This window comes from Talpa occidentalis, unplaced genomic scaffold, assembly GCF_014898055.3.
Source record: "Talpa occidentalis isolate TD23 unplaced genomic scaffold, MPIMG_talOcc4v2.1 talOcc4.13, whole genome shotgun sequence".
NCBI lineage: Eukaryota > Metazoa > Chordata > Mammalia > Eulipotyphla > Talpidae > Talpa > Talpa occidentalis.
Window position 1 is genome coordinate 82106397 of NW_023601322.1, and position 105102 is coordinate 82211498.

At 39.6% G+C, this 105102-nt stretch overlaps 1 long non-coding RNA gene and 1 pseudogene across 4 annotated transcripts; both read right to left on the reverse strand.

The window, feature by feature from the left end:
• Nucleotides 1-9863: 9863 nt before the first annotated feature.
• Nucleotides 9864-87809, reverse strand: LOC119242747 (uncharacterized). Of its 4 annotated transcripts, none has more exons than XR_008551497.1 (6): nucleotides 87728-87809; nucleotides 86671-86819; nucleotides 81356-81490; nucleotides 70075-70176; nucleotides 45330-45417; nucleotides 9864-10002 (listed from the first exon to the last, which is right to left on the reverse strand). It is a non-coding gene; the product is annotated as an uncharacterized LOC119242747 (long non-coding RNA). The 4 variants fall into 4 exon arrangements; XR_008551495.1 differs by lacking the exon at nucleotides 9864-10002 and adding an exon at nucleotides 45047-45221; XR_008551498.1 differs by lacking the exon at nucleotides 45330-45417 and having other exon boundaries at nucleotides 9977-10002.
• Nucleotides 60382-60459, reverse strand: LOC119243883 (U2 spliceosomal RNA; annotated as a pseudogene).
• Nucleotides 87810-105102: the final 17293 nt, after the last annotated feature.

Here is a 105102-nt window from a genome sequence, read left to right on the forward strand (position 1 = left end):
AGATTTTTCTAACCAAAGACATGTTCTAAGCACTTTATAGGCATTAACCTATTTAATTCTCATAATCACCTATTAAGGTATCTTTTCTTATTATTCCCCCCACCACCCCTTTTAGAAACCAAAGCACAGAGATACAGTTACTTGCTCCAGGTCACAAAGCTAGTAATTGGAAGATCTGGCATCTGCCAGTTGTGTGATTTCACAGCCTGCGTTCTTAATCTCTTCACTACAGCAATGGACCGAAGTAATAATGTTACTTGAGGATGGGACAGAATGAGTTATTTTCATTCTTATTCCTATGGATTATCACAAATTCTTCTTCAGTCTGCATGTATTACTTTCAAATGAGAAAAACAAAAGTTTGAGTAAAATGAAGAGCTCCCCCACCTAAGACTACAGTAACTACTGTCTGAGCCTCTAATGACATCATACTGTTTAGGGGGTCAGTCTAGCAGTTTAAATGAAACTCCCAAGGATTGCATGTTATCTCAGTATGCATAGAGATGGGATGTAAAAGCTTGGCAAAATCGTTGAGTTCTGAGGTGAAGTCAAAGATGAGTCAGTGGCAATTGTCAATATAATCCAGTTTATCAGCACGTATGAATTATATTTTAAAAGCAGGATAGTGCTGAATGGATGATGCAATTTTTTGCAATGATGCTAAAAAGTTCTAGGGCACAAGTCTACAAGATGAACACGCCCATCCTCTCCTCATCTGCTACACAAACCGAACTACACTGCTATTTGTCTTGCCAGCTTGGTTGGTTTCAAATGATCTGTCTGATAGCTGCTCCCAGGACGGCCAGAAAAAGATCCTTATCTCAAACCCAAGTCATACCAATTCAGTAAGTAGTTTTCATAAATGTCTCCCCTCCCTGCCTAATTCACATTGACACACTTCTCTCAGTGTGATGATGTTTTGTTCTATCTATAATTTGTCATTTTCGAATGAGAGAAATCTTTCCCTCTTCTATGTTACAATTTGACTCTGTTTTGCAATAATCATTGATCTAGAAGAAACCTCAGGGAAGTAATTTATTTCATTCCAATAATTTAGCCCTTTAACTGAAATCAGATTACCACGTACAACGCCACAAAGTTTTCAGGGTCCTTATAATACTACAATTAAACATTCCTGTGACAGGAGTGTTGCGAAAGGAAAAGAAACATGAATTTCTGCTATTTTTCTATCATTCTAGTTATTTCTTGTGTTCCACAGATCCATGGAAAGATGAAAATTGCAACTGGAAAACTGGAGGTGTTCAAATAGAAGGGGTCTGTGAAGGTGGCCAGTACTACCAGGAGGTTCAGTGTTAGACAGTTTGACTTGTAGAAGCATGTGGTTTGCTGTTCCTGAAAGTGGGAAAGTTACTGTATATAAGATACAGCTGAAATATTTTCCTAATTGTCAACATAATAGATATACTACAAAAAACTTATACAAAATGGTGTGAATAAAAAAAAATCATAAAATCTCACTCCTCAGAGGTAACTAATGTTCTTATTTTAGTGTTATGCACACTGATTGCAAAAATTAGCAAGACTATCTTAAAACCTGGTTTCTCAATAATATAACTTTGAAGGTTTCCTGTTAATTTAGATTTATATTAGTGCTTTTGAAGAGTGGCTTATTTCACTGTAAGAGAGGTCATAGCCATTTATGTAATTCTATCTTTTTGATGATTTGGGTTATTTCAAGTCTTGGGGGCATTAGATCTAATGCTGCCACATACATACACGTATAAATAAGAATATACAATATATGTTTACTTTTCTATATTTTATGTATGTGTATATTTTTTGCTCATTTAATTATTTACTTAGAGTTAGTTCTCTGAATTCTTGCAAATGTGGGTACAGTGACATGTTGATACAATACTGGCGGATTGCGGTCCAGTAAGGTAGGACCAGTTTATACCCTGACCCACCAAATGAATGTGGTTGTATTAAGATAAGTCACCAATACTTGATATATCAGGTTTTAAATACTTGGGAATAGTCTAGGTAAAAACAAAACTTTTTCCTTCTAAAATGAGCTATTTGGTTGAACATCATTTTAGACACGTTGCAACTGTTTAGTTCTTTCCTTGTAACTTAACTGCTCCTGGCCTTTGTCAACATTTCTTTTAAGGTATTTAACTTTTTCTTATAGATTTTAAATTATTCTTTATTATCTTCCTTACTTACTTTTTAAGTTTTCATATATTGTATGCCATAACATTTTCCCAGTTCATTTTATATCTTGTTATGACAGAATTTTGAAATCTACTTCTTACAGAATTTAATTTGGGTTTTCCGAGGGAGTCTGGTTTGCTGCTGTTGTCCTTTCTGATTTAATTTACAGAAAACAAATCTATGACCATTAACGAAATATGGGAGTGCTTATCTAGGTCAAATAATAAATGTATTCCATATTTTGTAATCGCAAGCAGATGGTATTCTCTACATATTTAGCTAATATTTAAAGTTTGAATTAAAACTCCCCTCCATACTGTATGTACTATTAGATACACACTTTTATACTTTTCCAATTTGTTTATAATTTATGTTCCTATATTAAGTATATACCTTTACATCATAGCCATTTGTGTAGGGTTATACACAGGTGGAAACACCCAGATATTTAATAACTTGCAATTCGTATAATTTTGCATATATTCACGCAAATACATACAGAATGGTTCAGCACTGTCAGGAAGCATTATGGAGCTCTCAGAATGCATGAACTATGGGAAACAATACTGCTCTAATGGGGGAATAGGGATGGAGGTCTGGTACAAGCAGTTACTGCTAACAGAACTAACATTTGCACTTTTTTTAAGTGCCATGAATCTGACTTTCTTATTCTGGTAACGGAAAGGTAGCTGAAAGGACAATTCGGCTGTGAGCCAAAGTAAGAGGATTTGGTGAATGCTTGCCAAATCCCATTTTACAATGACCCACTTGCAAAGCAAATAGTGATCTTGTTGCATAGCCCAGCTCCATGTGTTCAGTCAAATTTCCTCTGAAGAAATCATGAAGTGAGCTGCCACCCACAATTCAAGTTGGTTGTACGTTAGCCCCAGCATTTAATGAAAATGTAAAACCCAGGGGCCCAATTCTCCCTCTGTGGCTCTGGATGTGCAAAGGGTGAGTTGGATTGAAATAATTAAGGACAGATTGAGAACTTTTGAAAAACTAAACTGGGGATTAACTCAGACGCACTAAGAGTGGTTTAAATTCTTTGTGACCTTGTCTTATAAACACAGGCTGTTTTAGTAACCTTGGCTGTTTTGCAAAGTTGACTGGTGGACAAAGCATCTCCCTGTGAGGTAGGTTCCTAAGCATTCAGTCAAACACAAGTCCAAGCGAGGGCAAAACAGTGTGCTTAATATTTGAATTATTACTTCAGAACATGTTATACCAACTCCTTAAGAGAAAAAGGGTTTTCACACTCATGTTCTGATTCAGCTGGGGGTCATACTTTTATTGCCACTTGGACTTTCAAACACTCCAAGTTCATTTTGACTGCTGGTGCAAGGGTATAATATATTTTTGTAATTTGGCATTTGTTTATTATTATTGTCACTGGATCTGCACACTTGAATTCATTTTTAGTTAATGAGTGCTGGTGTACATGAGTGGGCCTCTCAGACGCCACTAGGATACACCAAGACCCCAGTGTCAGTTAACTAATGTTTTTTTTGTACTTTTATTTTGGTGAATTTTGTAGATTTGGGGACAAATTTTGTCAGCATCCTAAGATAGGATATTTTTGAGGGTATATGCAAGACATTACCAACTGGTAAAATGTAAAATACAAATAATTTTGGGGGTCAAGTTTTTAAGAGAGATTAGAATGACAATCTCCTACTTTATCATAAATTAATGCGTTAACTGTGTATTAGCTATTTATTTAAGTTAGCTATTTATCACAAAGTATGGTGTATAAGAGAATAGAATCAGAATTTAAGGAAACTGAATAAGGTAAAAATCCTGAATTAATAACCCTTTGATTGGGTGTAAAGTTAGAAGGCATTAGGTTTTCAAAAGGACTTAGTAGAATTGTACAGAGTGAGGACTATCTGTGTGGTTATTATGTTTAAATTGGACCTCCGGAGATTTTTGTTAGGGTTTAATGGAACTACACAAGATGTTTCTAGCATATTGTCTGGCTTGCACAGAGTAGAGGCTCAAGAAATCTTACTTTCTTAAGTTAATAACCCAGACTTCCCTGATATTGGTACACCCTCGAATTGTTACTCCCATCTACAGATGAAGAAACTGAAGTTTAGAGACATTAAGGAAAGATCCCAATTCACATGGTCAGTGATAAAACTGAGATTCAAACCCAAACTTGCTGATATTCAAGAAGGTTACCTGAAATGTGGGACATCTGGCATAATATATAAAATTAATTAAGGTGGAAGATGAACACATCTTTTAAAATAATAACAATGCATATATATATGTCTGTATTTACTTGGCTTTATCATCCTTTTGGAGGGGATTTTATTTCAGTGGTATTGTATCAGGGAAATCCTTATTCACTAAGGAAAGTTGCTGTGCAAATAAAATAATTACAGTACCTTTGAAGCACTTTCAATTTTTTGGTCTATGATTATCTTTTTAAAAACAGCACTTTCATTGAGTTATAAGCCATATATCATCATGTTCACCCTTTTAAAACATGCAGGTTAGTGATTTTCATTACATTCATAAAATATGTTGCTTACTACTATTTAAATCCAGAACATTTTCATCACCCACAAAGAAAGCTCATAGACATTAAGCAGATAACCCTTATTCTTCCCTCTCCATATCCTCTGACTACCATGGATCTATTTTTTGTCTCTGTGGATTTACCCACTTTGGATATTTCTTATGAATGGAATCAAAACACTATGTGGCCTTCTGTATCTGTCATTTTTCACTCAGTATAATGTTGTCAAGGCTCACACATCTTATATTGTACGCCAGCACTTCATTTTTTTTTCACGGCCAAGTAATATTCCATGGTGTGGCTTGTACCACATTTTATTTATGTGTGAACCAGCTGATGGATATTTGGATTATTTCCACATTTGTGCTATTGTGAATCATGTTGCTATGAGCATCCATCTCCAAGTATGAGAACCCCTGTTTTCAAATCCTGGGTAATATACCTAAGGAATGAGATTGTTGAATCATATGAGAACTCAATAGTTAACTCCTGGAGAGGTTATGCCAAACAGCTTTCCACACTGATGAAACCATTTTATATTCCCATTAGCAGTGTATGAGGGTTCCATTTTCTCTATATTCTTACCATTTGTTATTTCCCATTTTTAATTATAGCAATCTTGATAAGTATGAAATGATATATGCATTTACCTTGGTATATATCTTAAAATATAATGATCACATCAAACTCACGGTATTATTTATTTTCCACCTATTCCGGTGATATGATCTCCTAAATATACTCCTTATTTAAGTAGAAAAAAAGAAAATCATTTAAAGAAAACAGGCAGATAAATAATGTATGGATGAGGTACGGATATAGCCTCAGTTTCTTCATCTGTAATGAAAGAGGCCATTGGACTGTTAAGAGAATTAAATGGGCTAATATTCGCAAAGTACTTAAAAGGCTGCGTGTGTAAGTATATGCTAAGTAAATAGAGAAGGTGGTACAGAACTACTCAAGTTTGAGGAGCTTTTGTGTAAGTTACAGCAAAGCTCTTTATTAACAATATCCTGACTCAGCCTATGGCGCCTATGCAGTCAATGTTTGCCAGTGTTTAACCCACAAAACAAACGGCAGGGAGTGAATGTGATTGTGGCATTGAATTTCCCCGCTCACCCTGGGCTTGCATGATAAAAGGTGCTGTAGAAGTAATGAATTTTCTCAGGGTGGGGATGACCTGGCAATCCAGACACAGCAAATCATTGCTGATTATTTTGTCACATAAAAAGCCAAACTTTCTGCCAGCAGTAGCCTCCTTGAAGATGCTGGTACTTGCAAGAAGGAGTGAAAAACTTGTGCCCATCCATCCTTCCTTCCTGCCATCCTATCTTCCCAATAATTTCCAATTATTTAGAAGAGACTCAATTCTCCCTTTTTTTGGTAGGAAGTGTGCTATGATAAAAAAAAAATGATGGTTCATGGAATCTTTATAAGGGGACTTGACCTAGATACCATCGTCAACAGTAGCTGCCTGACCTTTGGGGAAATGAAACATTATCAACAACTCCCTTCTCTTCTCCAATTCATTCTCTCACACTTGGATGCTAGAATTGAAACATTCACGACTTTTGTGGTCAAATAAAAGTGATTGTTCTACATTACATCAAACACAGAGAACTAACCGGAGGAAAGCAAGAGAATTAATGAAGAAAAATATTTCAGTGCTATATAAAACACTTTAATTTTCATTTACAGAATTATGAGCAGTGTAATGTTCTCTGCTCAGCAGTGCCACTGTTTTATGCCTCCTTACAGTTAATAACTTATTCTAGGTATTAAATCTGTCACATTCCTTTTACTCGGGCCCGCAGTGAAGAATTTACAGCAGGAGACCCAGAACTGACCCAGCAATTTGAAAACATAACACAGATATGAATCCAATTATTCTCCATCTAAATGCTGACACTTATGCCCTGCATCAATATGTGCCTTTTGGACCAGTCACATTTAATATCTAACTCACCAAAACCAATTCAGAAATCAAAGCAAAAGGATTATTTTACACCCGCTTTCAGCATGGAGTTTGAACGACAATAACAACAAAAAAAGAGGGTGTCAGCCTGCTTTCTGTAATTTAGATACTGACATAAAACATATTTTTAAAAGTTGGTTAAAGAACAGAGTATGTGCTACCCCCTGGTGTGCTCGTCTTTTTTTTTTTTTCCCTCTTTCCCGGCCATATTCCCCTGAAAAAAGAAAGAGTTGCTTGTACAAGTTCATAAAACAAAACAAATCACTTCTGCAGCAGGAATCTATCAGTGGCTTGCTGCTTGGGTCTCAGCGTGCCTGCCAAAAGCTCCGATCAGTTCTGTTTTTATTCTTTGTAAAATCAGCAACTGGAGCTGCTTAAAATGTTTTCCATATAAAAATGTAACTAGATCAAACAGTGGCCTTGGGAATAGAAGAAAGAGGGGGTGGTGAGGGGAGATGCCTTTGGGGAAAAAATTCGATGGGAAGTTCAAGAGGTCGTGTCATAAATAAAAATTACTTTTAACATGTACACGATGAGGCATTTCAACGTGCCCCACTCTGGAGCGGAGGAGACAGTCTGGGACTGGCCGAGAGGGACAAACAAAAAGAATGTGAGTGAGTGCTTCAGCCAAGGGGGAAAGGAGTCTTTCTCCGGCCCTGGTGTGGAAAGAGGCAAGAGGAACGAGGAGATTAAAGAGATGGCAGCCTCAGGACAGCAAACAGGCCTGTGCGCAGAACGCACTCACTTCCCTTTGTAAAGATTCAAGAGAAAATTAAAATACGGGACGCCAGTTCGATGTGAGACCTTGTTTGTTACATTTGATGAAAAGTAGGTTCAAATCATAGGAAAACCTAAAGCCTTTTGGGGATGTTTGACATCTAATGGGTAACATGATAGAGAAGTGATAGTTTACCCTGGGCGCCTCTGCAGGAAACAAGATCTTGGCTATGCAAATTTTACTGGTGTGAATTAGACTCCGGCTTTTTATTCTGGTATACTGAAGTTACAGAGGCTAATTCCCAATCTGCTCAAGTCACAAAGCCAACACAATGGAAGGAACACAGAATCTCCAGAACTTGAAGGAGATTTTAAAGAAAAAGCCTCAATACTAAAACTAAATACCAAAACTTAGTGTTTCTAGGCATATGTATTTTACTCCATGGAAAAATAGGATGTGGAAAAACACCAACATCCTCGCAGTGGTTACCTTGTAGAGGGAAGTAGTGGGATTGTAGAATGGGGAGGGGCCTTTCCAATATTCCTTAGACAACTTCTCCCAGACGGGTAATAAAGCAAGCCCTCAGGCGCATGCCAGGAAGATTGAACAACTGTTGGTATTTTGTCATCTTTGTTTCAAAGTCCCTCCCCTCATTTTGTTTTTTAAGCAATAAACCATTACAGATCACAGTGCATTGATTTGTGTTTTCTGAAAATGCGCTTGGAACTCACTGTAGGTTGCTTAGGCAACAGTCCAGCTTCCACCAGGGGTACCCCAGCCCCTTTGTGAAGGGCTACACCCAAGCTTAGCTCCCCCTCCCCCATCCTGGTGGTCTTGCACCCTGGCAGGGGTCTGGCTCATTTCCATGGGCCGCAGGATCCTCAAGTGAAGAACAGCTAATGTTTTGAGACCACTCTGCAGACCACAGACATTCATAATCCTAACCTCTTGGCACCAGGCACCCTGTGTACCCCGCCACTCCCAGGAGTGGCTTTCTTGAGCTGTAATGTAAAAAAGGCATAAAAACAAAAGGGCGATGCCCTCCACTGGCCTGTAGATCCAGACAGACACTCACCTCTTGGTGGGGCCGCGGAGAGGGCGGACTTGGCATCTTCTCTCTCGCTGATCCTGGTCCTCCCACACCAGTGTTCTCTTCACTTCGTTCAACTCTTAATCCATTCCAGGTGACACCAGACAATTCATTTTGCATCTCGGTATAGTGCAGGTGGCTATCCAAAGTGACTCACCTAACAAGGCAGGTAAGCACCGTGAAATACCCTGTATTCCTTCCAGATCCCATCCCCTGCAGAGGCAGAGGCAACACCATCCTGAAGTACAAGCGAGCACTTGTTTTTATAGTTCCAGCACATAGAATGTTTTTATATACTACACAGGGAATTGTTTTAGGAGTTAAAAAATTTATATTAGTGGCTTAACTCTGCAATTTGCTTTTTTCATTCATCACTCTAAGATCTTTCCATGTTAATTTTGCATTTCACTAAATCTGAGTCTCTGTGTTTTAGAAAACAAATTTCATCTATTAACATTTATTTAGATTGTTGCTATTGATGATGATGGTGTTGCAAATCCCCTCTCCATTTTTATTCTTTGCCTCACTTCACTCTTGATTTATGAATGGTCTTTATTTTATTTTTTAGTCTGTTCTTTCAGAAGTAAATCAAAACCTACTAGGTGGCTACTCCTAGTATGCCATCTCTAAATGCATATTTAGTAAAGATATGATTGTTAATGAAAGGATCTTAGCCCATGTTTACTCTGTTTACTTCCCTCCTCTCATGTATTCTAGTATTTTAGTATCCCTGCTTCTAATAGTCAATATTTATATTTGTGAGCACATTATAATTTTCTTTGCTTACTGTTGTTCTTGTTATCCATCTTTTACTTCTGGGATAAACTGTTTTTTTTTCTTTATCAAAGTATAACTTTTAACACATGAATTTTTTTTTTTTTTTTTTTTTTTTTTAGTGCAGTCAGGGTTTTCAAGAGACAAAGAACCCGTAAATCCAGTGGGAGGGAGGTGAAGAGAATGGACAGAGGGAGGAGAGAAGGAGAGAGAGATTAAAGAAGTGGCTCACAGAATTGATGCTGGAGAATCCCAGGGAAGAGCTGCATTTCAGTTAAAGGCTATTTGCTGGCAAAATTCTCTCTTTCAGGGAGGTCAATTTTTTTCTAATAAGGCCTTTAGCCAACTGGATATTGGATGAAGGCATCCACATTATTGAGAGTAATATGTACTACTCAAAGCCCGATTTAAATGTTTATCTCATCTAAAAACACCTCCCCCAGAAACATTTAAAAAAAGTTTGACCAAATATCAGCGTAGTAGGGCCTAACCAAATTGACACCAAAGTCTCTAGATATTATAGTATAATCTCTGAATCTTTAATTGAAAATGATTTATTTCACTTCTGTCATTAAATAATAGGTTAATTCTTTAATGAATTCTGACTTGAGAATATTTTTATTTACTTCCACCAACATTACTTGATCGTCTCTTGTTACTATTACTAAGAATTCTTCCCTCAATCTGATAGCAACTCTGCTGCAAGTGATGTCTTCTCAGATTTTCACTTTGCCCTTTATTTTCTGAAAAAAAAAAAAAAAAAAATCATTTTGAGTGTCTAAGGGTGGATTTTTATATTTTTCTTGGGATTTTCCAATACCTTTAGCTGAGACCCTGTCCTCAACTTTCAAAAGTTCTCAGGCCTAATTATACAAATTTAACCTCCCAGATTTTTTATTTTCTCTTTTGGAAGTTCTCTTGAAATTTCTGTCTACTCTCTCTTAACTTCTCTTTCATGTTTTTGATTTATCTCTCTGATGCATTATGGCAATTTTCTTCAAGTTCTGTCTGCTGAATTACTAAACCTCTCTTCAGTTCTCTGTGGTTTAAAGAGTTTTTTTTTAATAAAAAACTTAATAAAGTTTAATAAAAAAACTTTTATTTTCTAAAATGTCAATTTTTTTTTCAAATCTGCTCCTTTTTTCTTATCTTACAACTTCTAGTCTCTTGTCTTTTTGAGGATATCCAACATACCTAGTTTCAAGCCTCTTTCATAACAACCTATTACTTACAGTTTGAGATGTGTTTATCTTTTTGTTTCTTCCTGTCTGCTCAATTTCCCTTTGGGGTTTGTGTGATTTATCATCCTCAACCAGGAGTCCATCATTACTTTGCTTTTTACTTCTCCCAGACTCTTAGGGGTTTCACAGATTACAAATGATTTTTTGGTTAATTTCTTGGTGTAAGTGAGTCCTACATCAGCTACATAAATGAGAATCTCATACCTATGTACGATAGTGCAGCTTGGGAGTCTGAGTTTTTGAGGGTGAATCTTTTCTCTCTCCTAGTTCTCTCTCTTAGTTCTCAGTATAGCAAGTTCCTTCACTGTTTCTTTAGACAGCGATTAGAAATTTTCTGGTCCTTGTTTCATGGACAGAGAAGTCTGCCTTCATGCCTGGCTTTAAGTAGACATCTCAGTCTCAGCTTTCCATGTACAAGGATCTGAACCATGGACACCCTGCCAGGTGTGTGTTTCAAGCTACAGGTCCCAGCAGTAAGTGCTCTGATGGTTTCACTTCTGTGCATCTTGTGCAAGGTCTCAATCTCTGACGTTTACTTCTCCTCCCTACCTGTTGCCTGAAGCAGTTGTTATATGCTTTAAAATTGGCTAACAGAAAATGTTTTACAATATTTTATCTAGTTTTAATGTTGCCAAAATGGTTAAATGTCTATAGTATATTTTTATTTTTTTAAAGATTTATTTATTTACACAAGAACAGGGGTACATGTCAGATGTGTGGGAGGGTGAGAGGATTCACCAGAGACAGAGCAGGGAACAGAACAGGCAGACAGACTGAAAACACTGCTGAGGGGAGCAGTGGGTGAGACAGGAGAGGTATGCTGTGCCGTGTGGGTATCTCCCTCTCCAGCCTGGAATCGAACCCTCGCTGCAGGGGCTGCAGACAGCTTCACAGCGCTGAGCCACCAGGGAGACCCCTATAGTATATTTTTAAAAATAGATTATTTAAACTTGCAAGAAGATGTTAAAGTCTACCAGCAATTATAATAGGCTTTGTAGAGGGTGACACATCAAAGGTTGGAGGAAACAATCTCTCTGTCAAAACCTGGCAATAAATTTCACCACATATGCATAAATAAATAAAATATTTTTTAAAAAACACTAAATTTTGGTGATTGAACTCTCTCCTTTCTAACCTCTGTGATTTGAGTAGGCTATAATTGGCTTACATCATTCAACTGGACCACAATGTCTAGTTAACTATGTGAGTATGCAACCCAGCTGGAGGCAGTGACATGGAAGAAAATATTCACAGTGTTGTATGTAGGATCCTTTCCACAATTCCTACTGGCAGGAACAGACTCTTACCTAGTATTGACTTTGCTTTTCCTCCAGCACTACTATCTATGGGTCCATCATGTTCGATCAACTGGTACTGAATCCCTCATAAAATTGCATCAGATCAGGGACCCCGCTATACTGCAAAAAAGGGTGCAGGAGATGGGACAGTGACCCAGAACCTATCATATTCTCATATTCTATACCACATAGAAACTGCCAGTCTGATAGAAAGGAATGAAGAGCCAGTTTGGAAGCAATACTTTATAACATTGAGCACCACCCCGTAAGACATGGTATATACTTTTTATCACAGATCTTTTTACTGGTGCTCTTTTTCTCAATAGGAAGAGCACATGGTCTGGGAATCAAGGGTGGAAACCAAAGTTGTTCCTCTTATCATCACCCTCAGTAACATAAAATCCACAATTCAGCAGTTGTAAAGAAAACACTGTATGTTGAAAATGTATTTAACACATCTAATCTGTCGAATATCATAGCTTCGCTAGCTTATCTTAAACCTTAGAACACTCACATTAGCCTATAGCTAAGCAGGATCATCAAACATAATGTCTTTTTTTTTTAAGATTTATTTATTTTATTTATACAACACTGGATACAGTCAGAAGTGCCACAGGGTGAGAGAATTCACCAGAGCCAGAGCAGGGAACAGAACAGGCAGAGTAACAAAATACACTGCTGAGGGGAGCAGTGGGTGCGGCAGGAGAGGTCTGTCGCGCCATGTGGGACCCTCGCTGGCAGCCAGGGATTGAACCTGCACTGCAGAGGACACGGACAGCTTTGCAGCCCAGGGCTCAACCGCTGCACCACCAGGGGAGGCCCAAATACAATGTCTATCTTATAACAAAATGTTGAATAGCTTACATAATGTATTGAATACTGCACTGAAAAAATAAAATGTCCTAATTCAAAGTATGGATATTGCTGAATCCATATTACTTTTGTACTTTCCTAAAGTTGAAGATTTTTAAGACAAACCATTAAGTCACAAAAGTCTGTACAACTATCATCACTATCTAATAACAAAACTTTCATTACCCCATAAAGAAACTCGATGCCCATTAGCGCTTTCCATCTCCCTGGTCCCATCTCCTAGCAACCACTAATATGCTCTCCGTCTCTAGATTACCCTATTCTGGACATCTCATATAACATGTGTCTTTTTTTTTTAATATTTAAAGAGCAGGTTTATTAGGTAAAGGCACAAAAAAGGAAAAGATACTTGCATAGACACAAGTGGGCAGGAAGAGCTGTCCCAAAAGGGACAGGTTTGCTGAGAGAGGCCTGCATGGCTGCAGGCGGGGGCCTTGAGGAGAGCTGCCTCTGCTTAGGGAGAACACTGAGGAGAAGTCCCGGCAAGGTACAGGACACGGGCAGGCAGGGAGGCTGCTGCCCTGCAGAGGGACAGGGTTGCTGAAAAGAGGCACCTGCATAGTCACAGGTGGGCAGACCGAGTGCTGCCTCTTTTTATTCAAACAATTCCATTTGTGATTTCGATAGGCCACATTTCTTTTCAGGCTACAATTCTTTTAAAAATATGTTGGAAACATTCCTACTGATCATTTCTGTAATGCATCCTTAATTTTTCAAAGCATCTCCAGTCTAGAAATGCAGCTCAGTATTCTGTACCTGTCTATTCTAATAACTGCCTTGCCTGAGAAGGGGGTATAACATTACTGTTTGTGTTTGCTGACCTCCAGATATTATAGATTGCTTTTTGTTTTTGTTTTTGTTGCAGTAACATTACTTTACAAGATGTATAGGTTTCAGGTGTACAGTATCTCACCTCAACAGCTGTATATTTTACACCATGCTCACCATCAAATGTCCAATTGTCATCTACCACTAGGTTTTTCTCTCTCCCCTCCTCCTCTGGTAACCACCATTAGTTGTTAGAGTCTAAGAATTTTTTTGTTTGATTCATTACTTCCCCCCTTTATAGTCACAAATGAGTGAAGTTATTCAGTATTTGTCTTTCCCTTTCCTATTTCACTTAACATAATGCTCTTAAGGTCCATCCATGTTGTTGCAAATGGTAAGATTTCATCTTTTTAAAATATATGATTAGTATCCATTATACCATTATACCACATCTTAATCCAGTCATCTACCTCTGGACACTTAGGTTGTTTCCATATTTTGGCTATTATAAATAATGCAGCAATTAACAAAGGGGTGCATATATCTTTTTAAATAGGATTTTCATTTTTTTAATAAATAGAAGTGGAATAGCTATACATGGTATTTTTATTCTTAATTTTTGAGAAATTCCCAATTAAATATTCCCACCAAGAGTGCACAAGGGTTTATCCCCACCAGGGTGGGGACTTATATTCCCACAAGGGTGAGGATTTATATTCCCATTAAGAGTACACAAGGATTTCCTCTTCTTCACATCCTCTCTGATACTTGTCTTTTTAATAACAGCCATTCTCAAAGGTGTGAGGTGATACCTCACTCTGATTTGGATTTGTAGTTCCCTATTAATAAGTGGTGATGAGCATCTTTGCTTGTGCCCTTCAGCCATCTGTATGTCTTCTTTGATAAGATGCTGATTTAGATCCTCTGACCATTTTTCAGTTGGGTTTGTTGTTGTTGAGTTGTATGAGTTGTCAGGGCTTACCTTTCCTAGACTAATTTTCCAAATGGCACTAAAACCATTAGCAATTGCTTTATAGCATTCTCATCCCTTTCACTGCGTATTGTCTGGCTCCTGCCCTGGGCCCACTCATTTATTTTTTCTTTTGGGAAATGGAGGTGTCTTTGCAGAGAACTGATGTCTAAAACAAAGGCTTGCAGTTGAAGGGTTTCTCCAGGCACCCAGGTACTGATAATGTCAGGAAAGGAACCACAAAAATCTGTCTTTTCCTGTCTACTTGCCAAAGTCAACTTCTGTTGCTTATACCTAAGAAAGGTGAAATGGATATAATCCACTATTTTTTAATACTGAGGTAAAAATGGTTTTCAAATCATTGAGTTACATAGGTACAGTTGGAATTTTATAAAAACATAATCCCCACAGTCACAGAGGAATATTTGTATTCCCTGATGCATAAAAGTGTCTAAGCTAAATCTTTGTCTATTGAATCTGTGTTACGTGAAATTTGCTTCTGAGAAAATGTCTATTTATCTAGGTAGTTTTTTTTAAGTAGTAAATTAATGATAAATATGACCAAAAAGATGATCAAAATTGTGTTTTTATTTAATGGAATTCCAAACATTCATATTTCAGCCGTCTTGTCTTCCTTCAAATATTAGACTTTATGTCATTGCAGACCATTAGCAGGAAGTCCACTTTTTCACTACATGTATCTGAGGACTTTCAGTGCCTTTTATTAACTCTGTAATCAAATAATATATTTGATTAGTCCTGCTAACTTCCAGGATTTATGAAAAGTGGTTACAGAAAGTGGAGAAGAAATATGGACGTGTCTTCACTTAACATTCATTCATTTGATATATATTGAGCATCCATTTATATGAGAACAGTGTGAAAGGTTATACTGCTAAGTACAAAGCTGGACCCGATAGCCTAAGAGCTTAAAGCATATTGGGGAGAGGAACAGCTAAAATACTGATGAAAAGATACACAAATTCCACAGATGAGTGCAAAATTTTAACTACGTTGATAGTAAAGAAGGAGAGAGACGTGGTGCCATACGTGTGTGATAGAACTTGAGCGAGTTAGAGGCTAGGAAAAGCTTTTCTAAGGAAGTGACAACTGAGTTGGCAGGTGAGGAATGAGAAGGAACTTAAGAAACGAGGAAAAATACTAGAATACCAGGCAGAAAAGCCACTAATGAGAAAGAACATGGCTCAGAAAAGGAACTGAGAGAACTTGAAACTGTCTGGAGCTAAGAACACAATCACATGGTGAGATGCGACTGAAGAGGTGGTCAGGACCAAGTCATCTAAAGGAGTTTTGAGTTTTTCTTAAGCACAGTTGGAAATGACTCAGATCAAAAGTGGATACAAGAAGAGTTTGGAGGTTACTGTACTAGTCAAAGTGTTTGGACTTTCAAGAATCCTCAGACAAGGGTGTTGTGAAACATCAACTTGCTTTAAAAAAAAATGCCTCTCGAACCAGGGTTTTATGCTTGTTTATCAACTACCTATATATCATCTATATTTTTAGCTTTATAAAAAAATCTCATAATTAATTTTAATTTTTAAAAAATTTTAGTTATTTTTGCTTTTTACTAAGGTCATTGTATATGCTTTAGGAGTTTAGGTTCATATCTCTTCAACTGTATGTGACTACATCGTAAAAAATAAACAAGAATTAAAAAGGCTACATTTTTTGGACTTCTATGACTCACTGTTACTATCTATCTGACTAAACTCAAACTTGCATTTGTTGGAACAGCTCTCACAGAATAAAATTTGCAGACTGCTTCCTGTATTCAAATTCTCACTGATCAGTTCATAAACTGTCTAGCTATTACTGAAACTTTTATTTCAGTCAACACCCTTTCATTTTGCTGAAAATGTAGTCATAGTAGTATAAATTAAATGCTTGTGTGATGTAGCTTTACTGTAATCTTATTTATTTTTTTTTAGAAGTTTCTTTTTTTTTTTTTTAAAGATTTTATTTATTTATACAAGCACTGGGTATAGTCAGAAGTGCGGGAGGGTGAGTGAATTCACCAGAGCCAGAGTGGGGAGCAGAGCAGGCAGACGGACGAAGTACACTGCTGAGGGGAGCAGTGGGCGGCAGGAGAGGTCTGCACGCCATGTGGGACCCTCCTCCGGTGGCCGGGGAGCAGCCGGGGATCGAACCGGTGCTGCAGAGGCTGCGGGCAGCTTTGCAACCCAGAGCTCAACTGCTGTGCCACCGGGGAGGCCCTTTACTGTAATCCTAGACTTGATTAATATAACCTCAATTTATACAGGGCAGGTGAGGGTCCTGTAGTCTTCCATGCTAACTCCTGGGACATCCCACCCAGCCCTGCGTGATACATTCACAAAAAGTCCTGAATGAATGTGTAGAGGGTAGTGAGATTAACAAGGACTTGTTCTTGATGACAAATAGCTTGTTCTAGAAAAAAGGGGACACTTAGCTTGGAAAAGATAACTTGAAAGTTGCCTTCAAATATTTGAAAGGCTGTCATGTTAGAGATGGATTAGATTTTAGATTATTTCCCTCTGGAGTCATTAGAATACTCCATCTGTAGTCAGCTAGTATACAACTCAATGGGGACATAACTTCCTTTTTCATAAGACTGGAAATGTCACAAAAGATTGCAATCGCTTTCTTAGAAGACCCATCCCACCACTGGCTTATGTTATACTTTCCATCAGTTCTTTCCGTCAGATCCATATTTAAGATAGATCTGCCCAATTCTGCGCATGCAAACTTACACTTTGCACTTTTGTGACCTGATATCCATTTCTCCTTATTAAATGAAGTTTTGTTAGCTTTGCTCTTCAAATTGAGGTTACTGAGAATTTAAAAAAGATTTTTTGGTAATACTAATTGTCTTTTCTCCTGACTATTCAAAATCCACACGTACAATTGTTCTACATGTCATCCAAGATGAAACTAAGTGTAAACTACTGAAGGATTTGACTAAAAAAGGTCCCTCTAATTTCATGCCAATTCATAAATTAATTTTTTTTTCATTTTTTTCTCCCATTATATTATCACAAAGTTAAGGCACACCATTTTTAGGACATTTCCTTCAAGAGCAGGTAAAAAGCATTACTGAAAAATAAAATTAACTTTATTTAATATGAATTAATTATTCTTAGTGCAACCCTGCTGGGCTAATTTCTATCATTTTCTAAATACTTCCAAATTATTTATATACCCTGAATGTGTTTCTTATTGCTGTAGATTATTATCAAATCAGTTTAATGGTATTTTATTTTTTGGAGTATGTCTGTATCCTTTTGAAAACTGGTACTTTTTTTTTTCTACTTCCCAGTCTTCTGGCTTTGCTCCCATTTTCTGAATTCCTCAAAAATCTCTCACAGACTTTGCATGAATGCACCTGCAGGGTCGTTCAGTTACTACAGCTGTAATGTGTCTGAGCTGAGGCACCTAAGCTTAATCAGAACAGCATAATTATTACACTGATCACACAGGGGGGTTAATTTGTAGAGTTGGTGAAAACTGAGTAGAACCAAAAGTCCTCTTGAAATCTCTTAAATTGCCCACAGAGAATATGATTTTGCTATGCAATTCTGCCCACATAATATGACTATACACCATGTGACACAGTACATTGTAACACACACCTATGTAATGTACAGCCTAATATATAGTCTAGAGAAAAGAGCTGTGAAAAAACACAGAGCACACAGGACTGTAACTTAGTGAGGTGGCAGCAAACCCCAGGGTTTTGTGCCAGGCAGACTGTAGCGTTTGCGGTGCTCTCAGAGAATAGGAGAGAAACTTCCCAATTTTTTTGTCTTTTGGTTTTTGTAGTTGCATCCCATGAATAAAATGTCCCTCAATGGCATGCTAGGGACACTGTTGTCCATGGCTCTCTCTTCCTCAAGCATGCTTTCTTTTGCTCTGATGGAGGGGGGTGCACAAAAAATCTCAAAGGATAGAAGGATTATGTGGTAACCTTTAGTCAAAAAAGAATCCTGCCTGTCATGTGTGGCAGATTTTTATTTCCCACTGCACTTTCTTTCCCTCGTGAATTCTGTTAAGAATTATTATACGATGAGTTCATCATGCAGCATCATGTTGATCTCTTCCTTGATATTGTCGAACATTACTCACACTCCAAAACCTTGCTATTAAAGGGAATTCCCTCCAGCTGGAAAAGACATGAAAGGAGACCTGAACTCTCAGTCTCTTAAATGTCACGGTGGTGGGGTAAAATCTTTTTGTATTTTTGTGTAGAAGGACTGGGGTGTAGGCCAGAGGTGCAGGGGGTGGGGGATTCATTAGCTTGGGGAGCAGAACAGACGGAGCTACTGAAATACACTGCTGAGGGGAGCAGCAGGCGAGACAGGACAGGTGTACTGCACCATGTGGGTAGCTCCCTGGCCAGAGCTCGAACCCAGGCCATAGCGGTGGTGGTAGCGCTGAGACTTAACCCTTAGGCCACCAGGGAATTTAAAAGTCCTGCAATTTCGCTAATGGAAAGAAGGAAGTGCTAGAAACTTCCAAACAGATTCAGATGAGAGAAGCCTTAGGTCAAATTCTATCTGTTTGGGCAAAGAAATGGGAAACCTTTAGCGACTGCACAGATAATTCAGAGAATATTCTCTTCTCATCCCTCGTCCCCACTCCAGCTATTAAGGACAGTATTTAACACAAACCAAACTTCATGCAGTTTGCCTTTCCTCTACCTTCCATCCACTGTGTAGTTGCTCACTCAATTCTCATTCAAATACCAAACAGGTAATGTGGACTGGCCTCCTGATACACTGCCCCTGAGACCCAAAATACTATCAGGCTGAGCCAAACCTAGACAGTGCCACACCGATCTCGGAGTGGACTCTGGATGTATTTGATGCCTCTGGTAAATAAGGTACAGTGAGATTAAGGCTGCTGTTATTCCGAAGCAGTGGGAACAGGGGGCCTGCGGGGAGTGGAGTCTGTGTGGGTAAACCATCCCTTGTAAGGGGTCAGTACAGCAGGAAAAGAGGCAAAAGAGAAAAACCTGCTGTGAAATACTTCATTTTTGTGATTCTCTAGCAATTTACAAAAGCAATGGCACATAAGGGAAGTTTCCGTCTCTTTGGGGAATCATAAATAAAATAGTGGTGTAATCAAAGGACAGAAGAAAAAAGAGGCTTCAGGTATTTAATACTTATTTACTTCCTTCTCCATTATGTATGACTGCTGGGCAGGCAGGAGGGCTACAGAAAACAATAACTCAGCCTGTCCTGCCTGCCAGAGCCTTCCAAATTCTGAGCCCGTTGCTCTAATTTACTGCTTTCTACTCGGTGACTACAGAAGGTTTGAAAAGGTCTTCAGAAAAAAAAAAAAAAAAATTGGCAATGTTTCTGCTGGATTTGCTATCAGGGTTTGTTCATCTCTGACTGATAGTGATAGTGCTCTCTGCAGTTTAGATCTCTACCAGTCTCCAGAGAGTCCATACTTCTGAGGGAGCGAACTTCCAGAAGCTTCTATCTGAGGTGAGGGGAGTCAAGAATAAAGACAGTGCTTTAACTGGCCTCCCTGCTGCCTGAGAGGTGTGAGGAGCATTAAGACAACCTTGTGAGAATGGAGAGGCCTCTTTTCTCCCACCCATCAGCCCGGGATTCATAACTCAGACAATTTCTTTAAGCCTGTAACCACCAAAGCTACTGTCAAGACAGAATGAATGCCGTGCCCTGGTATTTTACCTGCATGCCCCAAATATGCTGACTGATAATTGCAATGAACCTAACAGACCAGGATATAATACATATTGACCTTATAATGACCATAACTGCTGGAAAGCTGGGGCAATTGAGATAGTTATCAATTAAAAAGCAACCACTCATTTACTGATAAACAGACAAGCAAAGGCAAGGACAGATAAAAATTCAGCTGTGCTGACAGGACCCACCTAAATTAAAATTAACAGGCGGGGCTGATAATATTCCTTTAAAAAGTGGTATAAATACAGGTACTGAATTTGAGATGTGTATGACATCCTGGCTGTAGCCCTGAAGCCATCTCCAGGACTCTCCCTCTGAGAGGTGGCCTTCCTTTTCTTACAGGGTGACAGAAGCCAGGAACTTCCTGGACTGGGTCCTACCTGCCGTGCTTTGCCACTGTCTCCAGTCTTGCCAAGAGATTAGTGATCCTCCCTTTTTTTTTTTGCTCACTGAATTGCAAGCTTATATTATTGTAATGTGGTTCCCCCAATAAATTTATGTTATATTCTATGCATTTGACTTCAGTCAGAAACTGAAATTCCCACTTGATGCAATTTAGCATTCTAGAGATCCTGAAACTGATTCAAACAAACAAACAAACAAACAAAACACAGGAAGATCATTATGTAGTGAAAGGGAAGGTCCACCAGGTGGGCTTTGCAGAAAAAGGACAGGTGATGGCAGCTCAGGCATATCCAGAAACTTGAGATGAGCAAGTCTGTGCTTTAGGTTGCATCCCTAACAGTTAAAGGGCAATTCTATTATTTTTTCTAAAGTGTGATTTTAAATTCTTCCTCAGGGGAATCAGCCTATTCCTCTCTATAATGGAGACTTTTTGAAATGCTTTGGAAATGAACCTCCTAACATTTTTTCCAAGGATCCTAATAAATTTGCAACCCCAAGAAATACACATTCTTTGTGTCTCCCTGACTGGGGGTCCTCTTTGAGTGAGAAGCAATTATGACTTTCTTTATAGGCAACTGCTAGAGGGCCCTTCTAGGACTTTACTATGACATTACCAATAAATTTTCCAACTATAATCTGATACACCATATTAGAATGAAACAGTGTTTTATGAGCACCATAATTTCTAAATAATCTCAATATTACTTAACATCTCATTACAGCAGAAGATCTTACGTTTTCATAAGTCATCCCTGTTCAGGTATCACAAATACAGTACTAAAGACATTGTCACTTCTGTCAGGCAATTCAATGGTAGAGATAAGTGTGAAAGGCGTATTTCTATGTTAAAAGTGAGGTATGAATATGAATCAATGAAAGAACTGTAAGACTGTGGAGGGTTATGAAAGTCAGGACACTGTTACTTGTTTCTGTCACCATCAGTGATGGAAAAAAGTGATCATTGATCTTCTGGACAAAATTTCAGTTTTGACATAAACCATGTATTTCCCCAAGTCCTCAGGAAAACAGGGTCATGGTCATAGAATTATTTGCATCAAAGATATTTCCCACATGAAGAAGAAATTTGTCTTAGTAAAATGGCATGAGTTTACCCATAGTTATTAGTCTGGAATTAGGATTTGAAGAGCTACCAATTACCATTATCTTTCATGTGGATGGCGAGATAGGAAGCAAATATGATGGGACAACTATGACTGAATAAGAGAGCAGCTATTTGAATGTGGCTTTAGCAGACTGGCTGTTATTGCTATGGGACTGGAACCAATAGGGTCAAAACCAGGGAGAAGCAAAGCTTGGTGGCAAAGCAGAAGCATAAATGTCTGACCTCAGAGTCCCTGCCTCCTTAGGTTTTATGCCTCTACTGTCAGTCCAAGCCCAGGAAAGAAAGATCAGTTATGTGAGTTTAGAGCACTGTATATCTATGTTGAAGACTAACTGTATGTCCACAATCTAAAAATTCAAACCATGCACAGTCTTGGAAATTTTATCTAGTTATGCTATATTATCCCGCACTCTGGTTAAATCTCCTACTCCATAATATAAAATTGTCTCTAGTTAAGTAAGTCAAATGTTTAAGAAAAATAAAATAATGCTGTTTTGGGAGAGTTGCTACAGAAGCAGTGGTAGAAAAATGACTTTATGACATGACTGATAAATCTTCTTCCACAAAACTATTTCTGCTAGTATTTCCTGAATAGCTGCATATCATAGGTAAGATGCATATTGATTTTAAGTGACATGTTTGAGGCACAAAATTTACCTATTAATCTGCTTTATAACTTCTTATCAAAATAGTATAACCAAGTCAGTTGCTTAGTACATAATTTTTGAAGTGACTGAAATTTACTTTTTTTTAAAAAGATTTATTTATTTATTTATACAAGCACTGGGTACAGTCAGAAGTATGGGAGGGTGAGAGAATTCACCAGAGTCAGAGCAGAGAGCAGAGCAGGCAGACTGACGAAGTACACTGCTGAGGGGAGCAGCGGGCGGTAGGAAAGGTCTGCGCGCCATGTGGGACACTCACCTGGTGGCCGGGTATTGAACCGGCTCTGCAGAGGCTGTGGGTAGCTTCGCAACCCAGCACTCAACTACTGCACCACCGGGGAGCCCTGAAATTTATTTTTTAATGTCACACAATGTTGTGGTGTAAGTTGCTCAAGAATCTCCTCAATGTCTTTTCCAAAGGTATAAGAAGAAAAAAATATGGATTCTTTAGTAGTGAAAGGTTGACAGAAAACCTGTGAGGATAATTTAAGGTGAAAAAAAATGTTTTCTTGCAAGTGGTTGATTTTACAGTCACCAGTGGAACCCAGAGCTGAGTGCTAGAGTCAAATAACATGTCCATGAGATCTCTCTCATGAGCACAACTGCTGCTCTACCCCTGGAGTACAAAGATGCAGGCTCAAGGGTACAGATACTCAGTATTTTTCTTCCCTTTTCTAGTCTTTCCTTCTTCCCTTTGGGGGTGTGCTTAACTCTAAAATAAGTATTGTCTACTTTTCTTCAGAGCAGCAAAGATCTGCTCTGTGTACGTGTGTTTCAAACTTTAGCCTCAGTTCTGTTACAATAGTTATCTACGATGGTATTTTCTTAAAGTAAATAACTGGTATCTGCAAAAATTTTAAGATAGCTTACTTAGTAGTATGCCAGTTTCCTTTTCACAAAGTTGACAAAGATTTTCTGCTTCCTACAAAGCCAAAAAGGATGACTGTATTTCAGCAACTTTAGGCAAATTACAAATATCACAACTACACATAAGCAAACTGTTTCAATGTCAAAGGTTCAATAGGAGGGAGAAGCTATGTGCTGATGACAGCAATAATTCACGTTTCCAAGTATGCCTGCCATCTCTTCTCTGCAGACACATTTCTTCCGAGCCACTGGTGGAAGCTTCCCAGGGAGATGCGGCGTTATTCCCTCATGGCAGACAGGAGGAGGACGCTGTGAGGACGCTGATGCCACCTGGCAGCACTGGTGGCACAGCCTGCTGGAAAGGCACACACTGGAACCCAAGTCTCATCAGAGGGCAGCTGTGACATATTTCAAAGGTGTACTGCAAATTTCACATGAGGGGTCTTTAAAATAATTGAGAGTCTCTGTGGATTTCACAGATTTTTAATTAAGAGCCAATGCCGCTTCTTTGGAAAAATCAAGACTATTTGCCTATTTATTGGATGTGAAAGTAGACAGAGACTTGTGGACACATTTAAAAAATAATCTGCAACTGATTATGCAATTTTCAAATTTAATAAGCTAGTATTCATAACTACCTATTGTCAAAAACAGAAAACTAAGCCAAAACACAAGTTGGTTGTTATTTCACAATGAATAGAAGTGATACTGCTTTGCAGACTTCTCCCCAAGGTCAACTTTCTTATATCACTTATAATCTTAATTGTTTATCTTGCATGTTCCATGATGTGAACAAATGAAATGATAGTGATAATGGAACACACAGGGAAATATAAATCTATACATCTGTCTCTGTACTATAGGATCCCAAGTGAAAATGGGAGAAACATCCATCTTTTCTGTTAACTTCATTAGCTGTTGTCTTCCAGAGAGGGTTTCTAGATCCAAGTTACCCACAATTGAGAACAATCAGTGGGGATGGCTTTTCAGGTCACGGATCACAGATGCAGCAGACACTCCAAGAAGCATCCAGGCTCTCTTTCAGCCTTCACGGAAGTATGTCTGAACGACAAACATGAGTTGTGGGCTCTGAGGCTTATTGGGGGTAACAAAATTCATCTCTTTGCCCCAGTGACTTTGTTCTTGCCACAGGAAGGCCTAGTGTTTGTGGAACTTGAATTTTATAGATTGTGGGAGCCTTGTTTAAGCAAAATACTGCAGAAATTGCAATAAAAAATTCATTCCAGGATCTTGAGATGCTGAAATTCATGGTAAACTAGCCTCAGGATCTTATATGAAAGTTTAAGTTCCACTCCTGATAGGCAGGGCATAATTGTTTCCTAAGTTTGTCAGGAAGACAATATGTCTCCTTCACTGTCAGAGTAAGGTCTAAAGGCAATGGAATCAACTTTTAGGGAAATGCTGAGTAGCTGATCAAATAGGAATAGAAAATCAGACTTTTATTTCTTTTCATACCTTCTCTACAAAATGCTAATCTGAAATGTCTGTATAGTTAAAGAGACAAGTAGTTCTGAAAGCACATTTAACCTTTCTTTTTAATCAGCTACATAACCCCATTTTTATCCTTTTTCTAGTATACTAACCAGTCATTCCAATCTGAAAGAACAATTCCCACTTGTAGCTCCAGGACTGTGAACTGAGTTGAAAGCAGATGGTGAAATTTGATGGTTGTAGGATGACAGCCTATCTGTAAGTTACCCACTGGCCTCCACAGCAGTGTGCCATGTCTACACAGGGACTCTGGGAGCCCTGTATCCTGCAGGTTAGCCATGTCCTAGTGGGTTTGGGAGGACAAGTCCCTTCAGGGAGACGTACTCAAACGCTTTCTTAATTCCAAATCACTCTATCTAAACTTTTCAGCTAAAGTCGACTCAGTTCAAAAGCAGTGGCAATATTCTCCAGAAGTGGTAGATATAAAGTATATTAAACTTCAGGCAGGAAGGGGTCAGTACCAGGGCATTATGCGTAGGAAGAAAGAGTCCTATTCACCAGCATGTAGCTGATTCCCTTGGCGGCTAGGTGGAATTTGACAGGCCTGTGCTTTCAGCTTTTCTCCATACTCCCTGCCCCTTGGCGTCTTCTTAGGGGGCTCTTTTACACAAATCGCTCTTAATCTCTTACTCTCTCTCATGAAATAAAAACTCAATCAAACGTGTGTGTGTATTTCTTTGTAGTATGGTTTCCTAGAGGAACAGTCCCCCGTCTCCCAGGCATTGTCTCACTGCTCTGAACATTATTCACTAAGTGGCATATTTTAGCACTTAAGAGGAGAGACGACTAACACCAATTGGCTGCATTCAAAAATAGGATCAGGGCCATATGGATGTAATGGGAGTTAAGTTAATGCTCTTATAATTTCAAGAACACTGTCAGGAATAAGGTCTGGTTGATGTCAGAGGTTGGCCAACACTGAGACCATCCAGCAGTTTGCTCGTATGAACTCCTCCCTGGACCACTACAGGGGAAAAAAGCTGTACTTTACCAAAATGAATGATGGGAATTAAAGAACAGGAAGACAAAAGCAGATTGAAATCACTCTGAACCTCTTACTTCACAGAATTGTTATGAGAATGAATAGACACTATCTACAGGATTGTCTTTTATAAGCTCTAAATCCTATTCAAAATGCAGGCATTGGAATTGCCTGAGGCTGGGACCTGTATAAAGGGTTATATGGGAGACAGTGAGGGGAAGATCTGTTTTTTAACCTGAAGAGTAACCCACTGTCATATTCATTCCTTCAAACAAAAGTTGACTCGCCTATGGATGAATGAGAAAACTTCTGTGGGTGGTGCACGGATGTGGGTGATAAACAAGACGGGGGTGGATGTGTCCAAAATCTGCTTGGATGGCGGCCTCACACATGGTTTATATATGGCCAAGTACATATTAAGGGCTGAGGACAGATGTCTTACTGAAACAGGGCTAAACACAGAATGGGGGAACACTTACATTCATTAAATAAATGAATAATATCTGTAGTTCTGCCTTTTCTACTTTACAAGGAGGGAGGGGTCATCAAGTCAAATGAACTAACTAACAGTAATTCATAAAACTAACAGTAATTTCATAAAAAGATAGATTTCTCCCCAATGAGAGACTATCATATAATCTTTAGCTTGGTCAAGATAAAGAATTTTGAAAAGTTTTCCGGTGTCATCTATCCATCTGTCCATCTGTCCATCCTCCCTCCCACAAGTACCTGAGTGACTGCTACATCCCAGGTTTCTCAGCTATATTCAGGATACATGAAGATGAGTGAAACATGATTCCTTTCCTTTGCTATGGTCACACAGCACCTACTTTTGCTGGAATTGTAACCATCACTGTATAGAAGGCAGTGGAAAGGGAACATGCAATTACTTTGAGAGCCAGAGTAAGCAGCACTCGGACAGTGCCAGACCCTGTAAGGGCTGTTTTCATGGCTGAAGTTTAAGACAACAGACACACTTAACAGGGCGGTTAAAGAATGGTGTAGGGCCTCCCTGGTGGTGCAGTGGGTTGAGCGCAGCAATGTGAAGCTGTCCACAGCCTCTGCAAGCGCAGGTTCAATTCCCAGTCGGCCAGGGAGATACCCACATGGCATGGCATTCCGCTCCTGTCTTGCCCGCTGCTCCCCTCAGCAGTGCTTTCGGACCATCTATCTATTCTGCTCCTTGCTCTCTCTGGTGAATCCTCTCACCCTCCTGCGCCTCTGGCCTGTACCCCAGCCAGAAATAAATATATCTTAAAAAAAAAGAATGGTGTCATGTGTGCTGGAAGGTGTGACTTCAGAGGTAAGTCACATTGCAAAGAAAAAAACAGTTAAATCACACATGGACACTTGTATGTGCACACAAACACTGTGAGAAAGAGGGTGCAAAACCAGAGACACAGAGAAAGGAAGCATTTCAGCTTCATTCTACCCTTTTCAGTCTATCAGGAGAGAGAGCTGGAGATTCATGTTCTACTCCCTTTACAATATTGTTAAGTTCTGTTAAAAAGAACTTAAATTCTGAGCATCCTGGCATACCTCTCACTGAGCATATAGAGTTTCACAGGTTTTCCTGTTTATACCACATGGACTGAGTATCTATCAACAATCTCGAAATTGTATTCAGCCAGCTAGGGAGGGAGGGAGGGAGGATGTGGATATGTGTATGTGTGTGTGTGTGTGTCTGTGTGTGTGTACATATGTTTACGTGCTGTGAGGTGGGCAGATAAATTAGGATTATTTTTTAAATCATAGGTGGTGAAGCACTGGATCTTAAAATCAACTTAGTGGATCAAAACCAGAAATTTAAAAATATCAAGTAAGAGTAAAGTGGGAATCAAAAATGAAAGGACAGCACATGCTGTAAATAGAAGTCTTTTTTTGGGTAAACATTTTCTTTCCATTTGAAGTCTAATCTCTGTGTGTGCATACTTACTAGAATGTGATACAAAGTTATTTCTCATGAGGTCTAAGTGAAAACAAATTGAAAGCCTGGGGTGCCAACGCTGGTGTAACCCCCAGACCAGGTGAGGGGCTTCGCTCAGCCAGGCATATGGCCTCAGGGTCTGATCACACCACAATCGCTGCTGAGGTTGTAGGCTGGGCACTGAGTGTTAGGAAAGGCACTGGGTAAACAGCACAATGAGTCCTTCAGAGCTATGCTTAGAAATTCTAAATGTTGCAAAGAGAACAGGGTGATCATGGTTTCTGTAATTCTATTTGAGCCAAGGGCTGACGTGTGCGTAGCAATGCAGGGCTGCTTCCACTTAATTTCTCCATTGCCATTTTGTGGTGGGGAAACTCGGTTCTAGCGCTGGGCTCCAGCCCACAGGGAGTTCTCTGGAGTCATCAGTGACAAACTCTACCCAAACCAACTTTCCCTTCTGGCCCATCTCAGTCACTCCCAGCATATGGATCTTTGGAGTAATGCACTGGAAGGGAGTTAAACTCTTAGGGGATGAGTTGGGGGGTGAAGAAAGACAGAGATGATGTGCCCACAGCTTGCAGGACTTTTCCTGAGTTTAGATTCAGTGACTGTCTACCTGCAAAGAATTGGATTCATTAGGAGGATCAAAAAAACAACCCTGTATTTCAGCTTAGCAGTTAGCTTTGTGTGTGCTAAGACTTTTTCCTTGTTTAAAGCTATATGTAATTAGGGCCTCCCCGGTGGTGCAGCGGTTGAGTGCTGGGTTGCGAAGCTGCCCGCGGCCTCTGCGGCGCCGGTTCGATCCCCGGCTGCTCCCCGGCCACCAGAGGAGGGTCCCACATGGCGCGCAGACCTCTCCTGCCGCCCGCTGCTCCCCTCAGCAGTGTACTTCGGTCCTTCTGCCTGCTCTGCTCCCCACTCTGGCTCTGGTGAATTCTCTCACCCTCCCGCGCTTCTGACTGTACCCAGTGCATGTATAAACAAAACAAACAAATATAATAAATAAATAAATAAATAAAAAACATGCCTCTATAAAAAAAAAAAATTAAAAAAAAAAATAAAGCTATATGTAATTATATCCCGGTAGACACAATACAATGGAGAGTAGGAAGGTACAAGATAAGCCTCCCTTCTCTTCCCACATCTAACAATTTTTGCTCTTAAGAAGGCAGAGATCTGGGGCTTCCCTAGTGGAGCAAAAGGTTAAGATGCAACCTATGAAGCTGTTTGCAGCCACTGCAGCACGAGTTCGATCAGCCACTGCTGCACAAGTTCAATCCCCGGCCAGGGAGCTACCCACGTGGCACAGCAGACCTCTCCTGACTCACCTGTTGCTCACCTCAGCAGTGTATTTCAGTCAGTCTGCCTGTTCTGCTCCCCACTCTTGTCTCTGGTGACTTCTCTCACCCCCCACAGTTCTTGTACCCCAGTTCTTGTATGCATAAATAAATAAATCTTAAAAAAAAGAAAGAAGGTAGAGATCTTTAGTGCAGATACCTATGGCACTACCTTTAGTAACTGATCATTCTTTAGGTAGTAAGAAACTTCCCATTATTATGCTTTCCTACACTGTGTCACATAATTACTTCAAATCTGCTTTAATAAAGTAAGATTTGATAGGGCCTCCCTGGTGGCACAAAGGATTAAGCACCGCACTATGAAGCAATCTGCAGCCTGTGCAGCAAGAGTTTGATCCTCAGCCAGCCAGGGAGCAACCCTCATGGCGAAGGAGACCTGTCCTCTCTCGCCCGCTGCTCCACTCAGCAGTGTGTTTCAGTCAATCTGCATGTTCTGTTCCCCACTCTGTCTCTGGTGAATCCTCTCACCCCCCACATCTCTGGCCTGTACCCCAGCTCTCGTATGCATAAATAAATAAATCTTCAAAAAAAAGATTTGCTAGATCTCAAAAAGACTTCCTTTCCCTCCTTTTTCTTCCAGCATCTTCCAAGGTATCCCCATAGCACACTGAATTATTATATTCCTCAAAGGTGCCAAGTTCAGCTGGAATAGAGCAAATGTGAGGTCTCTGTAGAAATTATGGGAATAGGACATTCTATTAAGCAGAAACAATACTTTGCAAATGCTTCATGTTGGGATGTTTGCTTTCATATCTGTGAATGCAACGTATGATTTTGGGGGAACTCCTAGGTCTGACATGCATTGGACCTCCTTCAGATTTTTCCTTTCTGCAGAAAGCACCTCTGTCTGATCTGACTGTAGATGTCTAGCACAGTGCCTGGCACTGAATAGAAAGAAAACAAATTTCTACAAGACTGTCAAAATAGAAAATATTACAAACTAAATAAGCCACTGTGTAATTAGAAGATTAGCAAGCACTCTTCCTGCCATTATCTTCACTCTGGAAACATCACACATGTAATGGTTATATCAGAGTGCATTGTTGGGATGGGATTTGTCCTTTTCCCTCCATTTATAAAAGAATATAGCTTTTCAAGATGTAACAAATGACATGGAAAAAGAAAACAATGATATAGCCATAGTAAAGATTTTAAATTCTTAATTGATTGTGGGTGTGTATGCGTGTTTGTGCATGTGTGTGAGCACCCGCCTGTGTGTGAAAGGGTGAGGAAAAAAAATTCACCAAGCAGCTGAAAGGAGAGATAAATAAGGAGACAATGTTTCATTTACATCAAGCTGTGAGACCAGATATTTGTTATTGAATCTGTGGAATGAGAGAGCAGTTCTTGTTTATTTACATTTGTTCTCAGTTTGAAAGACAGCCCAAGAGGTAAAATAAAATGAGAGTGCCTCAAATGCCTTCTAAATTTCCCCTTAAATTGAATTTCTTGTTTTATCAGGGAACAATACTTGCACTGATGTTAGCCAGACAGCTAAAAGGTCAACAAGTTCCCTTGGTTGCCTTTTGTCAAGGGTTTTTGACTTGTCTGTGAATAAAGATCTCCCAGGAGGAAGGCAGACCTGAATTTCCTGTCATCTGGAAGACAGCAATGAATTTGAAAATGTTACAAAAAGCATAAGGGACCTCAGGCACACCTTCAGACCTACCAAGGATGCCAATCGCTGCACATGTAAACATGTACACAGAAATGTTTTGGATTTGTTCTGTCAACTTTTGGTTGTGAAACAAATTGTTCTACAGCAGCCCACCTTGAATACAGAATGAACCTGAGTCTTTTTTTTTTTTTTTTTTAATGCTGTTGTTACCATCTCAGCCTAATCTAAAGATACCATTCTCTGCTCACAATGCATGAGCAAGCCTTAGGAGGAGCTGGGCAATAAGGACTCGCAAGCTCCATTTTCCTGCTCACCTTTTGTTCCCTGAATCTCCTTAGAACTTCATGCATTTTTCAGTGTCTGAGATTTCTGTAGGTGTGGTAACAGGTAAGGCTTAACTACTAGCATCTAGACAAAAATAAATGAATCTCTCCTGATGGGTCGTTCTTTGAAATGAGTGACCTAGTTTTCTTCAAAACTGCCCCCCAAGAAATATTTTCCCTTTAACCTTCTTTATGCAACCATTCTTAGAAAGGAAAAGTGGAATTTTTGGCTTTTTAAGCTGTAATTAAGAAGACAACAATGTATTGTTGTCCACACTGAACTCCAAAGGAGCCACTGGAAGTATCAACAGGGAGAAGTCAGAGTGCATGCTCCTTTAGACCACTGAATAAGTTCACGTACACTTCCCCATTATCTCCAGTAGAATCCTAAGTGGATTAAAGAGAATTAAAATTCTTTAGTGCAAATGGCAGAACATATGCTTGGATATTCATTCGATGACTATTCATTGACCGACTTCATGTCAAAGAAGTGAATTAAGTGCTACAGAGAACAACAGTAACAACAAGCAGCAACAAGAATAAAAGCCAGTACACTTTGTATGTTTTTAAACATAGCCTAGGCTATGTTTAAGACTTTCTAGAGACCCCTTCAGTTCTCAGAGAGACCCCATAGAAAGGCTTTTCTACGAGGAAATTAAAGCTCAGAGAGATGAATAATATGACCTATGGTTATCACAGCCAGCAGGACGGAGCTGCAATCTGAGTACAGGACATTGCAAAACAAAGTCTTGCATGAATCAGTGAAATTCTTATTACAGATTTAGTAATTTCAAGTTCATGTTTTTCAATAGCTCACGCTGGGCCACCAAGAACACAGAGTTACACTATGGATAACTGGATGGAAAGATTATTTTTACTTACACATAACTTTTTTATTTATTGAGGTGACACTGGTTTATGATGCCATTTGTTTGAGAGGTACAGGCTCTCCCCCTTCAGGTGTTGTTACTATACCACACCCACCACCACAGCACCCCGAGTCCACCCTATAGTCCACTGTGCTCCCTTCTTTCTCTCTCCCGCCCCTCCCTCTTCTCAGTTCTACAGTCAGATTTCTAAGTTGTTATTTGTTTGGTTTTATCTGACTCTTTGTTTTATTTCTCTACATTCCACAGATGATACCATCCATATTTGTCTTCCTCCTTCTGATTTATTTCAATGAGCATAATCCCCTCCAGTTCCCTGGATGGAAAGATTTAACATCATAAACAAACTTCAACTCCTCCTCTCTTCAGGTTCATTGACAGAGTTGGTTGTTTTTTCTGTTTTCTTCTTTTGTAATTCCTACAAATTCTTATTGTTTTTAGAGGGAGAGTCAAAGAAATTCTAAAGCTCATCTCAAGCAGTAAGGAATTTTTAAAATAGATTAATGATGGAATTGTCTTACTGGTTAATGAAATACAGTAGAAAGTCATAATATTTAAATTATTTTAGTACAAAACTAGACTAATCAACAGAACTAGCCTGGAAAAAATCATAAGAATATATTTGAGTGTATGAAAGACATTTCAAGTCAGAAAAAGGATATTCAGTTAATATGCTTCATAAATTGGAAAAAAATTAAAGGAAATCACCTTTACCATCATATCATAAGTTACATTAATTCCAGATGGAATCAGGAGTTTCTTTAATTTTCTTCAATAACATTTTATAGCTTTTTGTCTGCAGGACTTTTATGTTTTTCAATATGCCTATTTCTAGGTATCAAGGAATTTTTATGTATTATATATGGTACCTTAAATTCTTGAAAATTTTCTAATTACTTATTCATGGTTGAGAGGAATAAAATTGCATTTCATATACTGATCTTATATCTAGTGACCTGGCAAACTTACTTACTATAACATTTTACTCACAGATTCTTTACTTATAGATTCTTTTTATTTTTTTATATGTACAAAGAAACTCCATCCTATTTGTAGTTGCTAATTTTTATCATAAACAGAGCATTTTCTGTATCTATTGAGATACTTATTTTTTTTCCTTTATTCTATTGCTGTGATGAATCACACAGGTTGATTTTAAAATTTTGAAACAAATTCACATTCCTGAAATACACTCAATTGGTTGTATTACAGTGTTTTAATTTTTTTATATATGGCTAGACTAACTTTGCTAATATATTAAGATTCTGTATGTGTTTTGTTAGTGATATGGACCTAGAGTTATCCTTTTTAGTAATGCTCTTATCAAGTTTTGTAGAATGAAAACAAGTTAGAAAGTGTGCTATTTTAATTCCCTGGAAGAGTTTGTGTAAGAATATTATTTTTCTCTTAAATATCTGATATAATTCACCAAGTGAAATTTTCTGGTTCGTCATTCTGGTAGGAAGATTTTAAATTACAAATGTAAGTTTTTAATAATTACAGGACTATTAATATATTCTATTTTTCTTATGTCAGTTTGTGTAAATTGTGCTTTTAGGAATTTGTCCATTTCATCCAAATTTTTAATTTACTGGCATTATATTATCCAAAATATAATTTTTCTTAAAATTTCTGTTTTAGATTTATAAAACTAAATTCAGAGTACCAATAGTTCCCACAATATTCATATCCCAGGCCCAATACATCCTATTATTCACATTTTACATTATAGGGTACACGTGTCACAGCTAATGAACTAATATTAGACATATTATTATTACCTAAACTCATTCCTTTATTTGATTTCAATAGTTTTTCCTTAATGTTTTTTCATCTGTTCAAGGATACCATACACAGTGTCACATTACATCTACTTGTCATATTTCACTTTTTTAACTTATCCTTGTTTTTGATGACCTTGGTCACTCTGTGTATTATTGGTCATGTATTTTGTAGAATTTACCTCGATTTAGGTTTTCTAGTATTTTTCTTATGGTTACAGTGTTTTGGAGAAGGCCAAAGAAGTGAAGAACCATTTTTATTACCTCATATCAAGGGGCATAATAACAAATTATAATTTTTCAAATAGCTGCAGGATCTATAACAATGTCCCCTGCTCATGCTATATATTGGTTATTTCTATATTTTCTTGATAGTTTTGATAGGACTGGGGTATCTTTTTTCCTATTTTGTCTTTTCAAAGCACTGACTTTTTGGTTTTGATGATTTTCTATACTGCATATTTGTTTTATATTCCATTTATTTGCCTTGTGTTTATTTTTTACTTCCTTTTTCTGTTTTGGGTTTAATTTCCTGTGCATTTTCCAACTTCGTGAGATGAATCCTTAGCTAACTGCTTTTTTACCTTCTTTTCTGATGGTCTTGATATCCTAAATTCAAGGCTACAAATTTTTCTCTAGCAATGTTTTAGATGCACTACAAGTCATATGTATTTTATTACCATTTATTAAAATCATTTAGTGTCCCTTGTGATTTCCTCTTTAACCAATTGATAATTTAGAAGCTATTTTTCTTACTATTGAAAAATATGGGGTTTCCATAATTTGTTTGATTGCTTTTGATATCTAGCTAAATTTGTTGAATTCAGACAACATATTCTGTACCAGTTAAGGACTCTGAAATTCCTGAGCGTTAACTAGCATATGGTCAATATTAGTAAATGTTTCATATGTATTTGCCAAGAATAGGGATCTAATTACTAGTTATCTGCTTTATATAGACTGCATATCATGCCTAGTACATTTGCCAAGAATGGGGATCTCATTACCAGTCATCTGCTTCACATGCATAGAACACCAAAACTACTGCCTTTTTATGGTTGTTAAAACTCTGGTTTCCTTCCTAAGCCCCCAAGCCACAGGTCCCACCAGGTCCCTCTTGGACTCTGATATCCTACTTGGACCTCTACAATATAGTTAAAATCACCCTACTCCCTTTTCATATCTAGTACACTCTGAGTTGCTGTTTTATCTAACTTCATATATTTATGAAAAAAAAATGCTTTCTTATTACCCTATGCAGAATTTCTTTACTCTTTTGGTGGGGAAGCTTCTCTGCTATTATGCCACAAACTACCTCTGACTCTCCACTAAAGCATAATAGTCTTGTAAACAAATCTTAATTTAGGCTGGATTGTGAATTTTGGGGGTCAGACTGTGAGATCTCACTGTACATATAAATGAAATGAATGCCACCTCTTCTAAAATCTTGGGTGCTAGCAAATAGGAAATAAAGACTCACCACTTCCAATGCTAACTTGGATTGGAAATGGAAATTTGATTCATTTCACCCCAGTGAATGTGAGGAAAATACAAAAGGAACCTTAATGTCAACATGTTTCTAAACTGACAACTGAATGTTTGAAATGGAACTGTCTCTTTTAAGTTAGCAAATGATATTCTTTCATGCATACCAGACAGGTATACTTTCCTAAAGGAGAGGAAAATAGGTAGCAAAAAAAGGAGAGGTGCTTCGACAGCTGTATTTCAAAGAAACAGTTTTCATATCAGCCATGACAATATGGTTTCTCCTACAGAACATAGTAAGCATCGTGATAAATGCGTTAGGTGTGTTATTTTATTCATTTCTTACAGCAACACTAAAGTTCTTACTGTCAGATGTTACACTGGAATATATAACTGAAATACCCATCTACAATATGTACTAGCTTCTACAAGAGGGTACTAGAAGGAAAGAGAGACGAATTGGGGAGAACTGTGCTGTGATTCTCAGATCCAACACAAAGAGGAAGTCTCCTCTCCTGGTGAGAGATGCTTTAGGAAGCCCCCAGTGAGCTTACCATGTGTCCCCCGAAGCTGGGAGGGCAGAGTGGAGCCACGCCTGATACAAGTTTGGGAAAATGAAGAGCAAATCTGTGAACAACGCCCAAGGTGACAGTGGAAGAGAAACTGGCCACGCTTCTACCAGATGGGCAGGGAGAATGCCTGTACTGTCTTGTCACCAGATGTCAGCCAGGTGGAAAGAACTAGATGAAAACTTTTTGGAAAGACTATCTGGAAAAGGAATTGGTCCCAAGAGTCTGTGAAGCACAGAATCAAGAAAACAGGAACTGAGGCAGAGCAGCAACCTGAGGAAAATGCACCCCTGAAATCCAGCAGTAACAAACATGCTCTTCATGGGGACTTGAGAAGACGTGACAGTGGCCACCTGAGTAAATGACCTTTCTCATGTGCTCAGTTCCATAAATGTACATGTAGCCAGAGGATGTGATGCCACTTTGGTGACTCCCCTTTCACAATTCACCTGCCAATATGTGGGAATCAAAGCCAAAGCTGGCTAAGATGGGGGTAAGAGGGAAATGGGTGAGCCAGAGAATAAGGACCCTGTCCTTAACAAACACACTAAAGGATACTTCCAGAAGTCCAACTTTTGTACCAGCAGATCACTGGAAAGATGCCATATTTTGGAGTATAAACACCTACCCAAGTGTCTGGCCCCCTTTCTCTCCCCCATGCCCAGCATCCAGGCTAGGGGGTCAGAGTTAGGGCAGAATGCAAACATCCTCTTCCTGAATCAGAAGTTGAAATCCTGATTTATGGCACTCTCCTCAACAACCTGTCATGCCTATAGTACTTGACCCCTTGGCCTCTGTTCCTTCTTTGCCCAGATCCACAGACTATTCAATAAATACTTGTTGCCTACCATGTACTGGATGAAGACCAACAGATGAATAATGCAGTTTCTGAGCTCAAGTTGCTGACAACCTCAGAGAGGCCAAAGTATATACCGTACAGTGTGGTGGGAGCAAACAAGGGCAGATAGAAGTTGAGGGACAAAGGAGAAAATGGGTCTCTCTGAGGAAAGTTCAATAAACCCTGCTAGGCTGTATCTTAAAAGATGAGTGGAAGTTTGTGAGGTGAAGGGCCACAGGAGGGGGCTGTGCTGTGTCTGTGAGTACAGAGCATTGAATCATCAGGTTGCATTTTGGTCTGGCTGGACCACTGGGTACCAGAGTGGATGAGGGGGGTGACAAAGGTAAAGATATGGCAGAAATAGGTCAGAAGCACCATGAACTATGGTTTGAATTTCTCACTTTACATGTTAGAGAACCACGAGAGCATGATTTCAAGAGTACATTATTTTATTAGGTATTTGTTTTATGAAGATGGTTCTGATGGCTCTGTGAAGATGGAACACCAATGTAGACATGAAACTCATTCCCATGGCAGTGGAAGGGACACAGATGCTAGCAATTCCTGACACACTACTGTATTTCCTGCATAGATCTTCACATTACTTCCAGGGTTGATCCAACTTAACTTTTGGGGAATTACTGAAATGCAATTAACTCACCATATAAAGTGAGCTAGATGATTGCTCAAAGATCGCCTAGAATTCCCAAAGATGAATTATGCTATAGCCTCAAAATCTGTATGTCCAAAAATTTTTTGATCATCGATTTTTTTTTGGACAATTGCCTGTAAATGGTGTCTATGTGCGCGCACACACAATTTTCCTTATGTCCTCCAACATTCATAGACTCACACTGTCGATCTTATAAGGACTATGAACTCCATGTAAAGGATGCCAGCTCCAAAAGCTACTCAATCAATTGACAGTTCAAATCTTGAGTCGGAGATCAAGCTCAAAAGGTTAAATTACTTATTTCATCCAGGAACCTGTACTTTTGACTAGAAATCTCCTGCAGCCCAGGGCTGAGAAGAGTGGCAGGGCTTTATATTTGTAAGACTTTTGTCAATGCCCATCAATCCGTTATCTGTTTGGCTGACTTCCTCTTCCTACTACTTTGGGTTCACAACAGGGAAGACCCAAACCAGGTTGAAGGCTTCCAAGCAAAGGCTGAAAACTCCAGGAATAAATGCTGGAGAAAAGACTGGTCTTCTGTCACACCTGGGTGACCAAGGTGGCAATAGTAGTTATGACAGCTTATGGATGTAGAGTGCCTGAGGGAACTGTTACCCGTATTTTACCAATGCCGACCTTGTGGACTTTGTATAAGGCAAGCCAGTGTAGTTCCCACACACTTTGTTTTCTCATTTCATTATCACCAATTCTTTTTTATAACCCTAAGTACATATTACTGGACTCATAAAAGAGCAATGTTGAGCAGAAAAGTAGAAAAGAAAATATGTCTAATCTCACATTACTGCCTGCTGGTTATCTGAGACCTATGAGCCACTGGAAACTCTACTTTAAGCGCCTTGCTGAGTTACTCTGCAACAGATTTAATTTGTGTGTATTTCTGGCACAGTAATTGTTTTAGCAAGTATTTTTGGCACTTTGGTTTTGGCACTTCAATATGCAACTTCATAGACCTTTATAATCTGTCAAAGGTTACTTTCCCACATACTAGTCCTATGTGGCCGCCTAAGAAATCCACATGCAATGAGCCCCTTTAAAGCAATGCAATAGCTGAACGACTAGTTTTGTGCGCACATGCTTTTGGAAATATCTAGTATCAATGAAGGCTGCATTTGTTTTTTTCGTGGACGTTTCTTTAAGCATCCAAAGGTCTACAAAAAGAGAAACTTTTAAAAACAACTCTGCCATTTTGGTAAATAATAACAATTATAACCACAACAAAAAAGAATCTTGCCTTCCTGTAATCTTATCTACTAGAGTAGCTAGATTTATTATATTAATATGTTCTGAGACTTTATAAAATAGTGATCTTCTATACTCTGGCTAGACTTGATTTTATCATGGCACCAATGTAGGGCCAAATAGAATGTGACTTTTGAAAATCTGGGTCTTGTGTAATGAGGATCCAACATGGACTAGACCTTATCAACACTATGAGATGGACAGACATTATCTATCACTTAGTTATTTTTTAAAGAACGAATTGAAGTCAACTCACCCAAAGAATAGGAAGACCCCCTCCCAGTCACATCTATTTCTAGACAATGAAGACTGTGTGATCCTCATTCTGTAGAACCACAGCCCCATTTGTATCATTTTTTAGTTTTCATTCTACAATCAAATGTTATCTTGCACCTGGACACCAAAGTTTAAATTTGTAAGAGCTTTGCCTGGCTACATCCTCTGTTTCTTTTAAAATTAAGGCCAGGCATTGCTTCCTCCAAAAAGTATTGTTTGATTCACTCTGGGACAAATACATAGTAGATATTCAATAAATATTGGTTAAATGGATGAATGAGGAGTTGAGGTCAGAAAGCTGAATTTTTTTTCCCTTAAGTACTGAACAGGAAAAGCTTCATCAGAGCACAGAGGATTAGAAACTTTGTGGATAAACATCTTTGCAGCTGCCACTTTGTGGAAAACTTAGTTTCATGGATCTCTTTCTGTAAATGTAACATTTGGCTGCATTATTAATACAAGAACACCTCCGGATAGCATGGGTTCAGTTCAGACCACCACAGTAAAGAGAGTATCACAGATTTTTATTTTCCAGTGCATATAAAATTTATGTTCACACTAAACTGTGGTTTATTTAGTGTCCAACACTATGTCTAAAAAAAAAATCTTTACCCTAATTAAAAATGTTTTATTGCTGAAATATGCTAAACATCAACTGAGCCTTTAGAGAACTATAATCTTTTGCTGCTTAGAGGGTCTTGCCACCACACTGATGTCTACTAACTGACCAGGCTATGAGTTGCTGAATTTGGAGGTGGCAATTTCTTAAAATATGGCAACAATGAAGTTTGCCAACGAACTCTTTCATGAAAGATTTCTCTGTAGAACGTGATGTTTTATAGCACTTTACCTATAAGAGAATGCTCAAAATTAGAGTCAATTCTCTCAAACCCTACCGCTGTGTTATCAACCAAGTGTATGTAATATTCTAAATCTTTTCTTGTAATTTCAACAATGCTCACACCATTGTTCATAGGACTAGTTTCCATCTTAAGAAACCACTTGTTGGGCCTGCCTGGTGGCGCAGAGATTGAGCACTGGGTTGCGAAGCTGCCCGCAGCCTCTGCAGCACCAGTTTGACCCCCAGTGGCCGGGTGAGGGTACTACATGGAGCGCAGACCTCTCCTGCTGCCCGCTGCTCCCCTCAGCAGTGTATTTTGTCAGTCTGCCTGTTATGTTCCCCGCTCTGGCTCTGGTGAATTCTCTCACCCTCCTGTGCTTCTGACTGTACCCAGTGCTTGTATAAATAAATAAATAAATCTTAAAAAAAGTTTAAACAACAAAAAAGAAACCACTTGTTTTGCTCATGTATAAGAAGCAACTCCACATCTTCCATTTGGTCACATCTTCAGCTTCCACTGCTAATTACAGTTGTCTTGCTATATCCATTATATCAACAGTAGCTTCCTCCCCTGAAGTGTTGAATCCTTCAAAATCGTCCATTAGGGTTGGGATCATTCTCTTCGAACTCCTATTCATGTTGATATTTGGACCTCCCAATAGTCAAGAAAGTTCTTAATGGCATCCTTTACAGCTTTTCAGTTTATTTTGCCCTGATTTATTAGGGGAATCACTATCTATGGCAGCTACAGCCTTACAAAACACATTTTTTAATTAAAAAAAAAACAAACTTGAAGGTTGAAATTACTCCTTCACCCATCAGCTGCTAAATAGATACTGTGTTAGCAGACATGAAGATAATATTCATTCTGTACATTTCCATCAGAACTCTTGGATTGTCAATGAGCAGTAATATTTAAAAAGAAATAATTTTTTTCTGAGTTATCGGTGTCAAAAGCAGACTTAAAATATTTAGTAAACCATGTTGAAAGTAGTTGTGCTGTCATCCAGGCTTTGTTATCACATTTATAGAGCACAGGCAGAGTAGATCAAGCATAATTTTTAAGGACCCAAGGATTTCTGGAATGATAAATGGGTACTGGCTATATAGCCCCTAACAAGAAGTTAGCCTGACCTTTGAAGCTTTGAAGCCAGGCATGGACTTTTCTCTAGCTAGGAAAGTTCAAATGGCATCTTTTTCCAATATAAGGCTATTTCAATAACACTGAAAACCTTGTACTTTTAAGTTAGGGAGGTTCAGCATCTGGCCTGCTCTCAACCTTCACAGAATTGAAGAGACTTAGGAACTCGCTCTGCATTAGTCTTTGGCTTAAAAGAATGTTGTATCTGGTTTAAAACGTTTTCCGTATTAGCAGTCAGGCTGTTTCACTTTCTTACTATCTGTGTGTTCTCTGGAGCATTAGCACTTTTCATTTTCTTCAAGAATTTTCCCTTTGCATTCATAACCTGGCTAACTGGTACTTGAAGCCTGCAGTTTTGGCCTATCTCAGCTTTCAACATGCCTTCCTCACCAAGCATAGTCATTTCTCGCTTTGGATTTAAAGTGAAAGATAGGCAACTCCTCCGTTCACTTGACTACTAAGAGGACACTGCAGGACACTAAGGACTACTAAGAGGACACTGTTATTCACTGGCCTAATTTCAATATTGTTTTATCTTAAGGAATACAGAGGGCTGAGGAGAGCAGAGGGACAGAGGGAATGGCCAGTTGGTAGAGCAGTGACAACATACACAACATTTAGCTGTTAAGATCATCATCATATATGGGTGCAGTCCGTGGTGCACCTACATAACTGTAATAGTAACATCAAAGATTACTAATCACACATATCAAGAAAAGATATAATAATGACAAGTTTGAAGCGGTGTGAGAATGGCCAAAAGGTGACAGAGACACAAAGTGAGGAGAGGCTGCTGGAAAAATGGTGGCAACAGATTTGCTTGAGGCAGGATTGTCACAAACCCTCAATTTGTAAAAAACCCAATTATCTGAGAAGTGAATAAAGCCAGGTGCAATAAAATGAGATAGGACTGTGATAGCAAAACTTGTATGTAGCCCTTATGTGACTCACACTAATGCAATTCCTAGGTAGGCATTATGTTCATGATAAGCCCACGAGACAGGGAATATCATTCCCTCCATTTTACAGATGAGAAAACTGAGGCACAGAAAGTTTCGATTACTTCCAAAGGTTGTATATATTGGCAACAACAGAGCTGGGGCTAGAAACCAGGGTGTGAGGCTCCTGAGTCCACACTCTTTATCCCTGTGAATTATAATATTTGGTTCTTCGACTAAATTATAGCTGAAGAATTCAGAGAAACATCTGCTACCTTGCAAGTACACAATAACTTCTAATTTATTTTTTGAGGTCTACTCAGCTGTTTGAATGACCAAATGGTTCTTTAATGTCTGTGGACTTGAGTCTATTCTCCAGGGTGATAATAACTTTTAGCTTTGTTCTGTCACTGGGGAATTAGAAGAGCATGTCCTGCGTTGTGTGTGTAATCCATGATTCATGCTGATTGTCAACACCAGACACTCAGGGTGGGTGAGCTGAAGACGATAGATTCAAGTACATGCAGGTATTTCATTGGAAACATGTTGCTCTACTGAGCTGTCATATTTGTCCTACCATCTGATTAAATCTGTTGAATGAAATTGTTGATTAACAGAGTAAACTGCAAACATCAAGAAATGCTTAAGAGAAGATAAAATCCTTTGACAAGGAAAAAGCTAGCCAGATTTGGATGCAAATGCTAATAAACTCAAGCTGAAAAATGCTCATACACAATTACCTTCAGTCATGGCTTTTAATTTCACTGTTGCCAATGCCTTGGTGTAGAAACTAGTTCTTACTTTCTTCCCTCAATTCCCAAATTTTATTAATTTGTCAACTATTTACACAACTATATAATTGTTGGAGGACAACAGCACACCTTCACATGTGCACAAGCCTCATCCACCCTTCACCAAAAGCTCCTTTGCCAACAGCTAACTGCCTTCCTTCCCCTGGGTTCTTATTAAGGAGTTATTGAGTAATTACTCATATTAGGTGTGCTTCAAATTTCTTTATTCTTCTATAAGATCGACCACAGGTCCTTTGAACACCCACCTGTCACTGACACGGTTGGAAACCTGCTGATGGCACAGAAATGGATTCTGCTACATTCCTGCTGTGTCATGTTAATAGTCTGAGCCTAGACTCCTCAGCTATCAACTGTGGCCACTTGAGAATGTTGGTGCAAGGAGGGAGATAAAGTAGGGGCAAATACAGAGCATGGTGGCTAGCACATCTAAGCTGGATGCTGTCCTCACTGTCACCGTGGGTTCCCCATCTCCTGGAGGCATCGCAGAGAAGCACACTTAAGGCCCCATGACCCCATGTTGGCATGTGTGTTTCATTGGCTATGTGATAACATTAAACCTTACTCCAATCAAGAACACAACATTGCAAAGCCAACCTCAAGTATTTTACCAAGCCCTGATTTTGTAGAAAAGTATAAAAATGCCCACTTCCCTAAGGGTTACAAAATAATAAGGCTTTATCCTTCTCTTTGTTATCCTTACAGTTAGTTATTTCCATGTAACACAGCATTAATACACTTTCATATAAAAGGTCATTCTTTCTCTGATCAAAACATTTCTTTACTGTTCTGTTCCCACGGGTGCACCAGGGAACAACGATCAATAAGAGAAACTTGTGGGATGCTTTGACTACCTCTGAGGAACAGCTATGAGGTCAATGGATTTTTAGAGCCAGTAATTTCTCTCCTAATGTGATTTTCTAATCACTGGGTAGAAATACTACAGTTGTAACAGTAGGACTCCATCAGGATCTACAAGATCCTTTTCAGAACTTTCACTCTATCATCTTTTTATTTTGGCTTTTTTTTTTAATATAATGAAATTTCCAAAGTTCTGGATGAGAAGAGCAAACATTTTTTATTATATGTTGTGAAATGATTAAGAATTACTAAGCATATTTCTTCTTCCCTATTTTTCATTTTTCAATGTTATATGTCTACGACAAATGAGGAATGAAGATGTGTTCATTCTTGTAAGTCCTCACACATTTGATAAATAAAGTCTTTCTCCAGAGTTCAAAACCCTAAACGCATATAAACTCTTCCACGTTCCCAGCTATTGAGAAATAAAAATAGGTTAAAGACTCTGCTTTGAAGTAGAAGAAAATTGCAAAGATTTTTCATGAGAGAATTACTGTGGGAATTCACCAGCATGAAAGACTGTAGGTTTGCCATTATGCATACCTCCTTAAATCTGAGTGTGCATGCAAAGATCTGTGAAATCCCTTTGGAGAAGGAAGGACACACTACTGAGATCCCAAATGGGAATATGTACAATTCCACGTGATATTTTAAGCATGACAATTTTAGATTGTTCCTGCAAGCTTTATCAAGTAAATGTGACCCACGGAAGTTCATTCATGACCTATGATAGATGTGAAACAGGCCTATAAATAACTCTGGCAAATTTAAAGCAAGACCTGCAGATAAACTGAAATAGTACCATGTGTTATAACCCAACCCTCTATCTGGTTTGAGTTGGAGTCCACTGACCCTTTGTTTTAGATAAGGATTTTTAAAAGATGGGATTTTATTTCTTATTATGTGCTTTTTCATAGTAATAAAATAAGCTTTTGCACACATAATACTCAGCTGAAGACCACACCAATTACGAGTACTACTTAGCTGCTCCTCTCGTAACATGTCATCTCCTGGAGGTAAATGATATCTGCACCGACTTCACCTGCACCTCACATCCAACTCCTGGAGGTAAATGCTGTTTTGTTTTTGCGTATTTTGAACTTTATAAAAACATTACCAATTCCAGTTATCCCCCTTGGCTCTTCACTTGGAATATATAAAAACACTAATTCAAAGAAATATATACACTCCATATTCACTGCAGCACTATTTACAATAGCCAACAGCTGGATACAACATAAGTGCCCACTGACAGAGGAGTGGATAAAGATGATGTGGCATATGTACAAAATGGAATACTACTCAGCTATCAACAGATAAAATTATGCCATTTGCAACAACTCGATGGACCTAGAAGGCATTTTTCTTAGTGAAATAAGTGAGCTGGAGAAAGACAAACACTGTATATTTTCTCATGTGGTATATAGAGACAACAAACAAATGGACAAGCTAAAATAGACTTTTAGACTATGAGACCAATTAATGGTTACCAGAAGGAAAGGGGAAGGGTGAGTGTGTAAATCAGATAAAAGGGGTCAATTGTATGGGGAAAGTTAGCACTGAACTTTTATTAGTTCACTTAAAGTAATATATACACACGTCAATTTTTAATGATGCACAACTGAAACTTATATAATGTTATAATGTAATGTGGCTTTAATAAAAATTACTACTGACATATAATAGTATTATAACTATATAATATATATATGTAATTTTCTGTGATTTTTTTTCATGTTGTTTTCAATATTGTTACTGCATGCAGATATGGTTTGCTCCTTCTCACCACTTTGTAATAATCCACTGTACCAATTGCTACAATTTAATCATTCATGTTCCTGTTAGTAGGCACTTACATGTTTCAGTTTTTGTTCTTCACACAGCTCAAATGATTCTTGCACAGTTCTTTTGGACAATAACACCTCTATAGCAGATGCAGGGGGTGAAGTTAAGTATCTACCAGAGTCATGAATCAGAAAATAACATTAACTTGTAAGAGATTATGGCAATATTCTCTCTCCAAATTGCAGCCCCCCACAGGGGATATGGGGGTGCTGTACAAACCTGCTTTGTACTTCATCTGGAGCAGCTTCCCTCTCACACTTCATTCAGTCCCTATAGGGGGGTGGTGAGAACTCTATGAAGCTACCTCCTAAAATACATAAACAGAGGGAAGAGGCCTTTAAGAGAAAGGATGTCCTACTGGTTCATACAGAATCCATCTTATGACAAAGAAGGCAAGCCCCATATACATCAAGATGCCCAAGTATATCCAGTTATGCAGAACAGAGCTTGAGAAAGAGAAACAATACAGAAATCTCTGAGAAACTCATGGGTACCTACCTAGCAGAGTGGCCCTTCTCACACCTCTTTTCAGATAAGACTAGGTTGTTAAAGTGGACAACGCTTTAAGTCTTCCATTTATGTCATCACTCTCCTGCTTAAATAAGCAGGCCCAGGACCAAACCCTAAATGTGTCTAGGTAGCCAACTTATTTTTGTAAGATTTTTAGCAATAGATTTCTTTAGCATACTTGTAGTACTGCTTGCATCTTCTCAGACCATCATGCTTGGGTTTAGTCTAGTCAAAACCTATTAGGACAGATACTTTGATTGAAATTGAATTCATTTATGCTCATGTGAAACATGGTAAATAACAACCCATAATAAATTTTCCTGTGTCCTTAACCGAATGAAAATAGGTTTTTATAATTGAATTTCTTTGATGTTTCTCACATTTGCATCCTAGGGAAAATGGAAAGATTTATTATAGGTGTGATATAAATTACCCATCTGTAAGAAATATTTTAATAACAGAGGCTTCTACAGTGACTGAGAGGGTGGAGGGATAAGGATGGTCTGCCGGTAGTCCTTTATGGTGAATTCAATTAAGAAAAGATGTAACACTGTTTTTACAAGGTTACTGGTAGACATTTAAAGAAAGCTGTAAGAATGGAGTAAGCCCTTGGATCAAACTGTCTGGGTCATTTGTCACTATTTTTTTTGTGGGTTTCCCAGGAGGGTGAACTATAGATGGATAAAATCCAGAACACCCCCTCCCCCCACCAACACACAGACACACACCTTAAAACTCTACGAGAAGGCTTTGTATGAACTCGAGGAATGAGGTTTTCCGTTGTAAATCTAAATCTCACAACTATTCACCTGGAGTATTTGCCAGCTCACTAGTTATTTCTCACAATATTTGTCGCGGTAGGCACTCAATAAATATTTGTGCCACTACCATGATCTGTGATGGAAAGTTATAGAAAAAGACAGAGACAAAACGTCTGCCACATTTTATACAGTCTTTTCTGGGGTTTCACAAATCAAATTTAAATGAATGTGATAGTAAGGAAAACAACAAAAATTATAGCAATTAGTGCTTATGAATGTTTTAGGTACTGCTTTAGGCATTTCATATTTAATCATTATAGCAAGGTTCACAATAAAAACTCCATTTTTTTTCCATTTTACAGATAAGTAGACTGAGACCTGAGAGTAAAACAACAAAGCAATGAATTCCAGATCCCATTCTCAATGCTGCACTGCCTACCATGGAAAACAATAAAAAAAAAAATTCTTTCCAATGTTTGACTTATGATTGAATTTTTTTTTTTACCATCTTAAATTTATTTATTTATTTATTTTTTTAAAATAATAAATTTTATTTTTATATTCCCCCATACAACTGCACATGCCCCATTCTGACCCCAATCCCTCCCCTCCCGGCCCCCACCCCCCAAAAAGTGTCTCTGGTTCATAGTTTTTTGTTGATTTTGATTTTCACTTTCTTATAGTTATTCATTTTCCTGATCCCTTATTTAAGTTTTCTAGATTCCTGCTATGAGTGAGACCATCCAGTATTTTTCTTTTTCTTTCTGGCTTATTTCGCTGAGCATGATCCCTTCCAGCGCCATCCATGTTGCTGCAAATTGCATGTGTTTATCTTTTTTGAATGCTGAGTAATATTCCATGGTGTATATGTACCACATCTTCTTGATCCAGTCATCTATTTTTGGGCATTTGGGCTGTTTCCAAAGCTTAGCTATTGTAAATAGTGCTGCTATAAACATAGGGGTGCAGGTGTTCTTCGGAATTGATGTTTCTGTGTCCTTTGGGTAAATACCTAGGAGTGGAATTGCTGGATCATATGGAAGCTCTATGTTTAGTAGGTCCAGAAATCTCCACACAGCTCTCCATAGTGGTTGGACCAGTTTGCATTCCCACCAACAGTGCAGAAGAGTTCCTTTTTCTCCACAACCTCGCCAACATTTGTTGTTGCTAGTTTTTTTAATATGTGCCATTCTCACTGGTGTGAGATGGTATCTCATGGTAGTTTTGATTTGCATTTCCCTGATTACAAGTGATGTTGAACATTTTTTCATATGTCTGTTGGCCATTTGCATTTCCTCTTCAGAGAAGTTTCATTTTAAAGGTAATTTTTGAAAAAGTAAATAAATGCTTTTGATCCAAAACACAGACCATCTTCTTTTTTTATATATTACATGAGTTTTGAAAGTTAGCATGGACATTCTGAAATAAACATCAGAAACAAATCTTGTCTTGTATTTACTGCCAGAAATACACAGAAACACTCGGAATATTCAGGACAATATGACACTGTCATGTGCAGGGGAGAACCACATTGTCTGCGTAGGTCACCTCTGAAAAAGGTTTAAGTCGTTCTGCCCATGTCTGCAATGGGATGGAATTGTGCTGACTGGCCAACCAGTCAGTAGCCCGCTATGTGGAGCCCAGGTCTGTGCCCCCAACAGGAATTTAGTCACCAAGAAGGCAGCTCTCTTGCTCAAGGACTCACCGCCCAGCCATCTCACCACAATTCTCCTTTAATCACCCACCTTGCACACTTACGTATTCTTTCAAACATAGGTACTCTCTTGTTGGTATAACCAGCATCCTACCCTTTGTCATTGTGGGTTTGGAGTGGGCATCATCTTGAGACAGGGCTGACTTTTGCTGGAATGTAAGCAGCTGGAGGTTCTGACCTAGACTCTAGATTTTCTAAAGATAATTGCTGAACACTATGATGGTTTTATGATGTTTAACAGACACCTCTGCTCTTTCCTTTACACTAGAGGTGCACGCAGCCCCAAAGCTAGACATCAGCCACCCACCCCCACCACTGGTTCCAGGCCTATCTGGGAACTAATAAATGGAAAATACAGGACAGATGCATGGTAGGTCTGTACTGCAGCAAAATTTAGCTGGCTATCTTGGAAATAGTCATACTATTCTGGGATTTTAAAGTAAACAAAATCCAGACAGTGGACCAGAGGGGCCATTTACAAGTTATAAAATTGCTTGGGTGAGATAAGGCAACTCATAAATGATTCAGCGAAGTGCACAGGATAAATCTTTTTTCTCATACACATGAATCCAAGGAAGATTCTACAGTGTTCTTAGCCCCTGATAATGTAAGAGAAGAACACATGTCACATTAAGAACCTGACATGGCATTAGAGTGCTATAAAATGTTCAATTAAACATGGCAACTGCAGGACAAATGGTACCCAGGATACAGTTCTTTGTTTGCCTTTAAGAACCTTAATGTGTCTTATTTATTGAGGGCAAAGAACATAAGGATAGTAAAGTGACAGACTCTAACCCATCTGAAAATATTTGTGTTAGTGTCAAGACAAATAATAAATGGGCTGCCTCAGGATCTCAGCCTTTTCAAAAGATGGACAGAGTTGCGTTTGGTAGATTGCACCTTACGGAATTAGGGCCGACTTAAGGAAAACTACTCCAGCATCTGTCTTCTTTCAAGCAGATTGTCAAGAGGAAAAAGACTGGGTGGGGGTGAATAAGTGGGCGGAGGGAAAGAAGTGAGTGTGATGGGGGAGGGGGGGAGAAGCAAGCAGGGACAGCTTGCATGTTTTAAACCCTCAAGATAAGCTGTCGCTTAGAACCTTGACGGCTCCAGAACTTGACACACGCACTTGCTCTCTGGGGGATCTCTCTGGCTGCTCTGCGGGCAGATCACGGCCACTGAGCTGTGACGCCCCGGCACTTGTCTGACCTGATATAATGGGCAGCTATTTACTGCAAACAAGGTAGATGGAAGAACATAGGCTTAAATGATGCTCTGGTGTAAGCAGGAATCCACTGGGATCCCTTGCAAACCAGTCAATCTTCCGGGATTTTTTTTACCCTCGTCCCCCCTTCTTCTAGGTTGGGGCTATTTATTTCTTTCCCAGGGGACCAAAGCACAGATACCCAACTCTGAGTGGTGCTCCCCTCCCAGCCAAGCGCCTCCACCTCCCACTCAAGATCAATAGAGCGGGTTAAAGAAGCAACTGCATGACAATAAATAAAAAAGAAAACTAAGTTTGGAGACTACCATTTCCAAACTGTCTTGTTTTCTGGGCTTGTTTTTATCTGTTACGAGAGAGGGGGGCAAAAAAGAACAGTCAGCCCCAGGAGGCGGCATGGTTAGGCTGTCAGATCGCTTCAATGAGAAACCCAATCAGACTTGATTTGTGAAGAGTGTCAAAGCTGTAGTGAATCATGTAAACATTGTGGTCTATTACTCGAGGCCGGAGCTCTGCAAGCTGAAGGCTCCTCAAGCGTGTTTCTCAACTGCGTGGTCTTTTCTTTTTCCTGCATCTAAGAATGGGACGTTGCACTTTATTTTTCGGATCAACGGGAACAATCAAAACAGGAAGCCTGGAGTATTGAATGTGAGTGAAGGCACACTGTGGGAGAGGCAGTTTTTGCCTCTTTTCCTCAAATCGAAGCCTATCACAGTAGAGGAAATTATCTAAAAAGTCTTTCTACCATGGCATCTGGCTTTTCAAAAAGGCAAAAGGATTTTATTTTGGTGATTGCATTTATTTCCCGTTATGTGAGGCAAGACAGGCAGGTACACAAAAAGAAATCTGAGGCTCATTGCCTCACTGATGTCAGGCTTACCTGTCAAGGTCACAGTGTCAGTAGCACAATGTATGCCCATGTTTTCCAACTTCCAAATTGGGACTCTTTCTCCAGTGGCCATTAAGAAAGAAGGCAGATCCTTTTCTTGAATCTCATGAAGATTTAAATGGCAAAAGAAAGTTAAAAGACCCTTAGTTTGTTCTTATTCTTGGAGTTTCAAACGCATTCCCTTCTGTCTGTGAATTTCCTTACATAATAGAAGCTCAAACGGAGAGACTGTTCTGGGATGTCTGCCAGGAATGGAAGCCAGGTTTCTATAGGAAACCGATATGGGTTTCTTCCTTGTAAATGAAACCTACATTAGCTGTAGTTGAGGGAGACATTCTATAATTTCAATATTAAACTGTAATTGTTGTAATGGACCATTATGTTAAGTTCTAAGGCTGTACCTGGTTTCCAAACAATCCATAAACCAAAAAATGTCATCTTATAATTGTCAATTCTCCTTATTCTTTCTTTAGATACTTCTACAAAACTCCCATGTCACCGCATGATTATTTGCAATGGGGTAGATGGAGTGACACACACTTGAAATATAGAGATAGGGGCCTCCCTGGCGGCGCAGGCGGCTGAGCGCAGTGCTGTGAAGCTGTCTGCAGCCTCTGCAGTGCCGGATCCATCCCGGCCAGCCTTGGAGCAACCCACATGGTGAGCAGACCTCTCCTGCCTCACCCGCTGCTCCCTCAGCAGTGTATTTCGTCAGTCTGCCTGTTCTGTTTCCCACTCTGTCTCTGGTGAATCTTCTCACCCTCCCACACATCTGGACAGTAGCCCAACTCTTGTATAAATAAATCTTTACAAAAAAAAAAAAAAGAAATCTAGAGATCACCTCTACTTCTCAATCCTGTTGATCCTTTTCAACTCATCTTTCCCAGAACTATTAACTGGCAGTGAAATTGCTTTCAGTAGAATCTCCTGTTCCTTTCCTGCCAGCATCAGTTCAGGCAAGAGGCCATGGATTGGACAGGTTTTCTTTTCTTCCTGTTTTTCTTTGTAAAATTTCTCTATGTCTGATTTCTTGTGATCTTCAGCTGAGCTCCTGGAAGGCCGAAAATGGCACACGAAGAGCATAATAGTCAATTCTGTTTCTTTTTGTAGGCTTCCAAGAGTGAGCTCATATTCTGGGCTACTTTCATATTTTCAAATAAATTATTTCCAAGACTCTTAGTCTCATATCTGCTCTGAGAAATTCCTCTCTTCACTGAGAGAGCCTCTGTCAGTGGAGTGGTCAGAGAACATTTTCCCAGCTACAATTTCACCCTCGAGAAATGAAATCAGGCAGTGTCTGGGCATCTCCACAGGAGGAAAAAAAGGGGTTTGCTATACCATCCAGAACTAAAACTTGCTAAACAATTGTGTTTCATTTTATTTTTTAAAAGATTTATTTATTTATGCATTCAAGAGCTGGGGTACAGGCCAGAGGTGTGGGACATGAGAGGATTCACCAGAGACAGAGTGGGGAACAGAACAGGCAGACTGACTGAAACATACTGCTGAGGGGAGCAGTGGGCAAGACAGGAGAGGTCTGCTGTGCCATGTGGGTAGCTCCCTGGCTGGGGATCAAACTTGTGCTGCAGAGGCTGCGGATAGCGTCATAGGTTGCGTCTTCACCCCTTGTGCCACCGAGGAGGCCCTAAACAATTGTGTTTTAAATGAAAATAACTGTGAAGGACACTGAAAGTATGCATTACAGAGAATGGGAGAGTCTGAGGCAATTTTCATCTACTCCAAGAAAAAAGATTATCCTTTCTCCACCACGCAGCCAAAGTGAACACTAGGTGGGCTTCCCCCACAACAGCTGGATGATGAAGCAGGCCTCCAGGGTAAAGGCAGCAATCTGCCGTCATGCTATCTTCTCCAGGTATGCGGTGTATCGTGTAGACTACACACACTGCAATAGACAATGAGCACTGTTTGAAGGTAGAATTTGGGGTTCACAATGTTATCCAATGTGTGGTGCCATCAGCTTCTCCACCTCACATTCTCTTGTGAGTTTTGTTGATTTTTTTTTTCAGTATGATGCAAAGCAGTTTCCCTCTACCTAACAATTTTGACATTTTAACTGGATAATTCTTTGTGGTGGAGGGCTGTCCTGTGCACTGTTGGAGATTTAGCAGCACACTGGATGTCTACTCATTACTCATTAAATACTAATACTACCACCCCCCACTCCTCCACCCCATCCCCAAGCCAGACTGGACAATCAAAACTATCTTCAGATAGGCCACATGTCCCTGGCGTGCAAAACTATACCCACGAGAGAACCACAAAGGTAAAGTAATATATGCTTTTAGAGTCCCCCTTCCCAGCAGACTGGCATTCTGATTCTCTTTCACAAAGAATAATTGAAGCTACTATGTCAGCCAATGAGTCTATCTTTCAGATCACCCTTCCAGAGAGAACCCATTCTGCATGGCTGTGTTATTTTCTCCCATCAGATCAGTGACCTCAGTAGGTACCAAGAAGGTGGACATATCAATAAAATGTCTGGGCTATTCCAGAGCAAGTAATGGAATAAGGCACAGGAGTTAATGTTATTGCACGAGTGTATGTGAGGGGCCTCCCCAGTGGCGCAGCAGTGGAGCACTGGGCTGTGAAGCTGCCCGCAGCCTCTGAAGCACTGGTTCAATCCCTGGCCACTGGCGAGGGTCCCACATCGTGCGACAGACCTCTCCTGCCGCACCCGCTGCTCCCCTCAGCAGTGTATTTCGCCAGTCTGCCTGTTCTGTTCCACGCTCTGGCTCTGGCGAATTCTCTCACCCTCCCTCACTTCTGACTGTACCCAGTGCTTATATAAATAAATAAATAAATCTTTAAAAAAAAAGAGTGTATGTGAGATGACAAACTAAGGACTTAAAGGTGAAATTATAGGTTGAACAATGCGGAATCTCTAAGAGTTGGGAACGAGGGCTGTGAGAGTAAGTGATCTGAAGACTGAGAGGAAAGAAGCTGAAGGTCACAAAAAAGTGTGGGAATATTTGACTTTAGAGGCAGTGAAATTCTGGGTGATTCCAGGCTATAGCCATGGAAACAGGAGGCAGAATATGCTGGCCTGCTGGAAATAAGGTCATTTGAGATAAGGACACAAAGGAGCCACAAGGCCAAGAAGTGGGTGCTTTGTTTCCTAGACACCCACATTATTTTGTGTGGTAAGTGGACCTGGTATGAAAAAGAAGCAGCTAAGCCAGACACCAAAATTGAAGTGAACAAGACAAGCGATTGGCAGGTCAGTATTTGGCAACAGTGAGAGGGGGTGTAGGAGAGCAAAGCCATACTGCTATGTCAACTATGCAAAGGCTTTAACACGAGGGAGGAAAGATTTCTGAGAATCCTGAGGATGCTCTTGACCCTCAGATAAGTGTGGCATAAGAAATAAGTGTCTTTTCCTCGGAGCTGTGAACCTAGGTGAAAATGAGTCTTCGAGAAGACCAGCAGGGGACAGACATTCAGGGAAGTAAGTGAAGATATGGGAAATCTTCCTTAACCAGGGGACAGGCTCAAGGGAAACACTGGATTAGGGACGAGAAGGAAGGCTAAGGAAAAGCAGCACAGAGCTGCAATGGATGAAGGCACAGAAAAGGAAAGCTCCCTGCAGGCATTCATGGCTTAGGCTGAAACAAGGATCATAGGAGTGGGAGACTTGACTGTTTATCTGGGCAAATGACACAGAAGAAAATAGTCATCTACTTCCCAACACAATATCCTGAAGTCAGCTGAATCCTTCTTGTATAGCCTTTCTTAGTGGGCTCTCTTTTCTGTTTGCAGGAAAGAGCTCATCTCTATGAGAAAACATGTTTTGATTGGATCAATGGTGGAGGGCTGCAGACTCCTGACCCAAGACTCTTGGAGTCAGATCCTGTGGGCCAGAGGCCTGGCTCCTGAGTCTGGCTCAGCCAGCAATCCTAGCAGTAGGAGGGCCGGTCTCCAGGCGATCAGGGGGAGACAAGCGTCCTCTTGACCTACCATCCACCTGGGCCAACTCCCACGATTCCCACCCCCCAGGATTGAGGCAACCTGGTGTCATATTATGAAATGATAATTATGAGAATTACCCTCCTTCTTCTATAAAAGTTGTTATATAATAATTGTTTCAAACGGATTGGTTCTCCTTGGTTGGAGGAGATTCCTTGTCTGTTTCTTTACCAAAAATTTAGATACAGTCATAAGTGAATCATATACTTGCTGAGAGTTCAAACTGTATTCCAGGACTGGACAAAAGAGATATATAAAACACAGTCTCAGAACATACGTAGGAATTAAAAAGCTATGGAACAACACCCCCCTCACCCCCCGTCCCCACCAATTAAACAAGTAGGCAATTTTAGTTATAGTGCTGGAAAGAGGGGATGTGAGGGGGAATTTGGAGGATAAATTATACATAAAGTAAAGAACTGCTCTCCGATCCCTCATGGGGACTGAGCTTTTGGGCAGCTCCCAACCCAGAAATATTTATATTTTTGCTTGAAGTTATGAGGAAATCAGATAAGTTCATGATTTTTGGCATTTTCAGGGACCAGGGTCAGGCATATCTACAGATACTGAGCCATGGTTTTGATTTTCTTTTTTTTTTTTTTTCATAAAAGCACAAATTTTTATAACTGGTGAAAAGTCATAGCTAACTAGATGAGGACCTCATAACACAGTATCTGAATTTTCATTAATTATAACAGAGAGGCACAAAATTCTCAGTTGTTAGAAGGAAATAATCAGTTTCATGTGTTATTTTCCAAAAGCAAAAATTGTTTTGTTTTCTAATGGCATTAAGAATATCACCCAAGAAGATATTTGCAAATCATACATCTGGGAAGGGGTTAATATCCAAAATGTATGAAGAACTCATACAACACCAAAACAACATTTTTAAAAATTGGGCACAGGATCTAAATAAATAGTTCTCCAAAGAAGATACATAGATGGTCAATAGGTACATGGAAAGAGGTTCATCACCTCTTTTTATCAGTGAAATGAATATCAAAACAGGAGATAGCTCCTCCTACCTATGAGAATGCCTATTATCAAAAAGGTAAGAAACAACTATTGGCAAGGATGGGGAGCAAAGGGAACCTTTGGATACTGCTGGTGGGAGAGTAAATAATGCTGTCATTATAGAAAACAGTAGAGTCTTCAATTAGTTCAAAATAAAAATTCCATATGATCGTTACCCCACTTCTTGGTATTTATCCAAAGAACACAAAAACACTAAATCAAAGAGACATAAGCTCCCCATAATCACAGCACTCTTCACAATAGCCAAGAGCTGGAACCAACCCAAGTGCCCACTGACAGATGATAGGATAAAGGAGATATGGTATATGTACACAATGGAATACCACTCAGCTATAAACAAAGATGAAATTCTACCACTTGCAACAACATGACTGAACCTACAGGGTATTCAGCTTATAGAAAGAAGTCAGACGGAGAAAAACAAATATCATATGATTTCACTTATATGTGGAAGATTAAAGAAACAAAACGAATGAACAATAACAAAAAACCAAAAACAAACTTTTAGAATCCAAGGACAAAATAACAGTTACAGGAGGCGAGGGAAAAAGGGATGAGGAAGCAGAGTAGAATGCTTATGATTATGGACAATATGCTTATACGGACACTGCTTTCTAAGACTGTATACATAAAACTTAGATGATGTTATAAATCAATGTTATTCCCATAAAAACATTTTAAGTCCCCACACAATCCACCTGGCTCTATGTTACTGCAGCCGAATCCCACGCTCTGGCAAATGTCTTCATTGTTAAATTGATCTGTATTTCCTCTCAAACTGAAGTTAATGCAGAGTCGGTGCTGCCTGACCATAGGGATAATTTCTTTCTAAGTGAAACAGGGCGCACGACTGACTGAGCCTGCTCCTAGGAGTCTCCTAGCCACAGCCAGCCAGCACTCTGCCTTTCACTTTCTTCTGACTACCTTTTGCTACAGCAGGTGTTTCTAGGAATCTGGGTGAAAGGCTCCTCTAGAATTTTACCATTATTTTGATAAACTATAACCACTACTCTCAGATGACAAAAGCAAAACAAAAGGGTAACAGGAGGTAAACTGGTGGAAGAGGACAACATACCGACATATGTCAGTATTTTAAACTACTCTGGTTTTACTGAGTCTCTAGAACAACATCAATTTCCTTGCCACATCAGCTGCCCCCTTCCCTCCCAATCCTCTTTCATTTCATGGGTAACAAACTCAGTGTTTCTGAACCTCAGCTCAGGTATTACCTCCTTGCTGAAGTCTTCCATGAACCCTCAGTCCGGTTAAAGTTTTCCCATTAAAAGCTCTCAAGGTACCACTTAAATTTCATCTATAGTACTTATGGCATTTAAAATTTAATTCATATGTATTTGAGTTTATCATATGATTAATACCTGTCTTTCATACCAGACTGAATGATCTGATCCACAAGGGTAGAGAAGGCCAATTTTTTCTCACTATTACATCCCTGTTGCCAGGCACCTACCAGGTACTCAATAATACATGTTGAATCAATGAATGGATATATGAATGAATAAATAAATTCAAGGATATTCCCTGAGACAGAGCATGAGACACTCACTGTGACTAGATCATCTAGAGATACACCCCACATATTGCCTTGTGGATCTACTGATGCCTGAAAAATACTATGGCTATACGGATTTAATCTGTTATAGGACAGGGAGAGGGGGAGCCCAAACCCCGCAAACCTGCCTATTCTAAGTGGGTTCTGCCATCCGCCGCATCAACACAAAACATAGGAGACTTTAATGGGAAGGAACTTTAATAAAACTAGGAAACAATACAGGTAAGGCAAAGAGTCTAGTTTCTAAATGAAGCATCCAGAGTTACCCGTCCCCTCGTGGGTAAAAGTCCATCCAAATGGGATCGGCCCAGAGCAAGGCCCCAAGGCCTGCCACAAGTCTAAAGCATCTTCCAGTGGGGACCCACAGAAAAGGGTCAGAAACAACCAGACAAGCCCGGAAGGAAAAGAGCAAAATCAACATCAAGATAAAAGCTGCCATGGTCACCTCCCCATGGATCTCACCCACATCTGTGTCACCCCGTCCACGACCAAAAGACAAGCGCAGTTTCTTCACATGTCTCTAGGATCCACGCACCTCCTCCAGGTCTCCTGGCTCCATCCTGCTTCCTTCCTCAGTCTCTTCTGCAGCTTCTCCTCTTCCTGCTCAGCTCCATCCTCCCTTGGGTGGGGCAGGGAACCTCCCCCTTTCCTGGGGACCACCCTGTTACAGTTCTAGAAAATTGAAGTTGACTTTTTACTCAGGATCTCTTTTGGAAATTCTTCTATGATGAGGTTGATAAAACGCTTTCTTGAAATATTTGTGAAACAGAAGTCAATCTCAAAATGTCAATGCCCAAGAGCAGCATTTGGAATTATTGAAAGTACTTGATGTCAGGAAGAGGAAGAGCGAACTCCACAAACTAATGAAATTAAATGTTTTAATTAAAACAGTTTTCCTAGTGTGACTGAAAGCTCATTTATTTGCACTGGGAATTTAGGATGTCAAGTTCAAACAACCCAAGATGACTTACACCCTAGAGATGATCCAAGGAAGACACGAGATGATTCTGCATGACTCAGTAGCTCAAATCAACCACGCATTCTAGTTTACTGCGTCAAGCCACTGTGGACTCTGAGAAACAGCAACCTGAATGTAGCTCCCGAGCCTGGATAACCTGGCAGTCAGTATTAGTCCCAGGGTGCCCCCAGGCTCTGAGGGTTCGAAACCTCTTAGAATCCTTGGTTGCTCTAAGCAATTGTTTTCAACACTGAAGCAGAACCTCCTCAAAGCCCACAGATCTAGGCAAGGAGGAGGTAAGTTCACAGTGAGAGCATGATTTTGACAAAACACCCATCCCCCAGCTTGGCCCTGGCATTGTTACTGCCAGCCCAAAGCCTGACCTCCATCAGGTGCCCAGCACAGGTTAGCTGCTGCTGCCTTATTTCTTCAGTTCTTCTCCTTTTGTTCTCTTGGCTGCCTCTGCTCCTTGCACAAACAAGTACTTATGCTAATAGCAAGATATAACCCAACCTTAAAAAGGGTGTAGTGATCAGTATCCATCATCTTTCCAAGTGCCTTGTCACTACATCAATTAATACAATTGAGCAAAAAATGTCACGGGCTTGGTGGAAAAACCTTTTCGCAGCCTTTCAGGGGGAAGTTTACTTCCAGCTTTTTTCCCTTGCATTAGTGCCTGTCATCTACAAAACAACAGAACCCAGTGGTGTCAATTATATTTGATTGACTGAGTAAAGCACACACACAAATAAGCGAAAACAATGGACACAAAAATCTATATATGACTCCCCTTGTCAGAGAGAATGCTTGTCTGCTCCATTTTCATGCGCCACGATGTCCTGCTGCTCCTGGCTTAAATGTTTCCTCCAGCCCCCAAACTATCACCAATTAAGTTAGCAGGGTCTTCAGAGGTGTCAAACCACTCCCTAGGCAATCGACTCTAACTGCTGTTCAATAAATGAGGTCTAATTTATCAGTTTAACTTCACTTCTAAAAATCTAATGCTTCACAGTGCTGCACGCCATTTACCTAGAGCGGGGCTCAGCCTCAGACTGGCGCAGGGAAAGGCATGATGCTGCTCCAACAAGGGCGCTTTCTACAATGTGCAGGTTACTCCAGCCCACCCCCCTCCTTTCAGTGTGAACCTTCCAACGTTGTACACTTTTGCACTAATCACTTTGCACACATGTGCCTGCAGAAAACCCCCCCAGAGGTCAACCTAAAACCCAGTCTGGACTATCTTCAGTGCTGACAGATTTAATAATGGTCTAGGGGAAGCAGAACCCTTCTCTCTTTTCTGGGTTAAACCTTTGTGGTGTCACTAGGTTGACACTCACATTTTTAAAAACTCCAGGAGGTTAACTTTGGCAGCAGAACAGGAAATGAATGTATAGACTTGTTCCTAAATAAATTAAACAGGTACAGGCTGGGCCAAAGGATTATTTTAAAGGGGCAGTTTTACAAGTAAATGGACCAGAAATTTTAATTAATAGCTCATGAGTGAAAATCGTTGAAATCCATTGATAAGACAAAAAGAGCTATAATTTAAAGCTCAAACATATGAACCACATAGGACTAGCTCATTATTAATTTATCTTGATATCAAATAAAGCTAATGAGCAAGATAGATAAAAAATCTATCTGATGGATTTGTACATGGAGACTGTAAATACATGCATACACGCATACATATTTATTTGCAGAGTGAGGCGCTATGTAAAGTTTGTGCTGAGCTGAAGTGAATGGGCAGAAGAGCGGATTATATGAGGCCAGTGTGGCTGAGTACACAATGAAGGTATTTTCATTTTAATGGGAACACATGATATTTGCAAATACTCTTCAACGCACCATTCTATCTCAGCTAAGAGACAATTGGAATTCGCATACATTTGTAAATAAATTCACATTATTCTGGAGACTCAACATTCTTCCATGATTCTGAACTAATTCTTTTTTTTAAAAGATTTATTTATTTATACAGGAACTGGGGTACAGGCCAGATGCATGGGAGGGTGAGAGGATTCACCAGAGACAGAGCGGGGAACAGAACAGGCAGACTGACTGAAATACACTGCTGAGGGGAGCAGTGGGCGAGGCAGGAGAGGTCTGCTGTGCCATATGGGACCTCGCAGGCCAGCCGGGATGGAACCGGCACTGCAGAGGCTGCGGACAGCTTCGGTGCTGCGCTCAACCGCCTGCGCCACCAGGGGAGGCCCTGAAATATTTTTTTTTTAAGATTGATTGATTGATTGATTGATTTATACATGCATACAAGCACTGGGTACAGTCAGAAGCACGGGAGGGTGAGAGAATTCACCAGAGCCAGAGCAGGGAGCAGAGCAGGCAGAAGGACCGAAGTACACTGCTGAGGGGAGCAGCGGGCGGCAGGAGAGGTCTGCACGCCATGCGGGACCCTCCTCCGGTGGCTGGGGAGCAGCCGGGGATTGAACCGGCGCTGCAGAGGCTGCGGGCCGCTTCGCAACCCAGAGCTCAACCGCTGCGCCACTGAGGAGGTCCCCTGAAATATTTCTTAATGACACTGGTACTGGGGGAAATATTTTACTATTAGTATGCTTGCTCTGTTGCCTCCATGAGTACATTAATTCTGTCCTAATCCACCTGAGGAAACCATCTGCCTAGAGGAAAATTAAGATTTGGTTACAGATACTACACTTGATCTTAGCCAAAAGGCCGAGAAGCGATAAGATTTGGTTACAGAAAGGAAGCCCGTAGAAACAACATATTCTTTAGCTCTTGACGAGTACAAGAAAACAGAATTTTCTGGCAGGAAGAATAATCTTCGAAGCCAGGCTTGGGGTGTGGTGGTTTTTACAGATTCCTTGGTTTTGCTTTGAGCATATCAAAACCTAGGAGGATCCAAGTCAAGGAGTTCTTCTGTGATAAAGGGAGACCCCCGCCACCTATGACCGTATGTGGTATACATGGAGGAAGACAAGGAATAGTTCCTCCCCTTCTCCCTCAAGTTGCAGAAATTGTGGGAGAAAGAGAAAGTTTGAAATGAGCAGACGCTGGTTTCCATCCCATGCTTTGCTCAGGAGACCAAGAAGTGGGTGAGAAAAAAGTGTAGCAGTGAGGGAAGAGGGGACCAAACATACCAGTTAAACTGGGTAGAGGAAATGTGGTCAGCTGGGGGAATTAAGGTGCCTTACATTTTTGTCTTCTGAAGCTGTCCTCATTTTCCAAGTTCAACTACACATCTACCAAGTAGTTGGTGGCTCCCACCACCTCCTCTCACCTGCCCTTACAGTCAATTTCATATAGTATGTGATGCTTGGTTACTTTCCCGTTGCTTGATCTATGGGTAGTTTTTTTTTTTTTTCTTTCAAGATTTATTTATTTATGCATACAAGAGCTGGGGTACAGGCCAGAGGTATGTGAGAGTGTGTGTGTGTGTGTGTGGGGGGGGGGGTGAGAGGATTCACCAGAAACAGAATGGGGAAAAGAACAAGCAGACTGACTGAAATACACTGCTGAGGGGAGCAGCGGGCAAGACAGGAGAAGTCTGCTGCGCCATGTGGGTAGCTACCTGGCCGGCCAGGGATCAAACTTATGCTGCAGAGGCTGCAGATTGCCTCACAGTGCTGTGCTTAACCCCTTGAGCCACCAGGGAGGCCCCTATGGGTAGTTTTGAAACTTCAGTTAGCTTGTTAATTAACCAGTATCAGGAATCATACTTTATTATTTTATATAAAAGCCCATGCTATGGAGTCAAACAGTTTGAATTTATTTGTATCCTACCACTCGTTATCTATGAAATATTTAACCTGTTTTTCCATTTGAAAATTGGGATAACTTTTGTCTCCTAGAGTTGCTGTGAGAAAAGTGAATTGAATAATGTAATGAGCATAATGGAGGAACTGATACTTTCTTCAGTTTAAAAAAATTGATCACTTCTCACCACCCACAGAAAAGAATCTATCAACATGTTTGACCTGGCCCCTACCTAACCACTCCAGAGCCATCTGTCTGATTTTCCTCACAAAACTAAACGCCAGGCACAGTAAACATCCCATAGGCCCTTGAGTGTGACATGTGATGACATGCCTCCATTCCTGTGTCTTCCCCTTTGCCTGGAAAATTCTGCAAGAGCTGCCTTTATGAAATGGTGGCCTTCCCAATACAAAACTGATTCTCCTCCTTGAGAGCTTTCCTAGAGTCCATAAATGTGCCCTAGGACTTTATCACCTACTTTTATTTACACGCCTTTGGTCAGGCAAGGGACACTGTCTTCTCCAGTTATGTGTATTGAGTATACAGCATCATAGCAGGATTTCGGTAACTGTTGAGTGAAAATGTGTCATTCCCCACAGCTTCCACAACCAGAATATAGTTAAGTTCTCAGATAATATTTGATTGACAGATACATAATCCTTTCTATTACACTCAGAACTGAGCTATCAGACATAATCAGACAACATTTAACACGTCAAATTTCAAATTTCTTAGAATTTACCCTTTATCAGTATTTCAAGGACCTGTACTTCACTCCTCAATAAATTAAACAGTACTATTTGAATACATTCTTAAAGGAAATTTCTAGTCAATCAAAAGTGCTATTCATTTGGAATTCTGATTGTCAACCTGAATAAATTGTGGTTCTATTGTTTAGCATTGGACCATGAGCCAGAAAGCACAAAGACAAAGCTATCATCAGTTTTCATGCCTTTTCTGAATGACTTGCGATCATGTCATCAACTTCAGAAATGGGAAAGCAGCCAACAGATGGAATTTTAAACAAATAGCTGCCTTCGATATGTCGTACAAATATAAGAGCGTGTTCCTGCTAAAGTCCAGTGAAACCAGCTATGAATAACCCCATTGGGGAAAATTTCAAGGCGTTCCATGTTGACATAAGGAATTGTTCAAGGCAGCAAAGGGCCCAAAGCAACAGCTCAGATTTAAGGTTAACCCTCCATCCTTTCTAGATTAGAAGAATTGGAAGAATTTAGAACTGCATGGACTTTCAGGCAGAGATGCTAGCCAGGGGAACATGTCTATGATAGACTCATAAAAACCAACTTAGAAGCTATCAGAGTTGGACAGAGCAGAGCTTCCCAAATTCTAATATACATAAACTGTGGGGATCTTGTTAAGATGTAGATTCTGATTCAGTGGTGGTGGTGCCCATGATTCTGTATTTATGGCAAGCCAGCAAAAACTCACATGATGCTGATGCTCCTTGTAAGAGCAATAAGATAGAGGGCCTCCATGGTGGCACAAGGGGTTAAGCACAGCCCTATGAAGCTGTCCACAGCCTCTGCAGCACGAGTTCGATCCCGAGCTGGCCAGGGAGGTGACCCACATGGCACAGCAGACCACTCCTGTCTTGCCCGCTGCTCCCCTCAACAGTGTATTTCAGTCAGTCTGCCTGTTCTGCTCCCCTCTCTGTCTCTGGTGAATCCTCCCACTTACCCCGCACCTCTGGCCTGCACCCCAGCTCTTGTATGCATAAATAAATAAATCTTTAAAAAAAAGCAATAAGATAGACCGTGTAGGTTAGAGCAGCCTCATGTACTGCAAATTGAGTCTCAGAAAGTCAGAATTATTGTTAAGAACTCTCAGATATGAGATTCTTCCTAGTTCTAGACTTGCTCAGGGTCCTGGAACCTTTTATGGTGCTGCATGTAGGGATTTGCTAACAGAGAACTTGCTGAGGTTCTCGCTGCTTTTTGCCAGCAGTGTGTACCATATCAAGTGTTTTTCAAAAATACAGAATTCTCCTAAGCTAGGAATCAGAGGATTTGGAGGTGAAGAGTCCTATGTCTAGAGCTCTGAGCATAACTCCCACCATCAGCCACGTTGCTGAGTCCACAGAGTGCAAAGAGGTGGAGCCTGCGCCTGGGTCACTGTGTTGGGCAGGAAGCAGTGGACTGAGAGAAGGAAGAGGAGTTTGGTCTTTCAGTGTTTGTCTTACAAGTGTACTTTATGCATATTACTATGGAGTACCTGCAAAATAATTACTTTAACACTTAAATTTTACTGGGTTTTAAGAATCAGTTTGGCCTGTGTTAGTTTCCTTTAGCCCTTGGAAGGGATGTGTGTGTGTGTGTGTCCCTCACCTGTGACAATTTCAGGTGTTAGCTAAGAGATACTGGAAGCTTCTGATGTATAGCTTAAGTAAACATTCTGAAAACTTAGATCCTCCCTCATCAGAACTCTTTCAGGAACAACTCTTTAAACAACTGGTCTAAAGAAGCCCTAGGCAAAAGCATGTTGCATCCTGTTTGTTTCTTACCTGCTACTTAATGCAGAGATGGATTTCCTGGGTTATAATTGATGCCTAATTGAATAAAATAAAGTCCTTTACTTAGTGTGAGAAGGTTATGTGGTAAGTCAGGATCCAGGAGGCATTTTCTCAGCATTTCTTTTTATGAAGCTATTACTCAATTTTTCACATTAAAACACATCCCCTAGACAGAACCAACAGAGACAGGATAAGACGAAGAAAAATGACAGCGTAGTTCTCCAAGAAAACAAAACCCAATTCGAAATGCTGCCCATCAGCTGAAGCCATTCATCTTCCCTGTACTTTCATGTCATCTTATTTTATTTCAATCGAAAATCCACCAGGCAGGGATATACCTTTTGAATGATCCAGATAACTCTGGTAGATCCAATTGCTGTCCTGTGATTCTGAGCTCTGTGATTCTTAATAAAATGGAAGGGAAAGGAAGATTTAAAAGAGTGGCAAATTAGGAGGAATGTCACCAGAGGTTTATTGGAGCAAACAGAAACAGTGCTTGGGGCAAGACAAACAAGAACACACTAGTTTAATTACTAGAAGACCAAGATATATATTTTTTCATTCAAAGATATGATGTGTATTTAATATGTGTTTAACAGTGAAGTGATAGTAAATTTTTCCACTGGTTTTCAGGTGACTTAAAGAGGATAGGTAAAAATCTATGTTTATCAGTCCAATAAATCAAAGGAATCTTTACTTTGTTTTCTTTCTAATTTCATTTCTTTGAAATGAGAAAGCTAAGGCTAGTTTCTAGGATTAATATATATATGGTTAGCCTGGTGCCTGTCTCAGAATAGGTACTCAATAATTGTTTACCAATGCTACTTAAAAAGGACTGCTTCAATCCATAAAAATAGTTATCCAAAGGGTAGCTAAAACTGTGTTCTTTCTCAATAAAATTATTACTCTACAGAAATTAGATATACTTTTACATTATTTAGTCTATAGGGAGCTAAGTTGTAGACAACTGTTCATTTTTAACTCAAAATTTGGACACATGTTATTTCATGTAGTTCATATAACATACTACTAGTGAGACAAGTTAGGAAACTAAATATCTAGTGGGAAAAAGCAATGGAAGAGGCTTGTCTAAGAGGATATGTCTCCACAGAGAAAGGGTCTCTAGCTCAAACATTTCCTAGAAGAGTGAGAGCTTCAAGTAAGTGAAGTCTTTATTTCTTTTTAAAGTTTTGTTTATCTATACAAGAACTGGGGTACAGGCCAGAGGCATGGGAAGGTGAGATGATTCACTAGAGACAGAGTGGGGAACAGAACAAGAAGACAACCAAAAACATTGCTGAGGGGAGCAGCAGGCGAGACAGGAGAAGTCTGCCGCGCCATGTGGGTATCTCCCTGGCCAGCCAGGAATCAACCCCCCACTGCAGAGGCTGTGGACAGTTTCACAGTGCTACGCTCAACCCGCTGAGCCACCGGGGAGGCCTCTACGTGAAGTCTTGACAATAAGAAAACTGACAGGTTGAAGAATAAGCCTGTAGAAAAGGAAGAAGCATGAAATGCGCAGTGCATTCCAAGAAGCAGTGTTGAGCATGGCCGAGAAAAGGCAGCATGTGGAGGTGACACTAGAGAAGCAGACAGCAGTAGGACCCCAGAAGTGGGATTCCTGAACTAAGGCATGGACCTTGATACATTCAAATCACAAAACTGACCCCTCCTGATTGCATTTTAGTATGATTACCTGGGGGTAGTACAGACTCTGGGTTGGCAGTGTCAGTCTCTGGTACAAGAAGCTAACAACTGCATACCTGAGAACTGCCAGTCTTTTGCATGGCTCAATGTAACATGAGAGCAGCTATTTCTAAGTTCATTCTTCAGTACTAGGCCAAAGACCACCAGGTAATCTATTTGAATTCAGCTATAGACAAATACATAATGCCTGGATAGGGGTTTAAGGAAATTCTTACTAGTACCCCCTGCTTCCTGACATGTAGGTAGCAAGGTCATTTACAAGACTGAGGTAGGTAGACTTTGGGTTCTTATTGAAAAATAGTCACCGAATCACACTAAGAAACTGTTCTCTCACTTGTGGAAAGACAAATTGAAGATTTCGGTGACTGTTACTTTAAAGTTATCCTTGGGTCCACCTGAGGGCAGCCTGAATCCTGAAACCTTTAGGCGCACCCTGGGGTATTTGCACTATGACAATGAAAATACAGAATGCCCAAGGAACCTATTCTTCACTTCAGTATTAAGCTGACTTATTGTTTATTGTACAAAATTGCTGACATGACAGATTTTCAACTTCAAAAGCAGCAATCTTAGTTTAACTTAACAACGACTTTTTAATTTATATATTTATATATATTTTACATCATTGTTCATTTTTAAACAATGTTTGCTTTATTTTCTCAGGTGTAGTCCCCAGAGAATTTCCACAATATATATATACACACAAACATATAGTGAAAGTCTTAAATATTTTGAGAAATTGAGGCAAATTCATATCGAGAGAGAGCTACAGACATTCTTAGCCGGAGGAGGTGGGAGTCCCTGTGTTCCTGCGCTCCCTCACTGAGAGTGCTGAAGATGTGTCCACTGAAAAAAGATTTTTCTTAACCAAGCCCTCATTGGGCTCCTCTGAGCTCCTTTTCAACCAGACCTTGACTTTTGGACTTCTGTGTTCGTCCATGCATGTGCAATTTTAACAAGAATTCTGCAATTTAGGCAGAATTTCACCCTTTCACTATCTGATTACTCACTGTCTAATCATGGTCAGTAACAATCCTATTAGGTCCGTTTAGCCAACATCTCTTCCTTACCCTGATGTTTTCTCCTAGTAACTTTCCATCCACAGCACCCTCCCCACCCCCACCCCGAAAAAGCCTCTTATTTGAGGGATTCAGAGTCGAGGCCAATCTTTCTGCTTTACTGCTAGATACCATTGCAGTAGCCCCTACACCTATCCCGATGGTACCTCTAAATAAAGTCTGCTTTATTGTTCTTTAACAAGTGTGATCAATAATTTTTTTTCTTTAACACTACCAACCATGAAGAAGAGCAGCCCAGCCAGCACCACTGCCAATCTCTACGTCCCCAGTGAAAATCACATGCTCTTGATTAATTGCTCCCTACTCTTAACTACCACTTACCCTCCTCACTGTGGGACACAAAATCAGCCAGGGATATTGCACCTCAACCTATATCCTAATTTGACCCTCTGAGGCCTGTGCATCAAACTCTAATTTTCATCAAAATCAGGGCAAAATCCATCGTGCCACTGATGTCTGTTCCCACAGTTACTCGTGAGCCTTAGGTCATCTGTCACTTTCCTTATCTGAACTTCTCACCTCCCTGTGCCTCATATACCACATCCCTTGCCTCCCCATCCTTCCAGATGCTTCCAGAGTATTCTCAAGAACTCCCTCGCAGATCAGCCACCTGAAGTGGATGGGCAAGTCAGTCTGGATCAGGTGTGCATAGATTTAAACAGCCTCACTGCAGCTATAGGTCTAAGATGTGTTTCCCAGCTCATCTTTACGAGAAGTTATTTTATATTTGAGGTCAATTGCGTTCTGGTTCCCCCTGCAGGAGAAAGGTTATGACTGGCACCTCACTGACCCCATGACAAAATCCACCAAGTCACTGGCACACCCCCATCCTTCTTCCATGGTCTATCTTAAATCCCCTCAGACATCCCCCCCACTTATTCTGCTTAAAGTGCATGGTGCATCTTTATACTCGTTATCTACCCCTTTCCCTTGCATTAAAATTATGTAATTTGATAAAAGGGCTAAATCTGTGATTACCTGCCTAAGGAAAGATTAAATCTAGGATTCTAATTCTTCCCTCATTTGAGAAAGAGAAAAAACAGGCAGACGGACAATCAGAGACACAAATGGGAGCTGAAAAGTAACTTTTTCTGCCAGAGTCTTGTATTTTTAGATAATATTCTCCAGCTTCACACCACCTACTTAATGACGGGTGGTTTCACAATTTCCTGAAGTTTTGCCTTTCAGTTAAACACTGAGCCCAGCAGCCAAGCCGGACTTTCTTCTTTCCCAGTGGATTCTCTATTTTCAAGTTCTCTGTGGCCCAGTCAAGGATCACCTTCTAGAATGGTGAGAAAAGTAGAAGCACAACTTAAATTGGTTCGGGGCCCAAAGGTCTCAATGTCTAAAGTTCCTAAAACTTTCTGTGGTTGAAAACTGTCTCCTTGCAAATCATTGCCAAGGTGTATAAACATTTTCGAATGAAAAATTCTAAGAAGGCTCTGGATTCCTGGGGACTGTGGAGGGAATGGATCTGCCCATATTCTGGCCAAAGACTTTTCACCAATGCTATCACAAGGCCAGTAGGCCTGAAATTGATCCCCGTTACTATTACTAAAGTACCAGACATAAGGGTTTGCCACAAGGGAATTAACTCTCCGTCCTGCCTTCCTACTGCATCGGCTGTATAAGGAACAGGGACACAGCTGTGGACGATGCATGGAGGGAAAGTGGCCAGTGACAGGTGGGTCCTTTCAGACCCTTTTTCCTTTCTTAGTCTTACTTCTACTCTCTACTGTCAGTCCTGGCACAGAGAATCTTATCTGTAACAGAGAAGGTTATTTATCAATATTCATGCTCTGCTTTTCTTCCCACCTAAAACTTTTCGCAGACTCTTGAGTCTTGGCGGGGCCACGACCTTGAGTTCTAGAGAGTCAAACCACAGGACATATCTTTCTGTTTCTGGCATTGGGTCTAGAACAAAAGTTTCAGGCTATTCACTACCTGCATGTGATCAGCTACAAAATTCTACTAGCGCATTGTATCAGTGATGATTTAGAGGACTGGACTCCTGCGAACAAAGTCAGAAGAGACTAATGGGCTGGAGGGCCAGGTTTAACATTTATAAAGAAGCCTTACAGATGCGGCCAAAGACTAACGATTGAACAGTCCCACCTTGTTCTTTTTTTTTTTTTTTTTAAGGATCTATTCATCCATGCATAGAAGAGCTGGGGTACAGGTCAGAAGTGTGGGTGGTGAGAGAACTCACCAGAGACAGAGTAGGGAACAGACCAGACAGACTGACCAAAACACACTGTTGAGGGGAACAGCGGGCAAGACAGGAGAGATCTGCTGTGCCACGTGGGTTGCCCCCTGACAGGCTGGGGATCGAACCCGTGCTGCAGAGGCCGCAGACTGCCCCATAGTGCTGTGTTCCAACCTTCTGTGCCAACAGGGAGGTCCCCCACCTTGTTCTTTGACATTGCTGCAGACAGTGAGCCAGGGGACTGCATCACCCCTCATTCTTTGAGCCCCGGGAAGAAAGGATTTGGTCACACACATTCCTACTTTCAGAACTATTCTGGGATTTATGTGCCAGTGTGGTGAATTCACACATCATAATGGTATCACAGCAAGTTCCACAGACAGGGAGGAATTTGATGATAGGAATTTCATCTTGAGGCAAAAAGTTCCTGTTATCTTATCAGGCAAATACTGCATCCAGCACCAATGGTTCCCACCTTTTGGTCTGCATGATCAGGACTGAGAAGTTGGCTGGAAAGCAGGAGGTCCTCTCCACAGATAACTACTGTGAAATGTGTATAAATACAGTGGAAGCCTCAGAATGCTTGGCTCCAGGAATGGCAAGACCAACAAGATCAACATTGCTGACTGTGGGCAAATCCAATAAATTTGAGCTTTTCTATAATCTTAATTATTTTTTTAATCATATTGTTTCTTAGTGAGGTAACCACTGACTTATAACATTGTATATATTTTAGGGATCTAGGTTCACACCTCTTCAGATGTATGTCACTATAATACACCCAGCACCCATAATCCTTCACCCTAGACTTTTGGGCCTTCTCCCCCTTTTACTTACTTTGCTGATGCTTAACCACCAAACAATTCCATCAGAGGAGAAAGCACACATTCACCCCCATCTTCTAGAAAGATCCTATCGTCTTTGTGTTCCCATTGCAGTGTTCCTATTTTTCCTTATCCCCACGCCCCCAAGTCTAGATGGATCACACAGTTAAATTTATGCTTATAAAATTTAAATAAAAAAGAATTTAAGAAAAAAAAAAAAAACTATGTCAAGCATACCAGAATGTTCCTGTTCGCTCACATCCTTAAGAAGAACTTGTGTGTCTTCCAGGCTTTTCCCTTTCAGGGAGGTATGGGCTGGATGCAAGTGATGGTGAGGCCCTAAGGAAAGCAGAAACACAGAAGGGGGTCACTGGGCCACCATATGAGAAAGACCCCCCCACCAGCAGAAGCAGGCACAGGATTCTTGAAGGAGCAAGAAATAACCTTCCACTACATTAGTCCTTCCACACTTCTGTCTCTGTGACCTAGCTTACCTGAAATCATTCAATATGTTTAGAAGATTCATGTAACTCCCTATAAAGGATTTAATAGATCTTTTTGATTTACTCAGAAATATCTTCCACAGAGTGAAAAGAGAAAATGCCTGGCCCATCTGTACAGGAGAAAACTTTTCAAGACTCTAGTTCTTGCCATTTTGGTGAAGTCATTCACATTCTCCTAGGGGACGGTTTATTTTGCACAACCATGTTTATTTTAAAGGCTTAGATTCCCTTTGGAGCTTGATACTCATTTCAAAAGTGTTGAGTCACTTTTATTGAACCTTCTTAGGTTGTCGTAATCCAATCCTGGAAGGGAAGACTTGTGTGCAGACATCATGTGTTTTACCTGTTGTAGCTATGACCTCTCAGCACAAAGCACAGCACATGACAGCCCTAATTTCTGTCAGCTGCTTAATGACCATCTTATTTGGGGTGTGATTTTGTGGATGTTCAAGTGCGAGAGAGAGAGAGAGAGAGAGAGAGAGAGAGAGAGAGAGAGAGAGAGAGAGAGGAATAAGGGAGCTATAAAGCACAAACCAGGATCTTTTATTCAGTTCTAAAGGGCATGGTCACTTTTGGCCACAGTGGCATTAGATCTTGCTTAGGCCATGGGCTGGGCTAATGAATGTGCTACTAACAAACACGGTCAGCAAGACCTTTGTAACTTACATGATTTTATTCCATCTTCACAACAACCCTGGGAGGTAGCAAGGACGGCATTTTGAGTCTTGGATTGCATTTGAAGAAACCAGGGTGTACATGTTAACGAAACGGTGAGCCTAACATCACGGCCTGAGTCCACATCGTGTATGATGGGAGAGAATGGTTCCTGTCTCCAAGTATGCCATGCACACTTATGATCTGTGGCATCATCTCGGAGTTGATTTCCAAGATTCCCTCAGTTGACATGTTTTATGAGCACATTCTGCTGTCTGCTTTCATAGAAAAAGGTTTCTAGGTTCTCACTGTGCTAAAGGCCTAGGATCTTTTTCTTCCACTGGATCTGTCTTCACAACATTGAAAACAATTCAGGTTTTATTTACTAATGAGCCCCTTCTTCATTCCTCTTCACTCAACATCAATTTCATGCCCTTAAATACATTACATTTGAAGCTGTGATTTTTTCCCTGGAATCAAGCCAGGAACCAAGTTAATCTCAGCCCATTACACTACTAATGCTTATCTTCACCTCAGGATGTTTTCCAAAGTACTTAGAAGTCATTATCCCTTATAGGACCTAGCAGTTTACTAAGTTTCCACTTTGTTTAAAGTTAGTGTGACCATATAATTTACTACCGTAACCAGCATACTTTTAATGGGAAGGGAGGTCTCATGAGTAACTATGCCAGGACAACTGGCAGAAACTGGGAATGTCTCAATTGAGCACATATGTTTACTTAGTTAACAAACATCTTTTGGTGGCAAGGGGGTATGTTCTGGTTCTCCCTGTTTCTATATCAGCATCAATTATTTTTCTCTTGTATCTCTTATCACAAGGTATTGATATAAGAACACACTCTATAAAGTTCTTTTGAGCTACATGTATTGCTCACAAGACTTTTTATTCCACATGGTAGGATTTACCACAACATTTAATGTATAGTAGGTGCATGATAAATGCTCATTTGATGAAGGACCACATAAACAGCAAAAGCATTTGACAGATGATTCAAGAAGATTTCAAGAATGCAAAAGAAAGAAAATGCCAGCGTTTGATTGAGCTGCATTGGCAGATTTCAGACCTGAACATTGTTGCCTTATAATTTTGGTATCTGGGATAATTCTCACCACTGGCATAGTAACAGATTTTCTACAGAGAAACATTTAAGTTTAATGGCATATCAAAATGTATTCATAGTGAACCCAAGAAATGTAGTGAAGTTCTTTTCTCCCTTCAAGTGGAATGGAACCAAAGCATGGGCTTCTGGCAGACCCTGGAGCTCCACACAAGGCAGGACTTTATAGGTAGAACAAAGGTTTCAGGGACTGCTCATCACCTGCACACAATCACCACATAATCCTACCAGACTGCAACACAATTAAGGATGGAGAGGACAGACTCATGCAAATTAGACATAGAAGAGATGAATTAATGAACTGGAATATCACCTTTAGGTTTTACAAAGAAAATTGGGCCACGCTTAATAGAATATTTATGTCTGCTGGCCAGCACATCTCTCTCCTATGAAGAAATGTGAATGTACCCAAAGGCTTCTTAGGAATTTAGACTCTAGGTAGGTAGTTACATGATCTCAATGACGTTGGGATCAAGCTTAGAGTTTGTGAAGTGCTCAGATCCTCCGGGGGGTTAAAATAATGTCAAGAACTTTGGAAATCACCTTGCAGAACAACTCAGGTCTGCCCTTTGGTGAGCCCTCTCTTATACAGAGCCAAAATAGACACAAGTTTCTAATTTTAGTGTATGACATAAAAATGCTGGTAACAACAAACTATAGTATGATATGATTTTAACACTTTCAGTATGAAAATGGAATCCAAGGAGAAATAGAGGGAGAGAAATAACATATTTGCCTGACAAGTATAGGTCTGTGAAATCTTGCATGCTTGACAGAAGTGGGGTCTAGATTTGAGCCTCAGTTTTCCAGTAGCTAGAGGAAAAAACTGATTGATGCTTCCTCTCCACTCTCCATTTATCATCTCTTCATGCCTGACATGTTACCAAATAACTGAGTAATTAAGTTGTATCCTGGTTTCAAAGATTGGATCGGATCTGAAGACTCCCTAGTTTTTCCAGGCACAGATTTACCATCTCCCAGAGAAGGCACTTCTAAGAAGGATGAGTTCATTCTTACTTTAATTCAGAGGGTATCTCTTAATTCCAAGCTCCATAAGGTGCATCCTCCTTAGAAACAGAGCCTTGAATACTGATTCCACTAAAGGGATTGCCAATAATTATAAAGATATGGTGTACTCTTAGGTTAAGTATGATCAACTAAACTTTCTAATATGTAAAGCACAGATTTTTTTTTTTTAAGTTAGTACCTTTCCCCCTTCCCAGGTAAGTTCTGTCCTATAACTGGGGTAATACCAAGACTCACTTTTTTTTGGCATAGTGATAAGTGAAAGTCCCCATAACTAGTCAGTGCCTTAAGTTCCTCATTAAAACATGGTGTGACCACAAGAAAATAATACTGTGCTATAAAGCAGTGGCTTGAAACTGATACCTACTCTATTCACCATGTTCCAGCCAAATGGGGCATGTGTCATATTCTTCAGGGGTGTTGGGTTACGATTTGGTTGAAAATCACTGCCACAGAGAACAGTATTTGGAGAAAGACTTAAATCTTTAATAATAAAGTTGTCACCTTAAGTTAGTCATTAGCTGAGATGTGGTAATGTTTTTGTTTTAGTGAGTTTGTTGTGTTTGTTTTATTGTGATCTAAACCATGTTTGAAAAGAGAACTACAAAAAATTTACATCTGTCCAAACTTTACAAAAAGGAATTTCATAAACACACACACACACACACACACACACACACACAGACAAAGGAATCCATAGCAATACAAAGAAAATTCTATGGCACAAACATTGTGAAAACACAATACTCTGCCATCTACAAGGTGACATACTGCTAACTTGCCTAGCCAAGGATAAGTAATAATCTTCATAATGCTCAGGAATTGCATTCAATTAGGCATCAATAATTCCATCCCTCATTAGAGATCATCAGTGTCTAGAAACTAAATCGACAGATGTTTCTAAAATTTTGGCTAGAATTACATAGATGAAATAATACTGGAGTTACAGAAAATTCATGAAGATATTATTTGGTAAAACATCCATAATCAGAGTACATATAAAAAAAAATAGCTTTCCTCCTTCAGGATTAGTTCTTATTTATGAGGACATTTTTGTCCCTACAACATAGTCTTACCAGGGCCAAAACAGGAAAAGATATTAGTTATAAAAGATATACCAACTCATGGATTCAGATTTTTACTAGGTTGCTATCCTGATTTTGCAAAAGATGACAGAGCTTGAAAAAGGGACAGCGCCTGAAATTCAAATCTCCAAAGCCCAAGTTCTAAACTATTCTGTTATACAACTACAATAAACACAGAAATGTGTGTGTGTGTATTTTGCTAGGCTGAGGGCCTTTGGATTTTGTCAGATTTTCACAGGGTTTGTAACTTTCAAAGGTTAGGATTTATTCTTTTATTGACCAATTTGGAAAATGTACACAGTCACAGGGTTGACAGGGTCAGATAAGAATAGGACAAATGTAGTTAAAATCAGAGGCTCAGTTTACTAATAATAGAGGAAGATGTTTAGTGCATAAAAAAGAAAGTACAGCACAGACTTAAAAATTAAAACTTAACAGGAAGTACCTGTAACAATTTCATTAAAGCAAAACAAGAAACATATGAAAGAAATTAGTTGCAGAATTTCCAAGAGTCATGATAAAGAACTGCAGTAACAGTGATGACACTGGCCAAATAAAATGATTTCTCATAGTCTGGAACATTCAGTTCATGACAGTGTTTAGTGTTACTCTCATTTACATTGGGATTTCCATGCACCCTACAGCATGTGGGTACATATTAGGAAAATCAGAAGTCTGTCCAAAAAATACCTGTTTCAGAGTCACTTTTTTGTTTTAAAGATTTATTTATTTATTTATACAAGCACTGGGTACAGTAAGAAGCGCGGGACGGTGAGAGAATTCACCAGAGCCAGAGTGGGGAGCAGAACAGGCAGACTGACAAAACACAGTACTGAGGGGAGCAGCGGGCGGCAGGAGAGGTCTGCGCGCCATGTGGGACCCTCCTCCGGTGGCCGGGGAGCAGCCGGGGATCAAACCAGCGCTGCAGAGGCTGCGGGCAGCTTCGAAACCCAGCACTCAACTGCTGTGCCACCGGGGAGGCCCTAAGCTGTGTTTATTTTTGATATAAGTGGCATTAATTAGACAGGAGCTTAGTGTGATTGGCATCATATGTACTGGGAGCTGATTCTACAATGAGACAGGGGCAAAACCGTTGAAATCAGAATTCCAGGTTTTGTTCCTTGCACTGGTTATTCATCTGCAGGGCAGCCATGGTCCTGTTCACAGATACAAATCTACCAGGGTGTAACATACAGGAGTTCCAGAGAATGATGCCTTACATTCTATAGCAGAGAAAGGCAGCATGAAATGGTCGCCTCATGGCTGATGACAGATGCTCAACACAGCAATTTATGAGGCATTCTGACCCTATTAATTCAGCGTTTGATCAGTGATGCTTACCCCAGACTTGTCTTTCTACCTAAGAGAAATCTGACAAGTTCTTCCTCCTTTACCCTGAAGGGTTTCCCTCTTTAGGAAGTGAAAAGTAGACCTAGGAAATAAAGACTGAGACCTGCCATGGAAAATGTGACTTACAGAAAGGAAGGAGGGGGAAACACAGCAGTTGTATATATTGGCACGCGTATGCACTGCCTGTGTGTGAACTGTTTGCCTCACCACTGTGAATAAAGGTGTTGACTATTGTTAAAGAAAAACTTGTGTATTTTGCAAATTGAATTTGAGTCACAAAATTTTGTGTGACTTCAAAAGAGGATCTCAATGAAAAAATAAGAACACGGTATATAAGTGCCAATTATAAAAACTAGTAGATTTATAGAATGAAATTAGTGAAGATGTAGTAAAATAATCATCATGGAATTGAGGAATCCATTAAAGCTTAAATTTACTTCATTTTCTACCAGAAGTATGTTAAAGCAAATACATTTTCATATAGAGGCATGTAGTGCACTAATAGTTTCATGCCTCAAAGGATAATAAAATCTGAGCTCAAGATTACACTCCATCATCAATATGATAAACTGAAAAAGCAGAATACACAGGAAAGTTTGTCAACCTTCTCAGCAACTAACTGAAAAACATGTTGTGCCTTTGGTGACAAAGTGTAGAGAATGTTTAGATCTATCCTAAATAGGATTTTCTTCCCATCTGGCTAATGTTCTTTGATCTTTATGCTTTTATGATAACTGATATATAAATAGTTACCAACCTTTGGTCTTTTATTTACACAACAGGTTTATGACTAGTCCAGTGCTCTGTATTGTTAAAATAAGTCTCCCAAAGTTGTTCATTATTATGGTGACTTGGGGAATATGGCTTGACAAGCTACATTAGTGTATAAAAACGAAAGTCAGGTCTAGGTACTTGGTTTAGAAACATACATCCAACGATATATTTCATATGAGATCCTAATACTCAAAGATTCTTAAAGGCATATAAACATTTTTAAAAAATTATACACACACACACACACACACACACACACACACACACACACACACAAGAACTGGAGTACAGGCCAGAGGTGCAGGAGGTGAGAGGATCCACCAGAGACAGAGTGGGGAACAGAACAGGCAGACTGACTGAAATACACTGCTGAGGGGAGCAGCGGATAAGACAAAAGAGGTCTGCTGTGCCATGTGGGTAGCTCCCTGGCTGGGGATCAAACTCCTATCACAGTGGCTGGTGACAGCTTGATAGTGCTGAGACTTTAAGCCCTGTGCCACCAGGGAGGCACGACATATAAACTTTTTAATTAGCCAAGCGAAACAATATTGCCTAGAGATGCTCTCTTCTCACCTTGCCATAATCCCTTATATACCCTTGCCTCTCTCCCTCTCTCCTCCTTCTTAACCTCCATACTCTCACATTGTTTACCTATATCAACTGGTTTTTGAAAGAGTTTTACAGGGCCTCCCTGGTCATGAAAGGGGTTAAGCAGGGCGCTGTAAGCTGTCCACAGCCTCTGAGGCGCGAGTTCTATCCCCTGGCCAGCTAGGGAGCTACCCACATGGCGCAGCAGACCTCTCCTGTCTCACCCGCTGCTCCCCTCAGCAGTGTACTTCAGTTAGTCTGCCTGTTCTGGTCCCTGCTCTGTCTCTGGTGAATCCTCTCACCTCCTCCCCCCTGCACCTCTAGCTGCACCCCAGTTCTTTTTTTTTAAGATTTATTTATTTATTTATATAAGCACTGGGCACAGTCAGAAGCGCAGGAGGGTGAGAGAGTTCACCAGAGCCAGAGCAGGGAACAGAACAGGCAGACTAACGAAGTACACTGCTGAGGGGCGCAGTGGTGGCAGGAGAGGTCTGTCGATCACCTGCGGCCCGGGATTGAACTGGCGCTGCAGAGGCTGCGGGCAGCTTTGCAGCCCAGCGCTCAACTGCTGCGCCACCAGGGGAGGTCCTGCACCCCTGTTCTTGTATACATAAATAAATCTTTTTTAAAAAAAAATGTTTTACATTTTCGAATTGTCTGCTATATAAATGTGCAATATTTGCTTTTATCATTCTGACTTGCTTTACTACATATAATTCTCTTAAACTCCCTCCATTTTGTTGCAAAGATCTGCATTTCATCCTTTCTTATCACTGAATAGTACTCCATTGTGTGGATATACTACTTCTTCTCGATATAACCACCTGTTGATGAACATTTAGGCTGCTTCCATGTCTGAGCTGTTATAAGTAATGCTGCTATGAAGATTGTGCAACATATGAATTTTTGTGTTGAAGGTTTCATATTGTTTGGATAGATGCCCCAAGGTGGGATTGCTGGGTCATAGGCTATATCCATTTTCACCTTTTCAGGTGACTACAGATAGTGTTCTATAATGGCTGCACCAATAGTGTAACAGGGTCCTTCTTTCTCCACATCCTCTCAGCACTTGCTGGAAGTCTTTCCAGTATGCGCCATTCTCATGGGAGTGAGGTGCTTGCTCAGTGTGGCTTTAACCTGCACTCTCTTATTAGAAGCGACAGCTATTTCTTCATGTCTTTTGATCTTCTAGTTATTCTTTGGTAACCTGCTTGTTCTTATCTGTTTCCATTTATTAACTGGGTTGTTTGTTTTTCCTTGTGAATTTTTAAATATATATCGGATATTAATCCCTTATTAATTATTTATTGTGTATGTTCTCTCACTCAATTTGGTGGTCTTTTAAATTGTATTGCATTTCCTTTCACGGTATAAAGCTTTTTAAGTTGAGGTATTCCTAACTGTTTATTTTTGTTTTTATTTCTTTGCCATCAACATAATTATAATTAATATAATGGACTGTATTGTCACTTTCTTTCCCCATTCCAGTATTCTCAGAAATAACTACTATTGTTTATTTCATTGGTGATCTTTTTTTTTGTTTTGCTTTAATACGCCCATATATATTTACATTTACCTAAAGAAGTATAGTTTGATTTATGATTTTTCTCTTTTTCCTTCCTCCCTTATTCCTTCCCTTTCTTCCTTCTTTTTCTTTTTTGTGGGGGGGTGAGGGGTGGAGGTGGATTTGATGTAATTCTTTGGTGTCAGAGATGAGTTCTTTAGTGACATTAAAATCTTTACAATATTTATTCTCCACACCCTGGAATATGTTTTATTATCCTGTTTTTTTCAGGGCTTATTTTAAGAACCTCAGCAAGGTTTTAGCAGTTTTTTTGAGGTCTTTATAGATTTTGCATCTGATATTTTAGTTTTTGTTGTTATTGTGGATACAGTAAATATAGATTTTTTTCCTCCTATTTCTAATGGATTGTCACTGAAATATAAAAAAGCAATTGATTTTTAGTTGATAATATTGTTTTTATGTCTAGATGTCTTGATAAATTCTGTAGGTCCAAAGTGTTATAAATTGATTTTCTCAGGTATTTGACAGAACCAATGGATTTATCTGCAAATGAGATTTGAGTCATCAAATTTAAGATTATAAGTTTACCTCTGAGTGCTATTTAGCTGCATCTCACAAGTTTTGATATGCAATATTTGATGACTGTTCAATTCTAAATATTGCAGTCTACTTTTAAAAATATGATGGTAAGAAAAGTAATATGATTTGTTATTAATTATATATAATTTAACATAATTATGACCATGTGATATATATAAATATGATTCATAATCATAACTACATAATATATACTTAAATACATATTATATATTATAGTACTATGTTAAGACAAGATACCCTCTAACAATTTCTTAAGTATACAGTACAGTATTGTTAACTGGCTTTTTTTTTAGGTTTATAAAAAAATTAAAGTGCATTTGATATTCTATACTATGTGCATTCATCCATACAGCTCTCTTTCAACAAGCTACATAAAGTGCTGTCTTAAATATTCTTGCAATCTCCAGGGCAACAGAAGGTCTGCCTTCTCAAAAGCTATTAATATTACGTTATAGACCAAACTCAATGGCCATTTCTTAGTTTCATCTTCCTTAATCCCTCTACAGCAGCCCCCTCCTGCTTAGGTTATCCTTATTTGTATATCTTTAGTCAAAGTCATTAGCTTAAACCTTAGTATCTATGTATATTTTCCCCTGGGGTTTTTTCATTAGTTCACCTTTTCACTTTTTTTTTTTTAACCACGACTTCAAAAATGTCTTCAGAAGTAACTGCTTCCTATCTTTCCAGAAGTGGCAAGTTTGCTCACATAGTGTTTTGGAGTTCAACAGATCCTACCTCTGCCATTGAGTAAAGTTCTCACAATAAAAAATGGCTATTAAGACATGTTGGTGGGTCGCTGAACACATGTAAAGTGTTCAGTATGATGGAGGCTCATAGCATGAGTCCCTGTTCTCTTCTTTTTTATAAAAAGAGGGAGACCTAAAATAAATTCAATAAACATGAAAATATCTGGTACCATATTTCATACACTTTCTCTTTAGCTAGTCATTTTTACTCTCTGCTAGACATCACTATCTAGGACTCTAACGCCACCTCAGTTTTAATGTCCAAAGTGAATTTCTTCTTCTCCCCCAAATCTTTGTCTTTACCTGAATTGTATCTGGCAAGTATGGAGGATTGTTCTGGCGTGTGGTTGCCTTGGCTGTATAGTGTAGGGCAGTCCTTCCTCCTTCTATATCCACAATAGTCTTGTTTTCATCTATTATTTTTACTTTCTGCAATCACCATTGTAGTTTAGAATTTTAGAACCCATTTTCAAGAAGAAATAGATCCTTATCTACTTTTATTTCAAGCCCTGTGGCTAAACTTCCTCAAACATACTTTGAAACTCTCATTCCACTTCATTATGTAAAAATCTTTAGCTGCTCCCGGTTTCTCTTAAATGAAGTTCAGAACTCCTTTGCAGGTTGGCACTGAAGGCTCGACACTGGGGCTCTTCATGGTTTTTGGAGTTAATATGCTGTCAAACTTGTGTGTGCTTTGTTTTGACTATAAGCAGTGGTCCCTTTTCCCACTGAAATCTTTTAGAGACAACCCTCCCACCCCCACATGAAGAGTTAAACTATGGTGGGAAATCTCATCCAAGCACACTCACCCTCTTGATCCTGGTTGCTCCCAGGAGGGACAAATTCTTTGGATTCTGGCTTGGCTGGTAGTCGCCTTCAATGCCCTGGAGCATCCACTGTGCAGTTAACTCCTCGTCTTGCTTTTGCCTTGAAAGAGCTGCCTTGGAGAGCCACCTCAGCTGTGAGGCACTGACAGAATTTCCCCTAACTGTTGCCATAAATGAGAATCCATTCCACTCCAGCAGCCTATTGAAGTCCAGCCCTAAGGACACTGGGGATTCCACCTTATATTTTAGTCTACATTTATATCTCAAGTCTATCCTGAATTGCAATTTCCCAGAGGACAAGAAGTTTTGCATTTCAAACTCATTTGACTGTTCCCCTCATACAAAGGATATGATGGAGCAGATACTCAATAAAATACTTGTATAAATTTGTGTGCCTTTCTTGGAACCTTCAAATACCTTGACACTCTTAAGAAAATTGTAATAATCATACTTCCAATAACAAGCTTAATATCACTGAGATTCATTCCTCTACTATAGTTGGAAGTGTGTATATACACATACATAGATATTCATACACATATGAAAGAACATGAAAACAGATATATGAACATATCTGCAAAGCATCAGAATATGACAATCTCAGAAGAAGTAATTACCAATCTATGATAGGGTCACAATTACACTTATCTCTCAAAGAAAAATTTTAGCTGAAAAAAGAAAAACTTCTTGTAATACCTTACCTTCCTAGGTGAATCGGTGGCTCCATTTTTTGCTCACGCAGTCAGCTGGGGCATATGTCCAAGGGCCTGGTGATGGCACTACTCCTTTGTGACTCAATCGTGTTGGTTCTGCCTTCAGCAGGCACAGTCACACTCCTAATTAACCAGAGGGTGGATTGTTTCATTAGGATGCCAGGCAGCTGAAGGCACTCAGACTATTACAGAGGCTTCTTCACAGCAAAAACTTAAAGGTTTATTAACTACTATTTGAAAAATCACTTTCAGCAGTACATTTGATTACATCTCTACCTTAAGAATTAAGTTTTCCCTTTTTTAAAAAAAATACAATCAATGTTGAGCTGCTTTTAATGCACAGCCTATAGTTACTTTAACATAGTGTAATAAAAATAACTTGGCCTGTCACCAAAAAATATTGTTTTGAGCAACCTAAAGTGTTCATCTTTGATTCTCTCATTTTCTCCCCCAATATATAAATGAAAATAAGTTCGAAGTGGCTGCCTTAATCCCCAAAGTCTCTCAGAAAAAAATGAAATCCTCTTTTCCCAGACCACAGTGTAGTGAAATAAATTAGTATAATGATTTATGTTTACTGTTTTAGTCAATTCTGATAGAGATTATAGAGACAAAATGACAAACTGCCTTAGTGGTAAACTTAAATCATGTCAGCCAATCTTTAGTTTTTCCTTACCCTAATTGCTCCTCCTGTTCATTTATCTTCCCAGGCAATCTTTGGAAGAAATACTAGTTCAATCAGTGCATGTGCAAACCACTCGAGATAAAAAAGTTTAGTCTAATTTGTCTCACTAAATTGTAAGGGCTCTAGTAAACAAATCTTGGTTTGAAACGAGACTAAAGAAATCTGAATAATTATGGTACAAAATGCTCTCTTTTTGCGTTTCCAAAGATACCATTTATATACAGCGTTCTCATTTTTCTGCTCCTACCTCTTACACTTCTTTTACTTATTGCCTTTGAAAACATGTCCTATTTCTAAATTAGAAACAAGCATTGCATGCAATATTTTTACTCACATAGTTCAGAACCAGCTCAACAGAAAAGTGAAAGATAGAGACTTTCTAAAGGAAAAATTCAGCAGTATTCTCCACTGAAAAACGATACGTTGAGAAGTGACTTTTATAGGGATAATAAAGAGATTCCAGTTTACAATGGAGATAAACCCTTTAGGCACACGAAGACTTTGAAGCATATAAACTTTGAGGTGGTGAGAAGAATGTTAGCTGTGTGTTCTTTGTTCCAAGACCAAAATTTTATGATGGGCTTTCGATGGGCTCCAAACTGGGCTCAGTTACATTTTGTTTAAAGGGACTAGGGAATGCACAGAAACTGGCTTGTATTATTATATCCTCTCTGTGTTTTCATGGATGAGTCAAGAATATCTTCTACACGTCAGAAGACCTATCAAACGAGGGTGATTATAATTAAAATCTTTATTTTATTTTTTCTCTGAACACAGAGTATAGGCCTGACTTCTTGGATATCTCTCCAGATCTATCACAGGGAAGATTCTGAATCTGAGCTGTTGAAGGGTGCCAAAGACAGGCTGGGTGGCCTGGTCAACCACAGGGCGGTAAAAATGAGCAGGCAGCCTGCAGCAGCCTCCCTCACTCTTGCTGGCAGAAGAGCGAGGAAGTGTCTACAGCCCTTGGTGGTCTGTGGCCGTCGCCGTGTTCTGTGGCTGCCCACCACAGATGTCTGATGTTGACGCCATTGGAACACCATTCAGGTGAGGGCCCCTTGCCAGGAAAACCTCAGCAGCACCCCTCAAAGCCACATGATGCATTTTTATGCTTGCCATGAAGCCTTAGAGCTAGGGGATCATGGAAACCATTTCTAAAATGAAAGACTTGGCTATCATTGAGACTCTGTGGTCTCCAAAAGATAAGGGACTGTCTTCGGCTCATCTGGAACATGATGTAGAAAGCTGGGGTGGGGGCATGGGTCTTACCACACCAGGAGGACTGACTCCAGACTCTCTGGAGACATCCTTAGAATGGGCAAAGAAGGCAATAAACCAGAGAAAAGAAAGAAAAGGTTTGAAATAGTAAAGCCAACTTCACTTCTTCCTGGTTAGTCGTGTCTACACCAGTTGACTTGGATTTGGGCAATTAAGACATTTCCTTTGAGTCTTCTCCTTTGGAGGAGAGATTGACACATCACTCTGCATATAAATTCATCACTATGTACAAATCACTGCCAGAAACTCTAGGGAAAACAGAGAAAGCCATGGCATGACCTCAGGAAGCTCAGCATCTAGTGGATGAGATGAGAGTTGTGAGTGATTAGTCACTGTTTAGTCAAATAAAGCAAAGGGACAAGCACAGGTTATTTGTAGCTAAAGAAGTATTGTGAGAAAATAGGTGACTTGGATGTAAAATTTATCTTCATTAAGGGGATCTTAACTGTGCAGGAAAAAAATTAATGGCTTATATATGGGTGAATAACACATTCAGTTGAAGAGATACAATCTAAGTCATACCACCAGTTGAGTTATATAAATGCTTGCCTTTCTCTGTCTTTCTAACCCAAAAGAAAATAGCATATGCAATTTGTACACAGAAATAAAAAAAAAAACAACCCTCTGTTTTCTTACAGTTTACAGTTTAAGGGGCCAATCTAATAGACATATAAGAGCATTACCATATTTTCCATTTGTAGGGCTTTGTAGCTGGTGCAATGTTTATGGGGGAGCTAACATTGATTAAATACCACTATGTGCCAGGCGTTGTCATGGCACACTGATGCATTTTATCTCATGTACTGATCACAGCAGGCCTATAAATAATCACTACTCTCTCCATTTTATAGATGAGAAAATTGGATTTTAGAAAGGTTAAGTAATGTGCTCAAAATCACATAGCTAATAAATGGCAGAGTCAGAATTTTAACCAGAGCCAAAGATCCCAGAATCCATGCTCTTCTCCTTCATTCCACTGCTCAAGCATGATGCTCTGCAGAACAGAGGGAAAGGAGTGTTTTCTACCAAAGACAAGGGAAGATCTTTCACAGGAGAGGGACAGCAGAGAACACGATTTGGGCAGCTAGTGAACAGGAAGGAGGGACAAGGGCACAGCGTGATTCTCAGGGGTGCAGACACCACGGCTGACCATGCTCCTATCTTCTCAGTCTCTCTGCCAGAGGAGCGTTTGCTGCCTGAGAATAATGGTGAGTACAGGTGGATCTGAGCCCTTTCCTTTTGCAAGTTGGAGAGAAGGAGGAGGAAAGCATTTGGGGGTAGGTTTGAGTGAGAACTCACATTTGTGTGCAAGCTGAGGATTCTGTCTGCCAGGCCAGAGGCAGGGAACATAATCAGGGTGGATTAGAGGGAGAAAGGAGGGAAGGAGCCGGGATCTTGATACAGGTGACATCTGTCATGGACGTCCAGGTTAGATCACAATTTTTGCTAGTTTGCTATTTCAGTAACAGAGAGTTTCTATTCAAGGAAAGCAACTTCAATATTTAATAGAGCATGTTATCTTTTATTAAAAACCCTATCAACAACAGCAAGATGAGCAAAAGCACCAAAAATACTTGACCTAGGAAACTATCTTAGAGCAAAGGATGTTGGTATTGACAAGAATCACAACACTTTTCATGAAATCTGTCCAACCAGGAAAATTTTTTTTGTAATTAAGAAATTAAAGTGTAAAGATAAGAGACATAGTGAGGACATAATTCATGCCAAACCTCTGAATTCTTATCACTTTCCCATGATACCCATTTATCATGGTCATCTGTGCTTATCAGGCCAGTGGGAGAGAAAACATCAAAAACACAAGCAATCTTAAAGAAACCACGGTCTTGGGCATGACCCTCTGAAAGGCATCATCATCAAACAGAAGCTATGTCAACTCCCTCACATGTAAGAGGTTGTAACGCTGAAGATTAAAGATCTGATCTTACATGGAAAACAGGAGAAACATTTGTTAAAAAAGAGGTGAATTTCCTTTTTTTTATTTTGAGATTTTTTCCTGATTGTTCTCTGTAACTCACTTTAAATAGAACTTCTTAGCAACAGTTTTTTGAAGGAAGATGCCGTCAAAAATTTAAAGAATTATTTGTATTTTATCTGGGATCCTGTAGTCTAGCTGCCTAGCTACAATGCTGAAATTCAGTGACACCAGAATGAGAAGCGATGGGGAAAGTGATTGGTGGGAAAGGCATGGATATAGGATTCAATATGGCATCGCTGGATGCATTAGAAAAAATGTCAATGTCTCCAACCCATTCTAGAGTTCAGGCATTTCACAGAAACTGACAGGTTAAGCAGTTGTCATTCTTATCTGATATCGCTGAGAACATGTAACCAAAGCTATCTGTACATGAATCCAATGGATGTGTGTGTGGGGGGGGCAGGGATAATGGTGGAAGAAAGAGAGTCTGAAAACTACCCTACCCCTCATGGACAAATGCACGGTAACAGGGTCAGCCCAAAGCAGGAACATTGAGTCCCAAAAGCTTGCCGCAAGCCTAAGGCACTTTCCAGCAGGCTACCACAAGAAAGGGGTTAGGCAAAGAGCTGGGACAGGAGGAGAGACCTGAAATTCAATGTGCACAATATAATCTACCAGAGGTCAAGGTAACAGCTGCCACTGTCTGCTAAGAATCAGGAGCAGCCTTCCCATGTCTCTCCCTATAGTGTCTCCTCCTCCTTTGTTTCACCTCAATTTATATATCCACCTGTGCCTTCACAGCTGCCACCCCATTCAAGAAGTCAAGTTCACGGCATGCTGGACATTACAATCCAGGAGCCTGCATGTAAGCAGCGGCATGGAAAATGGTGTTCATGCACTGTGCTGAGATTCTTTTCCCCACGTCACAGGAATGCTTTCTGTGACATGAATAGGACCAGGCATCTTTTCAAATTGTTTGACATATTTGTGATATTGTTGAATAAAAAGTTTTTTCTGAGAAAAGAATTCTCAAATGTATCCAGAACCCCCTAAAAGTTGACTGTTGCTTTAACATACTTATAGTTTATAGAGAGAAACACATTGCTCTTATGCAGGATGGGTGAGTCAGAACTCAGTAAGCCATTCTTAACACATTTTTTTGGTCTTAATTCTCATAGTCTTGAATTCAAAGACTTGTCTACAATTTTTCTCCATTGCTATATGAAACAGGGAAGATGCTGCCTAATGTTAATAGGGTAGATACTGTACCAGTGCTTTCTTTGTGAGTGTAGACACATCCTACATGGTTTTACCAAGCTGTGTAATAATTACAACATCTGCCTATAGAGGCCAGGAAGCTTATGAGAGTCAAATTCTAAGATGATAAAATGCACCAAAACCCACCTTTCTCTTGGGAGACTGTGCAGAACTGTGGAGCACAGGCTAGGAGGCAGCCAACACTCAGCTTCAGTGGACGGTTAGCATGACTGAGAGTGTGTCAAATGTCAGCAGATCTTCCAGATTTCCAAGAAGATCCAAAAACAAAAATGTTCCTGTAATATTAAGAATATCCCAGAAAAAGCACTAGTAAGATATACAATAAGTCCTTAGTGTCACAGATAGGTTCTTGGAAACAGTGACTTTAAACAAACTGACATGAAATAAAAATTTTATCATAGGCTGGTTAATATAAGTAAATAAGAATGAAATTCCTCTGGCATATTTCTGATCACAAAAATATCATCAAACTTCTAAACAGAGAGTTTTATAAAATTCTGAAGTTTAATAACAGCATTAATTAATTCACTCATTTATTCTTCAACCTACTTATTCCAATCAGGGTTGTGGGTGGTTGGAACCTCTTCTTGCAGCTCAGGGCTCAAGGTGGAAACCACCTCTAGACAGGAGGCCCTTCCACCCCAGGGTACAACACACACACCCACATTCACTCTGACCAGGAAAATTATCTAGCACCTAGTAAGGGTTCTTATTTTAATCATTTACTATCTTGTTAAATCTGTGGTGATATCTCTTTGTGGTTCCAATTACATTTTGTTGTTATTACAAGTTGTTGAGCAACTTTTTATGACTTTATTTGCTATCTTTGTGTCTTCCTTGGTGAAATGGTTGTTCAAATATATTTCATTCCAACAGGGGTATTAAATCTCCACACCCTGGCCTCCCTGGTGGCCCAAGGGATTAAGACACAACCTATGAAGCTATCTGCAGCCACTGCAGCGTATGTTCAATCCCCGGCCAGGGAGATACTCACATGACACAGTAGACCTCTTCTGCCTCACCCGCTGCTCCCCTCATCAGTGTGTTTCAGTCAATCTACCTGTTCTGTTCCCCACTCTGTCTCTGGTGAATCCTCTCACCCCCCCACACCTCTGGCCTGTACCCCAGTTCTTGCATGCATAAATAAATAAATCTTTAAAAATAAATAAATAAATCTCCTCACCGGCCCATGGTCTGCAGGAAGAATAGGCACTCTGTGGTCGCAGGGCTGTCTCAAGAGAAATGGAAAACACAGTATGTTCCTGAAGAATGGCTGAGGGTTGCCTGGTAACAAGCCACTGACAGCAATGATGTACTATTTGAAAAAAAAAATAAATAACCTAGCAAATCCAATCTTTGTAATTTTAGAGTATGTAGTTGTTACCCAAAGAGCTTTTAGTAGAATTTGATTATTGCATTGGTATCTGAGCATGAGGATAAATCCAATTCAGGGCTATGATGAAAGAGGTGCTTCCCAGCAAGAAAAGGAAGGAGACCCTGTTGCGACCTCATATCTTCATCATTACCCTTTTTTTTTTTAATGAATTGAGTTAGTTAGTCCTAGTCGGTCAATCAAACATTATTCAAGATGTTGCTCTAAAGATACCTTGTCGATGTGATTAAATTGCATAATCAGTTGACTGTGAGGAACATTGGGTCCTAGTTAATCCAAGAGGGCCTGTCAATCAATTGACCGGTTTCAAAAACGAAGCTGCAGCTTTCCAAACCAGAAGAAATCCTCCAAGGATAGCCAATATCCAAGAATTACTCTTCGTAAAGGCTTAGCCAGTCAATACAGTTGTGTAAACTGACACCCTGCAGCAATCTCTTAATTTGTTTCTCTACTTTTATGCTTCTATGTTTAGACTTTGGCTTTTACGCTCCTCACTGTCTAACCTTCTGTGAAAACAAATTTTGAAGACAAGTTAGTTTTAAGATGGTTGTTTAAAGCAACATACAGCTGCATTTAAAAATTTAAGTAATTATAATAAGTTGCTTTTAATAGTCAATACTTAAGAATTTTTGTAATTAGCGATAGATTTGTACCTTATTTACACCATCAACTTTTGTGCTTTGTTCACATTTTTTTATTTGCTTTCCCTCACTTTTTTAAAAAATTTATTTATTTATACAAGAACTGGGGTACAGGTCAGAGGTTCAGGAGGGTGAGAGAATTCACCAGAGACAGAGCGCAAAACAGGCAGACTGACCGAAAGCACTGCTGAGAGGAGCAGCAGGCGAGACAGGAGTGGTCTGCTGCGCCATGTGGGTATCTCCCTGGCCGGCCGGGATCGAACCTGCACTGCAGAGGCTGCGGACAGCTTCACAATGCTGCACTCAACCGCCTGCACCACCAGGGAGGCCCGTAACTTGCCAGGTTTTAAACATCACCAATAACCCCAAACAAAATATAGTTGTTTTCTTCTAGAACCTTAGTTTTACTACTTCTATATATGCTGAAATTTGTTTTGACTTAATTTTATTGTAAACAGTTCATTCTTTCCCCCACTATTTCTCTAAATTATATCCAAGAATATGTGAATCTAAGGAACTATTTTGAACTAGAATTTAACTCTTTATAATACATTATTTCAACATTTGACATCATCTCAGCTAAATAAAATTCTCAAGATATGTATTAAATAGTTCAGAAATATCTTAAAATTTCATAAAATGCACCAAAGGATGACAAGAAAGTGAGAACAGTCAGTTTCATTCACACACACACACGCGCGCGCACACACACACACACACACACACACAAATCCCAATAATAAGGGATTGGCAAATTCCTTAAAAATATCTGGAGGCACAAGGTTACCTTTCAGTAGTGTTAGATAAAAATTTAATATAACTTAGGGAGTTATGGATTATGCAAGGTGACAGCATTTAATATGCAAGGAAGAAGTTCCTTTCCTTAAACTTTTCTCAAAGATAAAAAAAATGCTTCTTAATTAAGAGTCAAATTTTTAAACCACTGCTAATTAAACCAATGCTGTTATTGAGAAAGATTGCAGATCCTGATCCATCGATTTACACAAAGTAATAGCCATTATTACACTGAATTCAAACCTTCTGGGAAAGCGGACACAAACCCCGAACTTAAATAAGATTCAGAGTTGTTCTGAAAATGGCATAAGTCAATATTTAATCAATCAGAACAAATCCGGTTTTGTATAAAAATTTAAACACACAAAATGAACACCTTGAGACACTTTTGGAATATATAAAGCAAAGAATTTCCAAATAAACACGGTCTCAGCCTATGAGTAAAGGCCTCCGTTGTTGTGGGCTGCAGAACAGCAGTGCAGTACAGACAAAGCATGAGAGGGCCATAGATCACAGTAATAACATTTGCAATAAACAATAACAGAACAAAGCAGACATCTATAAGAATCCCACCAGGAATTTACGTTATCCATAATTTTTCTTTACATTTGAGAAACTATGGCAGGAAAGGCCATTACATTCAATGGCACCAATTAATTTCTGCAACTTTTAATGACATCTTTCTGAGTAAAAACCTCACATAATGCCCTGAGCACATGATTGATAGCAGCTTACGTTTGATTTGTACTGGATTCCTGATTTTTTTTAGTATTTTTAAAGAGTCCCTCTGCAGCCAATCAAGCAATCAACATGAAATACTCAGATTCTCTCTTGAAAAGGAGAAGAAAAAGACAATGTGGCTTCTTTCGTGGGCCAACAGACACTGGTGATGTTATTTAAGTAGTTTTCTAGATGATAGATTACAGAGATTTTTATTCCAAGAGAAAATGATAGTCAAAAAACCCATTTAATGCTTGTCCTATTCAGGACAGCATAGCATAGCGCTATCCTTAAATGTGAGTTTGTAATACACAATTTTCCTTAATTGACTTTCTTAAACTCCAACAGAAAATATTTCTTCCAATCCTAGAAAATATCCTGAGTTTGTAATATCAATGAAAGGATTTAAACAGAACCAATAGGACCACACAAGAATTCACATATGTTTTTGGTGGGCATGATCATGGGAAAAGAATCGTTGATTTGCAAGTTTTGGATGCAACTTCTCTTTCTTTTAACCATAAAAGCTCCAGTCAAAAATTGGCCGAGTCATTACAAAATAAGCCCACAGCCTAAGATAGTGAGTCTGCCTAGTGTTGTGCTGATAAGCACAAGGTTCCGGACCTTTAGGTTGTTACTATTTAGAAAGATATTTTGAATGGAAAACAGACCTTGCACATACACAGCGTATATGTAAGTGACATCCTGCAAAGCAAAAATGGTGCCAGGGAGACTGTGGCTACCCAGAACCACTTATCACTGACCAAGAGAGGATATACAGTGTCTAGGAAGGACAAAACATTCATTCTTTCCAGAAATATCTATTTTGGTCCAAATAGTGATGTGCTAAATTCTTGTTCTTATGTGATTACAAATTCTGCTATTTCTGAGAGTTCAATGATATAGATTGACATAATTCTCAGTTGTTAGGCAGTTTTAGAAAACTTTGGTGTAAGAGAGCACTTATATGCGTGCCCTGGGACATACACATTTAACGTGGGCTGTGCACCAGCAGCCTTGTTGTAGCAATACAAATGATGGTATAGGCTTAGAATAGAATCCACAACGAAAATGCATGAGCTGTATCCAAACATACAGAAATGGATAAAAGTTTCTCTTATGTCCACACTTCCCACTGGGCTGTACACCTGGTTATTGCACATGGTGAGTATATTTGGTTCACTTCCCTCAGAGATGGTAGTGTTGGAGGCTCCAGTGCTGGTTCCACTTCATGATGCTCAAGGGTCTAGAACACATTGAATAATTCCTTCTCACTGATGCTGACTGCCCAAGCTGCACGGTCTTGCTTTTGCAGCTCAGGTACATTGTTTGGCTTACCTGCAGCCACATCTTTTGCGATGTGTAAGTCACACAGTCTGAGTCACTATTGGAACTGAATTGGAACTTGGCTCCATGGTTCTAGCAGAAGTCTAATCCTTAATAACCAATGCCACTAAGTTCACAATGCTCAAATCCAAAGGTGGCAAGCTGAGTCTCCTCCCGGTGTGGAAAGAACAGGAAAGGCAGACCTGCCACAAGGACTGCAGAAACCTGAAGGCCCAATGAGAATGCGGTTTGGAAGCACGAGGAGAAAGAGAGGCACGTAACTTGGCGGTGGAACCACCCAGTTGTGGTGATGCCGTGCATGCACCTTGGGTCCCATAAATATATTTTTTTAAAGGGATGCACTTGTCCAGTTTGATTTTTTTAAGCTATTCATTTTATTGATCAGTTAATATAGTTATTAGTATGATAAACGTATGATAAAAGAAAAAGTTTAATTGATGAATATTAGGGAAGTATGATAGGTTACCTAATTTTTTTTAAAGCTTTATTTATTTATGCATACAAGAGCTGGGGTACAGGCCAGAGATGCGGGGTAGGGGTGAGAGGATTCACCAGAGACAGAGTGGGAAACAGAACAGGCAGACTAACTGAAATACACTGCTGAGGGGAGCAGTGGGAGAGGCAGGAGAGGTCTGCCGCGCCATGTGGGTTGCTCCCTGGTGGCCAGGGATTGAACTCGTGCTGCAGAGGCTGTGGATTGCTTCATAGTGTGGTGCTTAACCCCTTGCGCCACCAGGAAGGCCCACCTAATTTTTTAGTTTTACTTTTGATATTGCTTTTACTTATAAGACTGCTGCCTAACTCTTCACTTCCCAAAATAGTATTCTTATAGATTACTACTGAGGATCACTGTTCAATAAAGTAGGTCCTAGAAATGGATAGTATCTCAAAGATAATAAACTCTAATATCCTCATCTTAAAAATCTAGAAATTGATGCTTTGAGACACTTGCCCAAGACCACTGAGAACGTTTGTGGCAAGGTCAGGAGAGAACCCTAGTGATCTAGTAAAACTTATGGGTGAAGAAGAAATAGTTTATTCCACTGTGTTCCTTAAAACACACTGTGAGCCTTTTAGACACTGGACTATTTCTTTGCCTTCTCCTCTAAAGTTGACCCCAAATAAACCTCATGTGCAAAGATCAAGATGAAACTAAAAATTATTTCCCAAGTATATGGAGAAATATTGTGAAAAGTGATAGCAGTCATCAGCATTCGCCTTAGTAGAGTCGGAGAGTCCTATTAACTCCCATGTACCTTTTTGCCCCTTATAAAATAAAACTTACTCACCATATTTGAAAAGCTTATGTTCTTACTTGATTAGAGAAAGTAGGAGAAATTGGAAGAGTATTAAGAAAATTAAATGAAGGCCTCCCCTGGTGGTGGCCTCCCCTGGTTGAGCGCTGGGCTGCGAAGCTGTGCGCAGCCTCAGCAGCACCGGTTTGATCCCCAGCTGCTGGGCGAGGGTCCCACATGGCGCGCAGACCTCTCCTGCTGCCTGCTGCTCCCCTCAGCAGTGTACTTTGTCAGTCTGCCTGTTCTGTTCTCCGCTCTGGCTCTGGTGAATTCTCTCACCCTCCCGTGCTTCTGACTGTACTCAGTGCTTGTATAAATAAATAAATAAATCTTAAAAAAAAAAAGAAAGAAAATTAAATGAGAGGGGGAAAGGGGATGAAGTGTGGAAAGAGGAGAGAAGAAAAGAGGAAGATGTTTAACTTGAGAGTACTACGGTATCACTTCACACCCATCAGGTTGGCTATTATTAAACAACAACAACAAACAGAAAATAACAAGTGTTGGCAAAGATGTGGGGAAATTGGAACCCTTGTGCACTGCTGCTGGAAATATAAAAGAGGTACATCATTTGCATAAAACTGTATAGTGATTCTTAAAAAAAAAAAAGGCACCAGAATTATGATATGATCCTGCAGTTCTACTTGTGGGCATGAAACTGAGGTGGTCATGAGGATATTTCCCTTTCTGCTGACCTTACAAGCACAACAGGGCAGTCTTGTGAGAGTGAAACCAGGGAACATAAATATCCACACCCCTTTAAAGTAAGGAAAAAACATTTTTCATAAGTTGGCGAGTAGGGCTTCGGAGCACAGTCCCAAAAGGGTGTCTGCTGTCCCTCAGGTGACCTCTCATTGCCCAAACATAAAATAAGCCATGGAAGATGGAAATAAGATGCATGGGTCATGGTTAAATGGATAACATTCAGAAATGAGGGGGACTCATATTTGTTGCAGTTCTGACCCTAAATTTGAGTTATACCATGAGCCAGTGGAAAGTAACCAATCAGATAATTTGCATTTTCTATCCTTCCTTTGCTCCATAACCCCATACATACTTCCCAAAGCCTCATCTTTGGGGACACTGACTTGAGAGTCTTGTCACCTTTTCTTAAAAGCCGGTGGCATAGTTACTGGATTCAGTGCCATCAGGCAGCATGTCCAAGTTGGGCAACAGGTACATCTCCAGAGGAGGTGAAAGCAGAGACTTATGTAGATATTTTTGCACCTGTGTTCACAGCAGCATTATTCACAATGGTCAAAGCATCGAGGTAAGCCAAGAATCCACTGACAAATGAATGGATAAAACAAATGTAATAAACAAACACAATGAAGTATTATTCAGCCTTAAAAAGGAAGGAAATTCTGACACATGTCACAATGAAGATGAACCTTAAATACATCATGCTGAATGAAATAAGCTACAAAAGACAAGTGCCACGTGATTCCATTTTTACGAGGTACTTAGGATGTCAAATTACAGAGGTGAAAGTAAAACAGTGGTTGTCAGGGTTGGGGGGGTGTTGTTTAATGGGTACAGAGTTTCCCCTGAGAAAGATGAAAATTCTGGAGATGAATGGTGGTGAGGGCTGGACAAGCACCATGCACGGATGCAGTAATAAACACATGTATTTGATGACACAGACCTCGACACTGAAAATAGTTAAAAAGGTAAACTTCATGTTATATGAATTTTACTATAACTGAAGAAAAACAATTCCGGGAAAATCTATAAAATATAAAAATGTAAATGACTCTTACAGTGAGTATCACTAAAAAAATTCTCTGAATGTTGATTATCTCAGGAAAGGAAATTCTTTTTATTTCTAGTGCAACATACTGATTCTCAAAGACAAGTAGGCAAGGGCAATTCTGCTTTCTTTCACAGACTGTATTTAGAGGCAGGTAAATTAGTTCACCCTTCCTAGATTTTGAAAGGTATTGTGGATTTTAGAATTAGATACTGAATGTTTTTTACCTAATACAGTACAATATTTGCTTTGATTATCTCTATTTGAAAATAAATAGCCACATTTTTATTTTTGCAATACTTTTTCTGATCGATCCAAAGGCAGCAGGAATGAGATATTTGCTGTTTTCTATTCCTTTACAGTTAGTTTTTCTTTAATTACAGGAAACTCTCATTATAAATATGCTCTGTGTTATCAGGCAGTGTCAACTATTGGATACTTAGTCTGGCTGCCAAGTTTATTTTAGTCTTTATAGCTCCTACCTTGCAAGGACATTCTAACTTCTCCCATATCTTTTTAGACACAGAGTAATAGCCAAAATGCAAAGTGTCATTATTTTGTAAATGATGTAAATGAGCAAACAACTAATTTCAGATATTTTAAAGGATTGCTCTTTTATTGGCAAAATTATAGTATCTTGAGATGAATATTTTGCTTAGTCACCATGGCAAGAATAAGATATTATCATTCTCAGAATTTTAGGAAGCTGCTACATCACTTATTTCTGCTGCTCGGACACAGGAGGCTGACAGATAGTGTCCTTGTCCCAGAAATTCTTACCATTTATTACGGGCACTGTAGAAATAGGTCTTGGTTAACTTTACAGTCATTGGCAATAGAAATGGTTCAGCAGCAGATCTGCCTTCAGTAAAACGAGAACATGCATCCTTTTTATGAATCTCCATTTCTTGCGGTGGGAAAACTATCACACAGCTTTCTGTCTATGTTAACATGACTCTGCTATTCCAGTGCTGTCAATAGTATAAGACTACAATTTCAAGAATCCCCTGGCAAGTAAATATAATTAGGGTTTTATTGCAAAAGTTTCCCCAAAAAGCCATCAACTTTTGAATTGAAAGCACCCATATAAATAGTTAATATCTGAAAACTCTTTTGTGCCCCTTCCTCTAAATACCTGTCATTTATATAATCATAAACTATTTTATAATTATCCTCATGCAGTCCTGCTCAAGTTCTGGCTTTGAAAGACCATCCTGAACCGAGAATACAAAAATCCAGTAACTGAGAACTTGCCTTTCCCTCAAGTCTGTGGTTTTCCAAAAGGTGGAAAAAAAAAAACCCAAAAAACCAAAAAACCAAAAACAAGAAGAAGCTAAATGTCAAACAATGGAAGAATGTACAAACAAAATGTGATCTATCCTTACAATGAAATATTATTCAGTCATAAACAGATCAATGTACAGATACATGTTACAATGTGGTTGAGACTCAAAACATGCTAAGTGAAAGAAGTCAACCACAAAAGGTCACATACTCTATTGTTCCATTTACATGAAATATCTGAATACCATAGATACATATGAGTGGTTTCCAGGGATTTGGGTGACAATGTGGACATAGAGCGTAACTGCTTAATAGTTACAGGAGTTCTTTTGGGAGAGAGAAAAATACTTCTGAACTGGATAGAGATGATAGTACAACACTGTGAATTCACTAAAAGCTGTTGAATTATGCACTTTTACATGGTGGACCTTAAGTGAATTTCATCTCCATTAAAAAAAAAATCTTTTTTTTAAAGTCTGGAATTGATGTGTTTTCTTACCTTGATAAAAAATAAATTTTATTTTGTATTATTAACAGGTTACTGGTATCTGGAGATCCAGCATTCACCAGCTGTAATTAACACCAGAGACCAAAGTCCTATTTATATTTTGAAAATAGATCACAAACCCCTTGGCTGTGATCACTGATGACGTCCAGAGCTGGAGTTCAGTTTCTCTGCCATCCCACCATCCCTGGCCCATTCTGGGGGTAAACTGTCCCTTTACTGTAATCATGTTTTATCCTCTGTAGTTCTTTTTCCTATACTTAGTGATCTTTAAGATGGCTTCAATTCTGCAGCAGTTGTATGGCTAGTTTGTTCTACATTACTATGTCATAGTTAGCTGTTTAAATCATTATGCCTCGTCTTTTAAACAAACTATAGTACTTACGTATGTAAACCCTGGTTTCATTTTGCTTTCTTGTAACCTCTTTGTAAAAAAAAAAAATTAAGTTCTTACACGGAAAGCACAATAACTCTCTCAAGACCCCTTGCACAAGACCAGTGGTGAGCACCCTACAGCCAGCTAAACTGGAACAGGGCTGGAATGGCAGCTCCTGGGCCAGGCTAGTGTCTATTTCCCTAAGTGCTAGTGGGAGAGCCAGGAGCATGTCAACAAACACTCCCCATGTGTCCAGGCTTCTTGTTTCTGCTCAAGTGTGCTTGTCCTGACTGACTCCCAGGGATTTTTTTCCTGATGGTTCCTCATGTAATGAAAGCAGAATATAACCAGTAGCAAAGGTATCAGAACAGAAGAGTGAGAGGCTGCCTCATACTTGGCCATTCCATTGTCCATTTTTTCCCAGCTGCAACATATACTGGCATCTGAACATGTTCTAAGTCGTGGATAATTTGTAGAAGTATGTGTCTGCTTTGTTCAAAGACAACTGTTTCATCCTGAAGCCAATTCAGTAGATTTATCCTCAACAATTACTGGGCTTTGATCACCCTAGAATAGGTGGTGTCTAGCTGTCCTTTTCCCGTGCACTTCCCTTATCAGGATACATGTCTGTTGATTTGTGGGAAGCTGGCTGTTTTTCGTTCCTGACAAACTCCAGTGATTAAAATGTAGTGGCTTGCTCTTGTTGCTCTGATAAAGGTGACAGCTGCGGAGTTTTCACTGGTGGTGGATATCGCCCATGTAGATTGCTTTTTAATGAAAGCAATATATTACCTTACCTAGAGACCCTGAAGCCTTACCTTGCTAATGTATTCTCGCTTGGCACCACATTTATCTATAAATTAGTTGTATTAAACACACTCCTTACTATTTATCCAGTCTTTAAAGAGTTTTTCTAGCGAAAGGATTTTGCCCCATTTCTTCACCTCAAGTATTATTATACACAATGACAACCCCACCAATGTTTTAAAGTGGGGTTTCAATAAAACATTCCTAGGATGGAAAAAGACTGTGGCAACTTTGCTCAGAGATCTGATACGCCTTCACCACAGTTTGCCATTAAAATAAGCATAGAAGTATGGAATGGATAAGAGCACCAGTCTTTGAGTTAAGTCTCCTAAAAATCAGCACTAATTCTGAAAGCAAAGTTCACTAAAGAGTAAGGCTGCATAAATAAAAAAGAAGTAAATTAAAACTGTAGCTGTTAAGGTTTAAAATTTGAGATTACAGGACACCTATCCATGTTGAAAAATAAAAGAAAATATCCATATGTACAAACATGAAAGAAATTCTATCACAGTTTAAAACTAAAATAAGCCCCCAAAATGTGACTTTGTTATCACTGTAGCTCACCCACATAAGGTGTGTGGAATAATTCCAGGGCCATGGTCAGGGTCACAATTCCACAGGCAGTGAGTAGCATCTGTTACCTCCTGCAGGAAAAGCCTACAGTGAGGTACACATTTCATGCTGTGGTTCTGGAAACAGCCATGAGACCAAGGCATTATAATGACCCATGAACCCAAATTGGAAACAAACAACTATTTTGCTGCAATGTGTCCTCTCTGACCTAAACCCAATATTAAAGTTTTTACAGAACTATAAATCAAATCCATTAAAGACCAAAAACCCAGTGAACCAGACTGAACTATATCCAAACCTACATATTTTCTAAAACAACTGAACTGTAACAAAACTAAAACATCAAAATATTCTCCACCCTGAATCGATATTTCATTTGGTTCAAGTCTCTGAACCATATTTTCTATTTCAAGACAGGATTATTGTTAAGTTTTAACCAGCACTTAAAGAGGAAATACAGAAGGGACGTTCGTGCCCTAGTTAGTACGGAGAAAAAAGTATTCAGTAAATGTGTGAAATTGACCCCTTTTATAAAAAACTTAAACAAACACACAATCATTCAAAGAGAAGTCAGAAGGAGAAAGACAAATGCCAGATGATTTCACTCATATGTGGAATAAAAAGAAACAAAACAAAAGAACAGACAAAATTAAACCAAATTCAACCCTAGAAAACTGACTGTAGAATTGAAGCTACCACAGAGGGAAAGTGGGGGGCAGGGTGGAGAGGGAAGCAGTGGGTGTGATGTAGGAATATAGAGGCTTTGGCAGTAGTATGGTCGGTGTGATAATATACATCTGAAGAGATAAGAACCTATATCCTTAAATCATATGGTGTTATAAACTATTGTGACCTCAATAAAAATACAATTAAAAAAATCAAATGCAATGATTAATTGTGAATAATGAATCGGTACACCTTTAGGAAGTGGTAAATCTCATGGAGAGTGAATAGGTCCCATGGTATGGTAGAGAAATCAAGCAAGCAAATATATATTAAGCACCGCTATTATCAACTTTCTTTCTTTTTTTTTTTTTTTAAATAGAGGCATGTTCCATTTATTTATTTGTCTGCTTGTTTGTTTGTTTTTTGTTTATACATGCACTGGGTACAGTCAGAAGCGCGGGAGGGTGAGAGAATTCACCAGAGCCAGAGCGGGGAGCAGAGCAGGCAGAAGGACCGAAGTACACTGCTGAGGGGAGCAGCGGGCGGCAGGAGAGGTCTGCGCGCCATGTGGGACCCTCCTCCGGTGACCGGGGAGCAGCCGGGGATCGAACCGGTGCCGCAAAGGTTGCGGGCAGCTTCGCAACCCAGCGCTCAACCGCTGCGCCACTGGGGAGGCCCCGCTATTATCAACTTTCATTTTAGGTTCTAACGAATTATATTCACTCTTGTTAGAATTCTCCTTATTGGTTATTTTTGTTGATTATTAATGGTAGAGAAATAGGTAGTGAGTAGAAAATAAGTTTGCAATAACTTTTGGCTCATATGAGTGAAAAACTACAAAATTTAAAAGTATATTATTAGAAATGTTATGCTATCCTGGACAGATTAAGCATTTGGATAGTTTCCAAAAGAAATTTATGTTTAAGGAAAAGATTCTCTAACATCCAAAGTTTTATATATTGCTCTTTGTGATGTATATAAATGAATATGTCTCTAAAAATAATTGAAACCTATATGCTCTCGCATATACACATACAGATACACATTTATCTGACCAAATCTAGCTTTTCACAAATGGCCTATCATTAGGGAAATGATCACAAGCAGAGAGTCTACAGATTCATGATTTTTGTCCAACAAGATCAAGTAAACCATATTCAATCTACCTCTGAGGGCAGTGACGAACATTTTGAGGTCTATCATGCTCAAAATACAAAACAACAAAATTATTCTCCATTTCTGGCAATTTCTCTCAAAGAAATAATCATGAATATAAAAAGATTTACCCACAAGGTAAATCCACGTGTAGCAGGAACTATTAACTAATCACCAAACTCATTTACTCATTCTCTAGGACACACTGGCTGACATAGATTTTCCAGGCTCCCCTGCACTGGAGGTGGCTGTCAGATTAAGTTCTGCAATGTGAGCACAGCAAAATTTAGCTGATGAATGTGATCACAGTGATCAGAAGTGAAGTGTGATGTATGTCACTTCCAATCTCAGTGACAACGGTTTATGACCTTTCCTTTTCCATGGTGAACTTGGAAACTGCATGTTAAGGCAGCTGAAGATATACCAAGGAAGGATCTTGGATCCCGGGAAGCTCCCGCTTGAAAGAAGCTACCTGATGATCAGAAAATTGGTTTGGCCTCTACCTGAATAATAAATAAGTTCACTTGTAAAATCTGGGGAGATCTTAGTTTATCTGCCAGTGTCACCTAATACAAACATTTTTTTATAATACCAAAAAATTGGAAACAACTGCAATTTATCTAACAAAGTGACAGTGACAAATTCTTTTCATTTCCTTCCTTGAATTGTTCTGAACAGTGTTCATTTTCTACAATCTAAGCATACAACATTTGCAATGAGTGCATAAAAATGTATAATTTTGATATTATCAAATCAAATTAAATATGTATCACTTATTGGTGTATAGTGTTGATGGCATCCAGAAGGGATACTTTTAAATGGAGAAAAAAATGTATGCTCATAAAATGTTAAGTAGTTAAGAAGAAGAAAAAAATCCCTTATTTTCTTCAAAGTTTAATTTGATTTAATTCGATGGCAAATTGGTGGTGTTAAGTGGAGAGAATGTTATTGGTTGGCTCTGGCACATGCATTTTTGAAAGTCTTTTGAGTATGTGTAAGTGTTTGTGTGTGTGTGTGTGTGTGTGTGTTATCTAACAGGAATCAAATTAAGAACTCGACCAAGTTCTTAAGTCGAAAATCTTATTTTTATGAATGGCCAATTTCCCTAGAAAATCAAGATTCAATTTTTGTTATTCATTAACCTAAGGCTAGAAGAACAAACCCAATTTTCTTCTATATTTAGTATCTTCTATTTTAGGTACTAATAATGCAGTTATTACTCCTATTCATGATGGTCATTACTCACATGAGGTGATCAGTGTCAACTCATTCATTTTTTATTAAAGTCAAATAAATATTGTCCTTAGTTCACATAATATGTTCTGGTTTAGTTGACTTATGCATGACACTTTAACCAGAATGACTATGTCCTTCTTTCCACTAAAAAAACATCATTCTGATTGAAACCCTCAGCACACTGACTCCATGTGCTTAACAGAGGGTGTTCAGATACCTTTGTATATTTCTTTTTTTCTTTTAAAGATTTATTTATTTATTTATACAAGCACTGGGTACAGTCAGAAGCGCCGGAGGGTGAGAGGATTCACCAGAGCCAGAGCAGGGAACAGAACAGGCAGACTGACGAAATACACTGCTGAGGGGAGCAGTGGGCGCTGCAGGAAAGGTCTGTGCGCCATGTGGGACCCTCGCTGGTGGCCGGAGATCGAACCGGCACTTCAGAGGCTGCGGGCAGCTTCGCAGCCCAGAGCTCAACCGCTGCGCCACCAGGGGAGGCCCACCTTTGTATATTTCTAGAACTACCAGTTGAGCATTGTTTGGACTGTATTTGATTCTTACCCTACTTCCAGGTTATTAAATTAGCCTGTTGTTATTTCATAGATGCTAGCGGAAGACACAAGCCTCCTGGGCCAGAGAGCAAGGACTTTTTTATTTGTAGCAGGACCAGGAACAGGAGCCTGGCATATTTGCATTCAGGCCTCTTGCTTCCAAGTCTCAAGAGGGCAAAGTAATAGACCCTGAAGGCTGTTAACTATGTAGCCAACCTGCACTGCACCTGAGAAACAAGGGACTTGGGTAAACTGCCCCTTTTACAGCAAAAAGTAAGCAAGCCTCCTGTTTATCCAGAGAGAGATCTTACTTCCTCAAGCGAAGTTGCTGCTACGATACCCCTGAGAAGTGGAGAGCAGTCAAGGTCTTGCAGTCCTGCTACTACGCAAAGTTGGATTTTTAAAAAAAACAACCCTCGATTACAGTATGTCAAGATAATAATGAAATGTTGGTACAGGCTTTATAAATTTAGATGCACCTTGCACTGGAACTTCATCACCATTCTTCATATTCTCACCACATTTCAAAGAAACTGGAAGTAGAAATGACAGATGGTGCATTGTGACGTGTGAAATAGTCAACAAAGAATTGTGATTTGTGCAGACACAATAAAAGTAATGCATTAAATGGAAAGGCTGGCAAATGAATATGCATTTATATGTCTTAATTCAAAGCTATATTTAAAGAAGGTGTGGATAAGTGTTTCTAATGTCTCTGTGCTTTAACCCACGTTTTTTTTTAATTCACCGTAGCTCCAACGATTCTACTTTCTTCCTATTTCAGAGCTATTGATCATCAAGTGATACCCATTGGTAACCCCACTAAAGGCACAGAAGCACTCTCTCTCCATGTATTCCAAAGTATATCTCGGCTAAGAGTATAAAGGTTACGTAATGTCCAGAGCCACATCATCCAATTTTCTAGGGGATTTGCTTTCAGAAACCAATTTCCCTCTCAGGGAAAAAAAGCCTTTTTCCACTTGCTTCAGGTAATGATAAACTTAATTACTTTAAGAGCTGATTTCCAGTTTATGAATCACTCATGAAAAGACTTTTGTTGGCATCATCACCATTTCCAGAAAGAAAGTTTACTACAAATTAAGAGGAAAGAAAGGGTCTTAGCAGCTATAGTACAGCTCATAATGAAATGATATCTGTAATGTTTTCCCAGAGTTTTTCATGAAACTGCAGGTGTTGTTAACTAAGCTGTTGCTTTTCCCTTAGGGAGGTGATACTGAAGTTCCCACCTACCCTGCATGGGGCTTGACACCTGGAGCACATGAAGGGATGGCCTCTCGAGAAGAGTCCTGAGCCACAGCCATCAGCATTACTAGACTTGATGACCACCTCACCTATGGCCTAGGATCTTTTCTTTTTATAAGCCTAGAGGTTTCTTAACAAGGCAGTAGGCCTGTAAACACAGTGACTCATTCACACCAAGCAAGTTCAAAGACTTGAAAACTCCTCTAATGTACTGCACAGAAATGACTTGGAAAGGGCTCTCTCTCAAATTTTACTGAGCACAAGTTGTGTCAAAAAGGCCAGAACCCACTCCCAATCTAAATTTAGGAAAGAAGTGTTTTACCCTGCATTCGTATTCCATAAATATTAGGACATAATAGGGCTTTGTGAAGAAAGAGAATTTGGCCATGACTTTTTCCAGCAATTATGGAGCTCCACAGAGCATGCAAACCTCCCCTTGGAAGCCTTGCCTGGACCATTTACCCTGCTGGTACCACCACTTCCTGCTTCGTAACCTACTAATCTGCTGGGACACTTCTTTTTTGGACTCAGCTCCTGTTGCATCCAGATAATTTGATTGACCAAAAAAAAAAAAAAAAAAAAGACTTCCTGATAAAAAAGAAGTAAAATTCCCAGATTTAGATTACTAGGGGAAAAAAAAGGAGATTATCAAAGATCTAAATAATGCAACCCATAGCAAAACATCCCAGTAAATCATACCAAGCCAGCTAAATTAGACAGCACTGTCCATAGACAATTACACTGTTGGGCTCCCATGACAGCCTTTAAATGTGACATGTTATTTGACATGTTTGCAATTAGGGCTTAGAAAAAAATCAATTTTTTTCTATTCCACTTAAAATAAAAAATGTACTGTTTTCCAATGAAATGTACCTTTTTTTCTATTCAAGACAGACAAAAAAGTAATACCAGAACAAACATATCACAGCTGCATTATGAAGACAGACATTTAAAATCTAATTTTATTAGATTTTATGAAAGGGCAGAACCTAGAAGTAATTACCAGCAAGTTGTATTTACTTTTGCATCATTATCCACCTCCTCTTGAATGGGCTGCGAGGCAGGCAGTTAGCAGGGCCCTGTGTGAGCTTCTGAGAAGCTATGGAGATGTATCTGTTATTCACTCACACAGAGGGGCAGGCTCCTCTGTTCAGCAGTCAGATCCACTCTGGGCCAGAGAAAGCTGGTTACTACCACTCTACCCTCTGCTCCCTTCAGTTCCAAAGCGCTCTGAATAATCCATCCACTCTGGATACGGATAAACAAGCAAACACAAGAGTCTTTAACAGATTCAAATGCTCCCAACTTATTGTCACTCTTCCAATCTCAAGTCCTTCTTGCTTCTTGTATCCCCTTAAAGTCTATGATAAATATTTGATATATTTTCTCCTTCTGGAAGACATTTAGCCTATACCATAGGCTGCCCCATCATTACATGCAGATATATGAATAACAGTAATAATAAAACAACAGAAACAGGGGCCTTCCTGGTGGCACAAGGGCTTAAGCACCACACCATGAAGCAATCCACAGCATCTACAACATAAGTTCGATCCCCGGCCCACCAGGGAGCAGCCCACATGGCGCAGCAGACCTCTCCTGTCTCGCCTGCTGCTCCCCTCAGCCGTATATTTCAGTCAGTCTGCCTGTTCTTTTTTTTTTTTTTAAAGATTTATTTCTTTATACAAGAACTGGGGCACAGTCAGAGGCACGGGAGGGTGAGAGGATTCACCAGAGACAGAGCAGGGAATAGAACAGGAAGACTGACCGAAAACACCGCTGAGGGGAGCAGTGGGCGAGACAGGAGAGGTCTGCCGCACCATGTGGGATTCTCGCTGGCCGGCTGGGATCGAACCCGCACTGCAGAGGCTGCAGACAGCTTCCCAGTGCGGCACTCAATCCACTGCACCACCGGGTAGGCTCCAGTCTGTCTGTTCAGTTCCCTACTCTCTGTCTCTGGTGAATCCTCTCACCCCTCTGCATCTCTGGCCTGTACCCAAGCTCTTGTATGCATGAATAAATAAATCTTTAAAAATAAATAAATAAATAAACAGGAACAATAAACTAATATCATTTGTGCAGTTTCTATGTACCAGGCACTGCTCTGAGCAATTTACAGGAACTGTCTCAACTGACCTTCAGCATGACCCAATGCAGCTGATCCTTGAACAACTTCCTGGATCCACTTATATATGGATTTTCTT